This window comes from Simochromis diagramma, unplaced genomic scaffold (genome assembly GCF_900408965.1).
Source record: "Simochromis diagramma unplaced genomic scaffold, fSimDia1.1 OVJJ01000320.1, whole genome shotgun sequence".
Lineage (NCBI taxonomy): Eukaryota > Metazoa > Chordata > Actinopteri > Cichliformes > Cichlidae > Simochromis > Simochromis diagramma.
In genome coordinates this window covers 10,835,073-10,947,489 of record NW_024386773.1, presented here as the reverse complement: position 1 = coordinate 10,947,489, position 112,417 = coordinate 10,835,073, and the positions used below count along the sequence as shown (strand labels likewise).

Genomic DNA, 112,417 nt, shown 5'->3' with positions numbered 1-112,417 from the left:
CACCATAGTGATAAATAACTTCTTCCAGCTCTTAAAACCACACCCCTTTCTCCTTTAGTAGATGGGTACAACACACAGCCAATCTGTCTGCGTCTCGCATAAACTTAACAGAAACATTGTGTGCACGTGTGCCTGTGCATGTGCGTGCTCTGTTTGTGCAGCTTTGACTTATTTTTCACTTTTCCCTTTAACTTCCTGTGAGTCATCAGCAGTGGGGGAAATACTTTACAGCTGTACCTTTATTTTTTTATGTGAAAACACAGCTTAATGCACACGGAGAACAAAAGCAGGAATCTGGTACAATGTTTTGCTTCACTTGTAAATTCCTGTGCACCTACTTAATTTGCTTTGCTATTCAATGGTAAAGTGCAGTTATAGAGCTGTTACATAACCTTGCTTATTTAAGTATGTCATGAGCCTAGAGTGGCTTATGTAACTTTACAAGATGGTATAAATCTGTAGATCCTCTCCTCTTTTCACTTATCTAAAATTCAAGATACATCTTTTGTGCAGATGGAAATTGCTCTCAGAGAATCTGTGAGAAAGTATACTTGATTATGCTGCATGAGATTAGCTTTTCTAAAGTGATGGTGTCTCCACATTTAAGCTTATGTACTGCAGGTAGGAATGTTGCCTGTCGCAAGTAAGATGCAGAAAGAAATAAAGACATTCTTTATTTCAGATGTTCATAATTAATGTTTCCAAGTCACCACAAAAGGAATAAAAAGTCCTTTGATGACTTAAGAGCTTGATGGCTGTTTCATTTGTCACTCACAGAACTACAGGAAGCAATTAAATGTCTGCAGAATGTCAAATATTAATTTGAAAAACGCTTCCAAAAAAGCACCATTGAAATAAACTGCGGTACTTCACTAAGGCTGCCTGCGAATGCTTCGGTGGTTGAAATTATGTTTTGATTTTACATAACCAAAAGAAATTGACTTAGAGACATGAAACTAAAAGTATGGTGGAAGGGGGATTTACCTCTCCCCAGCACAGTCTGTGAGGTGAAATCTTTTTATCTCTCAGTTGCTTTTACAGACAGCACTGTTAATTATAGGTGAAAGTTTTTGACAGCTGTACATTTGTGGTCAGAGCCTGACTGCGGATAGAAGAAAAATGGCAGCACAACTCCTCACAGTTTCAGCTTTAGTCCTAAATGATGAATTTAGGGTGGTGATAATATTGGTGAGAAACGGCCGCATAATTGAACTTGAAAAGAGAAGGGGGAGAGAAAGCAATGAGTAAATGCCTCCCGTGTAGGTGTTTCAGATCAGTGTGAGGCTGTGTCTACTTCGATAAAATGAAACAGTGAAAAATTCGATTCTTTTCCTTGTCGACTTAAGGTGGATATTCTTTTTGTGGCCTGTAGTGACATATCTGTTTTGCCCCTGACTATTTTTCATTTTGTTGTTTTTTTTAGCAAAGTAAAGAAAAAAATATGTGAATGGATAATTACTAGAAGGTGTGGTTAACCAAGGTTAATGCCATGGTTATAGCTCTAAAAAATGAGCGACTGAACTGGAAAAACCATTCACAGCAACCTCTTGGTTGTAATTCAGAAGATGCGATAATGGGAATTTCTGTGGCCAACCCATTTCAAAAGAACTATTGAAATGTGTCAGTGTAGCTACAAAACCACTGCTGCTATCCAAATACAGTCCCAAATAAACAGTACACGCTACGTCCAGAGGAACAGTAAAAATGTAAAAAACGTAATATTTTGTAAGTTGCAAAAAATTGCATCAACAAAAAATATAATATTAGTTGAATTAAAATCCTACAAACCCAGTAAAATGAAAACTTGCAAGAGTCAATATTATAAATTGGGGGGGGGGGACCCTTAAATTTACTGTGTTATCAGTAGATTTTTTTTTTTTGCTGTTTGCATCTCAATGCCTTAAAAAATCTTAAAATGTATTGACCTCAAATGTGAAATGTGCATAAAATGGTGTGTGTCATCTTATCCCATCATATCAAGTTGTAGGTACCAAAATACAAAATATGTTAGAAGCGTGCTAGGAAACTGTACCCCAGCACCTTATACGTCATAGCAATATGAGGAAATGAATGTGCTAGCAACAAGTCCATTTTTATGTTATTGCTGGTTTTCTCTACCCCTAGGTACAATAAAATAAAATAACAATGCAACTGTAAATTGCCATGTTTTAAATTAAAGCAGTCATTGAAATTTCTGTACAAGCAGCAACTTAACCCTTTACAATATGCACTCTATAAGGTGTGCTAGCAGAGCTTATATCTTTAGCTTTATGTACAAAATACTCATTTTAAATGCTATAAGATGGCTTTTTGGTTATGTTTGCCAGTTTGTAGGATGGCTCTTAAGTGTGAACAGCGTGCTATATAGGAAGTTAATGTTAACAGCAGTAACACTTGTTGCACTGATGGCATTTCTCGTTCCTCCTTCTATACGGCAATAAATAGTTTTCTTGCACTTCTAACTGAATATTTTTTCACATTCTATGTCTTAATTTTTTTCCTCATATTTCAGCCTCCCACCCCTGTTCCTCTCTAGCTGTCAGATCACGCTACAGTCTGGGACGTTTTAAAATCTTTTTGTATCAGCCTTGCTTGGCTTGCTGCCTGACCCACAGGTCGACTAGCCACCAGGAAAACTCCAAGCTCTCCAGATGGCCAATCCGTTTATGAAAGCAAGTTACCAAGCCCTTCCGAACATCAGTGAATGCTGCAATTTCAAATCATATTTCTTAGGTTTAATATTCTGAACATTGGAAACTCAAAATATGCTGCATGCAAGCTTCAGTACTGATGGCATTTTAATCAATCCATCTGTGCCTACCACTGTTCATCCTTAACACTTTTCATGAAATAATAAAAAAAAAAGATGAGACAAACAAAAGAGATATATTCAAGAAAGACCTTTATGTCAAGGACAAGAGATACTGTTAAGCAGGAGGTCACAGGAGTCCTTTGCTTTCTCTAGTCTTCTGATTGTTATAATGGAAATTATGAAACCATCACCACACAGCTCCAGTCCGTCAGCATCTAGTCCACATAACCAGTACCATCCTATTGTAAAGATGTAAGATGAATGCAGCTTTCTTATTGTTTTTACATTGTTATATGTTGTATTTTCATTCTTTGTATTGTGAAGCATTTTGTGATTTTTGTCTGTGAAAAGTGCTACATAAACAATTTACTTACTAACTTACTTCTTTTGCTCAAATTCAGACCAAACTAGTCCTCACTATCCTCACTTTATCACTGTAATATGCTATATTTACACTGTCTTTTGTTTCAGATTTTTATCACATTGTTACATGACCAGCACCAACGAACCTCCCACAAAATGTAAATAATGGAAACCCAACATAAACACCATGGTTTTTAAGAACAGTGTAGACATGATGAGCTATACCATAGAAGCTACAATTTACAATGGCCCAGTGTTTGAGGGTTGTTTATAGCACCATCATAACTTCTCCAGTAAACTTTGCTTTGTGACTCTTACAGTCTTTGACAAGGCAACAGCAATAAGTAACTTAGAAATGCTTGGAATTTATGGGTCATTTGGACTGATGCTAACATGTTATTTGTGGATTAGCTGCAGATTTGACATGTGATCTTCAAAAATTGGGACGCAGCTCAAGAGTTTCTGAGGAGAAACTGAAGTTCTTTAATTTCATTTGGAGCAAAGGCTTTTACTATGGATGTTTAATGTCGTAGTACACGATGTTATTCTTTAATGAAAACCATTTGGTAGTTTTTCTGTTTTCTGCTATCACTGTCATTAATTCATAACATTATGACTTTCTCAGTGGTAATATTTGTGTGAGAGAAGAAAACTGTTTGGCATGCCCAATCTCAGAATGAAGTAGATGGATAATCAAAGAAAAAGAAAAAGAAAAAACAAAAGCGCTCACTTGGTGATTCGAATGAAGGGACTTGGAGTATGTCAAAAAGAGCATCTAATTTTTCAAAACAATCCCTCTGTTTTCAAACATGTAAATGCTTTAATAAGAAAAATGGATTTGGATTAGATTTGTGGATTTGAAAGAAACGTTGCCTTTTACTAATGCGAAACCTCAATAAAATGAATTACTATGTTTTTAAGTTCAAATGTAATTTAAAAGCAATATAATATAAAAAAAAAAAATACCCAAGTAAAACTCAGTCCCAAGCTGACAGGCATTCTTTTCTGTGAGGGAAAGAAATACATATAAATTCTATGTGATTATAGTCAATGTGTTGATTTACATTTAAAGATCTAGAATTTACGTTAATATTAGATGATGTGTTAACATAGCTACAGATGTCTGGCTCTCATCAAACTTATTGTACAGTAATTTATTCTGAGTGAAAAGCAGCTGCTTGCATAAAGGGAAATAATTTTGTTTTGTTTGGTGACTACATGCATTCAGCGATGAGCAGAGTGATTGGCAGCTAAATAGCTGACTCCGTTTTCAGAAGGACATTTGAATTATAAAACTGAGCCTTAATTACACTGAACAGAATTCAATTGTACAGTTGTTATTGAGGAGTTTGTATTATTTAGTTTAAGGGGGGGAAAAAAATACCGCAAATTATATTAAATTGCAATTTTTGTGATTCAGGAAGTCGAGCAGATGTAACAGAAGCTTGCATGATTAATAGGATTATAAAAATGCAACTGCAGAGCAGCATGCCTCATGTTCAACAACAGCGGAAGGACTGCTGAACTATGTATCTTTGCTTTCCTCTTGCTTCAACACCCTTCACATTCAAATGACCTCTGAAGGCAGCTCGGGGATTTGCCTGATAGATATTACAGTATTTTGTCTGTGTCTGCTATGTGCTAGACTTAACTTCCACCCTCCCCCAACCGTGGAAGCTGACCTTTCATATTTAATATACCATGTTGGGTAAAGGTCAGTACTGTTTTGGCTTCTCTCCACTGGTTTTGTTGTGTGATTGGAAATGCCTGTAGAGTCTTCGATATATAAATATTTTCATGTTGGTGTCAAAAACATGCAAAGGGCAAGTAATCATGGTATATTTTCATTCAGAGAGTTTTGAGATTCATACCTCAGCTTACACCTGAGCCTACAGAGCTATCATGTTATGAGTCTGTCCTCACATTAATTTCCATTACTTCTGTTCAGCCATGATCAGCTTTGTGTTCCCGTGGCCTCGGGTCGTGGGCATGGAAGGCTGGAAATTACTGTAAGGCTTTATGTATCATGTGTCAAAAATAAATACTGTTACTGGGGAAAGCATCACCTGTTCAAAGCACTAAATTATCAAGATATGAAAGTATATTTTCCTTCTTTACTTTAGATTTCATGTCAGTGACATGTTTTTTTTAATTTTTTTTATCAGTCTTCACTTTCAATGAAAAGGCAGTGGATTTCTTACATTAGATTTTGCAATCATATAGAGTGCCTGCTGCTGCCCAGCTGGATGACAGGTGCAGAAACCTAAACAGCCTCTTTGAAAACTGAATACCTCGCTAAAAACACGTACATTATTTCATTACGAGGGGAGCTTATAGTATGGGGTAAGACACGACTATTTTTTTATCCCCCTATGTTCAGATTGAAACAACTTTGACCTTCAACATATTTTACTCATCTACTGGAATTTTACACTTTGTTTCATCACTCCGACTTTCATTCTGTCATCATCTCTCTTTGTGGTGGTTCTGTTTTAAGACTTGGGAATGTAAAAGGCTCCAGTTAAGCTTCAAATGCCCCCTGTCCCCCACCGCAACCCCCCCTCTTCTCAATGAGATGGAAACATTAATCAATTAGGTTGGCCCTTAAAGGATCTGAAGGAGATGAAGCTCTCCTCTCTCTGAAAATGAAATGCCACAGACTTTTAAATCCAGTCAAAGGGCATTTTCCCCAATCTTGCTCTCTTCTTGTTCCCCCCTCCCTTTCATTCCCCACTCCCTGTTTCATTCATCTTCCCTCCCATCCCCCTCTCATTTCTCATGTGCAACATAAGTAGAAGGTCGGGGAATGAGAGGATGATGAAGAAGAGGGTTTATTCAGAAGTGGAATGGGAGGATGAGGGGATGATTGAGCTGTAAAAACATGATTAAAAGTAATTTTTTGCAATTGTGCACAGATGTTTGGAGGAATCGTTTCCATTTTCTTGCATCAAAACAGAAAGAATTGCATGCACATTTCCTCACCTTAATTCAAAGCTAAATTTTAATTCTAGTAACAGTTTGACATTTTAAAATTCATTTCTTTTGGAAAAATACAACCAAATCACAATGCACCAGTTATATGTCAGACTTGAGAGTGGTGTATCAAATGATAATCTAATAAACTGCCATAGATATTCACATGAATAGTCAATATTGTACGTGGTTGCTTTGCATCTGGTAGAAATTCAACAGCAGCTAATTACTAGTATGAAAAAGGGTCACGCAGAGGGTGGAGCAAACTGCATGAATGGCAGTTGTTTCAATGGATGATTGTCCAAAGGAACAAGAGACAACATAGTCCCATTATTGAATGTCAGTGGCTAGAAAAGGTTAGCAAAGGTTCACCATTGAGCAGCCCTTTGTGCTGCGTATAATTGTTGTTATTCTGGAACTGACATACATAATAGTTTATTTGCACACTTTAATTCGCTTGAGCTCTGGCACAAAGTGTTTCTGATTTGGAAAAGTTTTTATGCGCTGCAGAAACACAGTCGGACAGGGAAGCAAATGAAAAATACTGGTGGTCAAAACAACGTGCGCATATGTTCTGAGGCAAAAATCTATTCCTTTGTAACATTGTGGTCAGTGTTTCAATTTTACGCAACACGAAACTACTTGCTGTGTCTAGGAAGTCTAGCTGTAACCGTGCATCTGAGCAATAATGGTGCCTTGTTACCCAAAATGTCATGCCACCAAATCCTGTCATGTCATCATTTCCATTGTTTGTCTTGTTTCCTACTTGTCTGGATTTGCGTTGTCTTCTGTGTAAGATCAGAGTAGAACAGTTTTGAAGAGAAACAGGAATTCATTTTCGGTATATGGTTGAGTAAGAACAACCAAACTTACTGACCTAAAGGGTTTTTTATTTAGGTAGCTTGACTTTAGTGGAAATATGAAAGCAGAAAATTAAGTACCTCAGTACCAGTCTGATGTAGCTTAAATTGACATAAAGTGAAATTTATTGCATGAGAGGCAATGTCAAAGGCAAAGTCATTCATAAAGGCATTTATAAAGGCATTTACAAAGCATTTTCACAAGCTGCTCTATAACAAAGTGCTTCGCAGAACACAAATGACACAAATCAAAGCAAAGGTGAGTCTTTTTAGCATAATCAGTTTCCATGGGTTTGACTTTTTTTTCCTCCCCACACAAATATGCTGCTTCTGTGTAATAACTGCGAAACAGTTTTCTGTGTAGATTCAGGTCATTAATGAGTCATCTCTCTGCCTAATGGACCAACTGAACTCTTTCCTGTTTACCATTACTTTGCTGTTTGCTGTACTCTGGACAACCTTATATGGAATTGCTAACAGTGGACCAAGGCAATGTTGTTGCAATATTCACAAGGGTGCTAAATTAAATCAGGGAGGTAAGCAGCAACATTTAGGACTGCAAATTTTGGTTAAAAGCAATGTAAGTGGATGCAATGGAAAAAAAAATCATAAAATAACCTTGCTCTGCTCAGATGATAGCAAAGATAACACTTGACCTACAGAGGTCCTCGTGGTAATTCCTGAAACCAAAGCACTGGCCTCTGTTTTACAGAAGAATAAGCATTAATATTTTGCATAAAATGACCAACAGCAAAAGTCTTGTGGTGTCTGATGAAACTCCACCTTGACAGCTTCACTTCCCATAACTAGTGGGGAACTGAAGCTCTTATTATAGTGACATTAAATAACACTTGCATAACTCTGCTTATTTGTTACAGATGAAAGAGTAGGCTAATGTGTGTTCTCTTGTGTAGGAGGAGGAGAAGGCCACTTAAGAAATGGTGAATTTAATGTACGGTACAACCTCTGGAGGTACAGTGTCTAGAGGATTTTTTTGTTACAAACCAGGCATTTTTCATCTTATTCACTGATCTCCGTCCATTATCGTTAGTTTGGGTTTCATTTTGATGCATTAGGAGCCATGTAGTTTGAAAAAAGGTTTATTATTCAAAGTAATTATCATCTTTGGGTTGAAAAGAGCTTGTGTAAAACACACTACAGTCCACACTGAAACAAAAGCACTAATCACTGAATGGGTTGGTGACACACTGAACTTTAGCACTGGAGAGTTTGTTTCCTGTTTTAAATTGTTTGTCAGCAATGGAAAATGTTTCTATAAATGGTAAAAAGCAATGCGTCGATAACATTGTTACTCAAGGAAAATACCATTCCACTGGTTTATATACAGTTGATGTTGAGTAACACACATCCAGCAGATGAGAGAAAATGAACTTCAAAGTCAGCTGTGGTGAAACTGTAGCAAATGTTATCTGTCACTTATCTACGTCACTGTCTAACAAACGGGCACATTTTTGCCTAGAGGCTAGCTTGGCATACCCTCAAACAGAGAATGAACAGCTGCCTGCACTAAGTCCAGATAAGGCCAGCTGACTTGCTGTGGTTTTATTCCCCATTCTGTTAGCGAGAGGGTGAAAAGAGGTGATGCAGCAATGTACAGTATGAGAAGGTTTTTTTGGAAATTAAAGCATTTAAATTTCATCAAGTAGATCCTGAAAAGAGAAATTAGGGGCCTGCAAATACTTAAACAGTAAGAACGATGACCGAGGTACCCTAACCTTAACAAAGTGATTATTTTAACCCAAACCATTTCCTTTTGAGTGGTCTTGTGATTAAACCAGTCTATTTTTACATTGTAAATAAGTAAGGTATGTTTTTTTTGTTGTTGTTTTCAGCAGTGACTTCTTTAATAGGCTTGAATGGTTTATGTGTAACACATTTCCCGTTGCTGCTAAGCTGCTATAAATGCAAATAACCTAGCGTATAGTCATTTAGGTTGCAGTCACTGGATAATGCCAATAAATAGCAAAATTGTGCATCCTTGTTAGAACATTTCTCACTGACACACTGTCAAATTCTCCCTGTAGTTACAGAATCTAGCAAATTGACTCACATTTGGAACTGATGAATCACCTTTTGTTTCTGTACTTTGTTGTCTTTGTCTTTTTGCTTTCTCTCATACTGACAGTCTTAGAATTCTAACCAGGTCATTTAAAATTCAGTCACTGTCTTTGCCGTTTGAATTTGCAACTGATCTTTAAACCTCATCAAAGAATATAGGTGAATTGTTATAGGAAAAACCCCACTTTTGATCACATTTTTTTTTGTTTGGTATTTTAGTAAGAATCCGCTTAGAACATGTCGGTCCAAAGTCAACAAATAACCCTGAAAAGCTGATGATGGTAAAACATGTGCTGCATCAACATAACTGATAATTTGTTTTTTTAGAAGTTTAATATTGCACAAGGTAGAAAGTTGCTACTTTTTGTGATATTTTAGTAAGTCACAGTTAATTTTGAGTCCACTTTTTGTGTTCTTTAGGGAACCTTGTGATATATGTGAGTTAAACATTTACTTAAAAAACAGCAAAGCAGCAATTGTTGATAATCAGTGCACATTTCTATCTGGAAGAAAAATTAAAAGCTCACTTAAATGGAAGCGGAGAGATCTGAGGGGCAGAGTAGAAAAAGAAGAAAGTGTTTTCGTCTTTGTCTTCTGCCTCTTATCAGTAAGTGCTTTATTTTTAAGTGAAATTGTACGTCAATTACCGAAAAACGAATGTTTTCTCTCCAAAGTTGATTGCTTGCGTTTAGCACGAAGCACTGCAAACATCAGTGAGGTCTTTTACTGCTTTATTTAAAAAGGAAAATTATTGAGGTCTTAAAGTCATTTTCATCTAAATGTTATATTTCTGCATTGAAAAATTAGTTATCAATTTATGAAAAGTAAAATGACTACAGCTCAGATAAAGTTATTAAACCAGCGCTCCTGACATCATCGAAGTACAAGCAAGGTTATAACCCTTAATGGAAACTAATGTTTTATTTTTTCCTCTCATTTCCTGATGCTAGCAGGAGCTCTTACCGTGGCAATAAAAATGTTTGTGCCACTATTGTGCTGAATGGATGAATAGAGGGTAAGCTGGATGACATGATTTGCATTTTACACTGGAAAGTTTTTGTCCTTGAATGTTAAAGTTTTCCTGACTATGCCTCAGTTGTGTGTCATCTCCCTTTTATTTACATGTTACACCATTCTCTGTGCCCCTCCACCACACATTAATTTCTCCTCATCTCGATTTTTACCGGCATCCTTCGCTTGCACTTTTTTCCACTTACCCGATTTCTTCCACTACTTATTTGTTTAATCACCCATTTTCCTAATATATGGCATGAGTCCTTCACTGTTCTGTTTCACGTAAGGCTGTAATGCAAAAAACTACACGCATTCTTTCCCAATGAAGGCATGAGTCCACATGTGCCAGATAACCCTGTGTACTGTATCCTCTGCTGTAAAAGCAAGCGACTGAGCGAACGAGTAACGGTGAGAGAGAAAGTGAGAGACAGGCAGGAGAGGAATCCAACACAGAGGTACAGAATTGGAAGAAATCAGTATCCTTGTGACAGTTAACCTTATGAGATTGGAGTCAGGACAGCCTGAGCTGGCAGCTGATGGCAGACTGCAACAGCAAGCCCATGGTGCAACCCATCTGTGCCTGGTATTAACGCAGGCTCAAACCCCAGGGCCAGAGCCACCATGCCGTGTGTTAGCAACATGGACATGGGCAGAGTCCTGAGGGGGCCAAAAAGTCACCCACTGGGATAACAATGGCAGCTTGGTTAACATAAACACACTCTCAAAGTGAGAGAAAAAATACACACTTTGCGCAAGAACGCAAGAATAAATTGCACATAGCCATAAGACTGAGCACACAACACCACTTCATCCCATTTGTAAAAATACACATTTGGCTGTGAGCAAGGTTATTTTTTCTTATCTGTACCTCGCTAAAGCTATGGTTGTTCTGTGTGTGCATCATGCTGTGTTGACTGCTGTGTGAGCATGTTTTCTATTTGTCCAGCTGTGTGTGAATGTGATTATGTGTGTGAATTCAAGGGTCAAAATTAGAGCAACAATTTATATCGCCATAGTGAGAAAATCAGGTCAGGTGGAGGGGAAAACATTTATCCCTACACAATGCAACAGATGCCTGACACCAGTAAAATACCTTAAAGTGGCTACAAATGTTAGGTTTTGCTGTGTCAGAGAATGATTTTAGCACTCTATCTCTACATAGCCATGACTCCATAGTTAGCCAGCTACTATAGTTAGCTAAGGCATCAAAAACCAACTCACAGATTTCTGAATGATCTACATTCCACTGTAACACAACCTAAATACTGTCAAACTTTCAACAGCATTATTAAATTACAAAAACCAACACACCAGATAACCCTGGCATATTAAATGATCAGAAAACACAATAAGTGTCAAGATACAATAGTTTTCCAAGTCTCGATGACGCCCAATGTCTTATGACCTCTATCAAGTTTTGTCCCATAAAATGATTAATTTTACTGTTTGGTGGCTTATAAAGACAACAACAACAAAAAAACCAACATATTGTCCCATTTCCCAGCTAAGGTTTCCAATCCAGTCGATGGAAGCCTTTAGGCATTTATTTATTTTGCACCTTCAGACTATACAAAATCAGGTGAGAACTGTTTTCCCCTCAGCAAAGTTGGGACTTCTAGTCTTCTATTATCTGATGTGCCACATTAGTGGTGATCATATGTGAGGTCAAGTATTTTCCCATTACCTAGCAATAGGTAGATGATAAATGAGACCACAATATGAGACCACTGACCATCCACATGGCTTCTGTGGTCCACTGAGATAAAACTCCCGAGTTTGAAATTGGACGGATGAACAGTTGTGAAATGCGAAGAAGATACACAGAGATACAGAGATTCCTTTATTTATAAGTGAGATGTATTCCACTGGCTGCCGACCCACTGAAATGCATCAAAATACATGACAATATTTTTTATTTATATGACAAAACTGCTGTAAACAACATTTAAATAATGAAGTGAAGTGAAAAAGTTAATGAGATTCACCGTGAACTTTATGGTCCAAATTATGCCAGCATTAGGCTGCACATCATACCAAGTACGTCATTTAAATTCAGGGTCATATCAGGAATCTCAAAGCATAAATTCATGTTTTCATGAAAATATAACATAAAGCTTTAAATTGCTATTGAATTGAATGCATTTGTATTTTCTGTGTCTGTCAGATATATTGTTATTACACTAAAATTAATTAAATAGTAACGATTAGATGTTTATAGCCATTTTTAGAAAGATGAACAGAGCCTGTGTAAGAGCTGATTTGATCATTTCAAAGAGATTTCACAAAAAAACGAAACATTTCTACAGCTCTTTGAATCAGCCAAATGCCCACACCCCAGTGTTAAATCAACTTGTGATGCTCTCACGACCACGCAGAGAGGCTGTCGTTGGCCCACTATCTGAGGGTCACTTAAACTCACTAATAAAGACTTATTCTTCACTATACCTCGTCAATCCTCCCAGCCCCACTGACCCTCTTCTCGCCTGTCCTCCTCTGACCGGTAGAGGTCGCAGCCTAGCAGTTGCTGAGTGGACGGGAACGCATGGATGGATCAGAGCGCTCCCACATGACAAAGCTACAGCGCGTCTGGAAATGAGGAACGGAGAGCGGGCGTTTTGGGAGAAACCGTAGACAAGATCATTTCTTCACCTGCAGCACGCCCGGCTTGTTTCGCTGTCAAACAACTACACTGTTTAGCTTCCTAGTTTCAGAGATTACTGAGGCGGGCAGCTGTCTTTTCTTTTCCCCCTCTTTCCAAGTGAACTTTATAGGGATGTTATATATGAGAGCATCAGCGTGCAGTTAGGGCCGAAGTAACTGTAGGACGGATATAAAGACTGAACATCTTCTCGTACTACTTTTTTGTTCGGTTTGATACACAAAAGAAAAAAAAAGAGAGGGAGAGAGACGTGTGTGAGTGAGTGTGTGTGAGTGTGTGTGTGTGCAGGAGAGAGAGAAGTCGCACAGGTTTTTTTTTTTTGGGAGCTACGTTTTCATGCCGTCAGTCTTGCGGACTCTGAGATGGACGTCAGATTTTATCCAGCTCCCCCTTCAAGCGTGGGTTCATGTACGCTACCGACTGACTCCGGTTTGGACTATTACCATTCCAACAAGGTAAACGTTTACGGTTACTTTAGTCGGTCAGATGTGCAGCCATAAGTTTCATGATGTATATTGAATACGCATGGTGGCAGACGGGTCGTATTTTTTCAGGCACGCTGTTTGAAGACCTCTAGTGACAAGTGCTGCACTTTTGGTTCCCTCGGGATCAGTGAGTGACAGGCTGCATTTCCCCGTCAACTTCGTTGTATTTCTTTAATGTATTTGGACTCATAAACTTTGCTAAAAAGGACACCTGCTTTGAGATCGTGCACGTGAGGTGGCGTTTAATTTCAAATCGCTTGTGTGTTAGTGTGAATAAACTGGGGCTGCGTTGTGCTGTGGATGTCCTGTGAGCAGAGTTGGAGCGCACCACTTTATCTGGCGCACCGGAGGAGCTGGTGATTGCTTTCAACAACCAAAACTGACAAATGGACAAAATGAACGTGTGCATTTTTTTCTTGTCTTCTAATATATATAGACCGCCAGAATGTTTTCTATATGATCTAAATGCTTCAGAATTAACTGCGGAAATACACTTTCCAGCTACTTTACAGGGCCAGTGCACTATTATTCCGAAATACAATTATCAGCATTGCGTTGAAATATGAGAGCATGCTATGCGTATTGGTTAAGACTATACTTCTACATGTTGCAGCGTGATTCGTCTGTTTTATTTTGCATTATTGCTCGGTAAGATACTTTCCATTAGTACTAATCACTAGTATATTTTGGCATGCTTGGTTATCAACACCTGTATGGACAAAAATTCAACCACATTATTGTGCGCATAATAACTTTTTAGAAATGATTATTCGCCTTTGCCTTTAAAAGAAGCCTTCCGTGTTTGGTTAAAGTTTGATTATTATATTAGCTTTTGTGTTTACATTAGCACTGATAAGAAGTGCTGGAAAAATTAACTGCGTTGTACGCACGATTCAGTAGTAAAAGAAGCGTTTATTGAACAACTTGAAGTGCTAACACCTGTCATGGATTATCTATCTCTGAAAACAGGCTCTTTGAAAGAAAGGAAAGAAAAGGCTGCATCTGCAGTAGTGCGTTTTGGATTTTCCAATTCCTTCTTGAATTATGTGGTTATTGATATCCTGTTGATGTTGGGCCTACAGTAAAGAGAGAAGCTTTTTACTCTTGCACTCTGTCCATGGTGGACACCATTGCAGATTCTTTTCCTTGCAGAAAAATGTTTGGCATCTACAAGTGAGAAATGTACATACAGACCTACTTAATAGTCCAAGGTTACAAGTTGCAAGTAATGAGCCAAGTTTCTTTTACTGCGGTGGTCAAGGTAAAACTTGTGTAAACATTTACCAGTAACTACTGAGCAGAACTAGAAGAAGGCAGTATACCCCCAGCCATTCACATTGGTTTGCTTGCCTTAGCACCTGGAAGAAAGCCAGCAGGCAGTTAGATTTTGCTGATGACAAAGTGAAACATTATAGCTCAGTACAATATTTGAATTGTTAATCTATCCTGTTCATGCACACAGCCACCTGTATGTATACATGTCCAACACATGCGGTTAGCTGCCCGTGGACACACTCTTCTACACCAACGCTCACATACTTGGAGAGAGATTTGAATCACAATACGCGAATGGTTTACAAGGATTGCAGTTATTCCTCAACTCCTGACTCACTGGGACATCAACATCAGTCTTTAAAATCCAAATGAAGTGTTCATAGTTATAGCTCGATTTTGTTTTACACGTTAATTTAGTCTGTCACTAGAAGCAGAATTCAGATAGAAGTACTTTTGTAATCTTTTTGTGATTTTGAAAAAGTTGTATAATTGTGTGTGTGTGTGTGCGGTTAGCTAAACACATATACTGTAGGCAGACAGAGTAGCTGCAGATGTGCTATCTACTGAAGATCACAGTAGGACCTTGTTGTTTCTGACTGAGGCTGCGTCCCAGCTCTTGTAGTATTAACACAATGAACTGTATTGGTTATCATGATTCAGCAAGCGTAGAGGCTGTTGGCCCGGTAAGGAGCAGGTTTGAGTTTCAAGGACAGAATCATATAACATTGTCATTACTAAAGTAACAGCTGTGACTATGATGTAAAGCGACACATTATCTGCACTGTACTCCTGCTTCTACACGTAACTGTTGAATAATGATACAGGATCTTTATAAGACATTTTTGGCAATAGTTCATCTTACTGGCGCCTTGAATTCACAAGTATGGAGTTGACCTGCTGGAGTGGCTCAGTATTAGAAGCACCGCAGCTGTTTAATGCCACTTCAATCAGCAAGTGAGGAAGCTGATTTCTTTTTTTCTTAAAGTCAGATTCACAAGACAGTTAGTCATTGCTGTTGATATATTTTTTTTAATTTTTCCATGGTAAATTGCAAACATAATTCTAAGCAATGTTAAGAGCTGCATGTTTTCAAATAGGCACAAAACTCCCAGACGTGGCCTCCTGAAGACATTCACACCGAGATATATATGTATATATATATATATACAGCTTGTTTGACAATCACTCATGTAATTATGCATTACAGTACAGTATTAAATACACCAACCAGGAAGTGCACATAATACAAAGTGGGACAGTTCACATATAAAAAAGTGTATGGCTTCCTGTTCTAGTGGTGTAAAGTCAAATCTATTTCTGAGGGTGACTGTTAAGCTTTGTGTGAATGACTGTAAATTGTGTGCACACACAATGATCAGATCTCTACTCTATTTTTCTACTTTTTTTTTTAGAAATCAGAAGCAGAGGAAGGAAAGATTGTTAATGTAATGCTTTTATTCAGGGACAGGTTGTTAAAACAGATGCAATAAAACATTCCTGCAGCACAGATTGCCTTCAGGAAGGTTACAGTGCTCAGTTTTTGTTAAAATATGTTACATGAGCTAACTTCCAGGAACCTCATCATAGGTGTTTTCATTATTTGGCCTTTTCTTCTGTGTTATAAATGGGATGGGCAGAATACAGTGCAGTCAGTATATATAGCTAGCACTGCAAACTAAATACTGTAGTCACTGTGTTAAATCAACACCTCTTTAAAACAACTGTAAGAACTAAAACTGAGCACTGTAATCTGAAGGTAGGATTTATTGCATGACTGATGACTACATTAATGCTAACAAACTGACAAGAGAATGTAAGCATCACCCAAATATTTAATCAGAAGGTTATGCTTTAGTTTTGTTTTTCAGTCAAGTTCACGCTCAAAAACCAAAAGGATAAAGATATTCTTTAAAACCGTTATGATGATTCTCTGCAACTCATTGTAAAAACAACCTGTGCGCCCGTATTTCAGAACAATGCAAAGAACAACACATGAGAAAAGCATCGATTTGTGTTTTGTTAAGAACCCCACGGCTCTGTTGCTCTTCTCAACTCCATCCAACTTGCATTGTCCTGCACTTGCACAATCACTGTGAGTCATCTTTACTTTTCGCCCAAGATTTCTCCTAATCTTTTTGAAGCCTCTCTGTATCTTTCCTCGCTGAGTGGGAGGCTTGTTTGTTCAGCGTACACTCAGCTGTGTATACCAGCGCTGAAGGCCACTTCTTCGCAAATGCCTGTTTTAGTGGGAGACTATTTGTCAAATGCATTATGACTTGTGCATACCCCGAGGCAGAATCACTCCGGTGAAATGAAGTTGGATAGATTACTGTAGATGTTCCACTTTCCCCTCATCCCTTTTCCCTCTAACAACACAGTGCCCAAGAGGGAGCCTCTCATGTAATTATACTGTAGTTATACTGTAGGTTTATAATTCGATGGTTTGCAGATGTTACTCTTTACATAGTTGCAGTCTGTTCCAACTCACTATCAGTTATTTAGAGATTTTATTTAGGACTAAATGCGTGCACGTGTGCGTGTATTTGCATGCGTGCAAAGTGCAAATCTAATTGCTAAAACACTTTGAGGTGAGCTGTATGTATGAAACGGGTTTTAAGGTATACCTCATTTATACATTTATCTTATGTTTAATCTTATGCCCTATTTTATATCACTACACGAATACACATTACCATTAGCTGACATTCATCCACTCGAAAAGCAATGAGGCCAGCTTTTGCAGAGCACGTACCACCCCTTTTTAAGTGGTCCGTTCCATTTCCAGTGCTATCCAAATCACTGTATTAGTCACAGGATACTTCAAAGTATGGACAGGCAAAAATATTTTCCATTTGAATTCTCAGAATGTGATTTTTTTCCCCCCTCTTGAAAACATGACAGTAATAGAAACAGAAATAAGAAGAGTTATTTCAGCAGTACCTCATTCTGTACACAGAGCGAAGTTAATTACATGGAGGCAAGCATTCTTGGGTCGACAGCATGGACTTGGGGTTTTTCATTGTGCCCATTCATAACATTCTGCTGACTGGCCAGTCCGAGTTGCAATATCCCAACTATTCTCACTGGGAAAATGTTAACCCATGCATGGCTCGCATGCACACCAGAGGGAAAAATGCAGTCTGTGTTGCTGGAACTACGAGTGGCGAGTTCGCTGTTATAATGCAGTTACTGGCATTAAGACTATGTTTTGGATTTAAAAAGCACTAAATTGTCTTCATTGTAAAGTTCTCTTGTTTTATTTTTTTATTTTTTATTTTTTGGTCTAACCACTTCCTGGCTGTATTCATAATGAAGTCTTTCTGTCTCCCCACATCCCCACCCCCCCCCCCCTCGCTGTGTCTAACTTCTTCTCTCATTTACCTTCCCAGCAGCAATGTCAAAAGGTTATGGAGGGAAGCTGGATCGCCTGGGGCTGATTGTGTCTTTGAGTTAATGATAAGTAGCTACAGTGTTATTCTCTGGAGCAGTGGGGCTTAGATTGTGTTGTGTGCATGGACTGTTACAGTAGGAGTGTGAGGGTTTTGTTTTGAAACACAATAAAGCGCGATAGAGGTACGACTGCATTTTTCATCTGAGTTAAATCCAAAAGTGTGTTACACGCAGAACCCAAGCTTCCTCGTTTGGCTTCATGTCTGTTTAGCTATGTTTCTATGTTACAGTATAGTTGCATCACAAGAAAAAGCCCCAATCTCGCCACATCAGTGATACTGTAGTTTCTATTCTATAGCTGTATCTGCCTTGGATTTCATGGGGTATTTTAAGGACAGCTATTGTCTGTACAGAGAGCAAATAAGGGGATACAGCTATCCATTACAGGGATTTACCACGATGGACTCGAGTTTAACCTACAAGATAGAGAAGTCAACCAGACTCACAGCACTCCAGTGCTCTGTACTTTATAATCTAGACCAGACATGACTCAGAGCTACTAGAGGTGTTAAGAGGGTCATAAGTCATGTATGGCTGAAAATAGATTCTATAGTTTATCCTGCCTCGTTATCTACTTAATCACCGAGGTCCATAGAAACAGGCTATTTATGTTGATGATTGATTATATTACCAAGAATTGAATCATGACAGTGTATTTTTTAAACTCCTCCCAATATACTTTAGAGATATACTATTGCATTTCGAGTAATTTCTGCGCTGTTATCAGCCTGTAATCTATCATTCAGTAAGTTTATCAGCAGACTGCTTTTAGAGTGAGGCTGATATTAAGTTTTCAGCCTGGGTGACGTGCATGACAAGCTGTAAGTTACTGCGAAACACAGCCGCATCATAAGGTGTCAGAGTAATTTCAATCTTGACGTTGATTACGAAGTGAATCGGCCGAGCCCCGGTTCAACTCGTGCCCCTCATTAAATCACATTAACCCTAATTATCGTCACAGCCCCTTGAAACCAAAATACAACAGTCAGGCTTGACTCTTGGCTCCTCAGCTGGCTGTTGGGTGTGTGCATCATGCACTTGTGACTTGTGTAAAGTCAAGTCCAGTGTGGCAAGGCATTTTAAACTGTCTTCACCTCAGGAGGCCACTGGTTTCTCAGTAGCAATTGCCTTGACTGGCTGTCTCTCCCCCCCTATCACCTCCCTCCTGCAGCCCAGTTTCCTTGTGCTGTTTTATATTCACTTCTTGATTGGTTGGGGGATGGGTGGTGGAATAGCATTTGAGAGGTTAGCTGGTTAGTGAAGGGAGGGGGGAAGAAGGTTGGTGTGTGCATAAAGAAAGAGAAGGGTCTGTAGGTGGAGGGAAACTGGAGAGAGATTTTTAGGGGTACTTTATTTTTCAGCTCGCCATTGAGTCTGTAATGTCATTCAACGATGTGGAAACCAAAATGAGCCTTGCCACCAGATGTGTTCCAGTCCAGATAGCGACTTGAAAGACAGACGTTTATTGTTTTAGTGCATTTGGTGTGGTTCAAACCCAAACTGCATGAAATGCTGATTGATGGATTTCACTAAAGAATGTCTGTGCGTGTGTGTGCGTGTGTGTGTGAGAGGGAAGCAAAAAGAGGGAGAAAGATCTCCTTTATCTGATTTATTTAACTATTTCTGTGCCCTGTTCTTTGCTCACTGTGCTGACGGGAAGGGAAAGCTGACAGTATTTCAGTGTGCTACAGTAGCATTTCAGAGCAGATTCATCTGCTTTCCATCAGCACTGCAGAAAAAGAAATACAACCCTTGATTCATTCTTTGTTGAACTTGAAGGCTCATTCTTTAAGTCGAGTTGCACTTTTATGTCTGTTGAGTGAGGTCTCTGTATTTCTGTAGACAAAACAAATGTAACATGCTTCAGCAGAGATAAGTATGGCAAACATAGTAGTGAGTGTCATAAAAGCTGTTGCGTAGAAGGCTTTTTATTATAAAAATGAGCCATTAGTAACTTTTGATCTCTTGCTGTGCAAATGTATGTTTTTGGTTCGCCAATAGCAACAGCCAAACTTGTTGCTGACATTTAGCAGCATCCACATGCATGTGGTTTAGACTTCAGGTCAGGAAGTGCGTAGTTCAGTTTTTCGTTGCTACAGTTTTAGAATCCCAACTGCGAATAGCATGTTCCTAATTATCATACAATAAAATTTGGGTTGTTCCCATTGTTTTATGATTAAGGAATCAGCATGCCAACATGGATGCAACAAAGACAAAACATTTTCATTGTGCTGAAATGCTACAATTCCCCCAGCAAGAAAGCTGATCTTCATTAGGATAATTGCTTCATTTCATTCATAAACAAATAGACCACAAAGTGATTATTCTAGATGCTGGAGATTATGAGCACAGTTATTGGACTTGGCAGATTTGTGTAAAGCAGGCTTTGGTACATAAATTAGCGTAACCATTGTACGAGAAAACCATATCAACATTTCAAATAAGCACAGACGGATCTCATCATCTCTCACTTTCACACTCGCCACTCTCCAAACGTCTTAGAGTTCATCCACTAATTTGTTTTTCATTTCATCTCTATAGGAATGTTGTGTTATAGCATATGTTTTGGTACTGTCGTGACTTTTTTGCCAGTAAAGGCTGTAGCTGAAATGGTGGAAGACTAAGGTTGATGGGCAGGAAATGAAACACTAAGGAGAAGAAAGAGTAAAAGGAGAATGGGTAGGAGCGATTTGGGGGATCTTGAGAGGTCAGAGCGTGCAAATTATGACAGAACAGGTCTAGATGTGGTGTTTCTAACATCCTTAGTTTAGTCTGTTAAGGCTCCAAATCGCTATTTAATGGAATGATTCGATTTTTTTTTCTTGCTTTTTTGTTAGATGGTAAATTATCACTGTTGACTCAGTGCTGGTTGTAATAAAGGTTTGTTGTGTTAATGGAGACAGGAACAGGAAAGTCAGGAAGAATGTACTTTTTAGAGTTGGCCAATGGTTTATTCGTTGGCGTTATAGTCCTCCTTTCTCCTTCTGATGGGTGTTTCTTTAGAAAAGGTCAGCAAGGATGGCATGATCCAACAGATTCCATAGGCTAAATGTATAAAAACACTTATAAACAGAGTGTCAAAGAATGCAGCTGTCGGGTTCGCAAGCCTGGGCAAACACGAACAGTTGTCTTAGCTTCCTGAGGCATGTCCTGTGCAAACAGAACTAGAGACGGCTGGTTCAGGTCCACACTCAAAGACCACAGGACCACTGAGAGACACTCAAAGACATACACTCTCTTGCAAGTAGACGTTCTTGCATGCAGTCACATCACACAAATAAACACAAGTGCAAATGTGAGCTCATAGACCACAGAAATGTGTTGTTATGTAGCAACATTTCAAGCCACAGATCACTGTAACTGATACTATGAGCAGCTTAGCATTAGCAGCTGATGTGCGATCACTGTTATTATATTCAAATGATTTGTAGTAAAATGTATCCAAAAGACAGTCTTTTAAATTTGTTTTTAAAAACCTTTGACTTGTCAGTAAATCATTACTGAGTCACTTATGGGTTGCACCGGAAGTTAGTCAGCTGGTTAGACCACCAGCGATTGGTCGTCCACCATGTGCCATTTGTTTCTGTGCCTCCCTGAGCCAAGTGTGTGTGAGATTCCCCTCCCTATCACTACAAACCCACAGTGCCCCCAAGGCCTCTTTTTGCCTCTGTCTTGTAAACCACCTCTGGCACTTTTGGGCTTTGTTCATAATGTTTTCATTGTAATATTGCCTCACTTTCCAGGAATTATATTCTCTGTGTGTTGATAGCCTGACTTTGCTACCCAATCATTTTCAGTGACAATTTTATGTAGTAAAAACACTTAATCTTACACAGGAGCCACCCTGTAGTAAAATGCAGATGCAAATGCATTTCTCAAGTAGTGCCAAGTCTTATTTGGCATTGCTTATACACTTGCTTTTAATATATGTACTATATAATAGATTAAATAAATAGATAACAGATTTACATTTATAAGTTTTTTAACCTTAGCTTATTTTTGATCTACAGTAGCTGTTTATGTCTGAGTACTCTGATGTGTTGGTGCAGCTGAGACTGAGTGTGTTCACAGTGCAAACGCGGCATTGCTGGCACTCCTGGTTTCACTTAATCTTTGACACAAAGGCACTTGCTTGTGGCTGGGATCTCAGACAGATTTAGTGACAGAGAAAGCGAGCTAAGGAGAGAGAGACCTCTGGTTAAGTGAGCGTAGATATCATTAACAAAATTGCTTAAATTACTTTATATTTATTATTTGAGTATCTCCATTCACAGCAAATGGAAAATATGTTTCTATTTGTTATTTATGTAATTCTTGAAGATTGCTGGCAATTATTTGACAAACTAAGAAAAACATAGCATAGCAGGTCTGATACCATGCCAGGTACTTTGGTCACCTCAGGACCTTTTTCTCAGTTGTAGAGTACACAGACATCCGCAGATACCGCCAGTGTGATGATTTATTTGCCTGCCATTTTGTAATTACCCAGGGGGTAGAATAGAAAACATCTCTGAGATTATAGTTTCTCTAAGCATTCAAAAAACTAAAAAAAACATGCTAATAATAAAAAAATAATTCCCAAGAGACTTTAAATAATTTGCCAGTAAGCTCTTTTAAGGCATCTTTTGATGTTTAATCAAGGGCTGAAACATTAATTGGAAATGTTTTCAGCATCGCTGCAGTGATGAAAATAAAAAACAAAAACTATCTGAAACATTTTAAAAAGCAAAAAATATCTGAATCCAAATTGTCTTGTTATCTCGAGTTGTATTTGTAATTACTGTTGTTGTGTTGGTTTTTGTTGTTGTTTAACTTTACCTCTTGGCACCGTAGGCTGTTGTTTACAAAAACTTGCATCCTTAGATGCAGAATTATTGCATTCTGATAAGTAATTAATGAAAAAAGAGTCTTTTTGAATCTGGCTGGAGGAATTTATCCAAAATGGAAATAGCCACCTCCCATCGTACTTTCCCCAGCATATGCTGACACCATTCATGGGTTAATCACCATGTTTTTGGCAGGAGGAAGGTGTCAGTTCTTTTAGGTATACACCATCTAGTGTTCTTTTAATTGACTTCAGGAGAAACTGTATCAAGACGTGCTGATGAAGTTACAAATTGGCTAAAGCGTCTCGTTCTGAGCGCCAGATCTCCTTGTTCCTTTTGGTTTGGTTTGTTGTACTTTCTGCTGCTCAGCATAATGACGAGGGTGGAAGAGTGGAAGATTTCAATTACTCCAAGAAAGTCAAGGAGGCTGTTGAAGTTTGAAAAATACAACATGAGCTGGTTGCTCTGTGGAGATTGTGCCCATTTGGAATGTAATTAAATTGGTTTGGCTGCTTGCCAGTGAAAAAATACATTTCTTTTTTTTTTTTCTCTTTGCAAATGAAAATGTATAGAGTGTTTTGCTGAAAAATACCTGGAGGGAACAGTAAGCTGTTGAATATTTGTAATACAGCTTGCATTGTGCAGTTGAAATGAGTTTTGAGATGAGTTATCCGTTGTGGTTTCCCCTTTGACATTTCAAAGGTATGCAGCTTTTGAACCATGGATTTACTGTAATCTATTTTTTTCTATTATTGATGTGTGGTTGAGTTATAAAGTGTAGATTGGCTTCTCTGCCATTTCACTAGCTTTGCCATATCAGAAACCACAAGGCCACTGAGCAGCAGCAGACTTTGTAATAATGTTATATACATGGTGACATGTGAAGCAGAGTTGTTGGTCCCAGTCAACACAGGACACTGTGCAAAACTGGTGTTTACTTTACACAAACACTCCTAGTAGGCTTCACAAAGTAATCAGTCTGTGGTGAAAGAGATATTTCCGAATTGCATAATTTGAACATGATAAGCACATAAATATGCTGTGAAATTGAGGAACTGCAATTTTTGGCAAATATAATAAACCATAAATGTCATGGTAGCAAATGTTCTCACATAATTTACCGCCCCAGTTTACACTAGACATTACTCCGTTTGTGAAAAACAAGTTTTTAGGTTTTAATAATTTGAATCTTTAACGAGTAACTGAGTGAAAAAGAGAAACTGTGATAACCGTGTTATCATTTCTTCTCCTTTAGTGTTACGAAGAGCAAAAGCAATTGACATTTGAGATTGTTTTAGCACTCACGGTGTGCAACATGATCTTCCACCTCTTCAAATGACCGCAAAAGCAGCATAAACCTCAAAGATAAAAATAAAAAGATTATTGGTACGTGCACTGTTAACTTTCAAGAGGAAAAGAGAGAGAGGAAGGGAGGGAGTGTCAGAGTGAAGAACCACAAGGAGAGTGTGAGCTGTTAGGTTTGTTAGGTTGTTGTGTGTTTGTTGTGGAGTATTATAAAAATCCAGCCGCTTCTGATCCACTGTTCCCTGATCTGCAAATGGATCGAGCTGCCCAGCGGAGCCATTCTTACAAAATCAGCCTGACATGGCGTTATAATAGCTTTTTCTTGTACGTGTTCTGTCAAATCAACTTAGCTTCTTTGGGTGCTATTTTAGTGGTCACAGAGTCGATTTTTTTTGTCTGTGTTGCAGCTTATCCCCAGAGAGCCCATGGAAATATACTCATATGTCCAATGCCATAATGCCATCGTTTTAGCACTATGACACTTTTGGAAAGTGTACTTTGAAACCAGATCTGTGAAGCGAGGCAGAGAGGTGCTGAGCTGATGAGCTAATTAGTGGGGTCTACCACTGTTGTGCTAATGGCTCTTGCTCATGCATGTGTGTATGTGCTCAGGCTGTTTTTTTAAGGCTTAATCCAGCATGCACACGACAAAGCCTGCTAAGTGAATCAAACGGCTGGGTATCAGTGGAAACAAGGCTCCTCAATGGAACTGCAAAGATAGAGCAAATGGGCACAGATATGCCAATACACCTTCAGGGCATTGACTCTTTGCCATAATGCTTTCATATGCCTCTGAATGCAAAGGCTTTTTGTTGTTGTTGTCTTAGATACATTTCTGGGAAAACATGTATTTGTGTGTGTGTGTGTGTGTGTGTGTGTGTGTGTGTGTGTGTGTGTGTGTGTGTGTGTATTTGAGAAAATCTGGACTCAGGAACATACTGTAAAGCTATAAAAAGTAGGTTTCTACTGTTGCAGCCCTGCGATTGTGCAATCAACTACAAAACAAACACGTTCTAGAGAGAGGAAGCGATTGAAAGATAAATCTTTATCTGGCAGGCAGAGAAAAAAAGAGCTTGTTGAGCAATTTTGTAAACTTACACTGAATAAAAATAATAAAATAAGTGGACCTGGACAGCACATTGTCACAGTTCCATATAAACATGCGAGCAAGATGAGGCAGTTCCTTTTCCCAAGCATGCACGTGCTGACATGACACCAGCTCTCACTTTCATTTGTGCTTATGCACCTGCTGACACTCACTGTTATTTTCATTATAGTCGTTGTTCTACATGTTCTTACCACAGTGTGATTGCACACTAGGCAACATGTTTCTAAAACTATATAGAAAAGTACTTGTCAAGACAGCTCAGAGTGAGAATTTCTGGGGATTTGTATGCTTTTCAAACACTAAAATTCACTTTGTTAAAAGGAAAAGCTGCAGGTAAAGTTGTTATTTATGTTACTGCATTGTTCAATACTCAAAGCTGGACAATGGATTGGAGACCACACAGCATCTGTAGCTATAAATACATTTGTTTTATATAACTAAAAGGAAACTAAAGATAGCCCTAGCAAAACAAAACCAACAGAGGCCAGGAAGGCTGACTGCCACCAAGTAATGTCGTGCAGTTCAACTGAGTGAACTCCACCCACCACCTTGCTTAAGCAATCGCACAATCAACAGATAATAAACGGCTAATATTTTTGATGACTGAGTAGTAGTTACATTGCTGGATTTATCCTCTCAAATCTCAGGTTTTGGTGATTTTCTTAGTTACCTCACTGTGTTTTAGTTTCCCAAAACCAAAAGTAAAAGTACAAATGAGCATTTTAATATAAAACGATAAATCAATAACAAAGTTAATTAAGTGTAATGTTGTATTGTTGATATGGTTATATAATATTGGTGCATTTAATATAATCTTTTATAAATAAAATCCCTCTTGCAAAGGTTTCTAACTGAATGAAAAAGACAACTGAATTGCACTGGAAGCAGGATTAGAACCACATGCAAAAAATTCACAAACTATCCAGTAATCTGTCAGAAACACTATATTCAAGCCTGCTTGTGTGCTGTTTGCATTTAGATGATCCCCCCATTCCTGACATCCTTTCATAATTAAATGAAATTTTCCATAGTCCTTCAGCTTTATTTAGTGTATTTGGCAACTACAGTCATTAAGCTGCACAAACATACCAAAGCAACAAAGCAACACGAAGAGTAAGCAGGTCTCATGTATGGCATAGAGGCGACAAATAAGCTAATTGGGGATTAACGGTTAATGACTGAACGAGGGAAGACAAGTGCCGAACCCCGTTTTGTGCCAAAGTCTGCAGTGATGTTTTTTTTCTTCCTGGCTCTGTTCACCTCACCTGCCATGCTTTTGTTCCTATTCCTCTGCATTATCATCCTCTCAGTCCCACTTAGCCGGATTTCTTTTCTCTCCACTCTCTCATTTTGGTCTCTCTCTGTCTCTCTCGAGCTGATTCTCGTCCTGTATTAGTTGCAAATGCAGAACTAAGTAGCTGTGACAACATTCTCAGATGCTCCAGCTGTCACAGATTTATTGAGTTATTAAAGTAATGTACTGTGATTAAAAATGCTAATTTTCCCTGAATCGTATGCCAGCTTACATATTTTTTTTCAATAGCTGATTTAATTACATGGAAAATGAAACAAGGGTTGATGATTCAATCTTTGCAGCCAATTGCCTCGCCATACAAAAATGAATTACCTCATGATACAGAATTATTGTTTGAGCTACAAAAAGTGAAATGACAGTGGAATTGTATAAATAATCAGAGCTTTTTTGGCGTTGCGTTGTGCAAGCTGTGGCGAGCAAATGCTCATATTATGCTCTTATTTGAACCATCAAATATATTAGGTTAGTTAGCATTTTGCTTATACAGTATATAATCTCAGCAATCTTACCTCAGGCCACAATATGAAAGCAAAGCTTTGAAATGAGTAAAAAAAACCTGATCCATTAAAATCCTTATCTCAATGCTCAAGTGCGCTCAGTGCATGTAGGATAGTTCTGGTTTTTATATTTAAAGCATGGATTTTAAATAACGAGAGAAAAAAGTTTCTCCGACCAATATTATTTGAATTGTGTCCTCGTCTATTCGGAATAATTTCCTTTCCCCTGGGGGGTTTGTTCAGAGTGCTTTCCTTGGCTCATTTTGGCCTCTCATTATGCATTCATGTATTCGTTTATATAATGCGGCACGCTGCAGCTTCATTGGACAAATCTCAGTTGTTTTGGACACCATTGTGTATGATACACGAATAGTAACATTTCTTTTTAACTGGGTGTTCTTTAGTTTTACTTCCCACAGTCTATTTCTCCTGCTTAAGTGATTTTGCAAATTATGCAAGACCTCTTTTAAACATCACCAGATTGAATCAGCTACTGAAAAAGTAATTTTCATTTAAATAATGAGATAGAACTTCTCCCTTGATCGCTTGATCTTTGCAGAAAACTTTTGCTGAGCAGCGGATCACACTGTGCCCTTATTCCAGTCTTGTAAAATCTTTGCAAGATGGGCCAAACAGCATCATAAATTTTTTTTGAATCGCTTCCAAATTTTCAGGGTTCCGTAACAGATCGTCATCTGTGTCATTACCGCTTCATATCCCCTCGCCTCTGAATAGTACCTACTGTATAGGTGAGCTTGTCAAATATCCATGATCATGTCACATATCTTTTCCACTCTGGAAAGGATTGGGTTGTATGTGGAGTTCAGTGGAGTGAGTGGCTCCAGCCCTCCAGATGTCCTAGACATAACAGAAGCTTGTCAGCTCTGTAGCTGGGCTCTAAATGGGTCACTCTCCTTGATATCACACAGCTACTTCACAATGACCCCACTGTTCGCCTGATATTACAGCACACCAGGTGGCTCACTGCGAAAGTCATGGCTAGACAAATATGGACTGCATATGCTTGTAAAAAAAATCCTAATATCTGACTGCTGATTTCAGAATTAAGGTATGAACATGACCTTTATTCTTGCACCAACTTCAGATGATAGAAACCTCTATGCATGTTTCGTTTCATTTCCCCTCTTCCAGCATTGTGTGCATGGCTGTATATAAGATTACATACAGGGAGCTCTGCAGAGCAGAGGAGGCAGTAACTAAACTGAGGGTGAAAGGGAGAGGGTTGGGTGCATGGCAGTTCAGTGATTTCTGATTTATGGTTTGATTACAGTCTTTCCATCCTGCTGAAGACTGGCTGTATTTGCTTGCATCACGTGAACTTTTTCCTCACATGGCCTAGTCATGCAGCAAGCTCTGGCTCATTCTGCTTCTTGTCAAAATGAAACATACATATGCACGTATAGACTTACATCTGTGGGATGGCATTAAGCCACACACAGACGCACACGCACGCACATTCACACACAATGATGGCGAGATAAAATGGAGAATTGCTCTTTTAGTCAGCTGAGCAGTCTTCTCTCCTGCAGCCTGGCAACCATTCAATACAATTTATCTCTTACTGGGATATAATATTGGTACGGTATTCACAAATGCAGCCAGTAAAGGGACAAAAAACAAGCAGTACAATAAGACGGTGTGATTTGAGCACAGGTGTCCACCGTCTTGGATTCATGATATCCCACTCAACTGAATGAAAATCAGCATATTTATTGCTGCAGATATGAATGAGGAGCCAAACTCTCTTCATCTAGAATGTCAGCGCCACTGTTTGTAAGAAGAGTAGCCTTGAAAATCAGACAATGGGCCTTTTTTTCACCTGTAGCTGGCTGGATATTCTTTACTGAGAGCTGCATTCCATTAATAGTAGTGATCAGACCTTGGTGAGAAAGAAACACAGTAGCTAAGTGTGCTCCCTTTATGTGCCATTAGTGTTTTTAACCAGCATCGATCCACCTGCATTTCCACTATGTTGGTGTATGAATAGGATGAAAGCTCCTGTGAAAGAGCCAGCCACTGATATCATGTCTCCCCGGGCGTTCATTAAACTGCCATTCATTCTTGTATTTTAGGCCTCTTACTTTGAATTCTCTTCCACTTCGCATTTTGTTCCATGGGCTGAAGTAGACCGTTTGACTTCATCTTGTCACGGTTATGAAACACTTCAATAATGTGGGGAGCCAGTATAAAATCTGTCTTGATTTATAGCTTTGGCAGGACAGTTTGATCTGTCAAAATGTAGCATTGTCGTAGTGAAAGGTTAATAGCTGATCAGAGTTTCAATAAATAAGTTCTTTCGATAAAAGAGTCAGGAGAATGTGGAAATTTGCTCTGCGCTTTTATGTTATTGCAAAGAACAGATAGTCTCACCTTATCTGGTCTGTAGGGTTTTTTTTTCTGTCTTATTGTAGGGTCTATACTTTACAGTATAAAGTGCCTTGAGGCAACTATTGTTGGGATTTGGCACTAAAATCGAATTGAACTGAACTGAATTGAATCGAGAGACAACAGTTTGACTTTATTTATCAAAAGTCTAAAGCACCAAAGCTCCTGTGCGTTCACCTTGGTATGCTACAGACAGCCTGACAGCAGAGTGGAACTGATTGTCTCTGGCAGCACTCAGAAAGATGTGAAATTAACACCTACTTAAAACAGGAAAAAAAGACCTATCAGAATGATGGTTGAGCGTGCAGCAGCTCTGGCTTCAGCAGGTACATTTGAATATGAACATCCCTGAATGAAAGGTTATGACCCATAAAGAGGGGGAACGATTTGAGCGAAGCGTGCTGAGGGGAGAAATGTCAGAGTGAGAATGGCAGGAAATATGTTAGTGACAAGGAAAAAGCTGCCCCTGGTATTCTAGAGCCCCAATGAGTAAAAATAGGGCATTGGGCAAGAAGGCAGGAAACCAGCAGAGCGAGGCCTCTAGTTGGAATTTCTTCTGGGGAGGAGAGATAAGAGACTTAACTCCCTCCTGTCTGGGCTGGCTGACTTTAACATGCGACATTTGATCACTGATCACTTATGTAGGGATGGACAGAGGAAGAAGAGATTGAAGAATTGAATAAATGATTTGAGCACTGAGAGTGCTGTGAGCACTGTTTCGGTGCGCTTTCTGATGACTTGTCAGTTATTGAGCATTGACATGACATTTTAATTAGGTCAAGACTCGTGATGGAAACCAAAGACCACGCTCACACTTTCATGAGAGCTCTCTCACGCAAATGCACATTTATGTGTGCATATATACTTCACACACTCTCCTGCGCTCATAAACACACTTTGAGGTAATGGCTGAGGGGTGGAAAGTACCCTGTGTGAGAGTCTTGGGTTCCTCAGGTTGGAGAGTGGAAGTTAGACAATAAACAGTGGCCTTATCGTGCTTCGGGCAGAGCTTCCAACCTGATAGTTCCACATATGACTTCCAGCTATTAGAAACAAATATGACCTCTATACCACTTGTCTCAGCCCACTCACTCCCATGAATAAGCAATTATTTTAGGACCCTCGGTGGTAACTTTGTCTCGGCTTTGAGATTTTAGACTGCCGCGTGCATTAGCCTCGGCCCCGTGCTTCTTCACTGTCACTTTACCACACTGATCAGGCTGTTTTATTAGATTTCCCTGTAGTTACGTGACATCACTGACACAAGATTTATTAGGGTTTTTTACAAATCAAATTTCCAGGCCTAGTGGAATGTGAGATTGATGGCCCAGAAAAGGCGAGACAACAAGGTCATTATCATATCATTGATTACAGTAATTTGTACATGGTGTGGCAGTTGTTCATCTGATAGGGCGTTCACTGACAACTACACAGTTGACAATGTGGCCACTTCTTATAAACTGTGGGTGGTTCAGGAGTTCCTGATCTCGTGCAGAAAGAAAAAAAGTCAGAACGTGGCAGGCATCTACGCAAGAAACTAATTATAGCGTACAACAGCTCAACACTTAACATCAACAATGGAGGTCGTCTACATTTATTATTTGCTTTCGACTGTTTTATTCCTGTTCTGAGAAACATAATTCTGGATAGAAGTGATCAACCTTGCATTGCTTATTTCCTCATGAAGTGTGTCTATTGAATTTGTATCTGTGAGGAGAAAAGACAAATACATTTATCGAGCGTTTGATTTTCTCCCAGCCAACTGCTTTGAGACTCTTATTTTAGCTACTGATTTAAAAAAAAAATTGAAATACTCATTGAGGATATTACTTCCCTTTGAAGAGATGCGGCCGGAAATCCCGACCTTTAAGATGGTGGGAAAACAGAAGAATAGTCGCTCTGTTTGAAACACGGCGTGGCATAATTAGAGTTTAAAGACACAAGTGGTTTCATGTAAAAGAGAAAATGTGTTACATATGCGCCCTTATGTGTCCTTGTTGTGTCCAGTTACTGTCATATTGAGGACACAGCCTTCCTCCCAGCAAGACTGCAGTGTGAGACAATAACCTAAATACCTGGCGGATTTCAGACTTTCATTCTTTCTCTTTTTCTTTACTTCACTCTATCTTTGTGATCCCTTTTTATTCTCACATTTTCTCCTCCCACCTCCATCTCTCTCTCCTTCTCTCTCGCTGTCTGTCTCGCTCTTCCTCCTTTTTTTTTATGCACCCGCTTACCCACACTCCCTCATGGTCACTCTCTTAAGTGATTGCTACATTTCATCTCATGGTAAATCGGCCATCAGCCCAGTGAGCTATCATTATGCAAATGATGGGCAATTCAATTTCAGCTGGTCGGAGGGGGAATTTCTAATTAGGGTGAGGCACAGCACTCAAGATAGAGAGAAAGATGTAAAAGCAGAGGGAGACAGTAAGGTGGAGAGGTGCTGTAAATGGATCTCATAGGTAAAGTGAGAGGTAGAAGAGAAAACCTAGAAATGAAGGAGCATCCATCCACAAAATCAACATCTGCATTGCACATATAATCTTTAGTCAGCTATTAGTTGCTAGCATCTTTCTCCTCCTATTGTTTTTTCCCCTTTCTTTGATCATTTCTCACCAGTTAATTTTAAAGTACTGGCTTATCAGGTTAGAAGATGTTTTCACTGTGGGATCCTCTCCAAACCTCATAATTTAAAAAACATGATCTCTTAAATTTAGTTTAATCGCACTGATACTAAACTTTTTACGATTTCACATGGCGAAAGGGGGGAGGACAGTTAGTGCAAACTATAAATACTTATATTGACTGACTCATTTGGCACTTAGGTCATTGTAGTTGTCTCATACCTCATTTGTAGTCACACTTACAAAGCATTTAAGAGGTTTTTATACTCTAAAATATGAATCATGTTCCCTTCCCTGATACATTACAAGAATTTCTTCTCGTTGTGTGAAGTCAGGTTTCAAGTTCTGTCAGTGTGTGGTGTCGCCTCATGTGACTGATGCAGACACTCATTCAGTTGAGAGTGGGGGCGGGAGTGGGGGCAACCCTGCACTGCAATTAACAGATGTGAACTCTGTCTGTAACATCACATTCAGACTATCAGTAGATGTGACAGTTTACTCAAATGCTTCACATGCAGACTGTTGGTTGACGTTACAACAAATGTATGTTTCCTAATCGACTAAAATGCAGGCTTTTGGTAGAGATTGCAATTTTCCAGTGTAGTAGTTCTGAAAGCAAAAGACAAAACAAAGCCTTGACAACTCTTCCGAAGCAAGTTCAGACCGAATACTATATTTCATTTAAATGCGAACTGGATGAGACAAACAGTTGTCAAGAAAAGCACAGAAAACACAAAAAGATGTACAGAGATTCTTTGATGCATTAGTGAGTAATATGACTTAGGTATCTCCAGACTTAACGTGATGACGACAATTAATGTATCTGCAGCATCTGCAACTTCGTTTGTTACATTTGACGAATAATGTTTCTTGATGTTGTGCTGCTGTCAGAGTGGACTGGTATTGTGCAGCGGATTTATTTTGATGGAGTGTCTCTTTTCTTCCTATTGTTGTAATGAAGCATTGGGCTTGTCTGTTTTTGTTATTTATTCAGCAGCCCAGAGGGACAGCATGTTTCCTGCAGGGAGAAGAAGAGAGAGAGAGAGGAAAAAACAGCTGGTCAAACTTTTTCATCACGATTAATTGAATGTGCTCAATTTACCTGCGTATGAGAGATGTTTGCATTCTTTAGCAGTTTGTGTTTGTGTGTTAGAGCTAAGCAAACTGTCACTTCTGATTTGATAAATCTGTCGGATCAGTTTCTGTTTTTGCGCGTCAACATATATCTGAACATGTGTAGGTGTGTGCATGTGTTGGTTATGACACACACGCTCGCGCACACAGACGCACACGCACAGAACAGAGGATTCAGCTGAGATCAGCAGCTCACCCCGGGCTGTCAAATATTCTGTCAGCACAGCCCAAGAATCACAATTGGACTCTTTGGGAGGCATTAATTCAAAGCACCGTAACAATGCTCTCTGAAACCAAATCAACTGCCTGTAGTCAGCATATCAACTCCCAACTAACTCTCTCTCTGTATCTCTCTATCTCCATCTCTCTCTCTTCTGGCTTCCGTTGCACTAACTTTCCCAGCTCTGTCTTTACAGCAATGCCTGTTTTACCCCCAACCCTGCCCCAGTCGTTCTAAGATGTGTGATTGAACTTCTAAATATGTTTTGGAAACCGAGTTTCCTACCACAGATATTGTACTGTAACTACCTCTTGAGCTCAGACCATGTGAAAATGATGTTTCTAGACAAGAATGAGCAAAAATAAACCAAAACACTAATTAATTAAAAACTCTGTGTCTAAAGCTTTCTATCATTTCGAGCAGTGCTCTGCACTGTAATCGCTGAGGTCATGGTTTGGAATAAACACATGTCGTTGTTGCTTTAGCCAGGTCAGTTACCACTCAACAAGGGGCTTACTATGTTTACATACATGAGAACAAAGTATGATGCAAATAAAAGACTGCAAGATCTGACTACAGTAGTATTAACTACGAATGCTTTTAGTGTTTGAATGGTGAAAAGGACAGTTAGAGTAGAATTTAAAGTGTTTTTTGCATAAAATCCCAAAATATTCCTTTTAAAATTATATTATGCAAGTCACCCTACATTTGAGAAGCTGGAACTTTGAGATTTTCTTTAAAAGAAACAGGTTTAAGAATTGTTTAAAGATTTTTTGAGCCAGTGCCACAGAGTTCAGTATTTATAGCCATAACTAACATAATATAGTTGGAAAATTATTGTGGGTTACATGTATTTCTTACAGTCTAATTGTTTAATCATATCAGCACTACCTTTCATGACTTATTACAGCTATTGTAACAACATGCAGTATGTTTATAGTGGCAGTGCTGACAACTCAGTATTGTTAATGGAAACTTTTTACAGTATATCACAGTTTTCCCCTTTGAGTTTAGTGACCTATAAAGCCTGAGATTCGGGAGTATTTGCTCTCCTCAGCAATCCTAATTTATTAAGGAATCATTCTGCCCAGTGTCTGTTTGTACTAAAGTAATCCAACCTTTGCATGTTTCATTTGTAGAAAAAAAAAGAAATGACAAAATCCCTGTTTTCGTATTAGCTAAAGCTTCTCCCAGCCATCTGTTTTCTGCCTGTAACACACTAGCTGTGTCCAGTGCACAGCAGAGGTGCTGGTTCTGCTTGTCATCTGTTGGTTGTAACTTGTATCGTTGTAACACTGTGTTTTTTTTGTCCTCAGGAAACAGCCTTATAAAGATGAAGGGTTTTGAAAATAATCAAAAACAGAGGATAAAGGAAAATGAAAAGTTCCTTTTCTTCTCTCTGAATCAGAGAGGGCAAGGGCTCTGACTGCACTTTATTAATGCACTCCATCTCGCTCACTTCTGTGTCAGGCATAATACAAAGGGCAGGTGTGTGCGTGTGTGTGCGCACGTGTGTGTGTGTGTGTGTGTGCGATACCGTGAGAGACAAAATGACGGTCGAGAGAGTGAGCTAATTTTTCTATCATTAAGACTTATTGCAGTAGTTATCCTTTGCAAAGGGTGTAGTGTTATAACGTTCCTTGTGGCATCTTTGTAATTGCCTTTGATGTAAATGACATATATATATATATATAGTTTAATGATGGCTTGTCCTGTGCATTCATTTTTACTGTAAAAGCCTGATTACCTTCACTTCAATTTTGAACGTAAGCTTTTTAATCTTTTTAGATGATCCTTAACAAAAAGAAAACCCCAAAAAACAATCCTTGATCTCTGACTGAAGACTAAATTCTAAAACTTTTATTTCTGCTGTGTGAAGACTTAACTATGGCTTTAATCCACTCTGTAATCCAGTCAGTGGACTGTATGCAGTATCGAAGTTTGGGTACAATTTTAGATGCCTCTGTTGTAGCTCCTATCTCACTTGAAAACATGCAGCCAAGCTCTACATTGTTGTTTCAGTAGATACAGAATCTACTTTCTGTCATGGCCCTCTATGCCTTAAGGTAGACACAAGAAGTCAGGAAAGCATGAGAAATGCGAACAGAAAAAAACAATACAAGAAAGAAACACAGTGTCATAAAAGTTTGAGAGAAGAGGGAAAAGCCAAATGCATAACCACAACTTTCGCAATTAGTTATAGTTCTCGCAACATTTTCAACTGTTCACCGGGTGAAACAGCGTGGCTGCAGTCACTCTGATTAAGGCCCAGGTTGGATTACAGTGAATTACCACGTTATTGAGAAACTGTGTGATTTCTGTCACCAGCAGCAGACGGCATCTTGGCTTGAGCGTAGCTAGAAAACAGATACAAACATTACCTCCTCATTGTCACTTTGCGCTAAACTTTTTCCGTGTTTAAAATCAGGAGCGTGCAGTTGCAAATTAACACGGCATGTTAATTTCGTAAAATGCTTGCAAACTGACTTGAAAATCAATGAAAGGAACATGGAGAGCTAAACGAATATACAGATTAATAGAGACTGGAGAGATACACACACACAAACACACACTACTACCCGTAAATTATGATCTGTGTTGACTAGTGGAACAAAAACTATTGGAGAAACGTAAACACAAGATGAGGCAACAAGACAAGACAAAGGGTGGAGGCAAAGTGAGGGGTGTAGGAGATCGGAAAGTACAAAGCTATACTATCTATACTTGGCTTTTACTGGAAAGTACAAAGCAGGTATAGATATAATATGAAGGAAAAACTGTGTTAATTTTACTTATAATAATTATTTGGTCAAATTGTTACAATGCCATTTCTTCCCAGTGCAGCCTTAATCATACAAACTGACATGTTTACAGTAGGAATGAACATGTAGTCGCTGGAAAAGCTGTGGTCAGCTATAAACAGCCACAGCTTAAATGCTGCCGTTGGCTGGATATTCCCAATGGTGTGATCAGTAGTTTGAGAGGCAGTGCTGGCCTGAGGCAGGTAGCCCCTGGCTTCATGTCCTGGTTATGGTCGAGCTGTTTAAGCTTTAGTTGACATTAAAACATAAATGTCTTTCTGAGCGCAGTTCTTGGAAAGATATAACAGTACTTAAATACAGCTAAATGGAGTTCAATGTTTACTGAAATATCTAAACCAAATTTATATTACACGTTTATTAAATTTGAAACGGCTTTAAACACAAGAAACATATTAATGCATTTTCTTTCAGCACATTATTATTATTATTATTATTATTGATATAGTTTTGTACACCCTTCTCTTTGAAATAAACAGCACTTACATGTCAGTGTTTTCAAGGTCTGCAGGCTGGAACTCACAGATGGTAGCAGAGAGACTGTGGATAAATTAACATCAAAAGATGTCAGTTAATCCTTTTCAAGTTCCCTGCAAAGAAAACTTAGTTACATAAAGTTGAGGAGTGGAAAAAAAAAATCAAAGCAAGCTGTAATAATATTCTAGTAGGATTACAGAACATACAACCCCTCCAAATATAGATGTACTTTCAGCTTTTCCTTAAAAATGTAACACAAACACTAGTGAGTGTTAGAATCACAGATCACAAACAAATGAGAAAAACCTGTAACATCTGTCCTCAAAATTATATCACATACTGTGAAAAGTGTATGAAAGAAAATGATTCATCACAATGCAATATGCAAACTGATGTTGTATCCTGCAGCTGGTTTTCTCTCAGACTCTTAAAAAAACCACTGAAAAAGTGATTCATACTCTGTTACTGAGTGTTAGACCACCACATCTATAAATCCGACTGATATTATGTTTATGCAACACAGCTGACAAGTTTTTAGTAGAGCATAAGAAATAGCCATTTTAAGGGTGTAAAGACTGATTGACTGTTTTGAATGAGTGTAATGTTTTGTATTATTGATCTTCTGATGTCAGTGTGCACCCATTGTTGAGTGCTTACTATACAAAGTGCTGTGTACAAGATATATCAGTAGAGAATGTGTGTACAGGCATGACAGTGTGTGTGTGTGTGTCTGTATGTGTGTGTGTGTGTGTGCACACATACATTGCAAGTATTTTAAACCATAGATGAGTGATAGTGTTTCCTCATAAGCCTGTCTCGGCCTTGCATTCCTCTCATTGGTAGAGTCTGGTGTGTGCCGGCTTTCAACTAATCTGGGAAGAATGTCGGTTTCAGATGCACATGTGTTCCATTAAGTCCAGATCTGCGTAAATAATATAACATGCAACAGCTAGCATTACAGGTAACCATACCCCCACAGCTGCTCCTTCGGCTTTACAGTCCCCCAGTGGTGCAGCCTATAAAAAGGGAAGGCCAGTGTTGATTTCTAATGAGAAAATCTATTGCAGTGCTCACTGTGTTTTAAACAAGCTAATATCGCTTTGCAAAAAACAAAGAGAGATTATTTGGCAGTTCAAAAATATGACTCGAGAAATTAAATTGTATTGGATAAAAATTGGATACCTCTATATTAGATAAGAAAACATGGAAAATGTGCATTGATGGTGCATTAATATATGTTAAATGGTACGCTGACAGATATTTGAATTACTCACCTTCACGTGCATCAGAATAAAACAAATCTTTATGTAAATCAAAATAAAGACATGAATGTTTGTTGCATGGATGGAGTCTTGCAACCATGCATGCTTCCCAAGTTATTAATGATTCTATATGCAGACCACTGCCATTAGACCTTTGTGTTTATTGTCAGCCTGCTCTGCTTGTAGTGATTGGCTTGGCCCTGCCAAGTGGCAGGCCAGTGTTTGCTTGTGCTGTCTGCCTGGGGAAACCCCTTTTGTCCCCAAACAGACACTGTATATAATACAAAGTTCAGAGGATGCCAGCGTCTTCCTGGTGTGGTGCAGCGTCTTCCTGTGGCAGATAAACAAAGTTAGTTAGAAGTTCCGAGTCATTTATTTAGTTATGTATTCATTTATGTTCCTTTTACTTTTTCGGCAAAGATTACAATAGCATGAACAAACAAGTGAATCTTGCCTGCTCTATTTTGGTCAGCAGTAGAGAGTGGGTGGGCAGGATTTAAAAAAAAAAAAAATAGAGAGAGAGAATAAGAGGTTAGATTCAACCCGAGGTCAAGTAGACATGGTACGGCATCTGGTTTGGCAAAAAATATCACAGAAACCCAAACCTGACCAAAAAAGTCAAAGAGAGAGGTGAGAGCCTCTGAAGTGAGTAGAAAACAAAAGAAAGGTGTCAGAGAACAAGTGTAAAGAACAATGCTTCTTGCACTTGCAAACTGTTGTGAGCCAGCAAGGAAATGTGAGGAGTTTGGCTTTTGCTGTTCTGGGTGCCAGCACTCCTAATGAGTCTGTCAGGGCCAGTTAGCACAGCCAGGCCTGCTTGTGTCCCCTCCGGGCCATAGACAGCTGTTATTAGCCCCGTAATGGCATGCCACAGGGCCAGATTAGCCTGGCACAGTGGAGAAATATCAAACATTCACTTACTGTGGCTCCTTCGCTGGCTAAAGAAGCTGTTTGGCAAGGAATTCATTTAGCTGTGATGCTGGCAAGCTACCTAACAAGCCCCAAAAGAAAAAAGGTCTTCAGTGAGAGATGGAGTTAGTGTACAGTAGCTCCTCTGGAAGAAAATGTTTTAGTTCAAGCAGATCGGGTCAGATTTCTGATCCCTATTAAGAAACACGAGTCACATCTCACATGGAATCGTGCTTTTGCTTTATGATTAAGTAGACATGGCTTGCTGTTTTCTTTTTGCCTGGTGATGATTGTCAAAACAGCACATTCTTATCTTTACTAATGCTGTATCATCATTATGCAAACCTCATCGACAAGATGGCCACTGCTGTCTATTCATCTGTTTTTACCTTTCATAATGAGCACAGGAAATCAAAACCTTACACAGCAAGTACTCTCACTCTGCCTTGGGGGATAGTGTGCACTATGCACTGTCTGTGATCAGCCCACAACATCTGATCAGCATACTGGTAACAGTTACTGATCTATAAAGTACGCATCTTACATAGTATACTGTAAATCATACTCTTGTTTCGAGTCTGCTGTTTTCTGCATATGAATATGCAAGCTTTTGCATATCTGGCTTTGCAGCTTGCATCTCGTGGCAATCACTCTGCATTTAGATCCATAAACACAATATACTAAAGTGTGTTTAGGGTGTTTTCCTATAAGAGCCGGGGCCGAGTCACTATTTTACACCTATATGTGTTTTCCTGTCTATAAGCTCTTACACATGTTTTCCTTGAAGTAAAAGGCCAGCTGTGGTTAGTTCATGCCATTTAAAAAAAATATTGTTAAGCACTGCATGTCTCACTGCAAAACACTCTCAGGCTAATGCCCTTGAATGTATTTATGTCTTTCTGGGTGTTCTACATATGCACCCTGTCTGTGTGTTAAAGGAAGAAGAAAAGTGATCTGAGGGAAAGATAATGTGATATTTATTAATTACTGCATTGTGTGTTTTCTTTCAACAATTTGCATCATATCCTCATTAGCAGACCATATGGATTGAGTGTGGCAAAGTCATTATGTACTATACAAAGCAAGCAGCTGCTGTAGTTATTTCCAAATATAAAACTATGTCTTGTCCTCTTATTTATGAGGGGGCAGTTTTCTACATCACTGATGGCAGCTTTTATTTTCACAACAGGCAGAATACAAAGCTAAAAGCGGGTCGAGAGAGAAAAAATAGATGTAGCCCACTTTATCAATGAACACGCACAAAGCACGCGTTCTCACTATTCTAAAAATCAGATGACTGAAACAACACAAAACCTATTGAACACATGTTACTGAAGAGTGATGCTAATGTGCAAACAACAGAATATCGAGAGAATAACAGATACGCAGTGCTGTGCGTACTAGCTGAGAGTGAAGTGAGGAGATTGATAAAGACAAAGAGATTAAGAGCATTAGATTTGAAGTAAATCCTGTGAGGTACCCATGCTGTGGCTGTGGGCCACAGTGTGAACCCCACTGAGCTACACTCTCTCTTTCCCTGGCAGAGATCACTTTGTGCGAATCATTAGCTTCCCAAGTACTGAGGGCTTTTCCGCAACTCTCGTAGGTGCGTCTGGAATCCACACGGGGCAGTACGGGGAGGAGCTGGCAGGCTTAAGACCCAGTACCTACACTCTGATTATCAGTTGTGTAATGTACAAAAAGATGGAGCCGGTAGTAAACCAGTGCATAGGAACACTGGCTACCAAACACAACAGCTTAACACCATTAGTGCTGCTCCATGAGCCAATTTTATCCAGTTATTATGTGTAGTACATCACCATGAAGTGATGTGATTAACTTGGCAGCCAATGTGCAGGTTTGTGACTTGGTAGAAATTTATGGAACTAAAACTGGTAAACAAAAGGAGAACCATCAAAAAAACGTGTTTATTGACTGAATGATCTCTGTACTTTGGCTGAGACAGTAAAAGTAGAGAAACTTTGAAACTAAATTACTTTAAAATTAATTTTATTAAAATGTGTATATTTTCATTACCGTTTAAAAAAAAAAGTACTGAATGTCTTTCTGTTTCTCTCCCCCCCTCCAGAGCAGATACGGTGCTCCAGATCGAGGTGTAAGGCTCTACAGTTCCCTGCCCATGCGCCCAAACCCTGACGGCAAGAGACTGCCCTCTACTGGGGTAAGACTCATCTCTCCCAGCCTCCCCTCCACCCACACACCCAATGGTCTCACCCACACCTATATGTCACTTTTAAACCATAGAGCAAGCCTCTGAACTTCCCTTAGTTGCACAACAAGAGTACCTAGACATCAGATGAGAAAGACGTATTGAGTTTTTGCCGAGTCCTACAAGTATTGATAATATAAAAGAATCTGCATGAAAACAACTGAAATATGCAGTCAGCAATGTCTGAACTGAAATCACTTCCAGGAAACAACTTAACCGAACAATTAACAATTCCTCAAACTTTATTCCTAACATAAACCTCTTCCTCATTCTTTGACTATGCGTTGCACCCTCCACCCCTGACTAATACCAAGCCTATAATTTTTCCCACACTCTAATAGTGATAGTATGAGTCTCCTATCCCCACCCCATTATTGACCAAAAAATAGCACCCATCCGGCATGGTGGTTGGTGTGGTATTTCTTTGGTAGCTTCTCAAAGTAGCGTAGGTTGTGCAAATGATCGGTCAACCAATCGACTCCTACTGCATTTGTTTTGACACAGAACAAAAGCCAAGTTGTGCCTTTCTGGAAATAATACTTCTACCTGTTTCACGTGAAAAAGAATAATCTGATCATGTATGAAAATTAAACATTTTTCCCTTTTTCTTTATATTTTGCTGTGTTTGGACATCAAAGTCTCATTCCTTCTGTTATTTTATTATACAAATGTTCATGGGCATGGTTGGGAAAACAAAACAAAAAAAAAAAAGATTACGTTTATTGAAGTTAAGTGATGGAACACCTCCAGTACTTTGACTTTGACAAAGTGCTGGAACAGTCAGTCTACTTTGTTTGTGAAACCATTCTTTCATTTTTTTAATAAAACATCTTTTTGCGGAAATCATAATTAGAATCTAGCTTGCCTTGCTTTAATGCATTTATGTAACAAAGGAGAGAAAATGAAAGAACAATAGAGCAAAAAGAGAGAATTTAATTTCATATGTCTCCCTTTTTCATGTTTCACTCCATGCAAGTGCTTTTTGAATTATCTCTTCACTGCTCCAGGGCTCAATGGGAGGAAAAGTGAGGGAGTGAGGGAGAGGAAGAGAAGAGACAGGCAGACAAAGCGAAAGCTGTGTAATATTGTTGGTGCGCACCTTTTTTTAATTACAACAGAGATTGTATTGATGTCTCAGGCCACATGTCCTAAATCATTTATCAAGGGGGAGAGTGCTAACAAAGCATTTCTAAGAAACCCATCCTCTCCCAGGGCCCAGAATCATATGTTATCTAAAGTGAATATTGTTAATGCTTTTCAGTGGAGAGACCCACTTACAAATCATGGGAATGAGTTCCTTGTCAGGACATCCGTGAGGTGGTAAAGATATATATCCACCTTCATCTAATCCGCTGTTGTGCAAATTAAATTGCACCTAAATCTCGATGTGGAAGCTGTTTGTAAAATAAAGACGCTCAAACTTATGGATAAATGTTCAGCAGTGGAAAGAAGATTTGTATGTTGTCTAGTTGTTGTGTTCAGATTACACGTGTGCAAATTAGAATAGAACAAAAAAAAAAAACAACGCAAAAACCACAACACACATATACACACAGACATTATAAAAAGAGAAAATATGTGCTATTTTTCTCCCCAACTCTCTCTTTCTTACTCACCTTTGGTTTTGTATGTCATTTCCTTTTGTCTGTTATTACCTGGGTACAGCGTCAGTACAGTAGCATACTGTAGCTACAGGCTGCATGGAGAGGAGGAGAATATAAACCACTTAACATGCAGGAGGAAACCAGACGTTTTTCCATTGCACTTATCAGGTGCTGCGGTGAGAGCAAGTGTAAAGGTGTAGTAGGTCCCTGCCCCCCCTCACCCCAGCTCCTTCCTCCCCTCTTACTTCCCTTGCACACCCCTTTTATTTTCCCCTGATCTTTATCTCTGTCCCCCACCACACCACCACTCACCACCCTCAGTTCAGTTAAAAGTGGGCTTGGCACTTCCTCCCCCCCACCCAAAAAGAGAAAGAAAAAGCACACACACACACACACACATTCCTTACCACCACCACCACTTCTTTTCTCTCTGTCAAACTAACCTCCAACTCCTGCTCTTCACCTCTATGTTTCCTGTCAAGGTGCACTGCCCACCCCCCTCCCCTCCCTCCAACCACCAACTCTGCCCCCGCAACCTTTTCTTTTTCTTTTTAATTCTTTCAACATCTATTACAGCTCTAAGTGCGTATGGTTCATTTTTATAAAAGTGTTCAGTGTAGAGGGCGGGATCTGCGTTGCTCTGCGGTAATCTTCTCATACCCAGATGTAGATGTGAAATATAGACGCGAGCTTTTGTTGTATTAGTTGACTTAAATGGAATCTCACTAGTAAAACAAAATAAAACTGTATTGAAGTATTCTCAAATTTATACATAATCATCTGAAAATTTGATGAACATAGGCATCTAATCTAAACTCACTCAAGTCAACTAGGTTTGGGGATCTACGCCAGAGATTGATCCTGTTTTCTCCCTGGTGGCTGCTGAGCACCCATACTATAGCGAACAATGATTAAAAAAGCTATTGAGTGTCAAGTTGTGACATTGAACTGGCTGAAAACACTTTATCGAGTTCTAAGCCACCCTTCATTTCTTTATAATTTGCTATGAAACCCTGAAATAGGTGTAGAAATGTACCAGCATACATGGAAATACAGTAGACATACATACAGCAAGCACAGTACATGAGGGAAAAACAGAGCTTGAAGTATATTTGGTATGACCACTTCTGCTCTTCAACACAATCTGAACTCTCTTAGGCAAGCTTTCTTTTAAATTTTTAAAGGAATAGTTCTCCGGTCTTCTTGAAGGACATTCGAAGCTCTTCTTTGGATGTTGGCTTTCATTTATTCCATTCTCTGACGTACTGCTTCAGTTAACTTGAGGTCTGGCATCTGGGAAGGCCAACCTATAACTGAAACTGTTTCATTGTGTGCTTTTGTATCCAGGTATGCCTTTACTGCACTGGCAGTGTGTTTGGGATTGTTGTCATACTTATAAAAAAGTCGTTGCCAATCAGACACTTTCCACATGGTGCTGCATGATGGATCAAAATCTGATGTTACGGTTCTACGTTCATAATTCCATCAGTGTTTGACAAGATCTCCAACACCACTGGCTGAATGCTTCTCTCCGGCCCCCTCTACACTTACTGACTACTACTATTTTTTTTAATCAAGTTTATTGAGTGTCCTGGGCCAAGGTAGGCAGCATTGACTGAGCATCAACACAGGAGAAACCAGAACTCCCAGAGAAAACCTACCCAAGCACACAGAGGACATTTAAACTCTATACAAGTTTGAAGCCTGGATCCAGTTGCTGCTGGAGAAGCAAAGATAATCAATGAGCCACTGTGGTGCCAAACAATCTAAAGCACTAAGTAATGTTACAGATTCAGAGAGGAATGCGGTCCTTTTGATTTTGTTCTGAAGCCATGATTATGGAAGCTGATGTATGGATGTGATAGAGAAAGAGTGAGGGTATTTACAGTCTTACAATATGCTGTAGGACTCAGTTGCTTACAGTGCAACTTACTGTTGCATAGCTTAGCTAACAATGCAGTGACGTGGATGCCGATGTTACATTCTTAGTTTTAGGGAAATGTGTTAAGATCGTAGGTGCTGATGTTATCCTACTGTCCATCTTGCAAGTTGTACTTGATTTGTAGTGAAAATGCTGTTTTCTAGATTTTTGATGTTCACGTGTAAATGAAAATACAAGCTTGAATATCTATATTTCTCACTGAAATGTTGCATATCAGCGAGGTTAAAAAAAAATCCATTATACACATTTTCTTCATCAAAAGACATTCGTGAATCGAATTCTTTTGAGTATTTAAAACCTGCATTGTTTACACCCATGCATACTTGCTTTCAGGCTTCTATTGCGCTGCGTTTGTTGGCACATTGCTTTGAATCTTGGCGCATTACCACCACGTATAGATTACTGGGATTGTGTGAAACCATTGGCGGGAATGTGTATTGCATCAGCCGTATGCTTGTGGATGGGCTTGCATGTGTTTATGTGCACTCATAAGAACTGATAAAAGGAGAACCCACTCACACAAATGTTCCTGCTATAGTGGCAATAGCAGTAACTTAAATTTGTGCAAATCAACTTATTCAACATTGTTTGAAAATGTTATAGATTTAAATACATGCCTTATATTTCTTGTACAACAGTTTGAATGGAACAAACTTTTGTGGGCCTGACCCATTGGCACATCACTCAAGCTTAAGAGGTAACCTTACGTATGCTGAATGCATGATTGATCTAATTTAGCTCCAGTTCAAGTTTTATTTTCTATAATGGAACTAGAGTAATTGCATTTACTGAGAATGATACAATGAAATAATTAAAAATTGAGTGTTTAAGGTCATGCACAACGACTCTCAAATATGCTTGAGTGGAAGGTTGTTTAGCTCAGGTTGAATTAGCATCAGTGTATCCTTTGCAGGGAGTCACACTGTTTGAGCTATCGTGTAGATGTTGTTATTGTTGTTGTTGTTTTAGCTCCTCTGCCTTGACAGTGATACATAGGGTGAAGGTTCAGAATCTGCTGCAACGCAAAGATGACAGGTTCGTTTCAGGACTCAGGACTTTGTTTTTTCACCACATCCCCCTTTCTCTCGCTCCCTCTCTCCTGCTCTCTTCCTTGCTTTGTGTCTCTCTGTGTCTTTTTCCAAGCTGATTTGGAGCCTTGCATAGTCAATTATGTAGAGAGTGAGAGAAGGAGTGGGGGCTCCAGCTTCCATATTTTGGTGTGTTATTAATATTGCATGAGCACTATTCTGTAGCGAATATCTAAGAGACTGCCTATTAAGGCAGCAGCAGGAGAAGAATGTGACAGACGTACGCACACACACACAGACACACATATATGCACACACTGTACATACACAGACCGAAAGCCAGAGAGCAAGGGTGAATCAGTCAGGATCAGGCACAGGTTGTTATAATTAGTGTTTTCCTGATTTATTACGCTGGGATAATAAGAGTGACTCATTTTCCTGTTTAATAAGTCATGTTTGTTTATCTTGACATGGCTCGCATCACACTGTACAGTCAGTGTGTTTGATGTTAGTGAGAACTGAGTAATGTTCCACTGTAATTGTGCTTTGAATTGAATATTTTAACTAACCAACTGAATAAACAAACAAAACAGATGCAAAATAAGTGCCTGTTGTAAAACGTTTCCAAGATAATTGTTATATTGCCTATTGCAAAGCAGAAGTGGTCTGATGACAGGCTATTTATTTCCTGCTGCTGGGCGGGTATCAATGATGCACAGAGTAAGTGTCAACACTGACAGGCTGAGAAGATCCCTGGTGATGACTGAGAGGCTCAGCGTGGATACTTATTGCTTTTTGGGTGCTAAATGGCAGTGACACTGTGTGGTCTGTGAGAGACTTCTCATTTCATGCCACCAGAGACTGAAAAGTTAGGTAATATCATTTAATATGAGCACATTTAAACACAAATACAATATTTAGGAATTAGATCAGATTTTTTTTCTAAAACTTACACATTGGGTGATTAGTTCTAGTATTGACTTCTCAGGATCCATGATGTCACCTTCACTTGTCCAAAGCTAATAAAGATAGGTAAAAGATAAGCCGGAAATCTTTGGAAATTTGAGAAAACATGTAAAGTGTAATGCAACAGAACATAATGTATAGTCATACAAAATATTTGATTTCCCCCCTCACAGATATATTTCTTCCAAAAAAGTAAGATTGTGTTATTAAATGTATGGCAGTCTGCAGAGACAGTAGTTCAATTAGTTCACTCATCATTAAAATATATTTTTTTTTGTGTGTGTCAGAAATACTTTGCAAGGCTTAATATTGCTTTAAATTCATTATCCATGTTAATTGTTTTATCTGAGCATCTGTATTTGCCAAATCAGGTAGGCTACCATCAATCTCAATATCAAAAATAATAATTATCAAACTCATGGGACATGCAGACGTGCCACTTCTTCATAGCTTTTTCCTCTTGCAGTAGCAATGCAAGGTGCCCAGAAAGCCCAGAAAGTCAACAAAGCCAGTTAGTCTAGTCTACAAACATCACGCTGGGCTTAATGTCGAACAAGTGCTCGGTGACCTTAGAGCACCAGCTGGAGTTTAAAGAAGTCTTTAAAAGGCCGATTCTCCACAGTAATATCATCGCCCATGCCTCAAAGAGTCAGGATTAAGGCCCACTTTGCCCCACGAAAATGTAACAAATGTGTGAAAACATCACAGCCGAAGCCAATGTGGGGAGAACGATGTAGAGAGTGGCAGCGGAGTTGGTGGTAGGGGGCTTACGAACGATACAAGAGGCAGAAAAGAAGGGAGAAAGTAAGGGAAACTCAACATCTTAACACTCGCCAATCCGCCTCCATGCCAGAGATATCAATGTAGTTGGCTTTCTCTGAAATTCAAATGGCAAGAGGAAAAAAAGTAGATGAAAAAGGGGGAAAAAAAGAAACCTCTGGCTTTGGAAAGGGGAGGGGAGGGGGTGCTGAGAAAAAGACCTGTCATCTATGTATTAGTGCTCTGTAAATATTACATGAGCTCCACATTCACTCAGTTGTTTGGCATTACTTCCACTGGATGGGTATATTATTTTAGAAACCATGCCTTGTTTATGGAGAGGCATGACCTACTTCCAGACACTCCTCTCTTTCTCTCTCTTTGGTATTTTTTCTTCCCTTTCCTTCTTTCTCTCATTCCTTTTACCTCTCTCTCTCTCTCTCTCTCTCTTTCTCGCTCTCTCTTATTCACTTTCAATCTGCGAAATCTCAACTGGTTGTCCCTGCTGAACAATTACAAGGCAGAGAGACCCAAATGGAGATGTTTGTAGAAAACAACATGTGTATAATTAAGGTTTAATGAGCTCTTGTCAGGGTGGAATGTGCAATTAGATTGGTAATAGAAAATTCAGCCTAAATGCTAGTGGCAGAGGCTGGATGTGGAGTCAGCATGGCAGTGAATGAAAGAACAGTGAATTATTTTGAGCCCTATTGACAGAAGTAGATGGTACTGGATGCTGCATTTAGATTTAAATACATGGTGAGTTCCCAAATGCACAAAAACGTTGTGTTTTTTTCTCCCGATGGTGCTATATTGTGTGTGTTCTGTTTTTTTTTTTTTTTAAATTACTGGGATCCGGCACACCGGGTTGTTTTTTTGTTTTTTGTTTTTTAAAATTCTTTAACAGCTACACTGTGCAGAATAAAGCAAGACAATAAACAGAATTTTAATTGAGAAAGCAATAAATGTCCTTGCGCATGAAGTATAAAAGGGCAAGTAGGTTTCAATCAAAATATCTCTATTTCTTAACAAAAAGGCGGATTTGATATTTTGTCACAGTATACCAAGCAGTAAATTTCAGTTGATTAGTTGATCATTAATTTATGTCTTCATCGGTTTTGATGTTCCACATTTAATAAAATCAGAATTTTTAAATGTAAGGTATTCACAACAGGTCAAACATTCACGTTCAACTATTTTTAAGTTGCCAAATCCTAATAGTGTAAATAGTAACACATCTTTCATGTACAGGCTTTGTAGAAATCTAGGATTTACTTTGAAAAAAAAAAACCCAAAAGAAATTTTGTATTATCCATCTTCATGTGTCGTGATACGGTTATTGAAAACATTACCTTTCAGGTGAATGTAACAATAGAGCACATTAAAATCACTGCCTAACATTTCTTTCTAGGTCTATGCTTTTTCTGCCACACAGGATCACTATTTTATGGGCAAACATTTCTCCATGTTTAAATAAGGCAGTTGTGAGTAAAAGCAGGTATCTTTTTGCTCTCTTCCTCTTTTCTGACAGCCTTTCTCTTGACTTAGTGGAATTGTGGCTTGTTGGTCTGGTGGAGAAGATCCATGCACACACAAAAAAATTGTGTTTGGCTCTTTCTGAATTACTTGACTAGTCCCTGAAAGAGAGGGTCCTTTGTTGGCTTCCTCCAGGACTGCCCTTGAAAGGCTCCTATTGTGTGGTAAACACTATGATATAATGCAAGTGGATTTAATAGATTTAATGGAACAAGCAGATGTGGTTTTCAAGTCTTCATGTGATGAGTAGCTGTCTGTTTCAGGTGATCAGAACCACACCTGAAAGAAATGAAATAATATACGAACGATGTGGCATTCTAAAATCATGCAAAGCTCTGACTCTGTGCTAAATACTCGTGTGGAGACAAAAATCAACACAATTGATTTGTGCATGATTTAAGTGCGATTTGATATCTCATTTGCTATATTTCACTTGATCTTCCATATTGTTGTGTTGTAAGTCAAGGTTAGGCAGAGTGGGGGCTGCTGAATGTCAGCGACGTGTTAGCTTTGTTTTCATTGTGTTAACAGGAGCACAATGGTACGATTGTCTGGCCATCTGAAACCATACACCTACCCAGAGCTTTCGGGGGTCAGAGGTGGGGGAGATGTGTGTGCCTTTAGTCCAGTGAACCATGCATTTTGAAAAAGCCAGAAACAGAAGAGTAATCCATCCAGCAAACCATCAAAAACATTCTGCTTCACTGTCCTGCACATATACCAGATTTGCTCATCCTGAAAAATGTTCTCATCTTCCAGATACAAATTATGCCCCCCCCATGTTGCTTTCTAATCAGTTATGCATTATTTTAAGATGTCATTTGAAAAGTGGCATGCTTCTTGAAGCCCCTCAACGTGATGGACAAGATCATAAAGCTGAGCAATAAACCTGAGATAAATGTTATATCTTAACACTGATAGAGGCAATTAAGTCCATCATAAGAGAGAGAGAGGGAACACTCTCCTCAGGAGACTCATTCACTTGCATGGTTTAACATGATCCCCAGCTAAATGCCTTATTTTATTTCTCCTCTCAGCTCACAGCTTACAGTCGAGCACAAATTGAGCTGATTTTTTTTTTTTTCTTCTTCGCAGAATTTGGTCGTTCTGTCTGGTCTGCCCTTTTCTGTCTACCATCATGTCTCTCTCTCTGCCGCTCCCTTTGGCTCTCTCCTCCCCACTTCAATGTATTTGTCATGGTAATGTAAAAAATCTCAGCTGCTTCAATTCATTTCGTGCTCTTTCAGTCGAGAAAGAAGGGCAATTCTGTTTCTCCTCACTAGTTTCTGTGTTAAGGCTCTCAGGTAATGAAGACCACATTTCATCTGCATGCAGTTATATGACTGGGCGTGGCTGAGCAGGTCTGTTATGGGAAAATAAATATTATGAAAGGGCTAACTTCGTTATCTTTATCACACTGGGATCAATGTGTGTGTTATGGAACAGGAGACAGTGCACAAACACAAAGGCCAGTATGCAGAATGCATACATCCAGCTCTTAAAACATAATGCACCCACGCTCATGTCGTATGTGTGTGCGAACATACAAACCAGAGAAGCCCATATATGTAGCAGCAGAGATATCCACATGTGAACACATGCAGTGCAACACTGCTTTATATCACACCATCCCACTTATTTTCTGCACTTTGGTTATGTCTGTATGCCTGTGTGTGTGTGTGTGTGCGTTAATGTTTGTGTGTCTGTTTGCGTGTATATGTGCCTGCCAGTGAGTCATTGAATGCTCTAATGACCACAGTCCTGACACAGGTATTTTGACTGCTGCCTCTTTCCATCGGCACATTGACTGACATGCGATTAGTTACGCTGGTGTGGAAAACTAGGGAGGCTCATGCTGTAACCCTGAAAAAGACTGGGAGGAGGGTAAAGTCCTCTTCTCCACATCTCTGCTGTTTCATCTTTCTGTAAATTTAAAACATCTCTGGCTGCATTTAAGGGTTCTGTTATTTTGTATTCAGTACATACAGGAAAGCACGGCTGGGCTCACAGTAACCTTATGAGAAAACCATCGAGATCAATACAGGTTAGCAGGACAGTAGGAAAGAACGTCGTGTAGTTATATAGTAACAGTAGTTGGGATTTGCTATAAAACTGATCTCAAAATGCTTAGTGAGTTGACCATGTACCGATTGAACTTAAGGAATCCATTTAAATAAATGGATAAACCCCCTCCTGAGTCCAACATATTGAGGCTGCACAGATTTTAATTTTGGGTAAAAGAGAGCTTTCATATCTAAGCAGTACTCAGCACTGGCGAATACTTTTCAGCATAGTCCGACCAGTATTTTGGCAGCCCAATGTTATTGGCCACTGTCAGCTATTTGCCAGTTATTGGTATCAGCTTTTTAAACACCTGATAAATGAAAAATAAATGTCTGTAAAGAACAGACAGGAGAAACACCCCTCGTCTGTGTTACAAGTGTTGATATTGCCTAGAGGAACACTCTACAACTTTCATATTGACAACAAGTGTTTGGAACGCCACAAACACAACAACCACCTGATCAAAGCAGAGTCTGGGACAGTGTAAATGAATAAATAGATAACCACACATGACAAATGAGGTGAAAAACTGTTTCTGACATGAAGGACATAAATATCAGCCTATGTATCACATTTTTAAATCACCAAGTATCGGTATGAATATAGGTCTTAAAATCAGCCCTATATCTGTCGAGCTCTTATTTGTTCATTACTGATTTGATTTAGTTGAATTTTAGCATAAAACTTGTTGACCCTTTTTTAAGTTCTGTAAACATTAAAAATAATGTTTGTGACATAACCGTTGGGTACAAATGGTATGACAGTGCAGTTGTTTTTGGACAGTGATTGTGGTGAAAAATACAAATATTTATTCTTGTCTATGAATTAGAATAATCTCAGTTCCTACTCCTCCATCTGCTTCCCAGTGCTACATGAAAAAGTGATGTTTTACTTGCATCCTCAATATAATCTATGCTTATCTAAACAAAAAGCAGAAATATTTAAAGTACGTTAATACAGATTTATATATCTACTATAAAATTACTTGCTATGTATAAACCTGAAATATGACAGAGAACTGATACTGTGAAAGTTCATTATCCATTTGCATTCATTTCATCGAACATAACAAATAAAGGCAAATATAATTTATTCCTTACAGAAGATTACTGTACCTACTATCCATTAAAAAACAAATCCAGTGTTATTTAAAAGTTTAAAAAAAAATCCTAAATGTCATTTATCCCATATAAAAATATTATTTAATGAATGGATGAAACTAGATTAAACTAAAGGTGTGAATCCATGTTTGAAGGCTTTGCAAAACTCAGTTTCTGATATGCTGCGTTTCAGTCAACTGTTCTATAACCTCTGCAACTGTGGTGCACTTCCTGCATCAAACTGACATTGGTTTGGCTTTACGCAAACACAAAGTTATTTATAGCATCTCTCCCACTTTATTTTCTCCCTCCCATTCTCTCCCTCGCTCTCTATTTGCATTTCTGCTATGCAAACAAGAAACTGGTGTCAGCTGCATCAGTTCTACGGGCCTAACTTGTCCCTTTTCTTTCTCAAGCCTCAATCTTTTTCAAAATTTTTCTCCCCTTCTGTCTCCCTGTAGCTTTCTACCTCTCCCACCTTCACCCTGTTTTTCCTCCTCCCTTCAACCTCTCTCTCTCTGTCTGTGTTTTCCTTTGCTCAATTGTTTTGCTGTAGATTTGACCGCTATGATTAATGACCTCGAAGCCACAGGAAAGCAAACACAGAGAGACACGACATGCATGCTGTTCTCTTACAAACCTCCCTTTTTCCTCATATATCCGCTACTTCTATGTTCACACATTATGACTTCTAGGGAAAACATCTTTGAATTAAGAGTCAGATTATACAAAGTCAAGATTTGGTATACTTTTCAACTTATTTTTCCTTTATTTTCATCCCTTATTTCCTGATTACTTTAGTAGATTAAATGTTTGCCAAAGGCCTTTATTATAATGAATTACGTGTTTTTTTTAGCATCATCTACTCTAACGTCAGAGCCCTTGTCTGTCTTCTCTCTGTTTGAAATGAAGAAATTAATCTCAGTGGTCAGTTAAAGGTCTTGGAGGCTAGCAGTCAGAGGTCAGTGGTTAGAGATAAGCATCAAATTAGGCCTTCAGAGTCTTGGTCAAGTACACTTCAGCTAGGTGCTTGGCTGAACGAAGCTCATTCAGAAAGATTAGAATTGAGTTTGGCCTTTAATAACACAAAAGAAAAGGTATGCAAGTGCAGCTGGTTAGCTTAGCGCAGCATAAAGACCAGACACAGTCTCATCTAAAAAAATAATTGCTGCTAAAACTTCTTGTCCTTACTTCTTTCTAAACAAATAAAATGTAATGAGATAATGTGTTAACTGGTAGGTTTTCTAACCCTTTTTTAAAGGTCTTTACTCAGATGAGCTGGTTCCTCAGCCAAGTGAATCTAATTGCCTGTTTTTTAAATTATTGTCATCAATTTGGTGTCGAGACAGGAGAATGGTATTGGTGGTTTCATCTATGTCTAGGCAAGAAAGGGAGTAATTTCGTTTCACAAAAGGTAAAATCATTCCTTTTGACGTACTCCAGATTAGAGTGAGAGCATTAAATAAAAATCAGCACAGCATGACAACCGAGGTTTGTAAAAACTGTGTGTACAGTACACTCACCAGTTGTTAACCTCACAGTACCAGGAAATGATTATTTTTACCTTTTCCTCTGATTTTAGATGGTGTTTATTATTTTAACAGCTCTGCCCTTGGAGACTCCTCCCATTGTGTAGCAAGAGCACAGTTGCAGACCTCAGTTTGCTCCTTTGACATTTGATATAATTGTTTTGCACTTACCCTGTTTTGCTCATTGAGATCTGGTTTGCAGTTGTGAAAATAAACTATTCTAAGACACCATGACATCTAGCACAATGTGAGTAGGACAGCATGTAAAATCATTCTCCAAGAGCAAGAAAGTGATTGTATTTTCATTGCAGAATACAATGATTGTTCCTTCTGCAAACTAATAGTGCTATCAGGCAGAAATTATTGCACTAGAAGTAACAGTTCCATCAGAGGCTGAATGATAACATGGAAATGGAACTGGGGCTTCGAATTGAATAATGTTGCAAGGAATTGCCTTTGTACTTTGGTTTGTTTGTTGCCCTCAATGTGTTATGTATGAAGATGGAAATAAATGTTAATGAAAACTGTGCTGGAGTCGAATCTGAGTATAACTTAAATGGAAATATTGGAATGTTAAGGAAAAAAAATCCCAGAATTGATAAAAAGAACAAGTGATTTGCATAAATTGGTCCCTGCAACACTTTGCATGTGGTGAAAAATTGCTACAATAAGACCCGGGTCCATTTTCAGTCACCATGCCAGAGCTTGAGAAACACCCTCCCACTCTGACTCACTGTAGGCACAAACCAGTCACGTTATTTGACCTTACAGTAGCAACAGTAATTCATCTCGGCCACTACTAGCTGTCTTGAGGTGTGTTTTGTTTTCTCATAAATGGTTGGTGCCAAATAGTGTCAGACAGAAAGGGAGGGAAGGCCTCTGGGAGAGTGTGAGCGAGCGTGCGTGTGTGTGAATGTGTGCGCATGTTTATATGACCGTGTCTTTCGAGCTGCGGCCTCTGGCTGTGACCCCAGTGTTAATCACTGTACAGCCAGAACAACCACAGGCTTCTGTCGCCACTACTGCAGCTACAGCCCTTCTCCTCTCCTCCTTTATGTCAGTGTCATTCATGCTCCCTGTGCTTTTTTTAAATGTATCTCTCTAACCCCCCCCAAATACCTACAGTATGTTCCCTACTTGGCCTCCTACTTGCACAAGATCGCTATCCCCTTCCCCATTAGCTCCAGGATACACCCTTCTCGTTCTCATCGCCTCTCCATAACCTCAAACTGTCACCTTTTCTCTAGCCTATGCCTCCCCTTTAGGCTTCTTTAGCTTGGTATTTCTGAGCTATGAAATCGCTGGGCTGTCCTGTCCTGATTTAACTAGCAAAGTGCAGAACAAGCTAAAGGCTGTTCTCTTTGTGTGTATTACTAAATAGGTGGCAGGGTTGGTAAAAATGTTGGATTGGGATGTTTTTTGTCACGTTTTTCATGTCGTTTTGGGTTATTAGTGTATTACGTGACAGGCTGGTGTCATATCATAATTTGATAAATGTGATAATGTTTTGCTTTACATTTATGATTTTTTATTTGCAAATATAACAAGCAATATAAACAAAGACGATCAGCAACTTGTGGGTCTGAAAAATTTGCAAGTATGCAGAAGTGCCAAAAAGTGTACTTCTTAAAATGTCCACTTGAGGCTGGTTCCCAAAGCAGGTCAGTCCCCACAGACTGAAACTGTGAAACTGGTTAAATAACAAGTTTAACGGCAGAGAACGTAAGTGACCTTGTTTGTGATGTCGGTGACTTTTAGACAGCTTTTAATGCAATGATCTGAATTTCTCCGACAGTGTGGTTAGTTGTGCAAACAGACTATACAAGTTTTGTTCCACATTCTCTTTTTATATTTATATTAATTTGAATTAAGGGTGTGGCTGTTAACACTATCACCTGTTATCAAGTAAGTCCTGGGTTTGAATCCACTGGCCGGCTGGGGCCTTTCTAGGTGAAGTTTACATGTTCTCCCACAGTCCAAAGACACGGATGTTAGATTCATTGGTGATTCTACATTGGACTTAGGTGTAAACGGTTGTTTGTGTCTCTGTTTTAGCAGTGCAGTAGATTGGCGACCTGTCAAGGTTGCACGCTGCCTCTTGCCCCATGACAGCTGGGGTAGGTTCCAGCCTAACTGCCAGTCTGAATTAGATAAGCAGAATATGGATGGATGGACTTGCAATTAATTAGCAGACCTGTGCATCTCACACATATATTCTAATGATGCAGCTTGGGTAGCACTCGAGTCTCTTGTCCTGACGTAGTGAATTCTGGCTCTAAAGAGCACATAGATGGCAGCGATCATAGTGCTAAAGCTGAAGCTTCAAAGTGGGGCTAAAAAACAATTGGTAATTTCATGGTATCTACATCTTTTTGTTTTTTAAATGTAATTCCATGTGAAAAACTTGTCTCATCTTAACAGTGTGATCTTAACAGAAATATTTTTTAATGCTTGTCTTTGTTAACATTTAAACTAGAAACTCCTGTACTTGTTCAAGCAGACGTTCTAGCACAGTAGATCAGTTTCTTGATTAATACTACGTAATAGCTGACTTACAAAGGTTATTTACTGCCATCAGTGCTGCCTTTGATTAACCTTTCATGCTTACAAATCAGCACCTACAGAGCCTCAGAGGCTTGCAAAACAATATACTAATAATGGCAGTACTAGCAGGCTAATGTTGAGAAAGACATAGATGACTGATGTTGCACTAAATGCAAATGTTAATTTAACACAAATCAACATTTGTTAATTTGCATTAAATACATGCAGTAGTTGACGATGGCAATGCCATTAAGTAAAAAAATAATCTAATGATGGTGGTGGAGCAAAACTCCCCAGAGGGACAATCCCCGAATATTAGATATTTGTACTTTATTTTATGAAAATATGTCCCATACATGTTAAACTATTTAAAAGTGGTGGACTCACTGACCAACCAACAGACCGTTTCATTCTAGAGCGATTGGAAAGAAAATGAAAAAAAAAACTTTTCTTTAGTAGATATGAATGTGCAAGATTGACTGACTGAACCAACTGGGTAGTCAACTAACTAGACATCGGTGGCTGCAGTTGCGATTATTACTCTGTTGTGCCTTTGTTGCTTCATGACACACGGAGAATAATGGCAGTTAGGTGTGCATAACACTTACAAACACACACTCAGGCTGTAGGCAAGCTAAGAGGAAGAGTGTGAGTTACACAAGCTTTGACAGGGCCTAATTATACAAGTCTCTAATGAACTGTAATTACTGACATTCACTGGAGCATCGAGGTCTATTGCAGTCATTAGGCTGCAGTGTTACACTCTTTCTGTATCGGCACTGACTGACAGAATTTCTTTTTTTTTTTTATCCCTTTTGTGATCTGTTGGCCTCTGCCTCACTGTTTTCTCATCTCTCTCTCTCTCACTCCCTGTGTCTCTGCACTACAGTTTGATGGTGACAACATGTACATGAACGAAAACAATCACGAGTTCCTCGCACCAAACCAGGTGAGTCCAAATTTCTAATAATGGAAGACCTTAAACAGTCTTGAAGCCATTTTTCTTTCACTGTTGTCAAGTCTTGTTGAAATGTACAATAAGTCGCTGTTACTGAAAGGAACCACACACTTATGTGACATAAGCTGAAAGCAAGTGGACTAAAAATATTTTATTCTTTTTTAAACTCACAGATATGCCACACAGAACATGCTATATTCCATATGTTGCATGCAAACAAATAAAATGATGTTACAATCATTCAAAGAGCAATTAACAGTAAAATTGGTAATGTAGTAATAAATGCAACATTTTTACATATATACTTGACAATGAAATTTATGGGCTACTTAATCTGCTTATTCAAATGCCTCTTTTAAAATTAAGCACTGTAAGCGCATTTTTTAAAGAACTATATTCTTGAAATATAAGACATGATGTTTATTAAATATACGATTGGTTACTTCATAATATAAAACATAAAACATGTGCTACGTTTATAGTGCAGTAGGCACTGGGTTAGCAATTCATCACAGTACTAACCTATCATGATTAGATTTCTGCTAAGTGCACAGAAACCAGAGAAGCTAAACCAGTGAAACTATGCAAATTTCCCATAAAAAGAGCGTTGACCTTACTGTAAAGTGACAGAGTCGTCATACAATTTTACTTCCCTATATTCCTGATATTCAGTCATTCTCTTTGCACACAATTTTGGCAAAAGCCGACATAAAGAAATGTTTTGGCTTCGTTACAAAGAATTTATTAAGTTAGAATGGGCGAGTCGCTGCTCTTCTAAAGCACATGGCAACACTGCCAGATACACTGTAGCACAGCTGGTCATGAACAACTGGGAGACCATATGGTTGTGTTTGGACAGGGGGATTTGTGGAGTTTGGGAATAAGCCCATCTGACATACACAGGGGAGCGGGGAATTTGTCCCTGTCAATTGCAATTATTAAAACCAACCCGTAGGCTACAGTAGTTCTGTGTTTCAGTTGCATTTGCTTTTTTGCTAAATTTCTTAATGCTCTGGTTTGTTAAGGTTTGGCTTATGGCCCAGAGTAGGACACAGAGCTGCTTGTGTTGTCTTTTCTACACATGTAAAGTTAATTCAGAAGGCTCAGACTATTAGGACTGCCACAAAGTCATTTTAAGTGGGACAGCGCTGTTATTTGACAGATTTGTCATGCAGATACTTCACTTTCTAAAAAACTGCTAACCACTACTTTTATCAGTTAATTTCATATAGCACATGTGGCTTTACTGTAGTGCTGATTGGCTGATTAGACATCAGCACCAGTTACTGATGGGAGGGTGAAGCATTGCGGTTTGTTAGAGAAGACAAGAGTGAGCGGCAGATAGGTAGAAAACAGGGAAGCAGGAGACAAAGAGACAGAGGGAAATAGCGTGAAAGACGGTGATAGGATGAGAGACGATTTTGCTTTGCTCTGTGTTATACTTTGTTTACTCAAGATCCCCTCACATTTGACATGTGCCTTGCTCTATTCTCCGCTTCACCAAGTTTAGCCTCTCGTTCCCTCTGACAGCTAGAATCAGGGAGGCCTAAGGGGTGGACACACACTCTGACAACAAAACATAGAGATGGGAAAATCCAAAAATCACTGATCTGCACCTCTTTAGCTGTGCTACATTTTTTATCCAAGCAGATTTTTAAATAGTGCGATCGCGCTGGAAAAAAGTCACTGTAAATAAAGGTTGAGGGCACCTTTGTTGAGACGGTTCACTGAACTTTGTCAATTTGAATAATCGTCACTAACCCATTCTACTTACTCTTACATTACACCGTCTTCGTGGTCAGCACACACAAAATGTAACCTCACTCGTTTTATGCATTAACTTTTCAATTAATTATTTCGTTGCAATGTTCTCGAACTACCACTCGGTAGCTCATTTTCATCATGCATTTCACATCAACGACATCATAAGCACTAATAAAGGGATTTTTTATACCCATGCATGCTTTCCGTTTCAGTGTTTAGTCACTAAATTTGGAACAAAGCCGCAGTTTGATTGACATTATCAAAGCATGTTTTGATAAAGTGCAATCATTTCTTGCACTAATGCGACACGAAAAATACGACTCTGTACCTGCTAGTATATGCTTCGTGTTCCTCAGAAGCAACTGCATTAACGCTCGTGCTGTTTGCAAGTGTTTAGGTAAAACAAGACTTATCCTTTATTAATTAGTGTTATTCTTACAGAACAGTTGGGTGCGGTATACAGCAGCGTGCTCTGCTATTCTCAGTATGTTCTATCTCGAACTTAAACTAATCATACTGCCTAAAGCTGACTTTTCTGTGGTTGCTGCTTTATTATCTCCCTCAACTTATCTTTCACCCATTTTCTCTGACTCCCCCTCTTTTGCTCTTTTGCTCACTGTTTCTCTTTTTCAGTCTCTACCCCCGTTGCATTTAAATGCATTTGGGTCAGCAGTTCTGCCTCGAAACTCTGTGAAGAGTGTATTTTTCAGTGCTCGGCTTTCTCTCACTTCGGTTTCACCATGTAATTGCTCTATTTAACGTGGCTTACCTATATGAATTAATTTTCTATATGTCTTGCACATTCATATAGGTCATTCACAGGGTGCTGGTGAGTAAATCTGGCAACGCAACCTTATCAGACTGTTCAGTGCTTAGATGGGTACGTTCTAGTGATGAGTCACAAGGAAATGGGGTCAGTGCCATTGTCATATCGATGTTCCCATGAGCATCGCTGTCTGACCCTCCTTAGTTCTCTGTAGAGTTTCTTTTCCCCCCAAGCAGAGTGACAAAGTGTTAGTGATTCAATGACAAGGTCATGGACCCTGGTCTTAGCATCAACAAGCTCTTTGTCTGCCCCTGTGGCCACTGGCCATTGTCCTGGCATCATTGTAGAAAAGAGTAACCAACGAGAAGAAGCTCTGGTATTTCCTAGTGTTGTCACAGAGGTTTGAACTGAGAAAATCTCCACAGTGGCAAGGATTAGAGCACCTCCTAAGTAGAGAGGCTTTTGTATCATAAAGGTCTTAGTAGACCAGATCACCTGAGGTAAGATTCCTCTCGCTATAACTAAACAGAGCAGTGCGAAGCGACACGATCAAAGATAATGCACTGTGAGAGATTCCTTCTCATAGCTCCACAGCAAAGTGAAAGAAACAGTATATACTTCATCAGCACTTTACCTTGACAATGTTTTCTTTTGATGTCTTTCTCCCTGACTTATGAATTAATTTAGCAGAACTGCTGTTTGAGAGAAATATGTCACAGAAAAGAGAACACGAGGAGGAAATGGAAGGGGGAGGGGTGGAGATGGAGAAACTGCACAGGGGAATAATTCGGCTAATGGAGTGACTGTTTGGATATTCAGCAGAAGTAGGAATGGAGATTATGATCTCGCAATTAGCGTAACAAGGTTTTATTGATTGGCTGCTGCGGTAGCGTCTTTACTGCCAAGACTCTGCATGTGGCTTTAACATGCACAGTGTGTGTAGCCCAGCCAGTCACACTAGTTCTACTACTACACCACTACCAGAGCAGAATCTAGCTCGGTGTTACCATCGAGCCACGGCCATTTCCTGATCATCAAAGCTGAAATATTATGGATTGTCGAGTTGAAAGGGTCTGTTTGAATGCCTGATGATAAAGTGGACTACATTTGCATTTTCCGCTCACTTTTAAGTTAATGCATTGCCCTCCTTCCCCTTTGAGTGAAAAGCAGGTATAAAAAGGCAGCTTCTGATAGCGAGCAATTTGAAAGTTTGTCTGCCTGTTTTACATGCTCGGAGTTCGAATGATGTTTTCATGGTAAGTTTGATGCAATTTCTCATCTCACTTACTATTTTGTAGCTCATTGCTGGCAAGGATTATGGAAGTCCCATGGGTGTTGTAATTGTAATTAGAGAGGTGACTGCCAACAGCAGATCTGTTAGACATGTTAGACACGGAGAACTAGACAAAGATCGATGGAAATATTTTTATTTTTGTTTGGTTGGGTTTTTTTTTAGGACAGTCAGCAGCTGTGAACATCATTATGTTTATTAAACAAGTTGTCAGATTAAACTCATAATGGGGCTTTTGTGTGATTTTTTTTCATCTCGTGTTTAATGAGAGATTTATTGGCATAAGAGCTCTTGTTAACAGATCTGAACAGATATGCCTGTCACATATTCTGGTGCTTAAACTTGCAGGAACTCCCCCCTTATGAATATGATTAAGTCCTTCTCTAAAGCTCCCTTGTGTCTCTCATCTTCCACCATATGTTTCTGATGAGCCATTGTAGAACATGATCCCATAGTCTTTTATGTCCAACCTTTGACAAATCTATCACCTCTTCCCTCTATGCTCTGAATTAAAGGCCCATTCCACCTTTCCAGTTTAGATGAATAATTCTCTTGTTTGGCAGTAGCCCAAAGCCCAGCCAGCATGTCTGGAACCTTGGTGGAGCCTGATTGGTCCGGTTCAGTCGTGTGTGACTGACAGGAAGCCCGCTGATTGGGGGAGACCGTATCTTTGGATCGTTGCACTGATTAAAGCCTCTCGGCAGCATTTTGTACACTCCCGCCGTTCGGGGTCCCCGCACTAGCGCCCTGGCACTGCTGGTCTGAATTACAGCTTGGTCGCATTAGTCTGATTTACAGCTTCCTCCTGCTGTTTAGATTGGAGTTGGGTACCAGAATGGCAGGCTCCTCCTCTACTACACTTCCACCTGCCCCCTCCTCTTCCTATTGATTCCCCTACTTTGTGCTTTACCCTCTACCCATCACCCCAATATCTCTAACCCTTTTTCTGCTGCCTCTTTTATCCCACCTCACCTGGTTTACTTTCCTTTTGACTCTCAATCCTCTACTAGTTCTTCTAGGTCACCCTTTTCTTCTTCCCCGATCCCTCAATTTTGCTTTTTTTTTTTTGCCTTCATTCCTCTTCCCAGTAAACTGTCCTCATACTCCATGTACACCCTTGTACTTGTCCTTCTTTTCAAATGTCCCTCTAACCTCTGACAACATCCCTTTACCTTTCCTACCCAGCAGATCTCCCTCTCGCTCTTTCTCCCTTTCGCTCCCTCACTGCATCTTTTGTGAAAATGAAAACAAAGAGCAGCCTGCCAAAATATTTCTATAGCCATTCGCTGACGAAGCAGGGAGCGGAGACAAAGCAAAAAGATGTGCAGGCATATTTGTCGCGGCAGCAGAAAGATGGAAAGCTCTGTCCCCGTGGCCTTTTTACAGTCATTTGGAAACTCCCCACCTCTCTCTCCTCTCTCTCTTGCCCTGTTTAAAAGCCCTCTGTTTGAAATACTCATCTGACATGGCATTATATATAAATGCACAGCTGTGTATTTGTATAAGGGCCTCGCTCTGCTAAGCTGTCCGTCCCCATGTTGCCCTAGGTGATCAGATGAAACTAATGCGATTCAACTTTAATGTGTTTCTGCAGGCCTTTCACCCAACTGGATAAAACAATAAGGAAAAAACACCCACTCTTGCTAGGGTATAATAGAAATTGGGAAATGCAGTGTCTAGTCAGCCTTTTCATAACTGTTTTTTATTTGTATTTATTCATTTATTTTTAATTTTTTTAGTAAAGTTTCCCATGAATTGGTTTTTCCTCACGGCTGTGAAAAAAGGTTATGGGTTATTATAGAGGAAAATGTACCATTCAGCCACAATTCATTAGCAAAATACCTGGTTAATTATTGATGCAATATCTTCAAGGTATGAAAAAAGCCCAGACTTGCTATCGATCTATGTTGACTTATTTCCTGTGCTTAGAGAAAGTAGAAATGAGGTGGTACAATTTCTCTTATTAAACTAGTTAAACAGCGCACAGCAAAAATGTTGGTACAAAGCCTAAGGCAAAGAGGCTTTTATAGTTTTATATTAAATGTATTTGTGAGTTGGTTTTATCCCTCTATGTAGTGCTGTAGGGTGGGGTTATAGGAAACACAGTGGGCAAGAGCAGAACACAGACCGCAAAAGCCAGCACACAATCTAACCCTCTCTGTAAAAATGTACAGCGGATTGACTGGACAACAAGACACAGGTGGGAGCACTGCACTGGGGCCATAACTAACCACCCCACACTCACTGTTCTCAATGAGGGAAATTACAAAGGAAGGAAGATAAAGACAGGAAGTAAATACAAAAACATGACACACGATAGCTATCAAAGTAAAACAGCCAAAAGACAAATAATAAGGATGCACTAAGACAGGTTAACAAAGAAAGCACCAAGACATGGATGAGATAGAGGAAGGAGAAAACAGGGAAACACTGAGATACTGGACACGAAAGAACATTAGAAGAAAATTAGAAACTCTGGAAAGAGAGACACATTCAAATATGAACTGATTACTCAACAAAAACCCTAGATCACTTTGGCTCCTTTGACTACGATGACCTGGATGACTGAGAACCTTCACAGACACCTAGATCACTTTGGTTATCGCAAATACTCCCATACACAATGACTAATATGCAGAGAAACTAACAGAGGAAAGTTGGACTGGGCGTGTTAGGTATTGTAGACAAATATTCAAATCATTTTTTTTTTTAACTCATGGTAGTCCCAGAAGTTAAGTACAAATAAAAATATACATTTATTTGACAGTTTAACTGTTACTTTAATTACATGCAGTTCACTACACCCGTAGCCGCCGACAGCTATGGTCAAGCTCTGACTGTTGTATATAAACAACTTAGCTGTAAAACTGTGGCTCTATTCATAACTTTATTCATAAATAATTAAGCTACTGTTATTGCGCTTTATGCATGAATGTTGGATTTAGTTTACTTTATGACTCTGCAGACATTTAACGAACTCCTGCAAAGATCTGTGAGCAACTAATATCATTTTAGCTCCTGTTAATACTTCGTCACATCAGAATATAGAACCAAACACCTGACAGGACTAAACATAACCTATGTTTTGTCTTGTGCAATGTTTATGGAACAGTATGTGCCGTGATCTAGCAATAGGCTTGATGTTCAAATTCTGTCCTGCAAGCATTTTCAACTTGAGTGTTTTTCATAAGGGAGGAGCTTTGATGCTTCCCTTGATTTTGTTGCAAGATTTGTTTAGTCAGCATGATAGCAGTAGACTGATAGTGAAAGCATGTGGCATGTAATGAGAACTGGAAACACTGTACTAATCTGGGTTAGCACTGAACCAAACATACTTAAAAGAGTAACTTCTATATCTGAATTTGTTGCCAACTTATGACCAAGAATTAGTATTCACATTAGCATCTCGTTGGGGTTGCACACATTAACAGTACAGCTTGCTAAGAGTGACTGTGCTAATATCCTGAGGTTTAATTAATATAAATAAACTGGCATAAAGCTTGTGATAGCTGCTTGAGCTGATATCCCTGTGTTGATGTTGTTTTTGGATCAACATACTTAATGTTGGTCAAGGTTCAATATTGCACGTGACCAGTTCTGAGTGGAGATCAGCAGTTTTTTGTGTTTTTTCATGTCACAAAACTATGACATCATATGGTAGCAATGTGATTGGTAACTTGTAGTGCTGAACCTGGACCAACATTAGTTATTAATGATCCAGGGACAACACTAACACAGGTACACCTAAGATAGGCACCATGTTAATTTAATGCACACAGCAGCTCGCAATTATTAGATAAGCCTGAATGTTTGCTCTTAGTGTATTTTGTCATGTAATTGGCAAAATTGTTGCTTGATGGCATATTAATGGATTAAAAGCCTGTAGTTATCAGAGTATACTTCAGAGTCAAGATACATGAAACTATCATCAGAGACATTGAATACAGTAGAATCCTGAATTGAAACCTATGGGAGAGTTTGTTAATAGCAGAGGTGGTGGTAGAAGTATAACTGAGGGTGGGAAAAGAAGCTTTTTAAGAGTTTACTTTGGGGTAAAGTTGGCCATTGGATTTTTTAAAATTCCGTTTTATTACCTGGCAACCACTAAAATTAAAGTAAATTAAGATAATGCTTCAAAAAAGAATAAGCACCCAGAGGCGTTTCAAGATGGCTGCCCAGTGGCAAGACTTAACGGCAGTTGGTGTAATCTCTCTTATCTAATATTGAAGAAACAAAAGAATAAAAAAATAAAAACAAACAATCAAATGACTTGAGGCTGTGTTAGAGAAACTCTAGGAGCTCACCAAAATCAGGTAGCTGCCTTCTGGATCGACTGACTGGCCGGCACGCAGCCTAGTTAAGGCTAGCATGTTCTTGTGTACATGTAACTCCTTTTGTGGACACTTTGGTGATACATGAAGTATGACTTGCAGAGCAGAACTCTAGTGAGAGACAGGAAGGTTCATTGACCCTGGAGAGCTGTCTCCTCCACTCTCCTCCATTCACAACCAGCCTCTTATTAACAATGGCACCAGGAGTACGACGGTCCAGATGTTATTCTCCTGCTCCCACCAGCTGTGCCAGCCTCCAATACACAGCCTCATTGACTCTGAACCAGCGAGGCAAGACACTTAAGAACACACTGACACCGGACTCACACAGAGTGTGCAATCTCTTACAGTAGGTTTTTGTTTTGAAAAGGGGATTCCTAAGAAATGTTCACAAAAGCATTTAAGAGCTGAAATGACACACACATGGACACACAAATGCCATATGCACTCTCACCCGCCACATGCTCTTTACACCCCCTTCTCCTGGTGTAGAGTTAGCAGCAGAGTTATTTGTGGGTGACAAGATCCTAACAATTCTGAGAATAATGCACATTTGTTTGGATGACTGCGCCATCAGCACTCCCTTTGTTATTTTGAACATTGTTAGAGTCAGTTTGTAAGGATCCATCAACGCTTTATTCTGCTGGGTTTTTTTTTTTTTGTCCATTTACTTGTTCCTATAACAATAATTAGTTTTGTCATTCAGCCACAGTAGCACTATTGTCCACCTCCTAATAATGATTTTTGACAGCGGGCACAGAAAAGTAGATAACTGAAGAGTCATTAAAAATTAAAAAACAGTTGACTGGCTGCTGTTTTGGGCCTTGTCGAGTCTCTCTGCTTCTTTGACGTAGTCGTAACTCAGCAATACCTGTGGCTGTTGTTAAGTGTTGTTGAACAGGCGGTGGTGTGCCAATGAGAAAAGCTGAAAAGGCTCGGGTGTTTACGAGACATGGCTGCTCCCAACATGAAGCGACAGAGGGACTCTGGAAATAATACTGTATGTGTGTCAGTATAACATTGTAATTCTAAATTCACACTGTCACACAATAAGTTTGTTTGGGATTCTAATTTGAAAAGTGGGATTCATCTCTTTCCCCATGCAGCTTGATTTTCTGCTTCTTCCTCTCCGGTTCATCCTTTCTCCTCTCGCTCTCTCCAGCCCTCTTCTCCACCCACACACACCAGTATCAACATCAGCATCACTCTAGATGACTATTGGGAAACCTGAGCTATCTTGTGCAACCATGGTTTATTTTTTCCAGCTGCATTACTGGGGATCACAGTTTTCACTGTATGGCATCTGCATGTCATTACCACAACAGGGTCCTGAACTCTTTCTGTGTTTCCAACAGCAAATACAGATATTTTCAAAAGAAATATCAGCAAACAACTCAATTTGACACTAACACTTTTCTATTTTATCATGTTTGACAGCTATTTAAGAAAGATTTTATTGTTGTGTGTCAATTGAAAGTTCAGCAGCAATTATGTGGTTCTTATAGTTGACAGTGCTTCTCCATTAGCTATCTCTCTTGCCAATATTAAGTGTTTTTTGATAATGAAGAAGAAATAGAGACAGCAAGAGCAAGGAAGGTCAGTAGCACATTTTTATTGGATCAAATGAATATGGAACAACCCCCCAAAAAAATATTAGCCTCAGAGGGCAGTTAGTTACTCGGCACTTCCATCCGTTTGCAGGATAAAAAGAAAGCATATGAGAAACAGAAAGAAACAGAGGTACAAGGGAGGTTGTGTTTGTTATTTGATAAAGCCTCCCTTATAACCTCAGCATGTTGTGCAATAGCGCTGGCTCTCCTTCAACTCTGCGGCGTGCCACTTCAAATTAGTCGCTTGTGGAGAGGGTCTGCCCCATCTTTGCAAAATGCATTAGTACACCACTCAGAGCCTCATACAGCCTAGGGTTAAACACAAATTATATCATTTCTGTCATCCAATCAAATCAGAGCGACCTCTTGACCTGCGAGATGAGTCAAATGCATAATGAAATATGACATGACACAAAAGCTCTGATTCTAATCTGTTCTGACACGCGATCAGATGAGGATGACCTCCTGACCTTGACTGACAAGTGAGACGGGCACTTGGAACAGGATATATGAAGGAAGAAAAAGGGAAACTTAAAAGGAAAGGGGAGAAACACGTGCAATTAGAAAGGCTGGTTTGAGTCAGTGGTAGGTTAGTTAGTAATCAGCTCAGGGTCTGGGGCGAATAGGGCCATCTGCATCTTTTGACTTTAGACAGTTGGTGCTCACCTTAATTATTCTCTCCATATTTTCCTTTCTTCCCATTTGTTTCTCCGTGGGGTTTATGTCTTTGAAAGGGTTTATTTCCTCTCTCCTCACCCTCCTGTGCCACTCATTCACTGAACACATCCCAAGTGCAGCATCTCAGTCCCCAGAGTTCCTGTTATGATTTCTAAACAGTAAAATACTGACAGATAAATAAAGCAGCTGGGCTGTTTTAGAGGGAGATGAGATGACAGAGGGATGGATAGGAAGGGGGCTGATCGGGGTCTAAGGAACGTGGAATAGGGCCAGAACTATTGGGGCTTCACAAGGGACAGAGCTGAATGGGCAAGCCAAGAGAGGAAGAGGAAAGTGAAGGTGTAGGGTGGCTGTAACTGGATCTCCTGCCCATTTCCATTCCCACTCTTGTAAGATATAGTAGCAGAGGAACAGCTATGGCTTTAATTAAGCCTGAGTTGAAGGAAAGAGATGGATAGATTAAAGAAGACGCTAAGAGAAACAAGAAAGGGTATCAACAACAGCAAGCCAAGAGTTCACGGCTCTTAGATTATGTGTTTGAAAATAACTGATCTCTGTTGTCAGACAAGCATTATTTGCCTTTGCTGTATTACATTAAAACAAGAGCTTTGTGTACACTAGTAAACAGGATCATTTTTGAATATACAGTATAAGCCTCCTTTTGCGAGAGCAGTGACAGAGGGAATAAAAAAGTTGATGCTCTTAAATTCATCCCAAAGATAAATCCACTGTTTTCTTCATAAACCGGACTGCATGGAGTGAGAGATAACAAGGCCTTACTTGGCTTGCAGAGTGCTGCACGGTGAATTTTGGGAAGGTGTCAGAACGAAGAGTGCCAGAGGTGATGGAAGCGGTGATGTATGGGTATTTCAAGCATAAATCACTGCTTTGACAAAGCTCTTCAATAAGCAGATAAGTCCATATTAGCGGCGAGACAGATATGTCATCGTCTGTCTCTGAGCCGTCGGTCCCACCCTCTTTGCGAAACAGACGTTGACTTGGGAGGACACCGGACTCTTTCGTCCATGTGGAACGCAAGGATCCGGTCTGAAAACACAGCACTTACTGTGTCACTTGATGTCATGCTAGTGGAGATATTCCCAGTCTGTGGCCCACCTGTCAAAATAATGTTTGCGTCATGAAATTCCTTTGATTTCAAGACGAAGCTAAAAAAAAGCAAATATTGTGAATACAGCTGAAAATAATGTTTAATGTCATTATTATCTTGTCATTATGTGTCAGATTTAAAATGCTAAAAAAAAAAAAGAATATTTAGAGTTGTCACTGAAAGAGGACAATTAGTTAGTTATCAAAATAAACAGTAGTTTATTATCTGTCAGTTGCTGCTTAATAGCCTGATAATTTTATGCCAGAGCAACATTATGCCAGGAGGTCCAACATTATGCTATGTAATGTTGAAAAAGGTAAGTAGCTTTTAACCGAACATATGAATTGCAATTGACAGATGAGAATTTTAAAATGGATGTGCAATTTAATATTAAATGGGCGACGTCCCAAATCCTGATTTCTACAGGCATCATAACAATAATCTAATAAGTAGAAGAATATAGAGATAATGAGCCATTAGCCACAGTCAATATCATCTCCAGAAGGCCTTGAATACTCAGGCAGTGTTACAGAGGGAGGGAGAGATCTGTGCCAAATAAAAGACAAGCTGGAAAGCTCCCCAATCAATGTTATTTTCTCTCTCAGTCCCAGACCAACTGTCTATTCATCTGTTTCTTTCAAATGAAAGGTGTGCTGGTATGTAACACTTACAGTCGAGAGATCTGTCTCTTAATTAAAATGTTACAGATTGCATTCGCTCGCACTGAAGACAACATACTGTGTATTGGAAATAATGTTCCCTATAGTGTACCGCATTGATCAGATGAGGAAAATAAAGCATGGTGAAAAACAGAGTGTTGAAAATAGAATCTGCTGCTTTTTGAAGGAGAACAGCCCCGACTATTGAAAGTAAACCAATGATGAGTACCTCAGAGGAAAAAAGGGAAAAAAACAGGGGCTGTATGTTTGAAAAGCTACTTCCATACTAGGACACATGCTGGTCTATACGATCCATCAAATACATTGCCTTGGTTTGGATTTTACTTTCAAAGAAGAAAAGAGTATACATTAGCCAGAGTGTACATGTGGCTCTGTACATGCAATCTCATTCTGAATAGAGGCATATGAATAATTTATCTTGCCACAATCCAACTGGGAATGTCCTTGGTATTTACATTTTATCATCAAGGGCACTGGATGAGCCTTCATAGCAATCCAACACATGACACATCTTCTGTCCTTGTCCCTCTGCACAATCAAAGGCAATAGATGGGACCAGAAAAGTGTTTCTGTAGCTTGGATGTAGATTAATTTACTGAGAAAACAAAAGATTGATAAACACGCTACATGATGACTAAGCATGGTGGTCTTTAGATTACATAGCGGTCTATTACAGTCAGAGTCAAGCACATGGTGGCTCAGAGGGACTCGCACGGGGACTCATTTCACACAATAGCTCCAATGTTTACAACAGACAATTTAGTTTCCTTCCAACAATTATGAGGGAAATTGAATCTCAGGAAATGTTCGTTTTCTTGTCCATTAGACCAAACAATAACACTATCCCCAAAGGTTTACAAAAACATCTGTCTTCAAAGGACAGTCCAGAAAATTAATATCAACTTGCTTGCAGGCTATGTCAGGACAAAGTAAATCAAATTGAGGCAATCGTTTACTAAATGTTACGCCAAATGAAAAGAAAGAGAGAAAAAAGAAAGAGGATTAATTCTAAGTGTGTCTCTATACTCTTGATTCAACAGTGAAAACCTCCTGTTTTTGCCATTACGCTTAAGATGTGTGCTTTAGACTCTTCTTATTGACATTCTTATTGTTGCAAAATTAAATTTATCTCATGTGGCTTTGCGCTCGTTGCTCCACGTGGGATTTAAATAGAAAAACTGTCTCGGGTTTTTTTCATTCCAAGGATGTAAAATGCTTATTCATACTACTTTATCTGTAATTGATGTGCTCAAAAATTACAAAATAGGCCATTGCACTTACCTTGATACTAAAACAGGGTTGAGAGAAAAACAAGAAAAAAAGCGCCCCGTATCCTTTCTTCTTCCTTCCATCTCCACATGCCCCTTATTTTCTAAAAGTATCTGTTTGAGAGATAAATGACCGCTCTGCTGCCGAGGATGACAGCCTACACAAAGATGATATTGAATTGATTTCAGAAATGTTGCAGAACTGACTGTTTGATGTATACTGCTAGACATGAATCATAAAAATTCTATTAAAAAACCCTTGAATGGCTGACACCAGAATATTATTTGTGATGATTAATTTGACTCAGTCATTACAATGGGAGTCAAGTTGGATCGTCTCAGACAAAATTGCTTTTCATTCCCCGTTGAATTTCCCTGCTATTTTTCTTTTCTTCTTGCTCTGTGCAGAACCCTGATCTGATTGGACTTACTGTGTTAGAGAGACAGCACGCGAATAGAGACTGTTGGTCTGCTATATTACTGATCGCTGAGCATTGTTTTGTTTTTTTGTTCCAAAATGAGTCGTTTAACATTTGAAGGAAAATTATACCTAATGTAGCAAAATGACAGATCAGAAGAGCCTTTGTGGAATTTCTAGCTTGACAAAATAAAATAACACAATAAAGTTAATGCTTGTAATCACAATGTTTAGCATATGCAAGTACACACACACACACATATATATATTCTTTTCATGTAACTTCTGGAAAAAATGTCCTTCTGTTTGTTGGAAATGAATGCAATCTACTCAAAAACAGAATTTTTTTCTTTAGTTCCCTGTTTGGGAACCATTAGATTTATTTGTAAATTTTGCAATAGCATGGTTTTCTCTAATATGTGAGTAGAGAATTGTAGTTGACTTGCCCATAACCTGTAGTTGCAGAGACACGTATGTCCAACCTTGCATAGAGCAATTTATCTTGCAACGCACCTGCTTTGTGACATTAATGATTTAGCTGCGAGTTTACATTTATGGAAGTGTTTGCTGGGCGGGGCATTCACCACTCCTGACAGCTCAAGTAGCCATTTCCACTTTGCATTGTCTACTGTAGAAAAACTACAAAACACTGTATATTTCTACATTTGCAGCCTGTGCGTAATAATCACAGGGACTTAAATTGGATTGATTTTCAGTTTCTGCTTAATGAAAACAGTGTATTTCACTTTATTTCTTTTTCTGTCTGTCCCACCACAGAGCTACACAGGTCAGACAGGTGGCAGTGGGGGAGGAGGAGGAGGTGGCGGCACTTCAAGCGGAAATGGAGCCGGGGACGAAGACTATGAGATCCCACCTATCACTCCACCTAACCACCCCGAACCTCCTCTTCTTCACCTGATGGAGCACGAGTCTACAGGCTACCTCGGTCACTCGTTGCCACACAATGGGCTCATCAACCCGTATTCCTACCCAGAGCTGCCCACACTTATGATGTCGAACATGCTGGGACAGGACAGCCACCTCGTATCCAGCCAAATGCCCTCGGTGAGTAGCGCACATTTAATCACAGTAAGAAAAATATTTAATACTTGGGAGTGATGAGTGTTGGTCTTAATGTTAAACTTAACTTGTTCTGGCTCATGCCTAAAAGAAGAAATGCAAATTATGAAGCAAGCAATGTCAACACATAGGATGAAATGATGATGGAGCAAACTTTTTTTGTCATTTTAAAGCATTTTGTGTATTTTAAGCATGAAAAATAATTTCAATATCTTAGCCTTGTACCAAGGGAAAATGTCGTTTTCAAGGCACAGTAAATGGGGCTAAGTAGGGAACTGAATGATTGTTCAGCAGTTGCCATGTCAGCTCTAATGCATGGAGAAAAGGATTGTGGGTAAATCCATCAACATCATATCTGCCTCGACAGCAGGCATCGGTCAATCTGTCAGGCCTTCAAACATGAATACGTGCTGATTACTCCCTCAGCTCCACACAGAACTGCTCCTCTACAAATTAGCATCTCCAAACCATAATTGCATTCATGAGAACTGTTGGAAATAGAGCAGGTTACTATCACAACAAATGAGCTCTGCAAAGCTTATGCATCAAACATATGAGTAGACTGCATTAAGCAAATAATCTGTTTAGCAGTTTAGCAGTATACCATGCACAGTGCCCTAAATGTGTAATATAGCTTGAATTTGAAACTTTGAAGTTCAAATTAATGTATATATTAATAAAGATAAAAATGTCCCGTATATATGGAAAAGATGGCTGATGTTTTGATTGTAGGTCCCAAAGAAAGAACAGAAATGGTTAATAGTGTTAACGTACGATTTTTTTGTGTGACAGACGATGACTGGAAAGACAGTAATTTTAAACATTCATAGCTTTATTGATACTGACTTGTATTATAAAACAATGCAGAAATAGTAACGCATACAGCTGTGCTGTTCTAGAAAAGGAGATGTTTTCTTCTTGTTCTTTCACGGTATCATCAAGTACAAACATCAGCAGTGTGTTTTGTCTCTGGCCACACAATAAAGATATATGTTATACATATGAATATCAAGGTCAGGCATATTGTGTAACGTTCGTGATAAACAGAAGACAAGCAGCAATCAAAATATTTCCCAGTAAAGATCTAAACATTCTTTGCATTATATATACTTTAATGCTGGAATACTCCCACAAGGTATTGGATTCATATGTCATTTATCTTCATATTCATTTCACATTTTGGTCATGACCTTTACTGCGGAGACATTGGTTGATTGGCCAGTCTTTCCCTCTGCAGTCAGGATATTTGTTACTGCTACAGAGGGCCACACTCTGTGGTTTTAATAGATTGAATACAGCAGGCTGGGTGATAAAAATGCATGAGATTTTAAATGTTCAACTCACACATGATGAACTTGTGTTTAAAGCACATGTAATGCAGCTCCTGGTAACCGCTAGGGAATCTGATAGCACTGGTGGATAAAATGATGCTTTTGGTTTTGAAAACAGAGATGAAAATTATTTTCAGCACATTTTGTAAATGTTCTATGTTACATGAATTTAATTCAAATTTTGTGTGCTTTAACACATAAGCACACTAATCAGGAAACAGGTTAAGAGATATTACACCACAGTTAAAATGATCTCTGATCTTTTGCATTTTGCAAGTAAACTCCCAGATCTTGCTACTTCTGACTTTTTATAAAAGAGCTCTTGAATACATTTGGGGATCTTTTCAGAGCTCTGCTTCAACTTCACTTCAAAAAAGCAGCATATAAAGTGAACTCTGAATTTTTTTAATCAAATAGTCTGGCTGGCAAAACTACCAAACCGTAGCAGAGGTTCATTTGTGCTGAGAACGGAGTGTCTATTAAATTGGTGCCTCACCTTGACACAGTCTGTTGAGCAGAGTAATTAAGCAAACTCTGCAGTTCAAACATGAGTTGCTATCATTATGAATATCTCACTTGACATGGGTAGATAAATAATACAGGTTCATTCGAATTTTAATCTATTTTTGGTAGCTAAAAAACACAATGTACAGTGCAGCTGTGTCTGCTCGCATTGAACAACGTGTGTGTGTCCAAGTGTGTCTGTGCGTTTTTGTGTCTTTACTATAAACAATATATCTGCTGTTGAAATGGATCCACTACATCTGGAGGTCAGGCCTTATATTCAATCTTGAGCACATTGAAAAAAAAATCCATTAGGGTTCATCTTTCCTGCATCAGCCATTCTATTGTGGTGCTGCAGTGAGATCTGTTTTCATCAGGCAGATTCAATACGTGAGCTGGGCAATGAAAAGAGTGCAATAGAGTTGAATGAAGAAAGGAGGGGTGAGGATAGAGTGAGAGAGAGAGAGATGGAGAGAGGGAGAAAGAGAGAGCAGGGCATTGTGGGGAGGAACGCTAGAAGAAAAAAGTAACTCTTATTCAAAATGAGCGTATACGTCCAGTTTTTGTACCTCCTGGATTTCATTATTAGATATTTTAAAGATAATTCAGTTGAGTGAAATGGGGTTATTCTGTCTCAACAAAAGGCTGAGAGCCTCTGGTTTTTAAATTTGTGCCTGTGTGATTCAAGTATGAGGACATTTGAAAGTACTCCAATGCAGGTGCAACAATATAAACATGAAATAAATAGGGCAATTATATAACAAAAAGGATTTAGACTCAAGCAGCATCGCAGCAACAGATGATCATAGCTGTTGAAGAGAACAGAGAGGGTGTGTTTTGTTTGTTGTGAAAGGGTGAACTGCGGGGCTAAAGAGTGTTTAAATCAGGCAGATTTAACTGTGGCCATGGATCTTAAAAATTTATAAAAAATGATTGATTGCACATATGCCAAAGCATGAATAATACAGAACAAGACTGAAGGTTTATTGCATTTTCTTTATTGACAATAAATTGCATTAAAATACACAAATTAAGGGTGTGTGTATCTAACGCTTGGTGCTTTTGGAATCTCATTTTTCTTTCCTCCTGTTAAAGATGTAAATCTTTGAAAATATGTAACAAACGTCAAGCTTAATTTATTTGGAAAGTACATTTATGAAACAGCTGGGCACTGTAGTCTTTAGTAAATAGCAAAACATGACAAAATAGTTGATTTAGAGGTAAATTTGTTGGACAAGCAGCCAGTTAATACGCATTTGCCTGCTAGAGATTACTTGTGATTACTTTAAAAAAAAACTTTCTCAGTTATTCCCATTATTTTTATTCATTTATTCATTTTAGCATTTTTGGCTGGCTTGGTGGAAGCGTGTTGCGTTTTGGGGCCCAGAACTGACCATAAATGGATGAGACCAGTGAGCACTAAGCTACCAGCTAACATTAGCAAGGTAGTTATTAAGCTAGCTCTAGCATGCAGACCAGAGCTAGGTGGTCTGTGTGCAAACATTAAAACATTAAAATGAGCACAGATTCTTGGATGGGCTGTATGGGCAGTGTTCAAAGCTAGCTGTCAATCAGGGTGGACACACCCCGACTTTTGATCTATGTCAGTATCCAAAGAAATAAGGTATAAAGCAACTTTCTTTTTTTTTAATTTAACAGGCTGTAAACATGGTTTTAAATGCAGTTAAGTGGTCATTGGAGGAACTTAAATCTTTGTCAGTTCAGAGTTTTTCCATCTCCAGAGGTTAAAAGACTGCAAATACAAAGAATATGTGCTCATAACCTTAGAGTTTGCCTATGCAGACAGCATTTAGTTGATTGATCACTCACTTCTAATCTCTGTAGTAATTTGATAAAAGTAACAGGGGTATTTATTCATTTTCTCCACTTTGCTGCCTCTCAAAACCCTCTAAAGCAAAACTGATTGCACTTTCCTGATTTTGTGAGGAGGCCATTTTCAATTCAGATTTTTTTCTTTTTCTTTCCTTTCTCTTTTGGATGATGGTTATTGTGTCTGAAGCTCCTCCTGGTCAAACCTGATATCTTTCAAAGAGCTCTTTTCTCGATGTTTTGATGCACTTGGCAGCCCCCCCATTCCCTCCCAGCCCCCCACCTCACCACTTTCCCTCGTTCTCTCTCCCCTCTCTCCCTGTCTCTGGTGCTCTCTCTGTTAATGCCCCCACTGCCATAGCATCTACAAGTTCCAAAACACATTAGACATTTAATAGCCTTGCTCAGGTTGCATTGATCCTATCAATACAGCCCAGAATGATACACATCTCTGTTGCTGCTGATTTCTGGCCTCATTGTTTTCTGTTACATCTGTCTTTGCACTAAACTATACATATATTTTATATCCACCTTTTGCCTGTGCTGTGACCACTGCATCTGCAATATGTTTAAACAGGACAGCTTCATATTCAATTATGATATATTTATAATGGTCCCCAGTTGCCAGCAACTGGAATAAATTATCCTTTTTTTTCATGTTCCTCAATTGTGCATGCAGTATTAGCCATCATCAAACTGGCTCAAGTGTGATGTTTTGAATATGTAACAGATGATGAATGTATAATCAGCCAGGAGATGTTATGCATAACAGCTAAGTATTAGCTGAGAGATCTATATGCACGAGCAGCCTTAGTTTCATCAAACATCCAGGTATTATCTCCCCCCCTTTTTTTTCTTTTCTCAGAATACACGATGTGAATCTGCTTGAATGAGGGTCAGTTTATTTGTAATGAGGGTGTGTGGCGCTCTAAAGATCTGCCTGCTGCATTCATATTCAAATTCCATCCTCTAATTTCTTTTGTTACAAAATTTCAATGTAAGATTTTGCTCACAAGCTCTTTATCTTCATTTGTTGAGGTTAATTATCAAGTATTAATCCCATCTTGATTGTCACGTTAAGTTGGTTGGAAGCTTGCTCTTTTTCTTTCTTTCTTTTTTCTCACGAGGTATTAAGTGCTCCTGGCAGGTGCTCGCGCTCCAAGCCTGCGTGAAAGAAATATGAGCTGCAATGTCAACTGAACTTGTCACAGACAAGCTGGGATGAATTAATGATAAGAGAGCAGAGGTGTGTTTTAATGTTTTCTCTCTCTGATGGAGGGTCTCAGCAAACGTATTATCGCATACTGTACACCTGCTGGTTTTTGTATAAACATGAAACAGAAAAAAAGTGGATTAGAGATATGGCGATGCATTTATAGAGAAAATCACGGTCCGCATTTTAAGTTTAAAGAATAAAAACTATATCAACCAGCCTTCTGAGAAAGATTATAGTTAAATGTGTTTACACTTTTTCCATATGGACTTTAAAATTGTCTCGTGTGGTTTTTTTCCGACTTGCCTTTAAAGACTTTCGGCTCTCTGGGGCTTTGCTTGATTCTATACTTTTTATTCAGATGAAGAAAACCTATTTCTCCTTTGAAAGACCTTCATTTTAAGTCATTTTTTAAAGGGATTAGAGCGTCTGCAGAAAATGATGGAACGTCTGTCGCTTTTCACCACAGTTCAACAAGCTCAGTGATAGAATGGGACTTGTATTAGTTATTCCAATGTTGATTCAGGCACAGATGATTTTGAATGATCAATGCCACGAGTGGAACAAAATTCACTTGCTTGTTTGATGGCCCCTTGAAGTCTACAGGAAAGGGGAGGGCTGTTCTTTCAACTGCTTTCTTCGCCCCCCCCCCCCCCACACACACACACACACACACACACACACACACTTTTTTGTGATTATTTATTTTCAAATTGTCCCTTAGGCTAATGTTCCATTTTGGCATTTCACACCTCCCTCTCCCATAAATGAACCATCACAGCCATAAATCACTGGACAAACAGAGACTTGTGCAAACCCTGAAAGGTTCAAAGATTTATGTAACACATTCATGTTTTCCACTTCCTCATTTTAGTACTCCACGGGTAAAGCCTAGCTAATAAAAGGTCCTATTAATATTTCCTGTTGCTTAGCAACGGCAGGCAGCAAGTAATAGCATTCTGTGGAAAAATAGATGACCGATAAGGAAAAATTCAATTCTTTTCTCATCTCTTGGGAGAAAGTGCCTTATTTCTCTGGCAATGTGATATGAAACTGTAGTTGTATATTAAGAAATATCCTAAAAGAAATATAGGTTATTTTCCAATTTCACCATTTTAGAGGGATTTTTGTTGCAGCCCAGAATGGCAGCTCATCTTTTTTCTCTACCCCAATAATGTCAATTAACCTGCCAGATTAAGCTAAGAGGAGGATAAGATTTGACTTCATTTCTGTCTTTTTAATGAAAAATTCTAAAGGGATGGTGTCAAATAACACAGTCACTGGACTTTAAAAAGATCAGCTATGTGGGACAAATTGCATTTCATTTATATTGCATATGTAATTTAAACTTGTTTTGCACGAACACAGACCAGCTTCTGTTAAGTGCCATGTAAAACCCGTTCTAATAATACTTATCACCCCGATCACAGGTAACAGAAGAAGATCGTTGCAGTGGCAATTTTCAATTTAGATAATTCATCACATCATATTTCAAAAACATCAGAGTGAAATATGTGTTATCGCACACATGTTGTTGTCATTGTCCTCCTCTTATAGATTTGATAAACCACAGCGTTCAAGCAAAGAACAGAAGCTAAAGAAACAAACGCAGATTCAGCTGCAGCACATATCTAGTGTTATGAAGCAGATCCAAAGATAAGGGATTTCATATTACACTTAGCCACGCGCCCCTGCTGAGATTTATCATGCCATGAAATCATACCCATATTGCACTATGCCCTATCTCAACAATCCATCAGCCCATTCTGCTTTCACCACCAGGAATATTCAGCTGTGGCGGCAGTGGAGAACTATCCCATGTCATCTCATGCTCGGACGCCTCCTCTGCTGTGTCACCGGCCACTAGTTCAACGCAATACTGCCACTCTTTCTGTTAATGTCTATAAGTGTGGCTTCATTCACAGTGATTACAGTGCTGTAGCAAGCTAGTTGCTCTTGTGTTTGCCTTCCTTTCTAATACCAGACATGTATTCTGAGCTGTTCTTAAGCAAGAGACACCTTCCTCCTATTGTGCAATCACTATAAAAAAAGAAGTTTTGTAATCTGTTGCCATAATGTTTAAAACTTGAGGATGAGGTGAAGATCAGACATGTGTGAAAGTCTCTGGGCAAGAGGATTTTGCACACATCTATAACCTTGGCCTGACCTAGACTTGCATGATGCACACAGCACAATATTTTTCTTTAAGAATTGCATGGTTTTTGTTGTTTCTGTGTTCATTATTTCTGCATGCTGAATTTTTTTGTTGTGCAAGTATGGGCGCACCCACACACATGCACACAAAGTGCATTTGACACGGCAGTCAGGAGTCTCATTAGTGGGAGCAGAGGAGCCTTGCCTTCTGCTGTCAAGAGTGTGTGTCCCTACCGCTCCTCACAACCGTCTCCTGCATGTCATGTCAGGCAAGGCTCTGATTCTCTGACGCCGTGCTTTGTGAGGTGAGCTCAGAGACACGCCCGGGCTGAGAGAGAGCTAGGAAAGGAGAAAAAGGGACTGTGAGAAAGAACAAGAGAGACAGAATATTTAAAGAAAAAAAAACATAAGGAACTAGAAAGAGAACTGGAGGGGAGGAAAGAGGCAGAGACGCAGAGAGAAAAAGAGGAGAGAAAGAAGCAAAGGAGGTTCTAACATTAGCAGTAATGAGGAACATGGAGGCTGGTGCCGAGGGGGACATCATGACATTACTATCTGCAAATCAACCACTGCCTTTTTGCTGCTACTGATTCACCCTGAGAGATGTTCACGGTGCTACTGTACTTTTCAAAGCAACAGTCAGCCACCAGTGAAAATGCTTCAAGGTGAACTTTAATTACATCATTATTATTAATATCCTTGTTTACTTTTTTATTACTTTAATTCTCATTTTTGTGCGTTTAAAAGTCCTTCCTGCATTTTATGTGTTGGTATAGACTGTTTTTGGCTTTGGGATTTATAGTGGCAAATTCCATTTCAACACTGCGGCTACTTTAGGCGTTCTTTGAGTAAACTGCTTTTTCTCTCTCATAAAGTACGTGCTAAAACTCGTAATTATTCCCTTATACTGCTGGTTTGTGAGGTATTGCTGTTTTTCTGCCAGATTAATTACAGGATCACAGTTCAGCACGGGAGGTGCAAGAGCAAGTGTTTGATATTTTTCCTTTTGACTAGCATGTAATTGGAACGATTGAAAGTGACCTTAAAGTGTCTTGTTTTGGCAACACGGTGCCGTTGCCAAGCTAATAAATAAAATGAGGTTTTAATAGTGTGTTAGTAAATACAGTTGGCTGGTACTGTACCTGAAACAGGGCATCACACATTACATTAAATCAAAGCCACGTTGCCTTATGGCGTAATATAGATAATAAAATGTAGTCTTGACAACTTTCAAAACAATTTCTTACAACAACACTGATTCCCCTTCTAAAACATCCTGGCATCTATTGCCCATCATGTCTCTGTACTTAGCATCTGTCTGGTGTCACGAGACGGCAGATACAGCATTTTGCCTCTGCCTTTATAGTTAAGTAGAGTATGATTCATGAATCCACTCTCTTCTTCCCAGCTTGTGTAAATGACCCTCTTGGGTATATATAAGCTTGATAAACCAAAGACATGGATGAAGGGAGAGAGACAGAGGGATGGAGTGAGGAGGAGGTGGGAGGGGCGGGAGGCTCGACGGCTCTTTGAGGAACAGAGTTGTTAGCGCTTTGCCCTCGGGGTGAATGAGAAGTAGCTTTGAGGGCTGAGAGACCCAGGGTTGGCTCCCCCACCTAAAGGCGTGTTTACCACCTTGTTGCGCGGCGGCTGTGCTTTTGAAGGATCATTCTTGAACGCGCCTCTAATTAAAGCTGTCATGGCTGGGTGCCTGCAGGGATAATGTTCTATTATTATAGTCATTTGTTTCAATTAAACGCTGGCTGATTTTACAATAGCAGCCGTGAACCTGTGTGAGTGAGCCATCACTCTAAACAAGATGGCTCCAGTCAAGCAGGGAGTGAGGAAAGACAAGTCTCGGGACTCACACGGGCATCGATCAGTGAATATCGAAACAGGGCGGGGCGGGAGTGAGAAAGAATTTGAAACCTAAATTGGACAGATATCGTGTAGCATTGAGAAAACAAAATGCCCCATCGTTTAATTAACTTTTGGTTTTCATTTACAATTTGAAGCTAGTCAACTAAAAGTGAATTGACTCCAGCTCTACACAAAGTACCTAATTAAAAACTGACAGATTTATTTTAGATGGCGCTAACAAGTTAAAACATGACAATTTATTGATCCTATAGCATCCACAGATGGGTTTATTATGAAGCTACAGTAATAAAGCATGCATAGCAATCAACAAGCTTATTTAAATGATGAAACAGATGCCACTCTGGTATAATCATCAAAAGGACAGAGCAAGGTTAGCTGTTTTACTCGCCTCTGGTGCGCATCTCTCCTCTTTCTCCTTGTAGCTGTGTATAGGACTCTCTTCTCCCCTTCTCTCATCTCTGTGCTGGTGGTCAAATCCCCTTAGCTAAATCAAATGGTGCAGGCAATTGGAGCAGCCGTGAAACCATTTCAAAGGTAAGGTCAGCAGGAGCAGGGGAACAATGGCTTTGTGATATTCCATCTCGCACACAATGTGCTACACATAATTGGAAAGCCTTTGTTATTTGACTCCCATTTGACTATGATGTACAAGATGTGAATACAAACACGACAGGCGTAACGATGGCAGAGGAACACGTTCACACAGAGTTTCCTGGCTTTACATCACAGTTTAGGTCTGCCTGGCTGCTCATCACCAAAAAGTAATACCTAACTGTCCCCTCGCTAACTTTGCTAACTTTGATTTTACTACTTAGGTCGTGTGGCTTTTTTCTCTTATAGTTTCTGTACTTTTTCTCATGTTTTCTCTTTTTAGCTTTACCTCGGCGTATTTCCTTGGTGTTGTACAGAAAACAGCTACATTTCTGAAGGTTAAGCACAGATACAGCAATACCCAGCAGAGAGCAGGAATCCAACACTGTAAAAGTATTAAAAAAAACATTCAAAATTTTAGATGAGTTATCAGATTTACTCAGTCAAAATGATAACGTGATTTTTATGTTGTGTCACAGATTATAAAGCCAGTGCTCTTAATGTCAAGACTCCATGGAAAGTCAGTATGTGTTACATGCTAACTGCAAAGAGCACTGACCAACTAAATCCTGTTACTCACTGTGCACTCCCACCTCTTTCTAGCCTCTTGGATGATACCAATAAGAATTAGCATACAGTACCTATGGCAACCAGCAACCTTTGTCAGATTCTTTCATAATATTTATACAGCCGTCTGCCACTAGCTTTATTTAGCTCAAGCTTGATGGCGCTATGTGATAACTTCTTGGTCTTTCTGTCTCACATAGGTGAAAGCCAAACTAAACGCACTCTGAGACAATTTCAAACAGGATGTTGAAATTACAATTAAATTATCACAGTGGGGGTGTTCAAGGTTCAAGGTTCTTTATTTGTCACATGCATAGTTATACAAGTATAACACACAGTGAAATGTAGCCTGACACGCTCCTCGACATGTGCAAAAATTGGGGGGGGGGGGGGGGTGTAGAGGAAGAACATTATATATATATATATATACAGACATATAGTATATACACTGGGTGAATGTGCAGTAGTAGCAGCAAGCAGGTGAATTCTGTACATTAATATGAATAGACATCTGACTATTTTACAGGATAGACAATATAAACATATTTAAAATTAAAGGAATTGAAATGTACATTGTGCCTTGGTTTAGTGTCTGGAAGAGTCCTGTCTCAGTCAATTATAGATGATGTGAGAGGGCGGGTGTGTGTGTTTAGGGCACGGATGGCTTGGGGATAGAAGCTCCTCTTGAGTCTCTCTGTCCTTGCCCGGAAGATGCGGAACCTTCTACCAGATTGCAGAAGTTGGAACAGTTTGTTGCCAGGATGGGACGGGTCCTTCAGTATCTGCGCTGCTCTAGTCCGGCATCTCCTGGTGTAGGTGTCCTGAAGCGGGGGGAGAGCAATCCTGCAGCAGCGTTCTGCTGTACGGATCACTCTCTGGAGAGCTTTTTGGTCCTTCACACAGCTGTTCCCAAACCACGATGTCATGTTCTGTGTGAGGATGCTCTCCACAGCGCCTGTATAGAAAATCCTGAGGATCTTTGGAGAGACCCTGAACTTCCTCAGTTGTCATAGGTGATACAGGCGCTGCCTAGCCTTTTTGGTCTGGACCTGAATGTGGGCAGCCCATGTCAGGTCTGAGGAGATGTGGACACCAAGATACTTGAAGGACTGCACCCTCTCCACTGGAGCTCCATTGATGATAATGGGCTTGTAGTCTCTGTGCTGACCCCTTCTGAAGTCCACCACCAGCTCCTTGGTCTTGCTGACGTTCAGCTGGAGGTGGTTGTCCTGGCACCACGATGCCAGATTCTTCACTTCATCCATATAGGCCGCCTCATCGTTGTTGGAGATGGCACCCAACACCACTGTGTCGTCAGCAAACTTCACAATGGTGTTGGAGCCATGGGTGGCCACACAGTCTGAAGTGTAGAGGGAGTAGAGCAGTGGCGAGAGGACACATCCCTGAGGTGCTCCTGTGTTGATGGGGTGTCTTGAGTAATGAGTTCAGGATCTGTTATATCTGGTTTTAGTAACTATAAGAAGATAAGTCAGTCTTTCATACTTTGGAATGGGACAATTTCGTCCTTATATAGAACATCTTGTGTTATTATCTTCACAAAGAGTGGAATAGTTTTGGTGTTTCTGTGCTTCCTGATGACTTGCTGCTTCATTAGCTCGAACGGAACATGCAGCTTTAATGAAAATGGGGTTCATGAAATATGAGAGCAAACATAAATAAATACCCATTAAATAAACAAATAGCAAGTAGAGTCAGTGTTTTGGTGTTTTTTGCATTTTTTTTATTTTTTTGGTTCGTTGGTTTGTTCTTATCTATAGTAACGGAAGAAACATTGCAACTAACTTTACTATCCCTAGTGATCAATGCATGCGTGTCTGTAAATCCTGTTTATTTATTTATCTATTGTCTCTACTGTTGTGGGGCTGGCCAAATATTCACGACACTGTGGCGTCTTCCCCCTGTGAACTCCGCTGCTCTGCATGTCTCCTTCTTGTTTACATTAAACATGGTGTGACTCAGATTAAAGGGTGACAATTTTGCCTGGAGGCTGTTGCTATGGAAATGCATCTGCTATAGCTATGATAGGCCATTCATGTTTGATTAATTGGTTTTTCAGTGCTTCTTGGTTTGTGAGGACCCTTAAAGAGCAAGTCCATGGAAAATGGAAAATTAATGGATTTCTGTTTCCTTCGTTTTACTCCATTTTCCTTCCTCCTTCCTTTTTTTGTCTGACTACTTATTTTGCTGGAGCTATTTCCTCATGTTTTAAGAAGTGTAGTGATGGTGTTTTGAATTATGATTGGAAGTTGGAGATTGTCATGGATGGGGGAGGTTTGAGCTTGGTTATTTGAAATGCAAAACGAATGTCTTTGTTCACTGCTGGCTTTTGTGAGCAGCTGCTGAGGCAAACACAGAATCTAATGTCGTGTGAATATTACGAGTTTTCAAAGCAGGCCAGAGCTGCTCACAACATTACTTTGTTGTGCATTTTTATTCTACCAATCTACTGGGACCAATTATGATTAGAGTGCTGAGCCTTCATCTCTGAACCTCTACTCGTGTTTATCAAGACCTCATATGCTCGAGCCCTTTAAATTTGATCTTTTTAGCACTGCACTAATGTGTAATGTATTATTTAACTCATAAATGTTTAAAAGAGCTAACAAATGCTAGTTCATCACTTTCTGATCTGTAAATTCCCAAACATTCCCATTTATGCCAGCATTAAAAGCATCCTTTGGTCTGTGTTCATGTTCTGTTCTGATGAATCTTGAAATAAAGCTTTTGATGTCGTTGCTGTTGATGATCTTATTAGATGGCTAAGAACAGAACTTTATGAGTCTGATTCTGTAACCACTAAAGTATATTTCCCTGGGACATTCCCAGCAGTTTACAACTGTTTTTTCTGCTTGTGCTTATAGAAGTGTTGGCAATATATTTTCTTTTCCTTTTTACAACACAATGACCATAACATCTCAGTTCATTCATACCACTGACTCGGTGATTGCTTGACCAGGTGCTGAGACATCTGGCTTTTCAAATACTAAGAAAAAAAAATTCAGAAGCAGTAAATGAGGAAATCTTAACCTCAATACTACACAGGCTACTGTGTCCTAGGGGCCTGCACTCGGTGCCTGTAGCAGTCAATAGGAACCATAAATTGTACTTTCAGCTGTAATAGAGGGACCTATTGAAATCTGATTTCACTGATAAGCCTGTGTGTTATATGGATGAATGGTTAAACAGTGCAAAATTGCTTTGGGATACAGTTCACTGAGTGGCTTTTACATGCAAAAAGCTTGGATGCAGTTAAAAAAAGGTGCTAACTTGTAAAGTTGATTTTCTCCTTATTAAATTATAACATGCACTCTGTGTGTTTTTGGCCAGCTGAGTAGCAGAACATACTACAGACATATAATCACTAACACACACACTTATTTGGAGTCTCTGCCTTTGTGTGTCTGACACAGCTAGTGTGCAGCTGATTTTAGAGCAGTGTTGCTGATTTTGTTTGCTGTGGCTGTAAACAACATTAAACCCCATAAAAATGTGGAGCTCAAAAGATGCTCGACACTCTGTAAGTCTCACAGGCGAACTACAGGGTTTGCTGGCATTCTTTGTAGCTTTATATCTGTGATCAATTTATTGATTTAAATTTTTTAATTATGGCTGGATGGATGGATCAGTGGATGGATGGATTATGGCTGCTTTGAGCTCTCAGTCTTTCTTAAAGTATACATTTTGCTTAATTTCTGCTTTCTCACCAAACATCAGGCTCCCTCCCAGCAATCATGTATTCAAAGTATTTTCTGGTTCTGCTAACTGTCAAAAATGTCAGGAAACAATAACCCAAAAATTTCCAGGCTTCAGATCAGTCAGGGATGTCAAAGACAGTACATTTTAGTTTTTCGTATCGGAGTAGTTAACAGTAGAAGTCGTTAGCATTTAGAGAGCAAGCATGCCCTTTGATTTAATCTTGCATTTAGTTGTTTTGATTAGTTTTAGTTTAGATATTTCACTTATTATGCATCTAATTTTCAGTTCAGACCCTCCACAAACCTCAGTGTTGAAGTCAATTTCAGATCAAGTAATCTGGCTAAAAAGCTGCAATTTTGTGAGACAGTGAAGAAAGAAAACCTCTCAGCCTGAGATTATCTGTGAGACCTCTTTTTTCTTCCAAAAGACAACTCCCTCTAGCAATCCCAACGTTTTGCGCATAGTTCATTGTATTATATTTATATTTTATCCAACACATATACACAATTTCTCCAATTAGAACATGTCATCTCCACTTCGAAACATTTGCATATTTGGCTAATTGGCAGTCAGGAGTTTTAAATAGAGAAGATAGTAAAGCTGGTGTTCTTCTCTCACCCCAGATGCAGGAGATGGCTTTGCACCACCACCAACAACAACACCATCACCAGCATCCTGATGGCGCTCATTATGACCCCGCCCGTAACCACACCCTGATAAACAACTCACCTCCGATACTGCCCAACCCCATGAGTGCACTATCCCAGCTAAACCCACAGGTCAGCCGGAGTGCAGTGCCTCATGGTTCCCCCTCACCTCCCGGAAGTAAATCGGCCACACCCTCACCTTCAAGCTCCAATCAGGAAGAGGAGACTGATCCTCATTTGAAGGTACTGGTGTGGCTTCTCTGGCATGTAGTAGTGGCGATAAAGGCTTGGCAGTGCTTGTACCAGGTTGTTAACATGTAATCCGCAGTGCTGTTTAAGAGGAACGCAGGAATAGGCATGCTTGAGCTTGGGTTATTTGGCTGCCTCGAAAACTCGGACATTGCTGGAGTTGGAGCTATGTCTATTTTTTTCCTTTCATGCTTTGAAAAAAGAAACTTTTTGAGATATTTACTTTTAATCTCTTCAAAAAGTTCAAAATCTATGCCCTGATAGCAAAAGGAAATTCTGTTTTCCATGTTACTTTAGTGAATAGCTGTCATTCTAATCTAGGTTTGCTGCTTATTGTTAGACACACAGGAGCTGATATTAAACCCGTTTTAAATTTCTATAATGAATGAAGATGTGAGACATGTTTTAATTGGCGCTTTTTTTCAACAACAACATGATCTGTTGCCAGTCCTCCCCAACTTTGTCACTGCCTTACCATGTTCTCAGTTACAGTCTGGTTCCAAAGCAACCACTCCTTCATTTAAATCACTCATTCATTTAAATAAGAAGAGAAGGATAGTTGTTTACATTCATTTGGTTTATGTAAATCTGTAAAACTGCTTTTATAAATTGCCCACCAACCAATGTCTCTGTGGATTTGCTTCGTTTCTGTCAGGGGAATGTGAATGAGTGTATAATTGAATCTGCCACTTCCACAGTGTTTCAGATTCATCTGTGTATTTAACTGCCAGCTCACAGTGATACAGTATAACAAGAAGGGGATCCTTTAGTTTAAAAAATATATATTTCCCAGCCTATACATCTCTGCTGTGCTGTGTGAATAAAAATGATTACCATCTCTCCTATCAGTAAGTAATTCCATTTGCTCTCTCCAATTCATTCTGAGACCACATCAAAGCCAGAGCAGATACAGCAGGCGATTTAAAATTCCTTTCACCCCTAGCATGAAAATTCAGAATTTATGACTTGCTGAACAACTGCAAAATAAAGATTTGAAAAGGTTTGATACATTCAAATAACAGATGTTATTTTTGACAAAGTAAGGCAGGGAGAAAAACTGCTGTCAACCAGAGTCTGTGTGTGTAAATTGTTACTGTCAGTGAATCATTGCTGCAATATCCAAACACTGGGTATTGAACACAGAAAAGAAATTAAGGATTTAATGAAGCTTACATGTTTCACCTGGGCACAGCGCTATAAGCATTCATCAGCAATGCAATTATTCATTCCGAGTCGAATTAGTAGACTCACTTTCAGTGTCAATAAGCTGTTTTGTTTTTTTGTTTTGTGCCACTGATGGTCTTCCAGATCACGGGTGAGAAGCGACCGTCTTCGGAGATGATGAAGCCCAAGCCCAAACCCCAAAAAAAGAAGAAGAAGAAGGATCCAAACGAGCCTACAAAGCCTGTGTCGGCCTACGCCTTGTTCTTCAGAGACACTCAGGCAGCCATTAAAGGACAGAATCCCAATGCCACTTTTGGAGACGTATCCAAAATAGTAGCCTCCATGTGGGATGGTCTGGGAGAGGAGCAAAAACAGGTAGGCTTCGTTTAATATTCATGTATATACACTATGAGTTCTGGAAAGAGCTTTTTTTGTTGTTTATCAAACATCTAAAAAAAAAAAAACCTTGCAAAAGTTATAAATTCACTCCATAAAAACTGAAACAGTTTTGACCTTGTGGCAGTTGTGACTACCCGATGGCAAGAGGTTAATATCCTTTAAGTAGGAGAAGGAGCATAAAAATGTAGCTTGCAAATGAAAAGCATTTAAAGACAAAAGAGAGAAAAAGAAATAAGCTGCGATGCATTACTATCACCTTTTAGGATGATGCCAGCGTGGTAAAATTGTGAAAAAAGAAAAAGCATAACAAAGAAAAACAGATGCCTATTTACACATTGAGCAGCTTGCGTCTGCCTACCTAACAATTACAAGTTCAGTATTCACTCACCTTCTAGATCTGCTTTTGGGTTCCAACAATTGTTGATGGACATACTGAGTTTTATTTAGCTGGTGATAATTTTCCTTGGCTTCGCCATTATAATGAGCCACCCGTTTTTTTGAAAGTTGAATAATGCATCAGTAAAAACTTGTAATTCTGATTCTAAAATTAAAGAACTACCTGCCACTCTGAGTGATTGCAGCTTGCATGAGAGTGAAGCAAATAAAAAATTTTTATGCTTTTATTTTATAAAGTGAATTTTCTTGCACTCGGACTTGTAAAGATTTTAACCACCAGCAGTGCAGCTATATTTACCTGAACTGAATTGTCAATTTGATTTTATTATAACCCAACCTGTGCATATGAAACTGCATTAACACGTACTGCAGTTTAGAGGTTTCCTGTCCAGCACATTTTCTCTATTTCATTTTCCACATTCCAGTCCAACAGGCAAAGTCAAAGGTTTTTTTTTTTGTCTGTGTGTTTGTGGTAACAAATGATGGTGTGAAATGAATGAAAAACGAGACAGTCTGATGATCATGCGCAGACTCATATTTTTAGAATATCCAGTCAGGGCGCAGCCTATTGGGTGTCAAATAAAAGCACCTGTCTCCATGACAAAGTGCAGCCCATTCCCCCCAGCCCCAGCCACCATCTACCAGACCCTATCTAGCATGTGTGTTTTTCTCCCACCAAACCTACTTCATACGCTGGACTTTGGAGGCCGTCTGTCCCTTTTATTTGCAGTTAATTTTTGCCGCCTTCACCAGGGCTCTTCACCATGAATCTTCATTTCGCTGCTGACACCCTTGAATGTGAATTCCTCATTTCCTGTCCTTTTATTTATATCTGTTGCCTGGTGATTTGATCATGCTGGGAATACAAGATTAGCAATTGCCTTGTCCTTGGTTTTGCCTCAAGGACATCTTCTCCTGAAATGTTATTGTTTGTGCTGCTTAACCCCTCGTGTCCCGGTTTCTTATTCACCTTAGATTTTGCACTGCAGATGCAACTCTCTTTCTTTCTGTCTCTGTATGTCTGTCTTCATCTCATGCTTTATGCATTTGTCCTTCACAGCTCTACCTGGGAGCACAGACAAAACTAATAATATGGCAATTCCATCATTAAAATCCAGCCATTTAGCATGCCATTTCACAGTTAATTTTTTGATTTGTTTGTGCATTCATGTGTTTAATCAAACATGTCACCTCGCAAGACACATAATTAACTTGAGGTAATGATGTCATTATGGAATAAAATATAGTAGCCTGTCTGGGCAATAACACAGTGAGTGCTCTAATTATTCTCACTGACTAGCACTGTCATTTATTCCAGGCCAGCAAATGGATAAACTTGATAACCGTGTATTTACAGAGTACAACCAATTCAGCTAGTGCACATTAATCCTCATTAAAGTCATTAAAATTTCTGTCCTGGTCTTTCATAATGAAATAAATTCATGAAAGGACATTATAGCGTACTGCATTCACATCTGCTGGTTGGTAATATAATAGTAAAATGCATTCGTAATGCGCTCGTATCCTAAACATTTTCGGTAACATTTGATCCCCCTTGAAAAAAAATGAATAAATGTGACATAAATTTGAGCTTGGTAGTCATTTTCGTTATTTGAATAAATAAAAAACACACTGGTCACATACAAAAGTAAGTGAACCCCCACATGTATTGTACCTTCTGAGGAATAAACTAGATTTTATGCCAATGTCCTGTTTTTGGGTTTTCTGTTTTTACAGGATGCCATAATACCAAGAGCTAAAGAGCTCCTTCAAACTGATTTAAATTGGTCTCCAAATTATTTGAAATAAGTCATTTCACTGCAGGGACGGTTGTCTTCAAGTAGGGTAGATTACAAACAACTGCCACTTTCTCCAAAAACTGTTTGATGCCAAACACGTCCAAGAACCCTCAAATTTCATTACAGAATCTACGGTCAAAATGCATTTTTGCATCCAAGGAGACCAGAAGAATGCGCATTTTGAGTCCTGCTGTCCTAAAAAAAACCATTAAAGCAAAACTAGAGTTAATGAGTGAGCAAAAAGGTAAAGACAAAAATGTGTTCTAGAGAAATGACCAGTTGATATGCTCGGTGGAAGCCAAACACAGTGTTACAGGAGAAGAAAATTATTACAACTGCTACACCTCTAGCTTAGTCTGAGAGCTAGCTTGCTGCCTCAGGGACTGGGCAGCCTGCGGTATTTGCTAATGAAAAAAATAGAATTGTGCATCATATCCAGGAGTGTTTGAAGATAATGGGACGCCTTCTATCCAAAAGTTAAAGGCGAGCTATAAGTAATGACTTAAAAAGTAGAAATGAAAGGTTTTGGTATGACCTGGTCAAACCGTAGATCTGAATCCTGCTGTGTGCTGTTGTTACATTTACAGTATCTGTAGAGATTTTATTAAAGAGAGTCAAATGTTTGCTTGTACAAAGTGTCAAGAGGCCTAAAAAAATCCAAGACATGTACTTACTTAATTGTTGGCTGTCATGTCCTGGCTGTCTCTCTCGGACCCACGAGGTGTGCTCTCTCATGTCACAGTCAGACCCTCTGGAGCCATGCAGGACCTCCAGAATGTAAACACAACCCTTCCCCTACACACAGCTTTGTTTTAACTAGATCACAGCCCCTGTTTCCAATTACCTATAGCGCTCGTCAAACACACAGTGCAGCAAAATTCACATAAGTGCACTGAAGGCAGCGTTTTTTATTGCTGTAGTTTATTGAAGAAACGATCAAAAGTTTCATTGTTGTGATTTATGTTCCTTCTGTGATTCTTTTTGTTACGCTTCAGTGTGCATTTTTCCCACTTTGCTTGTGTTGTTGTGTATTCTCCAGTGCCGCCCTTAGGTTTGGCAGAACAAAGTCTTGTTTTTTGTTTTTAAATTCATGTTTATGTTCATATTTTCTTTTTTTTATTAAGCTGTTTTCATAGTTTGCACACTATACAGCGCTTTTTAATTCCCAAAGGCCTTTGCTTTATAGTGCAAGATCAATGCATTATTTGGGCTGTGCTATCCCTCAAGGTGACTACATGTTAAAGCTGCCCTAGAAACACAAAAGAACACTTTTCTTGTTTTTGTTATTTAAGATTAAGATCAATTTTCAGTTTTTACTGCAATGGGGAGGAACAGTGATAATGGATTTGGGGAGGAGGGAGGAGAAACCTTAGTATTATTTAATTGAGTCTGTAGATTTGTACCAGGGAGAAAGGGAGGAAAGAAAAGAACACTGTGAGTTTGAAAAGATGGCATGTTTAGATAATAAACTCCTTCTCTGTGTTAAGTTTAAAAATCTGTCATGCAATATTCAACTATTTTAGTCCATTTTCTGCATCTTTGTCTAGTATTCAAACACCGTTGTGCTTTTTTTTTCTTTGGTTTTAATGTGCCTCTGCCTATTTCTCCTCCATTTTGCTTCCCGTTTGCTTCCTCTCCTCCTACTTCTCCTCTTACCAATCGTCGGGTCTTTCAGTCGTAGAGTAATCACTCTCTTCAGTGTCAGCAGGGTGCAGAGTTATTGTCTCCTGTAATTAACTGGTTATCAAACAAGAACATTTCATTAAGGTACAATTAGGGGCTAATTCAGCCGGGACACCTCTGTGTCAGGATTACGATAGAGGCATATGCTCTCTCCTTGCAGCTTTGTTATTTTTTATTCATACTGACCTGCAGCCTTTGACGGCTTCAATTGCTAATGAATCCGCCCACTTTGGAATAATTAGACATCCTTAGGCATGGTAATTTATTTAAAAGTATCCGTCGTTGCGCAAATCATTAGCTGTGTTAAATTAATTTGAAATTAAAGCTGCTGGGAGTAGTTTGGGTTATTAAAGAAGCAACCGTGGGTCTGTCAGTCTATAAGAGGTGATGGGTAAGCCCATTTTTATTTTTTTATTTTTTCAATGAATTTCCTCATGGGCATCATTTTTTTTGCTTGTTTTTATTTTTTAAAGTCTGGATGAGTGCTTAATTCATCCATTCTTGTTCCAAAGTGTCTATCACAGAAGGAAAACAATTATGATATTGTAAATAAGGATGAATGAGTGGATAAACATCAGCTGTTTGAGCATGAGATTGTATCCGCCGTCATCCCGGTTTGTTTGCTGTTCTTTGTGTATGTCTGTTTGTTTATCGACTGTACGTGTTAGCGGCTGCCAGCCTATGCGCATTTGGCAAGGCATGAATGCTTAATGGTTATCGTACCCCACCTCTTTGAAGGAAATGACCCCGTCCACAGAGCCACAGACAGTCTCCTCGCTGAGGATCAGTAATTACCCGATGCATTTACTCACGCACAAACGTACATTCTCCTTTATATGAAAACGTTCCCGAGATGAGCTGAGATCTGAGTCTTCCTTATCGATTTAAGGATGGACTTTTTGCAACTTGCTTTTCCTGCATCACAAAGGCACTGGCAGCCATAAAGAGCCTGTGAGTGACATGTGATGACATTAATTCGAATTCCCTGTCTTAACGCATCATTTGAGGTTCATTCAGAAGGCTTGAGATTGCTTCTTTGCTAATGCTGTTTTGAATTCTTTTATTTATTTTTTTTCCCCCTCGTCTGAATGATTTGCTGGGACATCAGCTCTGATTAAGAGATGAGCAACAGCCTTAATAGAGGAAGAGACAGAAAAGCAGTACACAAAATGACAAACAGCATCTCGCTCCTCATTTAACTCAGCAGAATTTCAAACTATTTTCACGCTATTGTGCACAAGCTTTATGCACATTTCATTCTGGATATTCTGAAGAAAAAGAACTACTTTCAGATACGCAAACATCATGCAGATGGTCAAATCTCCCTGACCTGATAACTGGGAAGTGAATGCATTTGATATGTTTTTCATCATGGAGTACACCGCCGGGTCACGCAATCACACCATGACTCCCAAAATCTCATTCACATCAGTCAGTGTGGACCACAGGGTCATTTTAGCCTTTCACATCACCTTGTAATCAATCGTTGTTGTTGTTGTGTTTGTTCCTGCAGAGCTACAAGAGGAAAACAGAGGCTGCTAAGAAGGAGTACCTGAAAGCCCTGGCCGCCTACAGAGCCAGTCTGGTTTCCAAGGTAACAGCAGGGGTCACGTCTTTGATATACATGGGTCAGCGGCGATATAAGGGATGATAAATTAGACAGAATTCCTTTCACTTTTGTTCCATGGAAAGGGTCCACAAGCTGCACTGAGCTATGTTTGTGCATATATATGTGTGTGTGTATGTGTAAGAGAGAGAAGGAGCCTGTGTGTGTGCTCACAGGAGAACAGTGAAAATTAGGCCTCAAACACACCCGATTTGGAAGCTGGGGAGAAATGGAAAGCAATAGTACATGCGTGTGTGTTTGCGTGCGTGTGTACGCTCATCGCTGTGCATGTGCAAAAGTAGAAGTGGACATTACCTGTCATTTGCTATCCTCTTGGTGTTTCTGTCCTCCCTGATGCGCCACTAATGTGTTGCCTGAGGTTTGCGCACACCTACCGCTCTCTCTTTGATGCAGGTTACTACAGTTTAGCTCAGCACATTAACATATTTCTATCAATGCTTGTGTAAAAAACAAAGCAATTCCTAATTATTTTCTTAAAAAAGCTGCTAGACTACTCCTCATTGGTTTGTCTGTACTACAGTCGTGATGGTACAGGGATATCAGTCTTTAGGTGTTCAGCATTTCATTTCTCCCTTTCTGCATTGTGTTTTTTTTAAATACAACTCTAAATTGCATTAGCATATACCGAGCCCCTCCTCTTTCCCCTCCCTCCTCCTGTCTCCACTAAGCACAGCGCCTCACTTCCTCTCGTGCTCATGGGCCGAAAACAAGCACCTTGATTAAGGCATGAATAGTTAATTCATCAGCCTCTTCACTGTGGCATACTTTCAGCTAAAAAGACTATTCTCATCTCTTGTCTTTGCTGCAATTAGACATTCATGTCATTGCTCCTATACAGGGGCTTGATTGATACTATATGCTGGTAGATTGCCAGTCAAAAATCTGACTGACTAAAATAAGCCTGCAGACCCTCCTTCACTCATTCAGGATCAGCCAATCTGAATGCAGAGCTGAATCTCATGATTCACCACGACTCTCTTTTTTTTAATTACCAATGAAGGGGTCTTTTCAGAGTGAATCGGGGTGGGTGGAATTGGAGGTAATTGGAGCTTCATTTGAAAGATTCACTTCTTAAGCGTGCACCTGTTGCCTTTTTGTTTTGTGACTCATGTTAGTTTGTTTGTGAGGAGAAAAGACAAACTAAAGTTTCATAGCTACCCACTATATGCCATGTCATTTCTCTCATGTTTGTTTCAACCCAAAAAACTCCACACTGAAAATTTAAAAAGTTTACATTTTTAAAAGGTGCACTTTATATTAAATATCGTATTCGTTTCAGTATTTGCAAACCATCTTTCAACTTAAATGTTGTTTATTGTAAATCCTTCTGCTGCAATACACAACTTTAAATGTCTGCAAGCCTCAAGTTGACACAGATCAAATCTATTATCTCACTCTTTTCCTCTCCCCTCACTTCATTTTTTTTAGCATTTCATTTTCCACTTGACCCTGCGAATGTGGCTGTCTCTCTTCTTTATCCATCCATTCATTCCCGTTCCATTGATTATTTCAGGGATTCAGTTGGATGGATGGAAGCCATAAAAAAGTAGCAAACCACCACATATAACTCCAGCCAGTCCGACAGTTAATGAGAAATACTGGATGCATTTCATAGATAGACATACACTTTCCTCCACGAAAAAAAGGGAGACAGAACAGTCTGCAGAGCAGATGTGTGTGTGCTGCATGTGAGTGCAGTGGAGATGGGCGGGGCTGGGTGATTTAATACATTAAAAACAGAAAGAATGAAGAATGAGTGGGAACTATAGGTTGAATAAGCAAAGATAGCTTAACATAATAATGAATGCTTTAAAATTTGAGTACTCTGTGTTTTTTAAACGATACAGCCATGTGAAGAGGACGGTAGACTCTTTTTACGCATTAGATATACTAAAACAGTTTGTGACTTAGGAGGCTCTAAAAATATTTATACAACCTCAGATGAGCAGCAATACATGACATATGACACCATGTCATTGTTTACTAAGCTAAATTGGAAAAGTGTGAATAACTAAGTATGCCCCATGATTCAGTAGCTTGTAAAACCACCTTTAGCAGAAATAACTTGAATGTTATCATTTTCTGTAAGTATTAATCAGTCTGTCACATTGTTAAGGAAAGAATTCAGCCCATTATTTTTTACAACCGTCATTTTACTGATGTTTTGTGTGGTTTTGTTTATGCACAGTTCTCTTAAGGTGCTTACAAACATTTCAATCAGGTTGAGGTCTGGACTTTTTCTGGGTGTTTGCTGCTTTGCTTGGGATCATTGTCCTGTTGCATGACCCAGTTTTGGCCAAGCTTTAGCTGTCAGGCAGATGGCCTCACATCTGACTCTAGAATAGCTAGCTCACTGACTGCAAGGTGCCCAGGTCCTGTGGCTGCAAAACAAACCAAAATCATCACCCCTACACCACTGTGCTTGACAGTTGGTGTGAGGTGTGTTTCTGATCGGCTGTTTTTGGGTTTTGAAAACCAAACATCTCTGCTTTGGTCTTGTCTGTCCCAAGGACATTGTTCCAGAAGTTGTGGTTTGTTCAGGTGCAACTTTGCAAACCTAAGCATTGCAGCCATGTTCTTATTAGAGAGAAAGTACTTTCTCCTGGAAACCCTTCCATACCAGCCATACTTGTTTAGTCTTGTTCTAATTAAACTGCCATAAACTTGAACATTTAGCACGCTGAAGCCTGTAGACTCTGAGAAGTATCTCTTGCATTGCATGGTTTGACCTTGGGGTATATTTGATGGGATGTCCACTTCTGGGATGACTGGCAGCTGTCTTGAATAGTGTGAATAATCTTTCTCACTGTACAGTGCTTTTATACATCTTTTATAGACTTGCTGATGATGATTAATCAAGTGTAGCACTTACTGTCTTTATTCCTATGGAAATAGTAGGGGTGTCATTTGCAATATACAGCTTGTGCATTTTGCTTATTACTGGTAAACTCGAGGCTCAGTGTCTTCCCCAGGAATATATACTGGGTTCTATGTTGCACTGCAATAAGCCATAAGAGTTAACACATTGTTCCATGGAGTGTAACCATTGTTCTTGATTTTCTCTCTCTTTAAGACATATAATGACCCCTGTGGAGACAAAAAGTGCCCAGACAAGTCAGGCTTCTCCACATATGATGCCAGGCAACCCGCCGCTGTACAGTGTGCCACCTCCTCCCCAGCCGACATCGCCATACCTGGGGCCTGGGGCCTTCCCACTTACTGACCTGCAGAGCTATGCAGGACACGCCCCTCGCCACACTCTGTCGCAGACACTCAGCCAATCGCAGATGCTGCCCAGCATTAGTGCCTCTCCCCCTTCCTCCTTCCAGATCAGCCCACCACTTCACCCCCACCAGCAGCTCTCCCTGCACCAGAGCTCACTCCTCAACCAGCCTATCCGCATGCAGCAGGTCCAGTCCCAGTCAATCATCTCTCACCAGATGGGGCTTCAGGCCTCTCTTCACTCCCCACCTCCAGGGCAGCAGGTATAGCGACAAACTAAGACACGTCTGCTGCTAGGAGATTATAATTTAAGATGTGTGCCTAATTTTAATGTACTCCCTATAGGGTTTTTCCCACCTCCAGTCAGAGTACCAGAAGAGCATTGGGGGTTCCCAGTCTCCAGGAGCTCCTGGCCCTGGTCCAGGCCCTGGAGTGGCTCAGACCCATGATTGGGACAATGAATACTGCAATCGGGAGTGTGGCAACCACTGCAGGTCAGTGGGAATTCTTCACATCATATTGTGTTAAATAAATGTGGAACACAGGCAAACTAATTACATTTAATGGTAAAAAGCCTCAGTTAAAGAATGGAATTTGACACCATATTTACCTCATAATTTAGGTTGCATTTGCCCTTAGACCAGAATTCCTGCAGAAATAAGTTATAGTATAGTTATAGCTATGGCAGATGTCTCTTCCACTGCTTTTGCAAAGTAAGTGTTGAAAATTGTCAGCTCTGTTCCATTGAGACGGGGGTGACAGCTGTAGAGGTAATGGTGAGATAATAGAGCTTGTCATGTGTTTGTCAGACAGCAGTATAAAGAAGAGAAAAAAAACAAGTTCCAAACACAAGTTTTCACTCTTATTATACTAAATGATTTGGCAAACTGCGCAGCCCTGCAGCACTGGAAGATATCGTAAGTCAATAGTGCTGTTCATGCTCAATTACAGTGCAATTTTTATTTCATTAAGAGGGTTTGTTTTGAGAAACAAACTAAGAAAAATTAAATGATCACCACCAGGGAACGATCATGCAATCAAGGAAAAATGCACCTCTGATTTCCCTCTTCCTTTCTATTTTGTAGAGTTGTAGAGTGTGACTCATAATCTAAACTGTGCCTTTGTTTTTGATTTTCCGTTTTTTTTTGTTTTTGTTTATTTGTTTTTTTCCAGTGGCAACATGATAGGCAGGGACAAGCCACTCTACCTCACCTGAAACTGAAGATGATACTCTGTCGACAAAAACGACACAGAGGAGTCTACTCTCATCCCCTATTCCACTCCCCCACTCCTCCCCCAACCCTCCCATTCTTCTTCTTCTTCTTCTTCTGACGTGCACACTTACATGCAGTGTACACTTGACATACAAACACACACACGCACATGCAAACACACACATGCCGCTTCACACACACACACAGTCACACACGTCACCACCTTTTTTTGTCAGTGTAATTTTTTATTTTTCTCAGTTTCTAGAACTTGTGAACAGAGTTTGATGACTACTGTCTGTACCACTTAATGTATTAGCAGTCCTCTTGCTGTTGAAATTTGCCAAGCACTTATAAAGCCTCCCCCCACGCCCTACCCACCCGACCCTCTCCCACCTTCTGAGTTGTGTGTCTCTGCCCCCTCTCTGATACAGGCCGGGCTGCAGAGCACTGCTCTCGTGTGTCACCATAAAGTCCCCTCAGGGACCCCATCCAGCTTTAATTAGAACGAGAAGAAAGAAAAATACTCCTTTCCTTTAATCGCTTTATTTTCCATTTGTTTTTTTCTTTTCTTTGTTGTTATTGATGCTGTTTTATTTATTTCTGGCTTGCAAAACCGTTCCTCTTTTTTTGCCAGTAAGCGATGGGCCCTGTTCTATAGAGAAATATTAACATTTAGTAGGTTCTAGCAGGCCTTGATGTTATCGTAGCTTTGCTTAAGGGCCTGCAAATTAATACAAAAGTCTGGGTGGGGAAGAGAAACAAAACAAAAAGAATCTTTTTTTAATATTAAAGACCTGTTGAGGTCTATGAGCTGTCACAGTGTGATTGTAAATATCACTTTTATGGGATCAAATTGGGAATTGGAAGTCCAGATAGATTTGTTTCTTCTTTAATATTACCTGTAAGTCATTGTGTGTGTGTGTGTGTGTGTGTGTGTGTGTGTGCGTGTGTGTGTGGGTTTGTGGGCGCATGCATGCCTGGACGTTAGAATGTACCACATTCATGACGTGTGCGGCTGAGTATGTATGTGCGTACATGCACGGACACATGTGTGCAGGAGTGTCTCAGCGTTCGGGCGTCGAGTCTTTCTCGTGAATTTTAACAGCCTTGTGCAGCTGGATTTCAGAGGAGTATTTCACACTCTCATTCTTGCATTAAATCTGTGCTCACTGGTGTGTTTTTTTCCAATAAAGTTCAATCTAAAACTGAATACACAATATGTGTCCTGCAGATCATTAAATGGAAAGAGCCAGGTGAGAGATAGAGAGCAAAGAGATAGAAAAAGAGAAAGAAGCGCTGTGAAATAAAATGAGATGTAATGTTGCAGGTGAAAAAAAATTGCCTCAAAATGCCTGCCCCACCCTTCTGTTATGTTGTCTGACCATAATGTCAGTTTTGTGTCCTTCTACAATGAGAAGTGAAGTAATGAAATATGTGAATGGAGCCATCACAGCCACATTACGGTGACTTTTATAACTTTCCAGTTGGTGTTTGGTTGTGTTGATCTCATCTTTTTTTAAACTTTTGTGTGATTAACAGAAATGCATTTTGCTGACAAGACATCTCGTTTTTATCTCTTTAAGTGTAGCATCATTTCAGTTTTAGTTGCTGCAAAACTATAACATTTTAAGTTGTGTACAAAAAAAACCCTGCCAATTGTAGTTATTTTATTTGTAAAGCCAGTAATGATAAATATTTTAAATGGTTATCAACATATTGTTTTCTGCTAGTTGCCCATCAGCCATTTGACAGGTTCTTATTTATAAAATAAAGTAGATCACCTTTGCTTCTTATGATGGAGGTATATTTTTATTCTTATTTTATTGTTTCTTTTCTTTGGTTTGATAAACTTAATGATGATGACCACAACAATGATTATTTCTTTATTTTTTACATTTTGGGTGCTGCTCCTTTCTTTTCTTGCCAGCAGCATCGGTTTGTGTCACAATGCTTCTTTTATTTCAAACCTGCATAATAAAGACTAAAAAGTTTAAAAGTGATCACGCCTGCTCTTTTCCCTGCGGACTCAATGTCTCTCTTTTTGTTTTTTTTCCTTCTCTAATTAGATGATCACACCTTTTGTGAAGACGTGGTAATAGTTATTTAAAAAAAATCACAAACACCCCCAACTTTCTGTACTGTACACTGCATTTGCACCGAAGGTCACATATTTGTATCCTAAATTTACATTCAACTCAGGCCTCCAATGGCATCAACTAATTAACCATGGATACAGTGTGCACCAGCCAGCATTGATATTGCCAGTAAACTATTTTAACAAACAAGAGAGCAGATGCGAGAAGACGTTTGCTTGTGAAAGTAGTGCATCGTAGGCGTCTAGTGTGAGATAAAGAGAACAGAGGAATGCAATGTGCATACAAACTCAGGCAACCGTCCAAGTGCTGATTTTACCCCAATTGCACACAAGTCTTCTTAGAGACTTTATGAGAGAGGGGAAGAAAGATTGAAATGGAACTGTCATGATCCCTTCATTCAATGTTTTATTCATGTTATGTCTGCCTGCCGTCTCTTCTTCAGTAGTATTGAATTGGCAAATAGATCATTATTGGACAATTGGAAAACCTGCCACTTTGTGATATGACACACATTATATGAAAATCACAGTCATACATTCTTAATGTAGTGTCAGATAAAAGAGGTTTTGGGTGAAGACACACAGACTTGCCTCTGTGCCTTTTGTGTGCACGCAGTCTTGTGCTCGTATGAATATCTTCTTATGGAAGCGTGTTTCTTCTTTTTTATGTTTGGGTGTTGCCTCTCTAGCTGTAGGTATATTTGTGCATACAAAAGTGGTGTGGTAACAATAGGCTGTTTCTGCTCTACTGTGAATTCAGTCTGTGCTTGCAATCACTGTCTGAAGTAATACTGTAGTAAATACTTCTAGAAGACCATATCAATTTGACACTTCCATCAGCTCCTTTAATCCCATCCCTCATCCCAAAGTCAAAGTCATGAGGCCAACAGAGAATGAAAGGCAACAATTTATGGTGGAGGATGCCATTGAGAAGAGGTGAGTGCAGCAGTCTTGTTGGTTTCCATTGATTTGAAAAGACCACTGCTGCAACTAAATGGATGATATGAGTAACAGCAGGCAGGATGACAAAGACGGGGTCAGTGTGGTATCCATCTAGTAGACGGTGATGAGAAAAAGTTTATCTTTAATGTGTCGTCCAAAAGGTTAAAACTACCACAAAAGTATCTTTGCATGCAAAAATGCAAAGACAGACAATATGGACAGAAGTGTGCAGTGTCCTCAAATATTTTATGATCCAAATAACCCAGTGTTTTTTAGTGCTAGAAACACACCGTACATGCATTAACTTTTGTTTTCTTTATTAAATTACAAAAAAGCCTGGACTGCAAGTTGAGAATAGCCAGCGATGGAAAATTTTCATCACCAACACACTTGTAAAATTCCCCTGTTAGGTTTAAAATTCTTCTATATTTGCTCATTACCAGTGTACTTTAAATGAGGGGGAGGGGTGAAGCTGATTCCATGATACTGGCTTCCCTCTGTCCTTTGAGTTTAGCTTGATACAGGTGAGAAGGTCAGTACTATGGTTAAACGAAACGCTTACATGCAACTGAACTCCAAACACACCAACCCTCAGAGACCAGCCACTGCAGCATATAGACAAAATGTTTCAGTTGCAACTTTGGTGCTGCGGTAAGAGAAACAAACAGCAGGAAATGTGGGTGGTTTTAACAAGAAATGAGTTTCGCTTTGTGTTGAGAATCAGTTAAGGTTTCTTTTTTATGCTGACTGTACTGCACAAAATGTGTTGGTTAATCTACAAAACAGAAGATTTCCTGCATAATTCGCGAATAACAATTTAACATGAAATCTTCTAATTATTCTGCTTTTCTTTACAAAAAAAGAGCTAAAGTGCTTTTTCTAAGTAATCAAACACTAAAAATTTGCCAAAAACACCCCCAAAACAAACGTGTATAGATAGCTCTTTTTGAGTTGGTTCACCCAAGTATCAGCTTCATGCTGTTGCACAAAACACTAAAGCAAACATGGGGCTACAACATATATCAGAAAGGTGAGGCACAAAGCATACTTGCGGTTTCACACCTGTAGACATTTACGTAATCCAGCATATATGCTATGTCAGTTTTAGCAACCCTTCGGTAGGTCTTGTGGTGACCGAATTTTATCCGTTTCCTGTCTGTTTTTTTTTTTTTTTTTGCAATATTACAAACAAATGTTTCAACGGGTTGCATATATCTGTTAAATAATGAGTTCATTTTTTAAAAATCTAAAATTCCCCTCAGACTCATTGTGATACATCAGGTGAGGAAGAGTTTCTCACTATGATTGGATTAACTCAAATTTAAATGTATCAATATCAATTTAGCAACGTTGCCTCACACCTTGTAAGTGGGTTTCATGACATTATATGGCAAAAACTACACAGTTATTACTGTTACTGCATCATAGCCAAGCTAAATATTTGCAGTAATCTGTTGAAAATTTGTTTTATGATGCTGCCACTTGCTAATGAATAAAAATCAACTCCAATAATTAATAAACACCCCATGTCTTTTCCGAAGTAATTAGCCATTTAACATCAATGTGTCTATTATGTCAACTAACTAATGAAACAGTGGAAGATTTAGTACCTTGGAAGGCAGATATTTCTGTCTGGTATGTATAACACTAAAACAGATCTAAATAATTATCTTTAATTTTCAAATGTAAGACACTAGACTTTTTGCTTTCTATTTCCAAATGCAACATGGATACTTAAAAGGCATGCTTGTTGATCTGCTCACTGTATCAACAGGGAGCAGATCACTGTTGATACATTTGTCCATTGCTTGTTTCACAATCTAAGAGTGACCAAAAACTTAGTTGTTGCAGATCTGGTTCACTGTCACAGTGTAATTCATTTCAGACAATGCATATTTCCTACACATGATTCTATTAAACTGCAACGGAAAAGGGATGTACCAAAGCTCATACTGCACTTTCGATTTTTGTGTATATGTGAACATTGTGGTTTAGAGTGTTAAGTCAATAGTGTCCAGATGACACCCTTTTTGATAGGTAGCAAAGTTCCTGTCCCCCAGTCCCACCCACTCATTTGGCTGTGGGACAAGAACCCTCATCTCTGTAAAAAACCCGCAGTTCTCACTGACTAAGAGGTAAAATAATAAAGTTTCACATTTCTTCATCTCAGCATTTCTTAAGTCTTGACTTGAAGTGGAGATGAGTCAGATCAAGAACCGCACACATAACTATTTTCTCATCACCACTGCTGTCGTCTGTGAAAGTCAAGTCCCTTTATGCCCTGGATCACCTCAGACTGGAACCACAGAAAGACGACCAAACATACGCAGTCATTTTAGATGTTTGTTAAACACTGCAGCTGCTCTATTTGAGCAATATCGCCCACACATGCTCCACCTTAGATCCTCTAATAACTGCATGCTGGAGAGAGTGTCAGAAAGAAACGGTTGTGTTATTGTAATAAGGTTCCTGTCCAGATGTTTGGGATTAAAGGCTTGTTATGAAAATACAATATAGTTACTTAGGAAGATAGGTATTCGGGTCTGTCATGCACATGGCATGTAACACTGTTAAAATAAGTCTGATGATGAGATTGGGAAAGGATTCAACTCTATATAGTGCAACATCTTGGCATGTTTTATAATAGACAGTCCTAGCATTTGGTTGGTATAAAAGGAGTTATGTTCTTAAAATCAGCACCATAGCAACCAATCTGTGGAACATGCTTTGCCAATATACAGTAAACATAGCATCACTATACATTAGAGTGATTTACTTATCTTACCATTGCTGTGATACACTCGCAAGAAACACTGCTCATTTCAAACGTGTAATTATCAAATGCAACATATGGGAAAAATAAAGATCCTGCAAAATGGAACAAGGTTGTCCAGCCCACCATATTCAATATACTGCATGTAATATTTTGACAGGGTTTACCACTGATTTTATTGGCTGAGCATTGGCTAATGTAATGTATTGTGTTTCGTATTATCGTTACTCTGAAGCTGCCATCAAACGATGAAGGTCAGACAGATGTGTTACATTACACCCACAGTTATATGAATAATTTCTTTAGTTTGTTCTGTTGACCCATTTAATCGGATAAATCTGACTGAATTCAAGATGAAATAGCTACATGGTTAGTATGCAATGACTAGTATTTCTGGTAATCTACTGAGGAGTATGAAGTAAGCTAGTTAAAAATATAGACATAAATACTTTTATATTATCTAAAGTCTAAATGTATAATTTGACTATGAAAAATAACAAGAACATAATATTGTTGTTCAGGGAACATCAGCAACCACTATGACATTCTCATACTGAAATTTGATGTTCAAACCAATTAAATCGTAGTTAGTATGATTAAACATACTATGTCTTTTCCCAAGCTGTTCTGCAGGCTGCAGACATGCTTCTTCATTAAACGTTTATGTGATTTCTTTTATTACACTTTTGAATAAATTTAATGATAGGATATTTCTTTTGGCCACTCTTTTTTCCCCACTTCACTGATAACAACAGACTTCAAACACAATGCGACTGCAGAAAAATAACTTTTTACAGCTTGCTTCTTTGTGCAGAGAAAATTGAGCATTTATTCAATGCTTTTATCACGAAGTATATGTATAATTTTACCAAGTAACTATCAGTGCAGATGAGGGCTGTGTGCAATTCGTGACTCATAATGGCAAATATTTCCCAGAATCTCTTTTTTAAAAACTATGGGGAATTTTTTTTCCTTTTTAATTTTTGTCCATTTTTTCGTCAGCATGCCTAAGACATCAGCTCAGATCTCTCTGATCTTTTAGAAATCTGAGCTTCTTTTGCAACGATAGCCACAGTTAAATGCTAGATGATGCACTATTATGCTGGAAGATGTCTTTACTGCCTTTTGTCTTTGCGGTACATTCTCCAGTGTAAAGAACATTGACCTTTATAGCTCACTTTAATCAGTGTGTCACACTCAGTATCTCGGGTGATTGACCTGATGTCTGTGAGAATTTTGTTCACCAAACAAATCACTGGAAACAATTGGAAAGAAACATCAAATCAAAAAAAGTTTTAAGGTTTTTGCACTATCAACTAAGAGGTGGGATGAATATCTCTTTGCATCTTTTGATCTCTGAAAATTGTCATATTTTTGTCAGTTCCTGAGCAAAAGAAATCAATTTAGAATGCTGTTTGGTTCAAAGGAAATTAAAGGGAGGACAAATTGGATTGCCTTGTTGTCTTATTGTTATCACTGTGAACTCCATTGTGTCTCAAACATGGCATGTCATGCTCAGGTAGTTTTCCTCTTTTACCAATTACAGTTTTTGTGTACCTGCAAAATCCAGAATGCTTTGTGGATGATTGCAATTTTCATATTTCAAATCCAATATGCCGCTCTATCTTTAAACCCTCTCACTTTCTATTTATGTCTGTGTGACAAACTTGTTTTTTTTTCTTCCCAAGGGACATTTATTTTTGTCAGGTGCATCTGCATTCATTAGAATCAAATACACAAGAATGTTTTTCTTCTTTTTCTTTAGTTTCATCCCTTACTGCATCTCTTCCAAGTAATGATACTTTCTATCAGTCTAAAGTGTTTTCAATCAGTCTCCCTGGTTTTTAAGAAATTGACTTAAAAGGCTTGGAGCAGGTGAAAAATGTGGATTGAATTCTAACTTGGGATTCAATTCAAAAAATCATCCTGAGCTCAATCACTCACTGAGAGCTACAGGGAAAAATTCAGATTAGGGCCACCATCTAACGTTGTGACTTTTACTAATAAATATTTGTTTTCTGCAAAAATAATTGAACCTTTATTACATTTGATGTGTGCAGAATCTCTGTGTCAGACGTTTAAGACAATGTGTTGCAGTGGTTCGCACCGTTGTCTCACAGCAAAAAGGGTTCTTTGTTTCAAACCTATCTGGAGACTGTCTGTGTGATGTAGATGAGCAGTTTAAAGTACAAAGAATAATGCACTATATAAAACACTATATGCATGTATATTTAATGCTGCTTGTAGCAGTATTTAGAGGAGCCAGTATGACTACAGAAGTGCTATATATTCTGTTCCACATTAATTAATAGCATCTTGGGCTTTTGGAGCCTGTTCAGAAAAACAAATGTTGGCTTACTGAAAAATATCAAAACAGGGTTAGACAGGACAAGTGAACCATTTTCTCTTTGAAACTAAGTTTAAAGCTTTTGGCTGAAGTGAAACAAGTCGTGATTCATCCTCTGGAAACAATGAATGTCCGTATAAGATTTTATCTAAAAGAAAGTGCATCCTCTACATGTTGGGAAATTCCAGCAATCCTTTCAGCCACTAAAATGTGTAAAAGATGAAAACAAAGGGGAACCGTGACAAAGCTGATATCATAGATCAAGAACGATAAGAAAGTTATTTTAGGGTAGATCTGTGAGAACTTGCAGTTATTTTATAATAATAAACTGTCTATGAATTTTTCAGTAGCAACAGTAAAATAAAACTTTAATGGCAACCAAAGAGCTCAGACTATTTTACTTCACAGTACTGTAAAGTGTTGTACAATAAGACACTGTTGTTCCCGAGTACAACAGCCCCACTGTAAAATTACAGTTCAGCGCTGTACATCTAGCTGATAGGACTTTACTGTTTTTAACAGTGCAACTTCTAACAGAATATGATTATTTTTAAGAAATAGATCAACTTTACCCATTGCCTACAGAAATGGATTGTTTTCTATTCCTTCTGTAATAGCCCTCTAATGATTTAGCTATAAAAAGAAATGTGCTAGTGTGAAAACAACACAGAACCTACCTCACCAATCTAGCCTACTTTAATCTGAACAAATTCATATTAGGAACACTGCAATGTAATCATTCATTAGTAGCTTTAATTGCATTTGTTAAGCATGAGCCAGTAATTACTTAAATCCTGTTTTCTTCTCACACCCACATACATGCAGCTTGTGGCCTCTCCTTTCTCTGCTCATCAGCCTCGGATAACAAACACAGGAGAACACTTTGGAAAAGGCACTTTTTAATACATTTCTTTTGAAAAATGGATTATCAAATTAATGGAAACTGCTCAATAACTGCTGCAGTGAGGAATGCTTCCCACCTAATTGAATTAGGGTTTTCATTTCTGTGATTTCTGTGTTTGTTTTTGGCAGCTGCCATCTGTTTGCCTGGGACCAGCTCTATTAATAAGCTATTCAGATTGAGATGGGGCTTTATTCCAGCAACTGTTTCTCACCTCCTCTCTCTCCTTCTCTCTCTCTCCCTGCCTTTCCCTTTTTCTCACTTCCTTGCTCACTCAAATGATTGTCATGGAAATCATCAGAGGTGCCAAACCACAGACAAAAGAAAGAGCTTTAACATACACCTGAGCCAAAAAGAACAGAACTGTATTCTAATTGCGATGGGAACAATTAAGACTGTGCATATTTATTGACAGGGGACTTCACACAGGAGCATATGCTCATGAATACCAAAAAAAAAAATGGAATGAAAAGAAGGCAGGATGGGGTGGGGTGGTGGGGTAGGGGGACTGGTGTGTTTATATGATGATGATAGATACTATATGTTTAAATGGTTAAAATGCCCACAAGCAAAAATATCTGTCTGTCATTTCCTTTGCAGCTATTACACACTCACATAGAATATTTTACTTTAACACTTTTCTGAAAGAAATATGCTCCCTTCCCACTTTGCAATTTTTAAAAAAGTACTTAAAGTGCTTGACATCAAGCAATATTAACTCCCACTTTCTTCCTCTCCCTCTCTTTCTTCTTCTCTTCTCCACCTCTCCTGTTGACAGCTACAGTCTCCCTTTCAATGTTCCAAGAACAAGGAAGTCCAATCTGAGCTTTGCTCAGTATTCTGATCACACACCTCTCTCCTCCAGTAAAACAAGTCTACTTTAAAATTCATAACTACATTTGGAAAGAATAAAAGGGTGCCCTGATGGAATATTTCCAAGGAGCTTACTTGAGCGAAAATACAATTCGCTTTGGCATATTTAATAACTCTAACCTGGTCTTTAAGACATACAGTAGTAATAACAGTTTCTTTTAAAAAAAAAAATAAGGTAACTGAAAAAAGAAATTCAGCCTATACCTTAGCATGAAATGACTACCTATAATTCCTGCCTCTAGGAGCCCGGTGAGAGAATAATAGAGGGGGGGGAGGAAGGGGAAATAAAGGAGACAGGAGATAGTGAGAAGCTCGTCAAAGTTGGAAAGAGTCAGCTTTCCCTTTAATTCTGTTTTTTTCTCTCTTCTGCCCAGGAGGCAGTTTGAATTGAATCAAACAACCTAGATTGATTAAGCTTGGATGAATGACTTTCCAATGACACAGGATTCGGCGTTAGCCTCACCCCATCCCTCTGTACATATTTGACATGGTTATTGAGGAGTTGATGTAAAAGTGATTGCACGGTTGCTTCTTTTTGGATTCTGTGCAACGTTGACATGTTCGAGCTATGCTAAATGTTGTTGCCGTTGTTCAGTTCCTTGAAAGTCGCATTTGATTCCTGTTGAACCCTGCTTTGATTCGAATGCCTCTCAGGAAGAAAAGCACAATGAACAAGTATGAGAAAATAGATAACATGCTCTTCCAATTGGAATATGAATTGCTCTGCTTGAGCCTAAGTATTAATCTCTTGTCCTCTTTCTACTCTGTAGTCCTTTTGTGTTTGTGGGAAGGGAAGAGTGGGGAGGGGGGCACGGTATTGAATATTGTGGGATGTCCTGTTCTGAATTTGGTCAGGACCAATCAAAGCTTGAGTGCTCTCTCTCTCTCTTTCCACACAGAACATGAGTACTCTCTTTGTGATTCTTCTGTGTGGAGACACAGAGACCCCTACTGCCTCTGAAAGGTACACTGACACTGGATTTGTCTCTCATTCCTCAGTATTCCACTGCCATCTGCCTGCTACGAGTGTAATGCCAGTATGAGGATCACAAGCCTGTAATCCTGAAAAACCTGCACTTGAGCATATGTGTTAAACATTTACAAAACTCAATGGCATCGCTCTTTGGTAGTTACAAAAAACCCCACCAAAATACATGAAAACACCTGCACAGTTAATACAAGTGTATATATATTCGCTCATCCATCTTCCTCTCATCCAGATCAGGTTTGCAGAGTCTCTCTCTCTTTCTTTCTTCTCATACATAAACTCTGTGACCTTTTATGTGAGATAACTGTAAGCACAATGCCAGTAAAGTTTACTATACATTCTATTCTATACTGTTCCTGACACATTTGCATAATACAAATGTAAGGACATAAGCACGTTTTCTTTTGTTTGATGTAAAGTACTGTAAAGACGGGATGCATTGAGTAAAAAGCATACTCTTTTTGTCTGAATTAACTCACATTCAAACTCACATTTACACGTATGCAATTACTGTACACTGGAACAGCTATTTTGGGTCCTCAGTCCTGCCACGACAATGACAACAGGATATTATTAAATATATCCTGAGCTTGAGGCTGGGCACAGACCCAGATTGTCCATTTGGCATCATTATTATACTTTATTTGCCCAACTAGTGATCTTTATAAAAAAATTGCAATCACTGCTAAATGTAATATTTAGACCACTGGTGCAGCCACTTGGGCTGAATAAGTCAATCATCAGTATAATCTCTCTTACTATCACTGCTGTCATCAGTGTCATTCTGAAAATTATGAATGATTGAATTATCACACAGTTTATCTACAACTTTTCATCAAGGTGTTGGATAAAGATCAAAAGATAAGTGTGATATGAATGAAAATAATCACAAGTTAAGTACAATAGGTACACTGTAGGAATGTAAACGACTGAATGACTAAATGTGGCTTGTAGTCTACAGCATTTTGAGTTTGCAATAAGAATGTAGAAAATGCCATCTAAATAGAAGCCCGTAACATGAACGTGGAACACATTAGAAAACATCAACTCTGACAGCTGATTGGGAATGACACACAGGAAGGATGAGGAAGCAATCACAGGTGAAAATAATAAACAACAGGTGAAAGCAATCAGGGACACAGGGTAGGAAGATAAGAAGTGAAAACAAACTGCTTCAATCACCAAAAGAAATCTGAAAAAACACACAAGATTTGAGGGACAAGGGAACATATAGGGACCAGTGCATGAACACAGAAATGAGGCACAACAAGGATGGAACAGAAGTTCCACCAAAATAAAAAAGACTAAAAATACTTAGATTTAAAAAAAAAAAGAAAACTAAACTAAAAACTGTACAAAATAAACAAAGAAAGACTCAAATACATGAATGAAGAATCCATATCTTCAACAGAAGATGAAAAACCAAAAACCAAACCAGGGAGGTGACACATAATGCCTTTGAATAAAAAAAAAAAACCCCAGTGTAATAGCATCTTATTCAGCGTTGCATAATGTATACTTTAACAGATATTTCAACATATTACAACCTATCCAAAATAAAAAAGTTAAATATATTTTAAATAATTAAATACACTTTATTTGAAATTGTAGCACAAAAAACGTTCCAACTCTTTAGTAGAAGATGGCGATCAAATCAATTTTTGTATTTTATTTACCATGCAACATTTTTTTTTATATAATCACAGTTATAATAATTTTTATTTCATTTATTTTCCAAAGTCATGATCTGCCTCTTCTTTCTGTCTTTGGGGTTAGTGCACACATTCATACAAGCACCCTGATGCCAAAGCAGATAGGAAGCTAATTTAGAGATTTCTTCTTGTATGTCATTTCTGCCTTTCCAGACTTCATCCCAAAAAAAAAAAAAGGTATGACAAGAGTGTGTTTATCTAGTACAACATGTTCTTGTAGCTTCTCGTGCTACTCAAATTGTAATTCCCAACAATTTTTCTCATTTCTAAGCGTCCTTACATTTGTATTGATCAAAATATATTCACAGAACTTGATCCTCCTCTTCAGCAGCATCTGAGAGCCTGACTGACAATTTTAACAGCAGCAACCATAATGGAAGAGGTGAACAGAGCTCCCTGCCGTTGCCACGGTAACGTCTAAACAAGAGGGGTGAGCGCTGAAAGGGGAGGAAGGGAGAAGATATGATCAAATGTGAACACTCTATTGTGATTTAATATACAACTCCCAGTTTGTTATTAGTAGAGTCTGCCATTTCTATGTGCTGTTCCGAAACACGCAGATTCAAAGGTGTGTTTAAAAGGCCATATGCACACACAGACACATATTAACAGACTGACAGTTTGTCTACTAAAAACAGCATCTGGGCCTCACTGATAACGCTCCTTAATGACAGTAAAAATACAGGAGAGTGGACTGTTTGCTTGCTCTTCTTATAATGGCTAGCAGCAGGCCTAACTGTCTCCATCACACACCCTGCTGACTTAAGCATCTCATCATCATCATCTTTGCTCTTCCCATTCTACAGATCTGTCTGGACTTAATAAAACTGTCAGACCACCAACTGGGACTGTTAAATAAAGACAGCACAAGGCTAGAGCCGCTGTCTGAATCTGCTCGGTGGAACGGCTCGTTAAAGACCATGAGATATAAAACACGCAGCTGAATATATCAAGTGATTTGGAGCTGACTAAAAGGAGTCTGGCTTAAGAGGGATTTAGAGAGATGATGTGGGTCACAATGTAGACACATTAACCTCACATGGTTGTTTTGGCTATCAACTAACTTATTTACACATCCAGCCAAGCCATTAAGAGTCAAGCTGCTGGATACTTGATGGACATGAGGCCAGTATTTGCAGTACTTTAGCTCGGTTTCCTCTGCGTTGTCCTCTTCTCCAAAAAGCATATAAAGCCACATTTTATATGCTTTTTGATTTGCTTTACTTGCTAAGCTTCTGTCAATAGTCCTGTCTACAAATTTGAATACAATAAAAAAACAAAAAAAAAACAAAAATAGTGGTATTACCTAAAACAAATGTTCTCCTGGAAAGGCTGAAAAGAGTTAAGAATTTGTCATAAGCTGAAAAATGAAATTCACATTAAAGTATCCTTAACTGCACTTGCTTGAATGTCTGCTTGAGGCTTGCTCAACATGCCGGATAGAGCCCATACTTCAATTTTAAAGAGAC

At 39.1% G+C, this 112,417-nt stretch overlaps 1 protein-coding gene across 1 annotated transcript; it reads left to right on the top strand.

The window, feature by feature from the left end:
- The first annotated feature begins 12,321 nt into the window (after positions 1-12,321).
- Positions 12,322-103,281, top strand: tox2 (TOX high mobility group box family member 2). Its single transcript, XM_040007757.1, is given in 11 exon segments — positions 12,322-13,215; positions 40,965-41,057; positions 57,067-57,126; positions 71,827-72,114; positions 86,541-86,807; positions 88,122-88,352; positions 93,768-93,848; positions 96,955-96,966; positions 96,968-97,366; positions 97,449-97,597; positions 98,277-103,281. Coding segments are annotated over 11 exon segments (1,716 nt in total). The 5' UTR covers positions 12,322-13,122; the 3' UTR covers positions 98,320-103,281.
- Positions 103,282-112,417: the final 9,136 nt, after the last annotated feature.